Source organism: Octopus sinensis, linkage group LG16, assembly GCF_006345805.1.
Source record: "Octopus sinensis linkage group LG16, ASM634580v1, whole genome shotgun sequence".
NCBI lineage: Eukaryota > Metazoa > Mollusca > Cephalopoda > Octopoda > Octopodidae > Octopus > Octopus sinensis.
The window spans coordinates 32,505,105-32,649,283 of record NC_043012.1 but is presented as its reverse complement, the minus strand read 5'-3'; the positions used below and the strand labels follow the sequence as shown (position 1 = coordinate 32,649,283).

The following is a 144,179-nucleotide window of genomic DNA, read 5'->3' as shown; positions in this document are numbered from 1 at the left end:
CCTCTGTTCTTTTCCACAACTATGTCACCTGTTTCTTGCCTGAGGTACTGTCTGACCCACAACTAAGTGGCTTACTGTGAATATGCTCATAAGAACCTCCAGAACACCTGCTTCTCCCCTAACTAATGCTTCTTTATCTCCTCTCTCTCTTCTCACCTTGAGAAATCTTTCAACTTCCAAACTTTCATCTCTTACTTCTCCATTCAAATTTGTCCGATCCTCAATCTAAAGTCATTCACCAATCTCCTATAACAATAGTTACTTGCTTGTTATGGAGGAGGAATTTAGCTTTCAGAGTTACCTACTTGTCTTGTTTTACAGTAACAACAAAATGAACCTAATACCCTCTCAACAGGTAGATCAGCAGTTGGATGGCTGCTAACCTTCCAGTGTTTGTGTTGCAAATGATTATATAACTTCTGTCATAGAACTCTAGCACCCTCTTGTGGTATGGAACTCTAGATCTCTCTCCATTTCTTGTCTGCACCATTCTTACTTCTGTAAATGAATGTGTTTCTTACCTATTTCTTTATTACCCACAAGGGGCTAAATATAGAGGGGACAAACAAGGACAGACATAGGTATTAAGTCGATTACATCGACCCCAGTGTGTAACTGGTACTTAATTTATCGACCCCGAAAGGATGAAAGGCAAAGTCGACCTCAGCGGAATTTGAACTCAGAACGTAACAGCAGACAAAATACCGCTAAGCATTTCACCCAGCGTGCTAGCGTTTCTGCCAGCTCGCCGCCTGTGTTTCTTACCTTTAAAGTATCAGCCTGCATTAAGCACCTTTCTAAAATCTTGACTATCATACCAGACTTATCTTTCATGAGACCAACATTGATACAAGCAGATTTGAAATTAATAACTTGACAATGTCATTACTGCAATTTGGGGTAGGATTACTTGGTAATAGTTAAGTAACAAGTACTTGATATTACACATACAAGGTTTCAGTTCTATTTATACAGTTGGTGTAATAATTTATTGTTTTGTAGCAAATAATTAATTCTGATGAGATGTTACTCCTAACGTTAACAGCTTTGAAATAAAACCTAGAAGAAGTTCCAGACACCCAGCTGAACACTTAACAGACACTGACTTTGCTGATGACATCGCTCTTATCAGTGATTCTCTCTCCAATGCCCAGTCTCTTTTACAATCTCTTGAACACCTTGTATCATCTGTTGTGAAAGGTAGAAGAGTCCAGTTTGCTGGACATTGTTGTGGAGCTGAAAACATGGTAATTTCTACTCTTCTCTGGAAGCCATCTGCTTGCGATACCAGAGGGCACACACTCTCCTATCCTGATGTAATCTCCAGGGATGCAGGTATCCAATGACAGGACCTCCGTAATGCTATGATGGACCGTGAAGTCTGGCGTAACATAGTAAATTCCACTGTCTCGACCAGTCGAACAATGATGATGATGATGACAGCTTTATTTATCAGGTCCCCAGTGTACTTAATAACCTACATGTGGGGACAGGGAAACTGAGGTTAGAGAAACTGATGGAGAATCATTTTCCATGAGTGTCTAAACAATATTATACAATCTTTTTTCCAAGTCTCTGTCCAATCTTCACAATCATTTACTTGTTTCAGTCACTAGATTGTGGCCATACTGGGGCATCACCTTGAAAGATTTAGTTGAAGAAATCGACTCCAATACTTACGTTTAACCCTTTTGTTAACTGTATTTATTTTGAGATGCTCTGTGTTTCTTCAAATTACTTTCAATATAACAAAGAATTTAATAAAATAACATCGTTATAATTAAGCTAGCGTCAGGAACATAAATTGTGACTAAGGTTTGGTGGAAGATTTGAATTCAAAACTTATGGAAACAAGACATTTATACTAAAGAGCCAGAGCTGGTTTCAGCCGGGTTGGTATCAAAAGGGTTAAGCCTGGTACTTATTCTATTGGTCTCTTTTGCCAAACCACTAAGTTAGGATATAAACAAGTCAACACCAGTTGTCAAGTGGCTGTAGGAAACTAACACACACACACAAAGATATCAATACACACACACACACACACAATGGACTTCTTTCAGTTTATGTCTATCAAACCCACTCACATATACATACACATGTTAACATAATGGTATTTTTATCTCCAACATTTACTGAGCTGACTTATAATTAAAGAAAATTGCCCCATAACCATCCCTCTTTTTATATAAACAAATAGAACAAATATGTCCTACTTATCCGGTATAACATCACTTTTTAAAAATGTAATAGGATGTGATTTGAAGGAGATTTAGCTGAAATTATTGACAGCGAAAAATAAATAATAACCTAAGAAAATTGAATCTTAGAAATTAAGGAAATATCAAATGTTTGTGGATTTCAATAATAAAGAAGTGAATTTACAATTTTCACAAAGTAAACAAACAGAAAAGATTAGGGACCTATCTATGTTGACAAATATGCACTTAAGATTAAGGAGCGATGCAGGCTGACAAAAAAGACACATATAAAGGACCAATACATATTGACACACATAAACATACATAAAAGGGAAGAAAAATACTTAAACAATATACAAAGGTGAAGACGTAGCTGTGTGGTGAGAAGCTTGCTTCCCAACCACATGGTTCTGGGTTCAGTCCTACTGTGTGGCACCATGGGCAAGTGTCTTCTACTATAATCTTGGGCCAACCAAAGCCTTGTGAGTGGATTTGGTAGACGGAAACTGAAAGAAGCCTGTCATACATATACATTTATGCTTGGATGTCTTTGTATCGGGGTTCGTCCCCTACCACCGTTTGACAACTAGTACAGGTTTGTTTATGTCCCTATAATTTAGCATTTCTGCAAAAGAGATTGCTGGAAATTCATTCAAGTAAAAATTCTTCAGAGTGGAGCCCCAGCATGGCTGCTGTCTAATGACTGAAACAAGTAAAAGATAAAAGGTAAGTAAAAATACTTAGATTTTTGTAATTATGTCTCTTAGATAAAAGCACAGATTTTGTTGTTCAGCAGTCTTTTTTTTTTATTTTATCCAATAACAATATACATTTATGCAGCAACTAATGTCTGTTGGAAAATGAAGTCAATTTGTAAATAAATGACTGCCATTACTTGTCTGAATAAAATAGGGATGGTCGTGAACTCAGAATCACATGGTTGCAAAGCAAACTTTTTAACCAAACAACTATGCTTGTATCTTGTAAATTTTAAGAATAAACTTGTGTTTTTAATCATCAAAGAAATGGCAATTTTTAGTAATGTTTCATGCCAGTTCGACATTTAATATAGTTAGAAGTAGATCTAATATCTGGATGTTCTCTATAGATCTAACTCAGAATACTTCAGGTAAACATCTTATTCAATCTATTAAAGCTGCAGATTGAATTGCCTGCAGCTATAATAAACACTAAGCAGATAGCTTAAAAAGGAAGGGCAAAGAGATATCCATTAAAGAAAGACAATGGAACTAACTGAAAAGAATACTGCTGTGTCTGTGCACATCTCGTTTTAATATCTGCATGGAATAGTAGTAAAGTTCCCTATTTAATCAGAAAGGACTTCAAAGAAGCTGTATAATTCCACAAAAGATTGTTTGAATTCTACTCCTAAACGTGGAGGATGTATTTACTAGGGGTCACTGACTGCTGGAAACAATTAGTGTCATCTAAAATAATCCAGTCTCAAAGTGTTTATTTGTTGCCTGCTGCTGTTGTTGGTATTGCTGTTGTTGTTGTTGTTGTTGCTGTTGCTGTTGTTGCTGCTGCTGCTGTTGGCGTCATCGTTACTGTTGTTGGTGTTGCTACTGATACTGTTGTGTTTTTAAGCTCCAGATCAATCTCGATCAACCAGATACCCGATCAAAACCAGTCCACCCATAGCTATCTTGCTTTACTCTTTTATCATTTTTTTTTTACTTGTTTCAGTCATTAGAGTACAGCCATGCTGGGACCACAGTTCAATAGAACAAATCAACACCAGTACTTCTTTTAAAGTCCTTAATCTATCAGTATTTTTACCAGACTACTACGTTACAGGGACATAAACAAACACCAGTTGTCAAGTAGTGGTGGGTGACAAACACAAACACAAAGACACACACACACACACACATATATATATATATATATTATATATATATATATATATATATACTCCCCCTCTAACTGTGCCTTGAGGATATGTCTTGACATATATATATTTCATTACTGCCCACAAGGGGCTAAACATAGAGGAGACAAACAAGGACAGACAAACGGATTAAGTCGATTACATCAACCCAAGTGCGAAACTGGTACTTTATTTATCGACCCCGAAAAGATGAAAGGCAAAGTTGACCTCGGCGGAATTTGAACTCAGAACATAATGACAGACGAAATACTGCTAAGCATTTCGCCCGGTGTGCTAACATTTCTGCCAGCTCGCCGCCCATGTCCTGACATATATCCACCACCATTTCTCCCACTCACTCCCTCTCTATCTTTCTCTTTAAGTCTCCTTGTCTCTTTTCTTCTCCAATTGGCGTATCCTTGTATTTCCTCTACAGTAAGACACCTATCTCAAACCCTCTATTATTCCTTTAACCTCTCGTCAACTGACACAAATACTCCCTCAATACTACTCCACATCTGTCGAGGGGACTTTGTCTTGTCTTGTAAGTTACTTGGTGACCCCATCAGTGCTGGTGCCATGAAAAAAGCACACAGCAAACTCTGTAAAGTGTTTGGCATTAGGAAGGGCATCCAGCCATGGCAACCATGTCAAAATAGAAAATAGAGCTTGGTGCAGTGCTCTGGCTTGCCAGCTCTTGTCAAACCATCCAACCCATGCTAGCATGGAGAACAGGTGTTAAATCATGATGATGATGATGATGATGATGATGACAATGATGATATGATAGGCTTCTTTCAGTTTCTGGCTACCAAATCTACTCACAACGCTTTGGTTGTCCTGAAGCTCTAGTTGAAGACATTTGCCCAAGGTTCTGTGCAGTGTGACAGAACCCAGAACCATGTGGTTGAAAAGAAAACTTCTTACCACATAGCCATGCCTGCAAGCTGGCAGAATCATTAGCGCACTGGATGCTTCCAGCTTTACATTGTGAGTTCCAATTCCACTGACTTTGATTTTGCCTCTCATCTTTTGAGGTTGACAAAATAAATACCAGTTGAACATTGGAGTTGGTGCAATTGACTAGCCCCCTCCCCTAAAATTGCTGGCCTTGTGCCAAAATTTGAAACCATTATTGCTGTTGTAGTTCTTGTTGTTGTTGTTCTTCTTTTTCTTCTTCTTGAAAGGCAGATTGTATGATACCTGTATACATACATCTATGCTACATAGTAATGAAACATGGACTTTGACTACAAAAGACTTGCAAAGGCATGAAAGAAATAAAGCTAGCATGCTCTGCTGGATAGAGGTAATATCAGTGTGTGCACACACGACAGAGTGTAAATAATTTAAGAGGAAAATTGGATACAAGAGGCATCATCAGATGTTGTGTGCAAGAGAGAAGACTGCACTGGTTTGGTCAAGTGATGCATTTGGATGAGGACAGCTGCATAAAGAAGTGCCAAGCTGTAATTGTGGAGGGAACCTGTGGAAGGGGTAGGCCCAGGAAGATGTAGGACGAAGTGGTGAGAAAGGATCTTCATCATCATCATCATTATTCCACTGTGGTCGAGACAATGGAATTTACTATGTTAGGCCAGACTTCACGGTCCATCATAGCATTATGGAGGTCCTGTTGCTGGATGCCTGTATCCCTGGAGATTACATCAGGGTAGGAGAGTGTGTGCCCTCTGGTATCACGAGCAGATGGCTTCCAGAGGAGAAGAGTAGACATTACCTCGTTTTCAGCTCTACAACACTGTCCAGCAAACTGGACTCTTCTACCTTTCACAAGAGATGGTACATGTGGTAGTTTCCCATATATTTGTACTTTGGTTGGATGACGCTTCTACAAGAGATTTTGAGCTCTCATAAGGATTAAATGACAGGGGACTGGGAGTTGTGGAAATTTGCTGTACTTGAAATGACATGTCAAGCTATGTAAAATCGCTGTCTTCCATACATACAGGCTTTGTCCATTGCAGGTGCCGGTGCCACATAACATGCACTTGGGGGAGCATAAATGTACCCATGCTGGTGGCATGTAAAAAGCACTCAGCACACTTTGTAAAGTGGCTGATATTTTGGAAGGGCATCCAGCCATAGAAACCATGCCACTACAGACAATTGGAGGCTGTATAGCTCCCCACCTGGTCAGCTCCTGTCAAACTGTCCCATCCATGCCAGAATGGAAAACAGACATTAAACAATGATTATAACAAGCCAAGCTTGATAACAAAATTATTATTATTATTTGTTTTTTCTTTACTACCCACAAGGGGCTAAAAACAGAGTGGACAAACAAGGACAGACAAACGGATTAAGTCGATTACATCGACTCCAGTGTGTAACTGATACTTAATTTATCGACCCTATAAGGATGAAAGGCAAAAAAAAAATTATTATTATTATCATTATCATTATTATTATTATTATTATTATTGACCAGGCTCCCATGGATTTTATGGATTTTTCCACGAGTAACCTTTCGAAGCGCCTCCCCCTATTGGGAGTTTTTACTTGTTATATTTTCGTTGTTATCTTGCATTTTTACATGGACTTTTCAAATGGACAAAACCCTTTTTGTAACTTTCATCCTGTATTTTGTCCTTACATATTTTATTTGATTTTTGTTAGCCCTTGTGGCCAATAAACGAGAATTAATTATTATTATTATCATTATTATTATTATTGTTATTATTACTATTATTATTATCATTATTATTATTAATATTATTATTGTTATTATTATTATATGTTAGGTGTGTTTGATGTGTATTCATTGTTTTTATTACATTACAACATTTAATGAAGTTTGCTTTTAATCACAGGGACAAGAAGTCAAAAATAATTTAGGTTACAAGTTTACAAGTTGTTCTGTTGCAAGGAACTTTTGATAGCAGAATAACTGGAGTGGAAACATTGAGAACCATTTCAAAGTAATTCTTTGAAGTTAAACACAAAGGGTGATTTATATGCTGACCCTAAGTTCATAAAGTTTGAACTCATGAAACTGCGATCTGACAGAAACCCACAAATGTTGCCTTTGAACAAGTAGAGCTAGGAAGCAACCTAATTAGATATCTGTAGTCTTCACCTAATTCTTCATTGACATTTTAGCCGAAAGAATCATTTGAAAATGATGTTTAGTAATTAATAAGAGAGTTAACGGCTGAAACAAAGATTACCAACCTAATAATCAATGGTTCATATTTTGTCACCATTCTACACTGTGCTTGTTGCCAAGACACAGAACTCTCAGCAGCCCTGTCCTCCAAGCTCCAGACACTGAAAGTTGGTGTGCTTTATTGGTTTTGTCTGAAGTAAAGGAGAGTAAACAATGTGGTATTGCTAAGTATAGGCGTAGGAGTGGCTGTGTGGTAAGCAGCTTGCTTACCAACCACATGGTTCCGGGTTCAGTCCTACTGCATGGCACCTTGGGCAAGTGTCTTCTACTATAGCCTCGGGCCGACCAAAGCCTTGTGAGTGGATTTGGTAGACGGAAACTGAAAGAAGCCTGTCGTATATATGTATGTATATATATGTGTGTGTATATGTTTGTGTGTCTGTGTTTGTCCGCCCAACATCGCTTGACAACCGATGCTGGTGTGTTTACGTCCCCGTAATTTAGTGGTTCGGCAAAAGAGACTGATAGAATAAGTACTAGGCTTACAAAGAATAAGTCCTGGGGTTTGGACTAAAGGCGGTGCTCCAGCATGGCCGCAGTCAAATGACTGAAACAATAAAAAAAAAAAGTGTTTCTGTAACTTGCAATTTTGAGTTCGATTCTTCGATGGAAAAAGCCACTTAGCATCTTATAATTCATAAGGTAAATGTTACAGAAATTGGAGTTTAGCTCTGACTCTATGGCTTCTTGGAATTTGGAAAGGATTGTTTTTTGAGGATTGCAGCATATTTCAATGATTGAGTTGATCATCATCATCATCGTTTAACATCCGCTTTCCATGCTAGCATGGGTTGGACAATTTTGACTGAGGGCTGGCGAACCAGATGGCTGCACCAGGCTCCAATTTTGATTTGGCAGAGTTTCTACAGCTGGATGCCCTTCCTAACACCAACCACTCCAAGAGTGTAGTGGGTGCTTTTTACGTGCCACCGGAGGACCATCATGTGGTACTGGCAATGACCTCGCTCAAATCTTTTTACATGTGCCACCATCACAGGTGCCAGTGAAGCGACGTTGGTAATGATCACGCTCGAATGGTGCCCTTGTTAGTCCAAAATTTTATATATAGTAATTATTCAAACTTTCAGATGTATAATTGCTGTATTTTGCATGTAGTAATAAAGTAGAAAATAGTCCCAAATCCATCAGCAAGGGACTGTATAAATTTAATGAGGGAAAGCTATAGAAGTGGGCATAAAATTAACATATTTGATCCCTACTTCTATTAATACACACTTAAAGACTAAACACTGTTGTTAACCCTTTGACATTCAGATTATTCTGTCAAATGTAATACTTTGTTTTGAATTAACTAGGTACTGTCCCCCAAAGCTTTGAGATTTCAATGATGTGATTGTTTGGTTTTAGAATGGCATTATAGGGTATGTGTGAGAAGTCAGATCTGGTCAGTTTGAACATAAAATGGATAGAATATTCGGGCCAGATTAAGTGCTAAATGGTTAAAAGCATAAGTGAACCCCAAAATAGTGGTGAAAAATGAAAAGGATGAAGGTACAGTCCATTTATAAGTATATTAAGCGAGTGCAAAAAATTAGCAGGATGAAAATATACCCCTGTTTTAATTCCTAGTGGTAACGATTTCAGTTCATTTACATAATTAATACCTATTTCTTTACTACCCACAAGGGGCTAAACACAGAGGAAACGAACAAGGATAGACAAACGAACAAGGACAGACAAACAAATACATACATACATACATACATACATACATACATACATACATACATACATACATATATCAACCCCAGTGCGTAACTGGTACTTAATTTATCGACCCCGAAAGGATGAAAGGCAAAGTCGACCTCGGCAGAATTTGAACTCAGAACGTAACGGCAGATGAAATACCGCTAAGCATTTCGCCCGGCATGCTAACGTTTCTGCCAGCTCGCTGCCCTTCAACATAATTAATCGCCTTACTGGCACCTGTGCTGGTGGCATGTGTAAAAGGATTCGAGCGAGGTCATTGCCAGTACCGCCTGACTGGCCCCTGTTCCGGTAGGACGTAAAAAGCACCCACTACACTCTCAGAGTGGTTGGTGTTAGGAAGGGCATCCAGCTGTAGAAACTCTGCCAAATCAAGATTGGAGCCTGGTGCAGCCATCTGGTTCGCCAGCTCTCAGTCAAAATCGTCCAACCCATGCTAGCATGGAAAGCGGAGGTTAAATGATGATGATTAAGAATGGCATGAACATCACCCAATCATGTTTTCTATTTTCATTCTAACTTCAATAGATTATTATTGATTGATTTCTTTCAAATAAACAAACAAAAGATGCATTAGCAAAACAGAACCAACAATTAAAAACATAAGAGAAAGAAAAAAGAAACTGTCTTAAATCAAAAGATGATGATGATGGGGGGGGGGGGTTAGTGGTGGTGGTGGTAGGTCTGGTGATTGTGCTGAGAACAATGTGTACAAAATACATTGTGATTTATGCTATGCATAAATACATATACACACTAACATACACACACACACATACATACATACATATAGACAGACAGACAGACTTACAATCAGACACAAACAGACAGACATACATATATACATGCAGGTAAGCATGCATACATACATGTATGCATACATACATGCATATATGCATGCATGCATACATACATATATGCATACATACATACATTCAAACATACATACATATGTACATACATACATTTGTACAAGCATACATACATACATGTGTATGATCATACATACATACATACATACATACATAAATTACATTATATACACACACACACATCACAGACAATCAGATCTCTGAGTAATTGTGAAAGATAGGTCAATATCCCTTTGAGAAATAGCCATTCTGATAACAGAGCCAGACTGTCAGTCAGTTCTTAGTTTTCAACAGAGACACATGGAAACCTGTCAAAGGAAACCGTCTCAATGAAATATTTTCATTCCCTGGGTGTGATGTCTCTTTATTGTTGATGCTTGAGAGAAAAACTAAAGCAGATATGGTCTGGTTAAGTGAAATTACTAACTTTTGAGAATCAAAGGATTGCTTTCACTAATGTGTTTTTTTGTTTGTTTATTTCAAAAGAGTAATCAATAGGCTTTATTGAACTCAGAATAAAGAAAATGAGATGGTTAATTTTTTTTAATTTTTTTTTTTTAATTTTTATATTGGATTGGTGTGGGGGGGAAGGGGGTTGTACCTGTGGTGTTAGTTGGTCTCCTGAGACAATGAGATTGATGTGGTTAATGCTTCCTGTGAATACTTAGGAGTGAATGGCTGTGAGGAGGAAAATAGAGGACAGCATTCACACAAGCATGCACACACACACATGCACACATGAACACACACAAATACATACATAAATACAAACACATGTATACACAAATGCGCTCGCACAAACTGACAAACACATATTCATACAAATACACACACACTCAGACAAACACACATGAACACACACACATGCACACACACACACACACACACACTCGCATACAGACACATGCACAAACACATACACACAAACAAATACACATATAAACACACACGCACACACACATAAACACACACGCACACACACACTCAGAAACAAACATACATACACAAACAAACAAATACACACACACATACACACACACACAAACAAACACATACACACACAAACACACATAAAAACCCATACAACAGTGAGTGTGCAGAAAAGTTCCTGGCTTTGGGTAAAAGAAAACACAGGAGGATCAGTTAATTATGATTTTATTCAACATATTCCCCTCTCGGATTCACACACTTATTGCCATGGTCCTTCAGTTTTTGTAAACCCTATAAAAGAACTCGGAAGGTTGGGCCTCCAACCAGGCCTTACACGATACCCTTAAAGTCAGGAACTTTTCAGCACCCTCTCATAACAACACATACAAACACCCACAAAAGTACAGATACACATAATGAGCTTCCCTATTTCTTTACTACCCACAAGGGGCTAAACACAGAGGGGACAAACAAGGACAGACAAACGGATTAAGTCAATTATATTGACCCCAGTGCGTAACTGGTACTTAATTTATCGACCCCGAAAAGATGAAAGGCAAAGTCGACCTTAGCGGAATTTGAACTCAGAACGTAGCGGCAGATGAAATACCACAAAGCATTTTGGCCGGCATGCTAACATTTCTGTCAGGTCGCCGCCTGATGAGTTTCCCTATAATTTTCGACAACTACTTTCCATTCAGAAGACATTAATAATTCTTAAAATAAAATTGTGTGTGTCTGTGTACAAGTGATCCTTGAGACCAATGTTTCTTGATGGAGGGGGCCCACATGGCTCTTGGGGTGCAGGGGTCCATATAAGATTTAGTTGTTAAAAATTATTGTAATAAATTAGTTATACTGTGATCCCTCACTACTTTGCGGTTCAACTATCACGGATTCACGACTTCGTGGATTTCTTGAGTCAAGTACGTCAACATAAAAAATCAATGGAAATTGTAGTTGTGATCCCTGTGCCGGTGGCACGTAAAAAGCACCATCCAAACGTGGTCGATGCCAGAGCCGCCTTGATTGGCTTCCATGCCGGTGGCACGTAAAAAGCACCAACCGATCATGGCCGTTGCCAGCCTCACCTGGCACGTAAAAAGCACCCACTACACTCTCAGAGTGGTTGGCGTTAGGAAGGGCATCCAGCTGTAGAAACACTGCCAGATCAGACTGGAGCCTAGTGAAGCCTTCTGGCTTCCCAGACCCCGGTCGAACCGTCCAACCCGTGCTAGCATGGAAAACGGACGTTAAACGATGATGATGATGATGATGGACACCTAAAATTTTTCATTAAATCCAAAGAAGAAGAAGAAACGCAGCAAGAAACAAGAAGTTGTCGACCAAACTGGCTTGACTTTGGAATGGTTGACCAAGCTCTGCAACCGGGCTAAAGAATTGAAAGAAGGGTCACAGCAATGGGACGACGATATGGTTTGTTCTGTGCAATTTTGCAACAAGGTCGACGAAGTCATGAATCCCTACAAGATGCTCTTTGAGCGGAAAAAGAAGCAGCGGCAGCAACTTCCTATCACAATGTTTTTGCAGCCTCGCAAAAAAGAGCCAGTTCCTGCTGCTACTACTACGACTGCACCTTCAGAAGAAGTGGAAAAGGTGTCCCAAGAAAGGGCACTGCCATCAGCTTCACCATCATCATTTCTACTGTGCAGCAAATTCATCACCATCATCATTCAAATTTTACTTCAACTTCTTTCGTGTTGAGTTCAGTAACAATCTTTATTTTTTTTAAATCTAAAGAGTTATTGCTTAACAGTTGTCCTTGTTATTAATAGACTACTGTAATGGGTGGGTTGTTAACAGTACAGGGAGGGTTTTAAAAGTCCAAATACACATTAAATAAATACTGTAAATTTGTTGTCCCTACTTCGCGGAAATTCAGTTATTGCGGCTGGTCTCGGAACCAATCTACCGCGATAAACGAGGGATCACTGTACTTCTAAGGCAGCTAGTTGGCAGAATTGTATTCCAACTGAAATATCTGCATCAATTGTTCAAGCTAAAACTTCTTCCAATAAGCTAAAAGCTTCACCTGACCTAACTCAAACCACTTAATTTCCTTCATTGTGAAGTAGTTATAAACGTGAAGCTAACAATGAAATTTGACCCAGAATGATAAGAAGTACATTTTATATCTCTATATCTGGGCATATAAGGGACTTATTATCAATTATATCATCTGTTTGATTGGCTGCCTGTGAAGCAATTCAATAACAACAACAGCAGGCTTTGAAAATGATTGACTCAGAAAGACAGTGTGTGTATAGATTTTCATTTTTTTTAATTGTACCTTTACTTTTATACAAAAACACTGAAATACTTTATGCTTACAAATTTTGCAATTAGCCAACCATGACTGGTTAAGAAAGATTTGATCACTAAAGCTTAATACAAAATTTCAAAATGATTCTTGTTTAATCAGTTTTAAAATGCACAAGTCTAAGTCGAATTAAGTTTTTGTATTGAAAAAGGGTGACTTTATTTATAGAGCTACTAAAATGTGTTGAATTTGGAAATTATTATAGTGTATAATAGTAACTATTTTTAAATGACACTACGTTATGTTATATAAATGTATAGCGTATGTTATATAACTGTAAGACAGAAATTGTGAAAATTTGGTTGGTATTAATAGGAGTGGTGGTGGTGGTGGTGGTGGTGGTGGTGGTGGTGGTCATCATCGTTATCGTCATCGTTGTTGTGTCGTCATTGTCATGGTGTCATAGTGGTGGTGGTGGTATGGTGGTGGCGGTGGTAATAGTAGTGGTAATAGTGGTGGTGGTTGTTGTCGTCGTCACGGTGGTGGTACTGTTGTCATAGTAGTGGTGGTGGTGGTGGTGATGGTGACAGTAGCAGCGGCAGTGGTGGTGGTAGTAGTAGTAATAGTAGTAGTAGTAGTAGTAGTAGTAGACAACTTTGTAATGTCCACCTAGTGGGAGTGTTATAATCATACACTCAAATAGATTGTGTTGAACATTATTACAGTCAGATCAGCTTGAACTGTTTTTATAAAATAACTTCCAACTGGGGCCAAAATTTTGAGGAGGAGGACCATATTTGATGAAATCTGCCTCAGTATTGATTTTTATCAATCCCTAAAGGATGGAAATTAAGGTTGACTTCGCCAGGATTTGAAACAGAATATAGAGTTATTGCTAAACACTTCACACAGCACAAACAATTCAGCCATCCACCTTTTAAAAAACTTGAATCACAAGAATGTTGTGTTTATGTAAGTAGTGAATCAATTGTGAAACAGGGAAGCTTATTGGTGACATTCACACTCACACAGAATACACAACTAGAATAAAATAAATCTGGGTGTGACATTCTATTGCTTTATTTTTTCCTATGCATGTGGCAATAATTATACAAGTCTGGACACAGAAAAGGATTGGCTTTACAAAAACAGATATTTCTATTAGGTCATTCTCATCATCATCATCATCATCATCATGATGTCAATGTAAACGTTATTGATGTATAGTTTACTTAATACCTGTCAGCTTGTGTTAAATTGTGAGTCAAACATCGATGCTCGTAACTGCCCATCCATAAACAATACAGAACTCTAGAGAATTCCATAATCTACCAGAACATGTTACTTGTTTGTTCCTGGCATTTTCTTATGTAACTGAAGTCTGAGCCTTTAGATTTATCTTCTACCCATTGCTAATTGCCTCTAAGGTCATCCATTAGGAGCAATTAGGCCACAGAACAAAAACATAATAATCTACATATGGATTTCGATCAATATAAGAAAATATTACGAATCAGCAGAGTCAAGCATCTCACATAGACCAGAAGAAATATAAAGTTCCATTCAAACTTGATATAAATTTGACATCCATATATACAAGATTAAACTATCAGACACTCAAAGCTGTGTCCCATACTGTAAAAAAAATTATTAAATTTTTTATATAAATCTCTAACATGGCTGCTCTTTCAAATGGAAAACTTTTTGCATGGTTTAAGGATTCCCAAACACATTCTAGCTGCTTTGGTCCTACATTAGGAATGAGTTCATCAAAATTGTTTTGGATTCCAGCGGTAAGATCTGATACAGAAATAACTATTATTTGTAATATTTGATTCAGTCTTTATTTAAGCTACATTTAGATTTTCTAAACCTGGAATTTGTTTTTATTAGTATTGTTCTTTTTTTTAAATTTTCATTTGTTGTTATTGTTATTGTTGTTATTGTTGATATATTTGTTGTGATTGTTATTGTAGTTGCTACTGATGGTATTTTCATTGTTGATGGTTTTGTTTGCAATAGTTATTTTTATTTGATGTCCTTGTTAAAATTATTTGTTGATATTGTTATTATTATTATTATTATTATGTTATTGTTGTGGTAGTCAAATATAAATATTTCAAAGTTTGCCACAAGGCCAGCAATTTTTTTTTGGGGGGGGGGCAGATAAGTTGATCACATCGATCCCAACGCTCTACTGTTATTTATTTTATTGACCTTGAAAGGATGAAAGATAAAGGTGACCTCAGCAAAATTTGAACTCAGAACATAATGACGGACAAAATAACACTTAAGTATTTTGCCCAGCATGCAAATTATTCTGCCAGCTCACTTACCATACTGTTATGTAATATTGTTGTGGCATAACTTGTTTCTATGATATGTTGTTGTTGTTGTTGTTGTTGTAATGATTTCATTTGCAGCTGTTCAGGTTTGAGTGTATATTCCTTGTTGTTGTTGTTGTTGCTGCTGCTGTTGTTGCTGTTGTTGTTGTTGCTGCTGCTGCTGCTTTGTTTGTTTGTTGAGCGAAGCAGTCTTCGTTCCAGAGTGGGAGAAGTCCGAAACGTGGTCCTTTGCTATTCGTAAGACCTGCAGAAGAGAAAGCAGGTCAAACCCCCTCCCCCCGACACCGAGAGCATCGATGGATGGATGAATGCGCATCCAGGGCTCAGCGGTAGCGTAGGAAGTCGGGGATGCTGCTGCTGCTGTTGCTGCTATTGTTGTTATTATGGTTGTTACCCAATTCCTTGTTCACGCAATTCCTCTTCCTGCTGTTAATATTGTTTGTTGTCTTTTTAAAGAATTATTCAGTAGTTACCTCTGCTTTCATTTAACCCCAGATCAGACTCGAACAAGGCAGGATCTATGATCAAAGGTATTCAAGCTCCGGCCAGAAATAACTTAATTAGTAACAACATCATTCTATATGTGTTCTTTTTTAAGGTAGTTGGGTGTTATTTGGAGATGGCTTTGTTTACTAAGTTTAAAAAGTTAATGGAGCACACAGGAGCTCCCTATATATATATATATATATATATATATATATATATATATATATATATAATATATATATATATATGCATGTATATATGTATGTATATATGTATGTATGTATATATGTATATAATGTATATATATATATATGTATGTATGTATGTATGTTTGTATATATATATATATATATATATATATATATATATATATATATATATATATGGAAGAGGGAGACACAGGAAGACATGAGATGAAGTATTGAAGGCTGATCTCAAGACACTAAGTTTAATGAAGGAGATGACTAAGGACCAAGATATTTGGTGCACTGTTGTACTCAAGAAGACCCACCTGCCACTGCAGAATTGATATCAGTGCTGATGCCACATAAAAAGGTGCCACTCTATAGAGTGGTTGACATTAGAAGGGGCATCCATCTGTAGAAACCAATGCTAGAACAGACAATGCAGCCCCTGGCCTCACCAACTCCAGTCAAACTGTCTAGCCCATGCAAATATGGAAAAGAGAGTTTAAATGATGATGATGATGATGATGATGATATACTATGATTGACTGCTAACTCCACAAGTCTTTTTATTCTCTCTCTGTTTATTTCGTGTTCCTTTCTGCTGAAGAGCATAGGCTCAAAACATAAAAGACTTTCTCACCTTCCTGAGTGTCAAACTAATACACCTGATTGTTGTTTATACACCTGTCTTCTGTAAATTTCATATATATATATATATATATACACACACAATTAGAGGTTGTGTTAACCTCATGAAGGGATGGTTTCATCCAAGGAAATACTGGTTCAATACCTAATATTTTGTGGAATTGATTTCCTTAAAATAATAGGTATATATATATATAAAAACATATAGTTTATATTCATATAAAAGAAGATAGAGAAAATGGAAACCGAGGAGTTAATTGTTTATTATTAACAACAAATCAATCATCCTCCCTTACAGCTGTTTCAATTAATACTTAGTAAATATTAAAAATTAAATTTATATGCCCTGAGCATAATATCTTCAGAGGGAAAGAAATATACTCTTGGATGTTTTATATTTGTTTATGGATTCATTATAGCAGAATGAATCCATAAACACATATAAAACATCCAAGAGTATATTTTTTTCCTTCTGAAGATATTATGCTCAGGGCATATAAATTTTATATTTACTTAATATTTACTAAGTATTAATTGAAACAGCTGTAAGGAATGATGATTAATTTGCTGTTAATAATAAACAATTATTAACTTCCCAATCTCCATTTTCTTTTTCTTCTTATATATATATATATATATATATGATGGGCTTCTTTGAGTTTCCATCCACCAAATCAATTCACAAGACTATGATTAAAGACACTTGCCCACATTGCCACACAGTGGGGCTGAACCTGGAACCATGTGGTATGAAGCATACTTCTTACCACACACCAGTCTACACCTTGTTTTACATATATCAAATTTTGCTCATACTCTCTCTCTCTTTCTCTTTCTCTCTCTCTCTCTCTCTTTCTATCTCTCTCTCATAATCCTACATTTATTAGTTGTCAATAAGTTTCCTCTATTGGGTTCAAGGTATTACACCAGTCCTGACCAGCTCTGCCTGAGTAAACCTATGAACACATGATCAACCAGCTAATTAATAAATTGTCTGACTTATAATCTTATATGAAGTGGAAGTATACAATGTTGTCAGAACAATCAAGACATTCTTAAATATTCATTAATTCCAGCTGTTAAACATTTTAAAATGATTCTATGTTTCCCATGAAATAAAGACCAGATGTTGTTTAGGGGAGAGCTAACATTCCTTAAATTAGACAAGCACTCAATTCAGTGATAGACTTAACACATCAACAACAACAAGCACAAGCCACTGAGAGAGCCTCGAAGTGGTAATTCAACCTGCAATAGATAACAACCAAATTTCCCTCAAATTAATCCCTACCATCTAAACAAATAAACTGGATTTGTAGTTTGGGACATCAGAAAAAATTAATTTAGATTATTGTTGCTGGAATATTTTGGTCATAGGTCATATTCAATGGTAACAAAGCACAAACCGATGTTGGAAGTGCTAATCTGATTGCTTCACCTAATATTAATAGCAACCAAATTTTCCCCAAATCACACCCATCTTAAAGGAGATGTATGTGTTCTGGACAACACATAGCACCCAAGGAAAGCTCCTGACATAACGCCAAGTGTTAAAGAACATTTGGTGTTCTTTAACACTCAGCTTCATGTATGGAGCTTTGGACGCTATCCCACGACAAATTTGGTACATAAACAAAACACATACACTACGTATGTGTGACTGATAATGTTTATCTATCTATCTATATATATATATGTATATATATATATATATATATATATATATATATATATATATATATATATATATTCGTACATATACACACGTATATATATAATATATATATGTATGTATGTCTATATATATATATATATATATATATATATTATATATATATATATATATATATATTCGTACATATACACACATATATATATATATATATGTATGTATGTCTATATATATATATATATATATATCTAGCAAAAATTTAGATTCAGATGAATTAGGTACTTAAGTTGAGGCACCAGAATTTAGTACAGTATTATCCATACAATTTGAAAATATAAATAAAAATAATAATAATGAAATTATTGTATACAGTGCTCAGGTGCACCACAACTTGTCAGAGTATATGCAGTAATGTACAAATGTTTGGAAAGCGAGCAATGCAAGAGTCAGATACATGCTTGTGCGTGTATGGAGGGGAGAAAATCAGGTGTAGTGTTGGTGACTCTCATGTTGGCGAAATAAGGTGATTAAAATCAAATTAAGCAACAAGGATATCCAGATGTAATGCAGTATGATCGTTTCAAGCAACCTTTTCAATAGTTGTTGAGAGTCAACAACTATTGAAAATGTTGCAAGACACAACGAAAATTTTAGAAAAATTAAAAAGGAAATGAGTGGAAATTTTTTCTGGTGAGTGTGTTAAATTATAAGGCACTAAAAGAGAATGATTCTCCTCAGACACAACAGTATATATATATATATATATATATATATATATATAAATTAGAAAAAAAATCATTTTTATCAATTCAAAATGAACAATTAAATTACACCATCTAGAAAATTACATATAATAGAAATATTAAAATTAAAATAACAATAAAATACCAATGATTAAGTAAATTGCAAAAAAAAATAATAAAAACTTATATAATTGGTAGAATAACAACACGTGTTTCGTGGCTATATTTAAGAAATGATTATAGTAAAAAAATTAATAGTAGTAGTAAAATCACTTCGATATAAATATAGCCACTCATCAGGTTAAAAATAAACTAGAATAATAAATAAATAATAAATAATGATTTTTTTTCCCTGTAAGTTTGGATTAATATTCCCTCAAATAATTATTATATATATATATATATATATATATGAATTATTCTTATAATAAATTGTATAACTGATAGTAAGATCAGAGAATGTTATCAATAAAGTTACGTGTGTAATATGTACAGTTACTCTTCCAAACTTGAAAAAATAACTGAAAAAAGTCCATAAGATCAATACATATTTCATTTCTGACTGTTTATCAATATATTTGAAATTCTGATTTATGTGCTAAAGTAGTTATTAATGACTTGTAGATTTGTTAGCAAAGGCAACAAATTTATAAACATGGAGAATTCCAATAAATTTTATAATTAATAACTAAGATCAGTATATATTATTGATAGAATTACATACATAATTAATATGCATAACTTAAGTAGATGAATATTGCAAAAAAAGGTTCATCTCTAGATGCATTCTTTATGACTGCAAGAACCACATGTTGAACTGAGCCAGGAATAATCAATTCAAAGATGGAAACTTGTAGTGAATTAAAATTCATTCTGTTAATGGCTGTGTAGTTAATAGCAGTAAATAAAACATGATGATTAAAGCCACATCTTCATGAAAATATATTGGAATTTCAAAGATTTTTATACTTATTCTAGACTTTTAAAACAACTTTGGTTGAGTAAAAGTTACATAGACATATAATCCCTTTGCTCTATTATTATTATTATTATTATTATTATTATTATTACTATTATTATTATTATTATTATTACTATTATTACTATTATTATTATTATTATTACTATTATTATTATTATTATAAAATTTTTTTCTTCTTTCAAATTTGCTTCCATTTCTTGCCGAGTGTCTTCCCGACTCCTAGGGCAAAGAAACTCATAGTATACATTGGTAGGCCATTAAACCAAACTCAATAGTTCGTTCATTTTTTAAATTTTTTTTAAGTTAAATTAAAATACATGAGCAGCAACAGTTCTCACATCGACAATGCTCTTCTCAATACGTGTGATGTACCAGTTAAGACAATCTTTTGCACTTCTTGCAGGGATGGTAAGCCAGGGATCATTCTCATATAATTTTCGGTTCCCTTCTTGATCATTCCTAGTGCTCCTACGATCACTGGTATTGTAACCGCCTTGAGATGTCACATTTTCTCAATTTCAATGAGTAGGTCTTTATTATTATTATTGTTATTATTATTATTAAAACAATGGATTGATGGAGACATCAAGGCATCGGACAGAATGTCTGGCAGTATTTATTCAAGTGCTTAACATTCTGATTTTAAGTCCCACTGAGGTCAGCTTTGCCTTTCATCCTTCCAGGGTCAATAAAATGATGTACCATTTTGTGTTCAGAAGGAATGATAATCAGCTTACCCACCCCATCTCCCACTTCATACTAAATTTTAGACCTTGTGGCCATTTTAGGAGCAATTATTACTATTATTGTAGTGATCAATAAGCTAAGACATAACAGAGCATTATCACGTAACCATACAGTAAAAATCAATAAGTTAATGGATCTATATTAGTCATTTGAACTTCTTGCTTCATATGAGTGTATCAGTGGTTGTGTATTCCACTGACATGTGTCCCATATTAACCCTTTCGATACCAACCTGCCTGAAACCGCCTCTGACTCTGTAGTAGAAATGTCTTGGTTTCATAAGTTCTGAATTAAAATCTTCCACCAAACCTTAGTCACAATTTATGTTCCTAACACTAGCTTAATGACAACTAAGGTATTTTACTCAATTCTTTGTTATATTTAAAGTAATTGAAAGAACTACAGAGCATCTCAAAATACATAAGGTAACAAAAGGGTTAATGGTTCTTATGTCTATGCAGAATTAGAATGACACATTCTGTGATTAAGTACAATCCCTCTGATAGGTTTCTGCATAGTTTTCTTCAACCTAATTTCAATCACTAAGGTTAGATCAACCTGAAGTTGTGGTAAAAGAAGCTATGCTTGTGGGACTAATCCCAGAACCTTATGATTGCCAGATGAATTTTGTGACCATTCAGACCTACTCTCTTTTACTCTTTTACTTGTTTCAGTCATTTGACTGCGGCCATGCTGGAGCACCGCCTTTAGTCGAGCAAATCGACCCCGGGACTTATTCTTTGTAAGCCCAGTACTTATTCTATCGGTCTCTTTTGCCGAACCGCTAAGTGACGGGGACTGTGTCCATAATGGAAATAATAATCAACAGATACTACTGTGTGGTACAACACACACATGCAAACACACACACTCACACATATGCACATAATATCAAATAATAATACTGATTTATTCATTTTTCTGTAAAGACATTACAAACATGATAAACAAACAAAACACGATAATGCATAGCCAACTGGCTTCCATGCTGGTGGCACATAAAAGGGCACCTTTCGAGTCTGATCATAGCTAACATCGCCTTACTGGCACGTAGAAGCACCCACTACACTTTCGGAGTGGTTGGCATTAGGAAGGGCATCCAGCTGTAGAAACGCTGCCAGATCAGATTGTAGCCTGGTGCAGCCATCTGGTTCGCCAGCCCTCAGTCAAACCGTCCAACCCATGCTAGCATGGAAAGTGGACGTTAAACGATGATGATGAAGATGTATAGCCACACTAATATAATTATATAATCAGAAAAAATATTTCACCATATATTGATTTCAAATTTTGGCACAGTTCAGGGTAAGGAATAAGTTAATTACTTATTTTATTGACCCAAAAAAAGACGAAAGGCAAATTCAACCTTAACAGAGTTTGAACTCAGAATGTAAAGACAAATGATATGCTTCTAAACATTTTGCCTGGCATGCTAATGATTCTGCCAGCTCACCACCTTAATATTTCATCTAATATCAATCAAATTTTTAATAACTGAAAATAGAAAAATTTATTCTCTACATATGAGGTTCACATTTATGCTTATGACAGCATAGTATAGACAACAATAGCTTATGCTATTATAGTTAGCAATAACTTTAAGAGACTCTGTGTGTCTATGTATTTATTCTGTGTGTGAACATTTTATATTTGTTATTTTGCTTTGCTTTTTCTACAACAGATTTCATTTTTCATAAACCAATATCTCAGTCAATATAATAGCATACCAAAGAGAATTTGTACTGTCTACATATTTCAATAACTTGCTGCTAAAATGGAAAAATTTTGAAAAACAAAACTGTTTATTATTGTTTCGTCTAGCAATTATTTATAAAACATTTTAACTTCTCAAAGGATTATAAGAAACTAGAGAAAATAGTAAGCTAACAAAATTGGTGAAGCAAACAAATGGAATAAGAACATTGGTGAACACATCTGTTGGTGATTGGATATGTCAGATGGAAAGAATGATGGTAAAGATGCACAATTATGTAGATGTTTATGGATATATAAGCAATAGGGAAATAACATCACTAGGTGAGACAAGCTGACACTGAATCAGCTTCGCTGACTGACAGGTGACGGTTGGTTAGAGAATGCACGGGCTAAGACTACGCGCCTTCACTAGTCAGTTAAGGTGAGACAGTGTCATGTGACAACTTGCTGGGGCTGCCTGCTGGAGCCTAGTGGCAAGTATTTAAAGGGAAATATTTTACAAGTCAGCCAGTCACCGGCTGACACTCGCCGACGATATATCGAAGAAGCCAGGGAACAGAAGAAAGAAGACATGCACCCAACACCAGAGCTGAAGACATCTCCGAAAGTGGGGGCCCCGCCACGTCAAAACAGTAGAGAAGTAGGGGCCGAAACCGGACGTGGTTCCTCCTGATGATGTCTTGAGCTAACTGGATCCTATAAAGGAGCTGTTGTGGTAGCAGACCACGAAGCACAGTTGTAATTCCTTCTAAGCTTTAATAACTATATAATTACATTTTTACATGGGTGTAGCCAGGATTTGAACCAATGGAGCCTTCAGTTGTTGAAATGGATTCACCATTAGCCATCACTAATTCACTAAAAACACAAAATTAAAATTTGTTAGAGATGATATGTGCTTGGAGATGTAGTGGTGTTCATTCAGACATGTCTACCTCCCTGCTAGCTGCATATATTCATCTGTTTGACATTCATTTAACATATTTTACCATGCTGACATTGGTTGGACCAACATGCATGCATGTATGTATGTATGTATGTATTATGCATGCATGCCTCTGTGTGTGCATATGTATCTATGTGTGTGTATGTATGTATGCCTATGTTTGTGTGTGCATGTGCATATGTATGTGTGTGTATGCATGTATGTGCATGTATATATGTATATGTGTGTATGTATGTTCGTATGTATGTACTAAACATATCAAACTTGTCTGCTAGAGACACGTATGTGGTTACATAGATATTTGTAAACATATACATATGCACACACCTTTATATATTTATATCTGTATTGTATTGGCATTGCAATAACCACACCTGCTCCACATTATCACAGCAATCTTAAAATTTCCTGCCAAAATATTTCTGTATTCTAGACATTTCCACTTCATAATCACATGGAAACAAATGCACATACTTACAGATGATGAATATAATTTTTTGTTTGGGGAGGGAGTCCTATATAAAGATTGAAACATTTTGTAGCTACAAGATTTCTTCTTAAGCATAAGTAATTCAGAGAACACCATTATATTACAAGCTCCTGATTTGCAAATGTTAGCTGAATGCCTTAAATTAATTTTACCCTTTTCTATGATGTAAATTTCCTAGTTTAAAGAGAAATAGGTGCAAGTGTGGTTCTGAGGTAAGAAGTTTGCTGCCCAAAGAAGGCGGCGAGCTGGCAGAAATGTTAGTACGCCGGGCAAAATGCTTACTAGTATTTCGTCTGTACTTACTTGTACTTGTGGCAACATTCACCCTGGGCAGGTTGAGTCAGCTTCTTCTACCACCCTCGAGGCATCTCGAACCATGGCAGCCCACGCATGACAGTCCTGCACCAGTTCACTGGAGATAGCAAGCCAGTCACGGTTCATCTGTCGCTACGTTCTGAGTTCAAATTCCGCCGAGGTCGACTTTACCTTTCATCCTTCCAGGGTCGATAAATTAAGTACCAGTGACACACTGAGGTCGATGTAATTGACTTAATCCGTTTGTCTGTTCTTGTTTGTCCCCTCTATGTTTAGCCCCTTGTGGGCAATAAAGAAATAGGTAAGTGAAATGATCTAGCTTGACTGGGAATCAAACCTACATTGAAATCAACCTCAATTTGCTGAAAACTCGAAAACTTATAACCTCTGTATGTTGTTTATATGAATCTGTAAATAAAATAAAATAATCTGTAAATAAATTAAAGTATCAGTTAAGTACTATTCCCTCTCAACTGGCAATCGAGCCCCATGCTAGTGAGGTATTAAGAGCACCATCCAAGAGTGATCGTTGCCAGAGCGGCTATCTGGCCTCTGTGCCGGTAGCACGTAAAAGACACCATTCGAGCATGATTGTTACCAGCATTGCCTTACTAGGACCTGTGCTGGTGGCATGTGCAAAAGATTCGAGCGAGGTTGTTGCCAGTGCCGCCTGACTGGCCCCGTGCCGGTGGCACGTAAAAGCACTCACTTCACTCTCGGAGTGGTTGGTGTTAGGAAGGGCATCCAGCTGCAGAAATTCTGCCAGATCAAGATTGAAGCCTGGTGCAGCCATCTGGTTCGCCAGCTTTCAATCAAAATCGTCCAACCCATGCTAGCATTAAACGATGACGATGATGATATCTATGTTAGAAATTATAATTTTATCAATCCTAAGAATGCGAAAAACAAAACTGAACTTAGACTGTAGAGGGATAAAATTAAAATATTAAAATTAATTTATTCCTGGACTCTGCTGCTCCTGCCACCCTGCAGTCTTTCTGTCTCTTAATTATAAGGGAAGGATGTGTAATGTATGTCTGAAGTAAATCACAAATTGAGCTGTATAGCAGAAGAATTATTAGAAATATCAGAATCAAAATACAATAATTGAAGATAAGGAAAAAACTAGATATGTTTCCTGCCTGATATCATCCCGAAATTGGCTGACTTGCTGGTTGTTGTTGATGTTGTAACTGCTGTTGGTGTTGAGCGAACGGTCTTCGTCCCAGAGCTCGCAAGATGGGAGAAGTCCGAAACGTGGTCCTTTGCTATTCGTAAGACCCGCAGAAGAGAAAGCAAGTCAACACCGGACGCCGAGAGCATCGATGGATGGATGAATGCACATCCAGGCTCAGCGGCTGCGTAGGAAGTCAGGGACAAGAAACAGGAAGAAAGAGTGAGAGAAAGTTGGAGCGAAAGAGTACAACAGGGGTCGCCACCACCCCCTGCCGGAGACTCGTGGAGCTTTAGGTGTTTTCGCTCAATAAACACACACAACACCTGGTCTGGGAATCGAAACCGCGAGTCCGCTGCCCTAACCACTGGGCCATTGCGTCTCCATGTAGCTGTTGTTTAGCAGCAGATCAGAACTGTGGCCCAAAAGACATCTTAATCTTTTTAATTATCAAATATCATTATGGAAAGTGTTTTCCCTGTTTATGACAGTAAGGTATGATGCGATGGAAATTTAGCTGTTATTTTTAATAGATCGATCGACCACGTAGACGTTTTCTTGTTGGCAACGTCATAAGAACTGGAGCCAATAAATTAGGTTAAAACATATAAAGCGTTTGTTTTAATAAGCATGGTGCAAGGGAAACAACTCGGATACACTTACTACTTAAAATGCTTAATTAATATACGCAATACATGGAAATTAGTGTGAGACAGTGTCAACAAAAAGGGGTACTCTTTGGTTATCTCACCCCCATTAAAAAATTGGATCAACTCCCTCCGTTTTAAGAAAAATATCGGAACTTTTGGTTATCTCCCTCACCTAAAAAAATTGTTTATCCTTCAATAAAACAAAAAAAATGAAAAATCAATAAACATGAAAACTGAAAAAATTAATAAACAAGAAAACTGAAAAAATTAATTATCTTATTGAATATAATTAACATTTTCGAAACAAATCCTACCATGCCTATTGAGGAGGCCAAATGTCAACAATGTGTTTAAGCACTGAATCAAAAGGATCTAACCCTTTTTAATCCAATCTCTTGTCACCACATAAACTCAATTTTTTAGTGGGGAGGTAACCCAATTTTTTTTAATGGGGTGAGATAACCAAAAAGTACCCCCAAAAATTCACATAAAACTACCGAAGGAAAACTTTGCATAATGATAATATGAGGCGGCGAGCTGGCAGACACGTTAGCGCGCCAGGCGAAATGCTTAGCGGTATTTCGTCTGCCGTTACGTTCTGAGTTCACATTCCGCCGAGGTCGACTTTGCCTTTCATCCTTTCGGGGTCGATAAATTAAGTACCAGTTATGCACTGGAGTCGATATAATCGACTTAATCCGTTTGTCTGTCTTTGTTTGTCCTCTCTGTGTTTAGCTCCTTGTGGGTAGTAAAAAAATAGGTATTTCGTCTGCCGCTACGTTCTGAGTTCAAATTCCGCCGAGGTCGACTTTGCCTTTCATCCTTTCGGGGTCGATAAATTAAGTACCAGTTTCGCACTGGGGTCGATGTAATCGACTTAATCCCTTTGTTTGTCCCCTCTATGTTTAGCTCCTTGTGGGCAGTAAAGAAATATATAATTATAATCCTTTTTTAATTTTGGCATAAGGCCAGCCATTTCATGGGAGGAATAAGTCGATTAAATCGACACCAGTATTCAATTGGTATTTATTTTATCGACTCTGAAAGGAGGAAAGGTAAACTCGCCATCGACGAAATTTGAACTCAGAACATAAAGACGGACGAGATGCCTCTAAACATTTCGTCCGGTGTACAACGATTCTGCCGGGTTGCTACCTTCCTCTTAATAACGTAGCATTATTTCTTATCATGTTACGATTTTATAACTTTTTGCTGAAATTCGTTGATGATTTCAAAGAATTTAAGGTTTCATAAAAGTATTTATATTTTCTGAAATTGTTTTAGAATTTAAACAATTATTACAAAATGATATTCACATAAGATTCCCATTTCTTCTGCCTTTTCAGTTGACCGAAATGAAAATATGATGGTGGTGAGTAAGATCTGTAAGTGAATTTTTAATCCTCTATTCAAATCCTCTCACTTAATCTAAGCTACTAATTACTCTTGGTAAATACATTTATATTCTACCAGTATACGAAGTTTAAAAGTGTTTAGTTACAAAGAAATTATTTTTAAAATCTGCCGCTCAAAGCGAAAAGATCCTGTCTTACTACTTACTGATCCAAGATTTATTTACCTTATATAATTACGAATACAGATTAAACATTAAAAGAAATTGCTCAAAAACACATTTGCATATAATCAGCCTATTTATCACTATTTTTTTACGTAACATCGGTTTGGAAGCATTGCTCTAGACACTAAAAGAACTTTTTCTTCATTATACATGGGAGATAACTCGGCAATCACCCTAAATTTCTAGGTTGTTTTAATTAGAATTTCTCTCTAGAACAAATCATTTTCGTTTCTTTCCTGTTTGATGGTATTTTTCGGGTATTCTTTCAAGGAAAGATTTCTACTCATATATTTCTTCTCGTACCATTTGTCTCCAATTTTTGCCTTTTTACAATAAGTATTTGGTGCCCATAGTGGAGGCGCAATGGCCCAGTGGTTAGGGCAGTGGACTCGCGGTCATAGGGTCGCGGTTTCGATTCCCAGACCGGGCGTTGTGAGTGTTTATTGAGCGAAAACACCTAAAGCTTCACGAGGCTCCGGCAGGGGATGGTGGTGATCCCTGCTGTACTCTTTCACCACAACTTTCTCTCACTCTTACTTCCTGTTTCTGTTGTACCTGTATTTCAAGGGGCCGGCCTTGTCACTCTCTGTGTCACGCTGAATATCCCCGAGAACTACGTTAAGGGTGCACGTGTCTGTGGAGTGCTCACCCACTTACACGTTAATTTCACGAGCAGGCTGTTCCGTTGATTCGGATCAACCGGAACCCTCGTCGTCGTAACCGACGGAGTGCTTCCACATTCCACATTTGGTGCCCATGCAGACTGTTGTTCGTCTCATTTAACTGTAGTGATTGTTATTTAGAAATGAGAAATTTATTCATTCCTTTTTATGTCCATTTCTCCATACGAATAGTATGTGTTGGACATTTCTTTTTTTAATTTATTTTTGTAAAATCCACAAAAACAAAACAATTATTGATTCCTTTTAAATTTAACAAACAAATCCAGCATTCCATTTACTTTGATGGTATCACATGTTTATAAATTACAGTGGCTAAATTAATTTTACATATTGGTTCATCAGTTTTATATTTTCTAATACAGATACAGCAATGGGCATCAGTTTTACTTTTCGACTTAACTTCTGATGGCCCTGTGTCCCGTCCAGAAACAGAAGCTACTTGAACTTTGTATGTTGAGTCTCGACAAGTGATCAAGACTGTTGGCGATTTGTTGTGCTTGAGAAGACATGTCAAGCTTGGGGAAATTATAGTTGTGGACAGTACTAGTGACACATAAAAGAATTCAAGCATCATACATTCTGCTCTTCATTCAGAGAGAGGCGTCTATATTGGCAGCCAATGTAATGGCACCCTAAACATTTTCTGCTCTGTTCTGCTACTATGCTTTCAGAATATTGGTGATAAGGTCACCTTGTTAATAGGATCAGTAACCTATTTCTATGGAGCCTTCAAGGCATTTGTAGAAATTCATTTAAAGCTGTTCTTACAGCCATCCAACTCTTGTACATTTGTTACATAGGAAGTTTCTACCAATTCCATTTCTATATAAAAATAATAATAATGAAATGATTGTATACAGTGCTCAGGTGCACCACAACTTGTCAAAAGTGCATAAAAAGTATATGCAGTAATGTACAAATGTCTGGAAAGCGAACAGTGTATGAGTCAGATACATGCTTGCGGGTGTATGGAGGGGAGAAAATCAGGTGTAGTGTTGGCGAATCTCAGGAAGCATGGAAGTTTTGAAGGATGCAGTGCTCCGACAACTACATTCCAAACATAACCACTTCATACATGGCAGAAGAGTTCTGTATTTTCCTTTCTTAGATTTTTGTCTTTGCTTGATTTACTTTTAGACCTCTCAATTCTAGACACTGCTTTCTGCTTTTGAGCTTTCCATTTAATTATTTTACTGATTTGACTATCAGAACAAGTTGATCAGCATACAAGGTCCCATAGACAGCCAGTCTTAAACTTCTCTGTTATGGCTTGGAGGACCATAAATAAACAGTAAAGAATTAAGAACTGAGCTCAGATGAACCTAACCTGTGTATTAAATCTATACATGGATTTTCCTGAAGTAATTTCATTAAAGGATTCCTTTGATTACTGTTGTCTCGTTAAAAGTATTTTTCAGAATTTTTCATTTCAGAAGACCAAGTAAAATGCTTAGGGAAAGTATGACCATTATATTTTGATGAATGCCAAATTAGTGAAGAAGGTACATGTTTTCTTTGCTTAAGACAATCTAACTAACACACCAGAATCCAAAGAAACCATCAATGATCTACATCAACAAACCGTAAGTACAATATCATCATCATCATCGTTTAACGTCCGCTTTCCATGCTAGCATGGGTTAGTGGTTCCAGGGTCTGGAAAGCAGGAGGCTGCACCAGGCTCCAGTCTGATCTGGCAGTATTTCTACAGCTGGATGCCCTTCAATTCCTGGGTGTAGAACACAAATTTGCAAAAATTTTCTGAAAATTCCAAAAAATGAAAAAAGTTATAAGGGGTTATACAGGGTGCTTAAACCAGAATTCCGCCAATTTATCATCTATACATACTATAGAAACAGGAATTAAATACCGACTGCGGGGTTTGTGGATGAAATAAAGATTAAGATGATGATCTTATTGTTTGTATAAAATATAATATATTTTATATATTTTATTATAATATAATAATTGTTGGCATTAGGAAGGGCATCCAGCTGTAGAAACTCTGCCAGATCAAGATTGAAGCCTGGTGCAGCCATCTGGTTTGCCAGCCCTCAGTCATTCGTCCAACCCATACTATCATGGAAAGCAGACGTTAAACGATGGTGATGATGATGAAAGAAAAAAGGATTATCATTACCTTCTTGATTTTGTTTTAATAATTGACAACGAAAAATTACTATTTCTACCTTTGGTCCAAAACAACTTTTGGGAAGATGGGACACTAATTTTACTCCATCCTGTTCAATCAGCATTTAGACTATTCAGTAAATTTTGATGGGTGTACTTATAAAAATTTACTAAAGTGTTTTGTGACATATATTAAGAAACAGCAAAAAAATTGGTTAATGATAACAATATTACCTAGAAGCGAAAACAAAACAAAATGGTGCAATGGGTGTAAAAAAATGTGTACGAAACGAATATGAAAATAAAAATGCGCGCAAAGCAACGGGGTGGGGAGAGGACTTTCGGAAAATTCACAAGATTGGAAAGGATTTCTCCTACAAATTTCATTATAAGTTATGGGCGAAAAAATCGGACCGTCTGAATTTTTCGAAAGTTCTTTCCCAACTCTAGACGAGACGAACTCTATAACTGGTTGAAGTCCTTTATTTTCGGCCAAAAAGAGGTTGTCACAGAACTCTTCACCCTATGAGATGACATCTGGTGTACCACAGGGATCTGTTCTTGGCCCCCTCTTATCTGTTGCATATGTTAATGACATAGATGCCAACTTAAAGAATGCCACAGTGCTGAAATATGCAGATGACATCAAGCTGTACCTCAAAATAAAGAGGTCAGATCCTGTACACTATAGATCTCTATTGCAAGCAGACCTGGACACAATGCAGCAGTGGATCATGGACTGGCAACTCAAGCTGGCTGTGGACAAATGTACCACCATGCATTTTGGGAGGAGAAACCCAGCGTCCACCTACTCCCTCCACAACACTAATCTCAAAAAGTCTTCCATGTGAACGTGACCTGGGTGTTATTGTTGACAGTGATTTGCGTTGGACAAAACACATCGCTAATATTGTCAAGAAGGCTGAGGGTGTCTTGGCATCACTCACCAAATCCTTTGTGAGCCGCTCTCCGACTATCTATCTGTGGCTTTATATAGCTATGGTAAGACCTCACCTGGAATTTGCATCATCGGTCTGGAACCCCTATCTTGCCCAGGATATCAATCGTCTGGAAGCGCTCCAGTGACGTGCAACCAAAAGAATACCCTCCATCAGGCATTTGCCATATTCTGAACGCCTTACTTCCCTGGGCATGGACACATTGAAATTCTGACGTCTGGAAGCTGACTTGGCAGACACACATAAAATTATTAACCATCTTACAAACAATAACTCTGAGCACCTTTTCAAACACCACCCGTCTAACACCCGTGAACATATTTACAAAGTCAGAAAACAGCACAGCTCCCATGACTTTAGGAAACATTTTTTTCACGCTGAGAGTTGCTGAAGCATGGAACAAACTGCCGGCGTCAGTTGTTAGTTGTCGGAGCACTGCATCCTTCAAAACTTCCATGCTTTCTGAGATTCGCCAACACTACACCTGACTTTCTCCCCTCCATACACACACAAGCATGTATCTGACTCATACATTGCTCGCTTTCCAGACATTTGTACATTACTGCATATACTCTATACGCACTTTTGACAAGTTGTGGTGCACCTGAGCACTGTATACAATAATTTCATTATTATTATTAAACTCCCTCGGAAAAGATTTTACCCACAAATTTCTTTATAATCACAATCTATGCCATATGAAAGGTATTTATACAAAATTTCATTTAAAAAAAAAAAAAACCATTTTCCTAAAGGATATGAAGGAAAAACTCGGATCTTGGGAATTTTCCGAAAGTCCTCTCCCCACCCCTACCCCTATTGCTTTGCACGCGCGTTTCTGTTTTCATATTCGTTTCATACACATTTTATTTACAACCGTCGTATTAATTTTTTTTTTTCGTTTCCGAATAATATTGTAAACATTAGCCAAAAAAATTTTACCCATGAAAATGGCGGGGAGGGGGGGCGATAGTTCCACCCCACCCTACCCCTTTTCCGAACAAAAAATGTGTTTTAATAATAATAATAATAATAATAATAATTGTGTACAGTGCTCAGGTGCACTACAACTCATCTAAAGTGTATATATAATCAGGTGTAGTTTCGGCGGATTTCGGAAAGCATGAGGGCCTTAAAGGATGCAGTGCCATGGCAGTCAACAACTGACGCAGGCAGTTTATTCCATGCTTCAGCAACTCTGAGCGTGAAAAAATGTTTCCGAAAGTCATGGGAGCTGTGTTGTTTTCTGACTTTGTAGGCATGTCCACGTGTGTTAGACACATGGAGATCAAAAAGGTGTTCAGTGTTGTTGTTGGTGAGGTGGTTGATAACCTTGTGGGTGTTTACCAAGTCCGTCGCCAGACGCCGGAGCTTCAGTGAATCCATGCCCAGGGAAACAAGGCGCTCAGAATATGGTAGGTGTCTGATGGAGGGTATGCGTTTGGTTGCACGTCTCTGGACAGATTCCAGGAGGTCAATGTTCTGAGCAAGATAGGGATGCCAAACTGATGATGCGAATTCCAAGTGTGGTCGTACCATAGCTGTATACAGTTTTAAATAGATGGCTGGAGAGCGGCTAACAAAAGTCTTGCTGAGTGATGCCAAGACACCCTCGGCCTTCTTGACAATTTTAGAGATATGCTTTGTCCAACGCAAATCACTGCTGACAGTGATGCCTAGGTCACGCTCGCAAGAGGATTTCTTGATATCAGTGTTGTGGAGGGAGTATGTGGACGCAGGGTTTTTTCTCCCAAAATGCATGGTGGTACACTTGTCCACAGCCAGTTTCAGTTGCCAGTCTGTGATCCATTGCTGCATTGTGTCTAGGTCTGATTGCAGGAAAGAGTTGTAGACATCAGGATCAGTCCTCTTGATTTTAAGGTACAGCTTGATGTCGTCTGCATATTTCAATACTGTGGCATTCTTTAAATTGGCATCTATGTCATTAATGTATGCCACAAACAGGAGGGGACCAAGGACAGATCCCTGTGGTACACCCGATGACATCTCATATGGTGTAGAGTGCTGTCCTAGAACTGTGACTACCTCCTTTTGGCTGAGGATGAAGGATTTCAACCAGTTAAAAAGGTCATCCCCCACACCCATTGCAGAGAGTTTCACCATAACCCTTTTGTGTGGCACAGAGTTGAAAGCCTTAGCAAAGTCAAGGTAGACAACATCCACCCATGAGCCACTGTCAGTGATCTGAGTAATGTCCTCAAGGAACTCGACAAGCTGGTCACTGCAGCTGGATTAGGGACAAATCCATATTGTGAGGGTCGGATGAGACTGTGAGAGCTCCAGAAGTTCCAGAGTGTTTCTCTGACACACGATTCCATCAGTTTTGCAATACAGCTAGTGAGACTGACTGGGCGATAGTTGACAGGTGATGTGCGGTCACCCTTTTTGAACAGAGGAATGACACTGGCAGTTTTCCACTGCTCCGGAGTAGCACCATTGTTGAGACAGTACTGGAAGAAAATAGAAAGCTGGTGTAAAAGGAAGTGCCTGCCACGTTTGAGAAGCATGTATGTAACTCCATCGAGACCAGGGGAGGCATAGTTGCGCTTATTTTGAAGGTGACGTCGCAGCATTGCAGGTGTAAATTCCATAGTTGTTATGGAGTTTGCTGTTAGTGATGGTGAAGATGGTACATTTTGACTTTCAACAGTGAATATGTTTGCATAGCACTCGGCAATGAGTTCTGCGCATTCCTTGGGGTCGTCAGTGATCTGGTTTGTGTGAGGGTTGCGAAGAGGGCCCACTGGAGAGTGAGGTCTCTGCTTTGAATGCACATATTTCCAGAAAACCCTGCTGTCAGGATTGGCTGCTATGCACTGTTCAAATTCAAGCACTGCATTTTTTGTCACTTATTCCGCTTCTTCCTGTTGGTGTCTGATTTATGCAACTTGTATTCCTGTTCAGCAGTTCGACGTTCCTTCCTGGCAAGTCGGACCGCTGAAGTTTCCCAAATTGCCCTTTTGGGGCGGTTCTTCTTTTTTTGTTTACGTGGCACTGATGCTGCACATGCTGCCCATATTGAGTCCAGGATACTCTGGAGTATAGTATTTTGTGGTACATTAGGAGATCACCGTGGCGTAACTTCGGTATAGGTACCGGAAGTACCGGATACATTTCAAGAAAGTGTTTTTTTTTCTATATATGGGGGGGGGGTTAGGGTTAGGGTTAAGGTTAGGGGTGGGAGAAAAGGGTTTCTGTTATCTTCAGAAATGTAAACAAAGCCACTTCCGGTATTCACGATACCTATACCGAAGGATCGCCCAAGTACCCTGACCTCAACAATCGTTATTACAGATACTTGAACATGAAAAATTCCTAAAATTTAGGTAATAGTAATAAAACTGATATTTAACAGATAATTAACGGCAATATTTTGGAATCGTCGTTGCGTAAATAAATAAAAGCATAAACACGTGTTTACGTGTATTAAAGTACAGTAAATACAGATAAATAAATAAATAAGTAAATAAATAAATAAATAAATAAATAAGTAAGTAAGTAAATAAGTAAATAAATAAATAAATAAATAAATAAATAATAAATAAATAAATAAATAAATAATAAATAAATAAAAAATAAATAAATAAATAAATAAATAAATAAATAAATAAATAAATAAAAAATAGGGGTGGAGGATTATTTCTGAGAGAGTCTCCGAACCTCCTTCACCGGATGTGGGTAGGTCACGTGACCAAACAGCATGAACCTGAGGAAAATGTCTGCTCGACAGAATTTTCATCGCAATTGCGAGGAGACTTTGAACGAATGCATCAACGTGTTACTCAAGTCAGCCTACGTGAACCAGTGCCAGGCTGCACATTACGACAGGAGTGATGTTGCTCTGAAGGGATTCCATCTCTTCTTCGAGCAGCTAAACCGTCAGCATCTCCATCAAGCGGACAAACTGATGGAGTACCAAAACAAACGTGGTGGTCGCGTTGTCTTGCAGAATATCGACGAACCGGAGACTTCGTTTTGGGATTCTGGTGCTTCGGCCATGGAATATTCGCTCGTCGTTGAGAAAAATATCAACCAGCAATTTCTGAAGCTGGTTTTGTGCGCTAAAAAGAACGGCGATCCTCAGCTGATTGGGTTCCTGAAGAAGATCGCCCTTGGAAAACAAGTTGAAAACATCAAGAAAATCTCTGATTACATTTCGAGATTGAAGCAGTTGGGCGAAGGCCTCGGTGAATATATGTTTGATAAAGAAACACTTCAGCATTGAATTTATTGCATTGTGTTGTTGTTATGTTGGAATAGTTCAAATATGTAATCTCAACAGAGAAATTATTATTTTTTTTTATAAGAATCTCAGCTAAATGTATCTTCTAAAGACATGATTATAATTAACGTGATTCCAGTATTGTTAGCTTGAAGGAAGAGGAACTCAAAAGTTTTCAAAAATTACAATAATTTAAATGGATTAGAAAGATTTTTTCAAGGGTCAAAATTTGTATTTCTTCCACGATTAAACGTTTTGTAATTTATATTTGTTATCTTAACTATTTTTGTCTTAAACTATTTGCTGTATTCAATTCGTGGATCCATGTTTTTTAAGAGCCATACACCTATATTCATGCCACAATCTATACGTGATTATCTCTTATCTCGTCTCTTCTTTTTAAACCAAAATCTTCTTCATTTCCCATCTTACCATATTTTTTCTTTATTGAAAAGAACACATTGTATAGTATAATGCAGAGTACAACATGAAAAATAAAAGAAGGAATGGTTATGGGTAGAATGCCAGGGGGTCATAAGTCAACTGCATTGGAGCCAACCTGGTGCTAAACAATGACGTTGTGACAGACTGACCCATTTTTTAATATTCTTCAGATATAACGCACTTCAGACTACATTATGTAATGTGTCCGCTAAAATAAGTAATAATAAAAGATAGTTGGGTTGGATCTTTTCGGTTTGAACGGCAGTTTTTTAAAATAATTTCCACGTAACTAAACACTTTTAAACTTCGTATACTGGTAGAATGTGTTTATAAAACATCTTTTTCTCTTGGCTTTCTTGAGAAAATTCTGTAGTTTGTAAGATATTTGTTGGGGTTTTTTTCTTCAATTTCTGCAATTTCAACCAATCAATGACGTCTATTGAGGTAAAAAAAAAACATTCTGTGCTGTATGAATATGCCCCTCGTTTAAGAAATAGATTGGGTTTATTTACATTTCTAAAGAAAAAAAGATACCCTTCCCCCCACCCCTAACTCTAAAACAGATTGAAACGCAATAGATCGATACTAGAGTCATGATTATGGGTGACAATTTCATATGACACTGCTAGAAAAAACTGCCGTTCAAACCAAAAAGATCCATTGGGTTCTGCTATCTAATAGCTTAATAAGCTAATTGTTATTACTTAACGATATTGAAGATAGTAAGGTGCATGCAGAAGAAATTGGTTTTTAAAAGAGATGGGTGGTCACATCGGGAATGCAGAACGATCACAGAAGACTCTTTAAAAAAAACCAAGCAGTCTTGGTTGAAATGCTTTTAGCAGGATGGTCACATATGGAATGCCTTCATAGAAAGATGAGCATTTAGAGTGAACTGCACATGCACATCAATGCATGTGCAAATGAATTAGATGTGCTACTTTCCATTTTGAAAATGTTTTTGTTTCAGGTGTACAACTACAGGATAAGCTTTGGGTGGTAGGATATGATATATATAATGTGTGTGTGAAGGCAGATGGCTCAGTGGTTAGTATCAGGTTTACAATTGTGAGGTTGTGAGTTTGATTCCCAGACTGGACTGTGTATTGTGTTCTTGAGCAAGACACTTTACTTCACATTGCTCCAGTTCACTCAACAGTAGAAATACGTTACGACCTCGCTGGAGCCAAGTTGTATCGGCCTTGGTCTTTCCCTTGGGCAACATCAGTGGCATGGAGTGGGGAGACTGGTATGTGTGGACAACTGCTGTTCTTCCTCAAACAACCATGCTCGAGGGGACTTTCTAGGTGCAATACCATAGTCTTTACATATATATATATCATCATAATCTGTTTCTTTATTGCCCACAAGGGGCTAAACATAGAGGGGACAAACAAGGACAGACAAATGGATTAAGTCGATTACATCGACCCCAGTGCGTAACTGGTACTTAATTTATCGACCCCGAAAGGATGAAAGGCAAAGTCGACCTCGGCAGAATTTGAACTCAGAACGCAACGACAGACGCAATACCGCTAAGCATTTCACCCGGCATGTTAACGTTTCTGCCAGCTTGCCGCCTTTTATATATCATCATAATCGTTTAACGTCCGTTTTCCATGCTAGCATGGGTTGGACAGTTCGACCAGGGCCTGGGAAGCCAGGAGGCTGCACCAGGCTCCAGTCTGATCTGGCAGTGTTTCTACAGCTGGATATCCTTCCTAACGCCAACCACTCCTTGAAATTAAGGTGGTGAGCTGGTAGAATCATTACTGCACCTGATAAAGTGTTCAGTGGCATTTATTCTGACTTCATATATATATGCCACATAAAAGCACCCAGCACACTCTGTAGACTGGTTGGCATTAGGAAGGGCATCTAGCCATAGAAATCATGCTGAATCAGACTGGAGTTTGGTGCAGCTTGCCAGCTCTGGTCAAATCATCCAACCCATACCAGCATGGCCTACAGACGTTAAATGCATCTTCGCCCTGACTTATGATCTCTTAGACGACTCGCATGTGTGTATATATATATAAATATATATATTTTACGTGCCGGTGGCACGTAAAATACACCAATCCGACCCTGGCCGTTGCCAGCCTTGCCTGGCACCTGTGCAGGTGGCACGTAAAAAGCACCCACTACACTCTCGGAGTGGTTGGCGTTAGGAAGGGCATCCAGCTGTAGAAACATTGCCAGATAAGACTGGAGCCTGGTGCAGCCTTCTGGCTTCCCAGATCCCTGGTCGAACCGTCCAACCCATGCTAGCATGGAGAACGGACGTTAAACGATGATGATGATGATGATGATGATATATATATATATATAGGGAGAATTCATGAAAAAAACAAAAGACGGAGACAGGTGGTGTAGAAAATAAACTGATGTATTAGTATAACGCTCGGGAATTGAAAACGTCTTTAATGTTTTGAGCCTACGCTCTTCCACAGAAAAAACACGGAGAGAAACATTATATATAATGTTACTTGGCTTTATGTTACATGTATTAAATTTAGCTGAATCAAATATTGATAGATTGTTATTCTTCACCTCATTCAGAAAATCTAAATGACTTTGTTGTTGTTGTTTTTTTATTTATATATGTTTTTTTATTTTAAAAAAAAAGTTGTTTTTTTTTTAACACTTAAATTGGCTTTTATCAGAGATCTTTTTGTTGGAATGATCGTCATGTGAAATTAAATGAAAGAGAAAGCTGTTGTTCTCAAAAGAAAAACTGAACCTCATCCTCCATTGATTCTAACCAGAAATAAGGAAGGAAAGCATCAAATTGTGCTGATATCATTGCTATAACCGTTTCTCAAGAAATTTGCCTTGTTTGGCAAGCTGTCACAGTTTGGCAAGCTGTCACTAGAATTAGTGTGAACACTTTAGGAATGAGAACCCAGGTTCGAAATTTCCCCAAGACACCTGAAGGAGGCTGGAGGGTATATCAGCTGAAACGTTGTGTTAACAACAAACAAGATAAGGACAAATATCCGTTGAATGTAAATAATGTACATAATTCCTCATCTCTTAAATATAGAACTGTATTGGCTGATCTGATATCACGTAAAGTTTTCAAACACTTTGACTATCATTGCTATCAGTGAGGAAGGATTGTAGCATTGACAAGAACATGATTGAAATTTGTCTCTTGACTGGTTTAGAAATTAAAATTTGACTAAGTAAAAAAGATAAGTAAAATATAATCTAACTAGCACTATGACCCGGTGTTGCCAGGTCATAGTGCTAGTGCATGCATATACAGCTGCGTGTGTGCGCACATACACACGAGTACTGTCCAAATCTCCGACCAATCACATACAGCTAGCTGGCATTCAATTGGCGTATCAAGTTTCAGGCATTTTGATTGGGTTTCAGATAGAAAATTCACAAAAAAGTCACTTCTATTGATTTTTTAATGGCTTTGCGGGGTGACTGGGGAAATGTAAAGATGTGCACGACCACCCTTGGACGGTTTTGAATGACCATAGAAAGTGCAAGCCCTCTAACTAAAAAATTGTAGATTTGTATAAAGGACACGCACACACAGACAGATATTTTGCTGTTTATATATATCTAGAGATAAAAGTATTTATTGGATTGGTCAACATTCTGAGATCTTGAAGGAGGGTATTCATTTCTGCACACTTCATCACTATGTTACACAGACTTAGAACCAGAATTATATACCTCAACATTGGACAATAATAGAAGTACAGTACTACTGCTGCCCCTTGGTGGGAAATCTTTTATCAAACCAACACCAGCATGATTGACTCCACACCCCATTGCTTATTGTTTTAAGTAATTACACCCATCTAGGCCACTTAGCAAAAGCATAGTACAGGTTACCAGGCTATACTTGCTCACAAGTGACAGCTGGCTGTACTCTGCTCATTATGTATGCATGCACACACACACGCTATACGTGCGTGAGTGTGAATATATATTGAGAGGCAAACAGAAAGTTGAAATGCACTGGTAACATCCCCCATCTCTCTCTCTTTCTCTCTCTCTCTCAAATAGAGGGAAATAGGAGAATGATAGCGACAATTTGATAAATTGCATCAAAACAGATAGTCCTAAGTAATTGCAGAGTTTTTCCCCTTTGATTTACGAGTATTTCACAAATATCTCGTGTTAAAAAAATTATTTTAATCAAACAAGAGTTTATTCGGATCTTTTCGGTTTGAACGGCAGTTTTTTTTCTAGCGGTGTCATATGAAATTGTCACCCATAATTATGACCCTAGTATCGATCTATTGCATTTCAATCTATTTTAGGGTTAGGGATCTTTTCGGTTTGAACGGCAGCTTTTTAAAATAATTTCCACATAACTAAACACTTTTAAACTTCGTATACTGGTAGAATGTGTTTATAAAACATCTTTTTCTCTTGGCTTTATTGAGAAAATTCTATAGTTTGTAAGATATTTGTTGTTGTTTTTCTGCAATTTCAACCAATCAATGACGTCTATTGAAGTGAAAACATTCTGTGCCGTATGAATATGTCCCTCGCTTAAGAAACAGATTGGGTTTATTTACATTTCTGAAGAAAAAAGATTCCATTCCCCCCACCCCTAAACCTAACTAACCCTAACCCTAAAAGAGATTGAAATGCAATAGGTCGATACTAGGATAATGATTACGGGTGACAATTTCATATGACACCGCTAGAAAAAACTGCCGTTCAAACCAAAAAGATCCTATATTTCTAATCTCTAATAAGGTATCGAGCGCTCTATTCTCCAACAGTTGGTAGTTGTCCAATAAGTTTTCAAAAGTTGAGGGTAAAAAACAGGCATTTATATATTAGATATATCTATACAACGTTTTAAATTTAGTCTCACACTTTCCAAGTGTGAAAATGTAAATTAACTATCATTATACATGGCTGATTGGAGGAGTATAGGTTGGGATCTTTGTTGAAGGAGGCCTGAAATCTCCATCTGATTTATGAGTTGCCAGAGATGGAAAAAAAAAGTGGAATGAATCATAAGGATGAAAAAGACAGTTAAAACGCAGTAATAAAAAAGTTTTTAATCAAGGCTAGTTCTTAAGCCTACCAGAGTTACATCCCTTAGATTATCTATCTATCTATCCGCTCAGTCGAAGTCGACTCTCGGTTATTCGATGGATCAGTGTCCTCCAGTCAGTTCTATCCTGGGCCGCTTCTTTCAAATTGGCTATGTCCATTCCGAATTCGCTCTTGATGGTGTCAAGCCAGCGGGTTCTTGGTCGGCCTCTTCCTCTGTTGCCACTGACCATTCCGAGCATGATGTCCTTCTCCAGGGATTTTCTCCGCATAATATGACCAAAATATGTCAATCTATGCTTGGTGATCCTAGCTTCTAGCGAAATTTTCGGCCTGATCTGCTTAAGAACTTCTCCATTGGTGAGCCTCGCTGTCCATAGAATCTGTAAAAGTCTTCTCCAACACCAAAGCTCGAATGCATTAATTCTCTTCTGGTCAGCTTTCTTTAGTGTCCAGGTGTCGCATCCATATGTTGCTATTGGGAAGACAATTACATTCACCAATCTGCATTTGGTAGCAAGTCTGATGTCTCTACTCTTCCAGACCCTGCTCATGCTGACCATTGCCTCACTGCCTAGTACTAGTCTTCGATATTGTCCTGCAAATCGGCATTCGAGTGGCAATTAGACACCCCAATAAGGTGGCGAGCTGGCAGAAACGTTAGCACGCCGGGCGAAATGTGTAGCCATATTTCGCCTGCCGTTACGTTCTGGGTTCAAATTTCGCTGAGGTGGACTTTGCCTTTCATACTTTCGGGGTCGATAAATTAAGTACCAGTTACCCACTGGGGTCAATGTAATCGACTTAATCCGTTTGTCTGTCCTTGTTTAGCCCCTTGTGGGTAGTAAAGAAATAGGTATTTCGTCTGTCTTTACGTTCTGAGTTCAAATTCCGCCAAGATCAACTTTGCCTTTCATCCTTTCGGGGTTGATAACTTAAGTACCAGTTGCGAACTAGGGTCGATCTAATCGACTAGCCTCCTCCCCCAAAATTTCAGGCCTTGTGCCTAGTGTAGAAAAGAATTAGACTCCAGTTTTTGTACATGTGATTGTGGTATGAAGAAGGGGAAGGATGAGGTGGAGAGGGTGGGGAAAGACAGAGATGGAATAGAGAAGTGGGGATGAGCTTTTGAAGGATAAATTTGGTTATATACATGTTTGTATGGGCATTGAATGTAGGGGATTTGCAAGGACTAGGAACGAATGAAGTGAGCATGCTTCACTGAATTCGTTTTTTTCGTCGCCCTTTTCAAGCCTAGCCAGTCTCATGGGGCCAGTTTCTGTGGCGTATGTGTTCCCTGCCATGCTTCACTGAATGTGTAATGTTAATGTGCAGAAATGATAGAGTACAAACGAACTGAGAGAAAAGCTGGGTATTAGATGACTCAGATGTAGTAAGCAAGAGAGAAGACTACATTAGCATGAACATGTGATGCCTATAGATGATGCTAGTGCATAAATATGCAAGCACATTTTATGCACCTATCATCATCTATATGCGCTGACAAGAGAAAGACTCAAGATGTTGTGGAACAAAGTAATGACAACTAACCTCAATATGCCGAACCTCACAAAAGAAATGACATTGCAATGATTGGTGACATGCAATACTAGAGGTGACCCCAACTCCTGTGCAAGCTTGGCAAGAGAACACTTAATCATTGGTGATGGTGGATGGGATGCTCTCACTGTACTCACCCTCTGTTCCCATTCCCAAACTCTATGGCACCCTCCCTTCAACCTTTCTTTCACTGAAACCTTTACTTCACAGCTTCTTTGTTAATTCACTCTCTGTCCCCTTGCTGTGTCTCTTTTGCAGACGTCTCCTCGTGGCTCACCAACTTCTCTACATTCCCTGTCTCCACCACCACTTATCCCCTACTGACCCAAATATCTGGGAGACAATCGCCAAAGACTGCCCAAAGTGGTGGTATGTCATCAACAAGGGAACAGACCAGATGGAAAATAACAGATGTCAAGAGGTTGAGATCAGTCATCAATGACATAGAGTAACTTCGTTCCCAGCCAAACCCCATCTCCTGCAATAAATGCCCACAGCTCTTCTATACCACCCTTGGCTTGAACAGCTACCTCAGTGGAGGTGCAATGGCCCAATGGTTAGGGCAGCAGACTCACGGTCGGAGGATCGCGGTTTCAATTCCCAGACCAGGCATTGTGTGTGTTTATTGAGCGAAAACACCTCAGCTCCACGAGGCTCCGGCAAGGGGTGGTGGCGACCCCTGTTGTACTCTTTCACTCCAACTTTCTCTCACTCTTTCTTCCTGTTTCTTGTCCCCGACTTCCTACGCAACCGCTGAGCCTGGATGCGCATTCATCCATCCGTCGATACTCTCGGTGTTGGGGGTTGACCTGCTTTCTCATCTGCGGGTCTTACGAATAGCAAAGGACCCCGTTTCGGACTTCTCCCACTACAGACATGGGACGAAGACCGCTTCACTCAACAAACAAACAGCTACCCCAGGCACAATTTATATCACAATGAGGAGACAGATCCCCATCACTGAGGCCACCAGATCATGTGATTTCAACATTCCTTGGTCTCATCAATGCACTCTCGTCAGGAGCACAATTTGCACCAAAAACCAATATGAGAGTTTCTCTCATGGTAACTACCGCAGTATAGTTTGCATTAACAGAACATCCATATTTAAGTATTATACCTCTCGGTATTAATATTACATCTGTCGCTAATATATATTTTTTTATCAAGTATTTCTATTGGGTTGTCTGGAAATTTCATGCCGATTCATAGTAGCTTACCTTTCGACTTATTTAAAACATGGTTGAATCTATAAAATAGGATTTGACTACACCTCCATTTAGAGCACAGTTTAAGCTATCTTTTCGTGGAAGAAGATTTATGCTCCTATAACCTGTGTTAATTCTGTAACCCTTTAAAATGGAAGATAAGAAAGTTCATCTTCGGCACTTGATGCTTTGGGAACCAGACAAAAATTGCTGCAGCTCGGCTGGGATGTGTTACCCCACCCTCCATATCCACCAGATATTGCTCCTTCAGATTTCCACTTATTTAAGTCTCTGCAGAATAGTCTTAATGGTAAAAATTTCAATTCCTTGGATGACGTAAAAAGATATGTTGATGAAATCTTCTTTGCCATGAAACCACCTCAATTCTGGGAAGAGGGTATTTTCAAGTTGAAGGAAAGACGGAGACGCATTGTGCAATAAAATGGTTCATATTTGGTTGATTAAAAATGTAATGGCAAGTATTTATTGACCTTTTTCTTTCCTTTAAAAATCGGCACGAACCTTTCGGACAACCCAATATGTTCAAAAGATGAAAGCTAGAGATGTTGCATATTTAAGGTTGTCATGAAGCCTAGCATGTTTTGACATTATCAAAATCTTTGGCTGTGCCTTGTATTGCGGCCATTCTTTACTTGAGAGTGCATGCATGATTTTTCATAATGCTGTCGGTATTAATATTAGTAGTATCAATACCTAGTAACTTTTCTGATAAACTTGAATAAAAATCATGACAAATTAAATTTTTCCAGATTTCTGAATAACCAGGAAACAATTTCAAACTAACCAGGATGCTGGCACTCTGTGACAGTGTCGAATAAGACAGGGACGAGTGGCAACCCTGTTAATATGTGGCACTTTTCTATATCCGCTGTGTTGTCTCCCTGAGCAAGAGCAACCCCTAAACAACAACAAAAGCATCAATAATAATAAAATTAGAGACGTTCCTAAGAAATTATGAAAATAAATTTGAAACGATTTAATGATTTAACCGAATATTAAATTAGGCAATGATTCGGTGACGTCAATCACCCATACAACCTTCTTTCATAACGTAAAGAGGTGAGGCTGAAACAGAAGGTGAATGACATCGTTTCTTTATACTAACACTCTGGAGGCCAATACCGAAGGATCGCTTTACATTAATGTATTTCCATTTAACATTTAATAAGTGGCTTAAACAGTTACATCTTCATCCCGCTTACTCTGAACACCCAAGCCTATCTTTGTATTTTCCCCAGAGTGCTTAGTTTAAATTTTTTTAGTCCTGCAGATATATGTTCCTAAAAACCAAGGTTCACTCATTTTATTAATGCCAAAATACGTTTGTTTTACTCGAGCAAATTGCTGCGGGATAGGGTGTCATCAAATGACAAAAAGAATATCACTTTTCGCGTAAACTTGAACAGGACAGATTCAGCTTCGTTAAAACTGTACACGGACGAAACGAGTCTAGTCCAGTAGTTCCCAACCTTTTCACTACCTAGGACCCCTTTTATTTAAATGAATTTTCCCACGGACCCCAGGATTATTGAAAGATCTGTCAGCTTAACATGTTCACAGACCAAAGTTTGGGAACCACTGGTCTTGTCCAACGCGGATCCTATTGATTTATTCATGTTCTTTAAATATATGAAGACACACGCTTTTTAAATCGTTGCGCCTTTTGATCCTAGGTCTGTGAATAAGGACTAACTTGGTGCTACGCAACGAAATTCGACATTGGGTTGAACTTTTTTCAGATCACATGAAAGCTATTTTGCACATCTTCCAGGAAAATTTTATAGGCATTCATAAATGGCTACCACTTTACTGAGTATCTGTTTCTTTATTACCCACAAGGAGCTAAACATAGAGGGGACAAACAAAGGGATTAAGTCGATTACATCGACCCCAATGCGTAACTGGTACTTATTTAATCGACCCCGAAAGGATGAAAGGCAAAGTCGACCTCGGCGGAATTTGAACTCAGAACGTAACGGCAGACGAAATACCTATTTCTTTACTACCCACAAGGGGCTAAACATAGAGAGGACAAACGGATTAAGTCGATTACATCGACCCCAGTGCGTAACTGGTACTTAATTTATCGACCCCGAAAGGATGAAAGGCAAAGTCAACCTCGGCGGAATGTGAACTCCGAACGTAACGGCAGACGAAATACCGCTAAGCATTTCGCCCGGCGTGCTAACGTTTCTGCCAGCTCGCCGCCTTCACTTTATCACTGAGTATCATTAATCAATCGCGACCGCATAACGATTCTCTTGTTGGCTCATACTTTCGACCTTTTTGATCGTTTGTTAAAATAGAAAACGTATCTTCAATTGAGAGATATATGATCAACAAGAGAGTGTCTTCATAACATAGTATTTAACTTTGTACTTTTAGTGCCAAAGTTACAACTAATTGTGCAATATTAAGAAAAGTAGGGCAAAATGTATTAACATTTAGTTTTGTTTTGTTTTTTTTATATGCAGAATTCAAATCCCGCTGAGGTTGACTTTTCCTTTACATCCTTTACGATTAACCAGCGAAGGACTGAAGTCGATTTAGTTGGCCATCCCTCCCGAATGGAAATTTAAGTCCTTGAGCCCAATTCCGAAATTGCTGAAGTTCAACCATAAATTCTCATAATTCTTCCTCTGCGCAAGGAAGAGCGCGTCGTCAAGGGCAGATAACGTCTGTTAAACATGGCTGCTCCTGTGGTCGATTGGCTTTGTGGAGAATTGTCCAGATTAGGGATCGAAATTACCGAAGAAAATGCCAGGTGAATAATTCTCATCCTTATTTAACGGAGCTATCATTGTCTTCTTATTTCAAAAAAGCAAAATTCTTTGTAGTCCACATTATACAATATCCGGCAACTCGTTTTATGTAACACACATGTGACAGTTTCAGCATTTCTATATTCCGACTCCTTTTTTCCTCTTCTTTGACACCTGTACTTACCTGCTTTTATTTTATTGTTGACGAAATAAGGTTCATACTTTCCTGATTGCTTATTCTCTAAAAAAAAAAAAAAATCCTTAGTTTTCGTTAAATTAGTTCCATACATCTCCTGGTCTTTTTATTCATAAGTCTACGAAAATTGTTGTTTACATTTTAAGGTTATGATAATCACCAATATATTTCTTTATTTCCGAAAGTCTACTTTATTTTCTTCCAAATTGTGGTTTTTTTAACATTTCCTCAGCTCCAACTTAGTTTCGGATTCCGAAACAGACACGTATACAACAACCAAGCTTTCTGTTTCTCTCGGAGATAATACATACGTCATACTTTCACGAATTACTTTCCAAATGTATTTCGTGTGAAGAAAACTTTGAACTCTGATTTGAAACTATGTTTTATGCTCTCTTACTTATACTTATAATCTCAAGTATTTAAAACAACCTTCGTCGTTTCAAACTCGTATGTCAAACATCTTTACTTAGTCATCAAATTTTACCATTACTGGTGAAACTCTATGTTTTATATCTTTGAGATTATATAATTTGGCTTTCCTTTCGTTTTAACCGAATGGAAATACGGATTTGAGTTGGAATATTTGTGTACAGTAGTGTATGTTGTCAGCAGCTGTTGACTGCAACGTTCAGGCCGTTATGAGCATGTTCAAAAGAGTGTTTCGGCAACTTTTCATCGGCAAAAACACTCAACCACAGTAGAAAAATCAAAAGTATGGAATGTTATCAATTAACAAATTGACTGATCGATACTTTACCAATAAGACTTCACTTTGTTATACCTTGATGTATAGTTATTTATTGACATTGCTTCGTCGGTGCTAAACTCTTCATAGTATCATTCACGACTCTTCATCCCTGTCACTTGATGGTCAAAATGCCAAAGTTAAAATGAGTGCAGGAAAATGGATCTTTTCGGTTTGAACGGCAGTTTTTTCTAGCGGTGTCATATGAAATTGTCACCCATAATTATGACCCTAGTATCGATCTATTGCATTTCAATCTGTTTTAGGGTTAGGGGTGGGGGGAAGGGTATCTTTTTTTCTTCAGAAATGTAAATAAACCCAATCTGTTTCTTAAACGAGGGACATATGTCGATGTCTTGCAAACAACTTGCACATGCAAGTGCTACCAGTTAAAAGCTCCGTATATCGGAAGCTAGCAAGTGTATGGGGTCATCAGGAGAGAATGCGCGCCGTTTCGGGGCCTACCTCTCGACGGCATCAATGCGCACCCCCCCCCCCCCTCACTGATATGAGATCAGCTGGTTATGAAGAGCCATCGCTCATCGTCTCTTTTTAACCAAATCCAGTGGCTAGCCTTCTCCACTGTAGATTGTATATCAGTCATGGTGGTATTGACTTCACGATGTTTTTTTTTACCTCAATAGACGTCAGTGATTGGTTGAAATTGCTGAAATTGAAGAAAAAAACTACAAATATCTTACAAACTATAGAATTTTCTCAAAGCCAAGAGAAAAGGAAGTTTTATAAACACATTCTACCAGTATACGAAGTTTAAAATTTTTTAGTTACGTGGAAATTATTTTTAAAAGACTGCCGTTCAAACCGAAAAGATCCGGTCCTTGGTAGTGAAAAGGTTGAGAACAACTGTTTTATAGGAAAGGAGTATTGACATTTCAAATTGACTTGACGGCTTAATGATAGATTATCTTCTCCTAATAACATTTATTTTACGTTTTGAACTGTTAATCACAAAGATTACAATATTTTACAATGCTATGTATTTAGTTGTTCGGCATCGGTATTCTTTAGAACAGAACATTGTATTAAACTAAATTTGTTTCTTGTGAACTGTATTGTTGTCCAAATTTTAATAAAACGATTCTTTGTAGTAAAAATGTTTCTGAAAATATATTAAAATTTTACAATCGCTTAATACATCTGTTGCTCATTTTATCTCTATTGAATGGCTGGATTTGTGTCTCTAGGGATAAAATCAACTCTGCCTCTTTTCCCCAGTGAGTTTGGAATTTTAAGGCCAACAGAATCACCAGCATCGCTATAAACTGGAGTGTCTTCGAAAATGCAACCTCCTTTTTGTGAACATGCTACCATTGAAATATACTTCCTCTGTGTTCTAATTAATTTTTTGTAAATAATCAAGAATTTGGGTGGATTTACTTTTTCATTGTTAAGTTGATGTTTGTGATGTAACTTAACATACAATTATAATATCATCATCATCATCATCATCGTTTAACGTCCGTTTTCCATGCTAGCACGAGTTGGACGGTTCAACTGGGGTCTGGGAAGCCAGGAGGCTGCACCAGGCTCCAGTCTGATCTGGCAGTGTTTCTACAGCTGGATGCCCTTCCTAACGCCAACCACTCCGTGAGTGTAGTGGGTGCTTTTTATGTGCCAGGGGAGGCTGGCAGCGTCCACGATCGGTTGGTGCTTTTTACGTGCCACCAGAACAGAAGCCAGTCAAGGCGGCGCTGGCATCGGCCACGTTCGGATGGTGCTTTTTACGTGCCACCGGCACAGGTATAGGCTTTAATTAAAGATAAGCACTTTAAAATGGAAAGTTTTATATTATTTTGTAATATAAGCATAATATAACATTAAGGACAGTCTCAGGTAGGTTGGTATCAAAAGGGTGCAATTGCTCAAAAAGATGCAATATTTGCTTCATTGAGAAATCTAACATTTTAACTCAACATTTCAATATATTAAATGGTAAATCAGAAATGTTTTTGCATAAAAATATCTGAACAAATTCCTCCTGAAAAATTACCTTTCCTGTCTGGGTAACAATTCCTTCATCACCCACACAGTTCATTGGTTAAAGTCAAGAATGCAAAGTAATATTTACCGTCTACAAAACACTACATTACTCACTTGACTTATTACTAGCTCTTTTTTTAACAGTCTCTCATTCTTGAATATGTGAGAGGCTGACTATTTCTACAGAAATCCTTTTAGCTTCACCCATCAGCAGCCTGCTGGCGCTATACTGTGTCTATGCCTAATTACTTGATGATAACCAGCCAATAAAAATTGAACAGTTTGACAACCCATGCTTTTATTTTGTGAACCTCTCCAACTAAAGTCCTCGAATCATCTTTTTGTCATCTGAATAGTGAGAAAATGAACCATCAGTCTTGTGCATGCACGCTCATGTCTGATAAGTCCGATACGGGAAAGGTAGGTCCGTAAGCAGTGTCCACAGACAAAGATAACATCCAGTGTGGTGTCAGAGGTAGCTCACGCCTTCCTTGTGTGTCTCTTGTCTTTAAGCGCATGTCTTCTTTGTTCCTCAAACTCGCTGACTGCGTTGAAGATTGTGTGGCGCCAGACACCACGGTCTGCAGCCAGGTCTGACCAGCATTGGTGGTCAATATGACATGCTGTTAGAGACTTCTTGAGGCAGTCTTTGTAGCGTATAAATATATATATATATAATATATATATATATATATATATATAATATATAAAGTTGCAAGAATGGCGAACTGTACATCTGTTACTCTCATGGTTGTTTCAATTCATCTCCCTCTGAAGCATATTTAGAAACATAATGTCTACTAAAGGTTTTTCTGCAGCTATTGGCTTTTCTATCATGAACATTTGTTAAGTGTGTCATATAGATAACAGATTTTAATCTAGAGCTGCTATATTGCAAAATTTGATAATATATATATATATCATCATCGTTTAACGTCCGCTTTCCATGCTAGCATGGGTTGAACAATTTGACTGAGGTCTGGTGAACCAGTCTCCAATCTGATCTGGCAGAGTTTCTACAGCTGGATGCCCTTCCTAATGCCAACCACTCCGAGAGTGTAGTGGGTGCTTTTACGTGCCTCTCTCTCTCTCTCTCTCTATATATATATATATATATATATATACACACACACACACACACACACACTAATATCCACTCAACATGTTAAATTATTCTTTTAAAAGACCTTACAAAGTTTTTTTTTTATTCACTATTCTTTATGATAAGGCTTTTTCTCATAACATCTCTTGAGCATCTCACTGGTTAGATATGTTTTTTGTTATTAAAGGTCATACAAGCGTTATTTTTAAGTTACACTTTAACATTTATCCAAATCAATTCTTAGAGTAAGTTGATTAAAAAAAAATAAATAGTTGGTTTCAAATATTTATAGTTTAGCTTTTTACTGCAATAAATATCAATGCATTTAAAAAGTCTTCTCTGTTCTGTTTTCATTAGATTGAATCTTCAAGGCAGAGTAAAATGTCAGGGCTATCAGCATGACCTAGTTGATACACATTTGATTCCAGAGAGAACAGATTCAACTTTAGTTTGCCGCTAATCTGGCTGGTGTGAACTTGTAAGGTGGATGTTGGGTGCTGTAGAAACATTGTCCTGAACACCTGACTCAGGTGGTGTTAGATCTGCATTGACAAGCAGACCTCCTAGGAGGTAACATCTTCAATATCTCTCATCTCTAGTTCTTTCCATTTGTTGTTGGATTGTTATAGATTAGTAATATCATTGTTATTTCCATTACTATTATTATTATTAATAAAATTAATTGGTATTTCAACTGGTGAGTTCTCTGTTTGTCCTCGGGTCCCATCAACAGCATCTCATGCATATGTACTGACCGCTTTGCAATGTTGACAGGTGTTTGATAGTTCTGTATAATAGATTTCTTCCCAGTTATTTTCCATCTTTGGTCTTTTCATTTGTTACATTTACTCCTAAGCTACATCATTAATATTATCATTATTTCCTCTCTCTGGGTTGGGGCTGTTGGTATAACCAAAACTGAATTTTAGGAACTCCTATATGGTGTCTGGTCTCTTTGTTTATAAACACTTCTAAGTTCCTGTCAACAGCTTCTACACATGTAATTCACAATTATTAATGGTTTTAACTTTATTCAGCTTCGATGATCTCCTTTTTCTCCAGGTTCCTTCTTTCCGATTTCAAATTTATGCAGTTCTTTGATAGGGTTATAACTATTTATGTAAAGAGATTCTAATGATATTGAGTTCTGATAGCAATTTTAAGATTAAAGAACTAAAATTAGTTCTGACACTAACCAACAAATGTCATACTTGAAATGTATTGTTGTTTGTAGTTTCTTTTAATATCTACTAATTCTATAACAATTCTATACTCTTTATTGTTAATAGGTGTCAGCATTCTCTTGTTTCTTTTCAATGATTTTTTTTTTTTGTTATCCTAAACTTTTTTGGGCCATTTCAACAATTGACATTTCTCCTCCAATATATTTTATACAAGGCATGTATTAAAGCACTGCTGTGTGATGGGGCTTTTTTTTTTTTGTAAAGACATGAAATAAACATTTATTTGAAATCTTACAAATTAAAATATTATAAATTTAAACTAATCTGAAAACCTGAAGACAACTAGAATTCTTACTGGTTGAACCATGACAGGAAATACCCCAAGACTTTCCTACCTAAATGAAAATTCAACTCTGTAGTCATTGAATTGATATTTGTTCTCAATCTAAAGTATTTTACTTTGTAAGTATAATAATTAAAACCAAATTAGCAGTTTAACTTAGAGCCATATCAACAGAATAATTTTTTATGTAATTTATTAATGATTTGTGCTTTTTATAATTTTCTTTTCCAGGAAATTGATATAAAATGTATTTTCTCTCCATTAAGGTATATTCTTACTATTGACAATGTCCAAGACGTTGAAGACTATATGAGTGAACTACTTGACACTTCTGATTCCCGTGTACAGTTATTTCTTAGTCATTTTCTTAAACAATGGAAGCAACCTGTGATAAAACCACTTGCCAACTCAAAACAATCTATCAAAGAACCCAGTAGTTCTAATAATCGAGAAAAAACTCAGACACTGCCACCTAAGCTTTCCAACAACACAGCATCTCCCAAAAATCTTCCGAGTAAGGTAATATTTACTTATTGGATATTCATTGACAAAATTATCGTTTTCAAATATTATAGCACATGAATGAATGTTACTAAATTTTTAACCGAACCCCATGACAATGGTTTTTATCCTGCAGCTAAGTTGCACAGACAGTAATCATCTTGGCCAAGATCAGCAATTAGCACATGACAGCAGTTCAGCAAATATTTATTTCAACTGCTTTAATTGCTAACATGCTGAGCAAAATGCTTAGCGACTTTTTCATCCGTCTTCACATTCTGAGTTCAAATTCTACTGAGGTTGACATTGCCTTTCATCCTTTCAGGATTGATAAAATAAGTACCAGTTGATTTGTACCCCAACCCCAAAATTGCTGGCCTTGTGCCAAAATTTGGAAACAATATTCTCTGTAAGTATTTACTGTACACAAAGGTTTATTATTTATCACCAAGGTCCTTTGCTATCAGTTTCTATGTAGATATTCCAATAGATTTCAATATTTTGTTTCCAATGGCGCTCTGTCTATATTACTCCAGCAATTCACTGGTTTCTTCTTCCTCCCTCTATTAACATTACATGTTAATGTCAGAATTTATTTAGCTCTTCAGCACTTGAATTACTTTGTCAAATGTAATGCTTTTTTTATTCACAATGTTTTAGATTTATTATTCACTATCTTGTAGCTTTAAGGATTGTGTATTTTTAGAACAACATTGTAGGGTAGGTGTGAGAGGCTAGATCTCTTTGGTCTGAACACAAAACAGGTACAACATTCGGGTTGGATATGGCTGGTTTAAATGCTAGAGGGTTAAATGTTGAAACCCGACAATATATTTCTTGTGTCAGCTCAACTATCTTAATAAGATAACCCGTAACTCCATAACATCGGTTGACATAAATTTATGTGCGCTGTGTACTTACTTTGAATCAGAGGACAAATATTGTCATGTAAATAGTCTCTATTTGTATTTGTTACATCATCCTTAGTGTAGCAAAGCAGATTGGAGTTTCAATAAATTAAATGTAATTTTGTATTGCATGTTGCTATTTACTTTGCTCACCAATAAATGAAAATGCATTTGATCTTCATAAAATTGAGGATCAAATTTATTTTCATTTATAATTCAATATCATTATTATTGTTTAACATCATCATCAGTTTAGTGTCATCCTTATATTACTTATGACTAAGTTATTATATTATGATGATGATGTTTAATTGGTGAATTTCATTAAAGTAGCAAGCTGAGTCAAAAATACTCTGTGTGTGTGTGTGTGTGTGTGCGCGCGCATGCAAAAGAGAGATATTAAAAAGTTCATTCTTTTGAAATTTTGTAATCTTTTAACCATGTGTTCAATTTTCAGTTTTACCAAAAAAACAAAAGTGGAGAAGACTATTTTGGGGGTACAACAAAAAAGACTAAGTCAAAGGGTGCTAAACCCAAAGTTCCTGAGCCAGTTTCGAATAAGGTTCCAACACCCAAAGAAGTGAGTACAACCATGTAAATAACATTAAGTTAATGACTAAACTTCTCATTAAGAGAAGAGATTAATTAAACAGCCTAATGAGAGTGGTTGCTTGAGTCTAATTTTCTTCAGATCATACCATGTCAATGTAAAAAAAGGCTTCATTGAAGAATGTAGTCCTAGATATATTTAAATAAAAGACAGGATTGTTTGCTTGTAACCCCGGGGGTCACAGGTGTGCTCTGTCAGCAATAACTTAGGACCTTAATGTTATATAAAGGGGCCATTTAGAAGTGCATTGCTATATGATTTAGACATGTATTCAGTGGAATATATTTTATGAGTTTTACTTGATGGATGTGCAATGCAATCAGGTATTGAACCATAAAATACAAAGGATTTTATCTAAAATTGTGGTTTTCAACCATTTTTGTTTGTGGATCCCTTTGATTCATATTTTACTCTACTGGACTTCTTTAACCATTTGATGTACAGGGTGGGGAAGCAAAATTTACAATAGTTAGTTTCGATATGATATAAATAGAGAGTGAGGTGGAGGAAAGTAAATAGATGTAAGATATGTATCACATCGAAACTAACTATGACTCAACTTTTCCTCTCACACCGTCTCTGATGAAGGGATATTATTATTAATTAATATCCTAGAAACAGCTGTAAGACCTTCTATCTATAAATGTTCTAATATCTATACAGCCTTGGTTTTTTTTATCTCATTACGCAAAAAATTCATATATACACACGCTGACATAGAACCAACATTGAACCCTTTATTCGCAATATTACCGAATCTGGAACTTAACTATGGTCTGTCTATAGCACTTATTCAGCATTACCTGACACCTTTGGGTCTCAATGACACCATTATCTCTTATATATATATATATATATATATATATATATATATCTTTATATATAAAAGTAAGGTTGTGTGCTGTCTGTCTCCTACGATTTAGATTCCTAACTACTCCCACATTTTGCGGTGCAGTTTAACCAAAACCGGGTATCTTATAGTCGTGATTCATATCGAGCCCTTCTGGGTATTAGCACGCGTCTACGATTTAAAAAAAAATTTACCATCAATTTTTCCCATTTTTAATGCATTTTTGGCATATATAAGGGAAGTAACTCTCTAAAAATTTATTATTAAATCTCAGAACGTAAAAAGCTACAGTAACACCCCCCCCTTTGTGGTTAGCCATATTGAGATGGCTATTATACTTTACATCTCTAAAAATGCTTATATAGTTACTTCCCTTACAAACCCGAGCAACGCCGGGTGATACTGCTAGTATATATATATATATATATAACTTATTTACTTTCCTCTACCAACCGTTTGTCAGCTTCATCCTTCTACTTGAACTGTGGTGGTGTCTGTGTGTGTATGTTGTTGACAGAAGATTATGTGTATGTGAGAGTGTGTATGTGCCTGGCTACTTTTATCTTTAACCATTCCTTTACCACTGATTGTCAATTACAGTGTTCCTATTTTGAGTGTAACATGTTATTTCTCTCCGTCCCTCTTTTACTCTGTATATAATAATGTAAAGAGTGACTGGAGAAATCAACCAATCAACATTTCTATTGGTTGTTATTATTTAGAGATTCTGGAAATGTGTAAAAAATATTCTTTTAACAACTGTTTTATGATTCTAACCTTTTTAAACATGTAACAAACTGATGGAACATCAACTGGCTGTATTGTTTTACTCTTTCGCCTAGATTGTTATCTCTTAATTAATAGTTAGAAAATTTTCAATTTAAAAACCATAGAAAATATTTCATCGCTAAAACTAGATGTAATTAAGCTAATCAAGGTGGGACCTCTGTCATTCTGCATAGTTAAGACTATTTTTATTATTTTAGTCACAATCTAATGGCACACAAGCTAAGACAACCAATGAAAATACCCTCAAAAAGAAGAAAAAGTTTGTATCCCTCTACAGCAATGAAGGGATTGCACGAACTGTCGTCAAAATACCTGGTAAGGTTTCAATTCCCTTTCTTTCATTTGCTAAAATTTCTGTCTGGCCACATTTTCAATAACTGCTTTCTGTCTCATTCTCTCACACACACACATTCATTCATTCATTCAAAGCTGACAATACTCTAATAGGTATACTAAATTTCTTCTATGTATGCATTTATTCAAGCACATAACTGATTTCTTATGCAAATAACTCAAAGCAGCAACAGAAAGTGAAGGCACAATGGCCCAATGGTTAGGTTCATTCTTCATCTTTTTCATTAACAGTGTCTCAGAGCTTTGGGTGGAAATACTGCAATTGTCGCTTTCAATTTGAAGCTTTTGTTAGAGTATTTCAAGTCTTTCCTCATTATCATTGTGACAACCTTCAACTACACATTGACAGAAAATGTTTTCTCTTTGTGGTTATAGCAAAATAATCAAGAACAATAGATTTAACTCTTTATCATTCAGATTATTCTGTCAACTGTAATGTTTTTTTTTATTCACATTGATTTGAATGAATCGTGCATTATCTTGTAGCTTTGAGATATCAGTGATGGGATTGTTTATTTTTAGAATGATATTGTAAGGTCGGTGTGAGATGCTAGATCTAGCTTGTTTGCACATTAAAGGTTAGATGCGATGTTATCTAAGCAGAAGTAACTCACCTTGACATTATGGGGTTGAAGAGATGTAAAAATGCACCTACATCACCCTCAACTCCAACCTGCAACTTCCAAAACTCCACCATGTACCCTCTAGAAGGATCCTGCCTCTCTATGGCTGTAGTATACGGAATCATCCTTATATAACCCAACGGCATTACTAGGCACTATACTGGTATGACAGCTAATGACTTCAAGGGAAGATACTCCCAGCATATGCACTCATTCAGATCCAGGGATAGAGAACTCTACTTCCCTGTCTTGTTTTCTCTGAAGACTCCGTCACCTCTGAGATGAAACAACTGGCACCCACAGTATTTATCAACAAGAAATATGATTTATCTTATTGCTGTCACCAGAGGTATGCCCTTCTGGCAAATTTCCAGGCTCTGACTGCCGACAACCCAGATATACCACCTTAGTACCAGCTGCTATTTTGGCCTAATATGGCTGGTTTAAATGCTAAAGGGTTGACTGAAGTCTTTCTAAATATTTTTATGGGCTTTTGAATATTACAGTTTAGAATTAACTACCTCAGAATGTTTCCAAAAATATATTTCTGAAAAGAAAAACAAGAGTAGTTAGTGATATTATTCATCATCATAAAACAACTTTATGAAATTCAAGATAGAAGCAATAAATTAAGAAAATTACACCATAAAAAAAAACAGGAGTCAAGAGTCAGTCCATTTTTACCAACTTCTACATGTCTAGCAATGAATTTACTTCCAACAAAATTTCCACAGCCATCTCTCCATAAATTTGACTTGAACCTTGATAAGTTTTAAAGAAATGTAGGAGTGGCTGTGTGGTAAGTAGCTTGCTTACCAACCACATGGTTCCGGGTTCAGTCCCACTGCGTGGCACCTTGGGCAAGTGTCTTTTACTATCGCCTTGGGCCGACCAAAGCCTTGTGAGTGGATTTGGTAAATGGAAACTGAAAGAAGCGTGTCGTATATATATATATATATATATATATGTTTGTGTGTCTGTGTTTGTCCCCCCAACATCGCTTGACAACCGATGCTGGTGTGTTTACGTCCCCGTAACTTAGCGGTTCGGCAAAAGAGACCAATAGAATAAGTACTAGGCTTACACAGAATAAGTCCTGGAGTTGATTTGCTCGACTAAAGGCAGTGCTCCAGCATGGCCACAGTCAAATGACTGAAACAAGTAAAATAGTAAAAAAGAGAGTAAAAGAGTTTCTGTATAATTAAGACATTTGTGGTGTGACATAAAGCATCGGTTAACTAATTAATCATTTTCTTTTCCCAGGAAGACATAGTTGTGATTGCCAAGCACTAAAACATGATTTAGTTAATAACTGTATTGAATGTGGTCGGATTGTTTGTGCACAAGAAGGGGCTGGACCTTGTTTATTCTGTGGAAACTTGGTAAATACACTCATTTCCCTACTTTTATTTTTCAATGCAAGTTTTATTAGGGTGGGTGGTGATAAATCATCAAAAATGTCTTTTATTATTTTGTTATAATATTTTCAGAGAAATTAATGAGTGATGCACAAGTTTGAATTGTTATGAAACATATATACAGTAATCTCTGTTGAGATATTTGGGCTTTCCAGTCTGCTAGTGTTGGCTGAAATTGACTGCTGGGGCTGGGTTTTTTTTTTTTTTATAATTTTAAATTTTGTCAGAGAAATTAATGAATGATGAACTGGTTTGAATTGTTATAAAACATATATACAGTAATCTCTTTTGAGATGTTTGGGTTTTCCAGCAGTGGAGGGGTAGCTTCTTAAAAATGCTCATCAGTGGTGGCACCATTAACTCGTATCAAAGTAGATTAATATATAGCGAGTGATTGAGCCTCTTCATCCTGATAGGTGTGAAGGGTGCCAGTGCCTAAGGGGACTGTTCAGTTCAACAATGGTATAGAAGAGCCAGGAGCATTTATCGAGAGGGAAGGTTGGCCAGGAGACAAAGAAGTGCAAGTCACTCTTTGCATCTTTGACATCTGATCTCTACCTCTTGATGTCTGTGATTTTCCATCTGGTTTATTTCTTTGACTGCCAGTTGGCTGAAATTTGAGTATTGAAGCTGTTTTTGTTTAGTTTTTTTTTTTTTTTACTCTACTTCTTAAACTTACTACCAACATAAAATGTTTTCAGTATAATATGCTGAAAGAATAATACATTTAATACCAGTATAATTTTTCTGAATTTTGTGAAAATAGGTGTGCAGTAAGGAGCAAGAAAAGGTATTGGCTGAGGGTACAAAAAAAAGTGAAAAGTTACGGCAGGTCTTAATGAAGGATACAGACAAAGTATTACAACTGATAAATAACCAAATTCTAAGACTTTCCACAGAAAATGGTGCCTGCCCTCAGTCAGCAGAACTGTCAAAAGCAGTAGATTATAAAAATCGTCTTCTTGATTATGATAATACAAGGTACAAATGGAACTTTCTCTTTTTTAAATTGATTTTGTAGTGATGTAGGATGATGAGGTGTTTGATGAATAGAAAAATGTATGTTAAAAAATGTTGAAATAAGGTAAAAAGGATTTATATCTGTTTCGGTCATGCATATGTTTTGAAGCTTTAATTTTTAAGAATTTTCATCTGCAAAGCATTCTATGTCTCAGATGTAAGACCAATCTCACATTAGTGTTTTTGATATCTAGGAAAAGTTTTAAAGATCATTCAAATATCCAAATTATTAAATATTTCATACTAACTTGAAGATGGTTGAGAAAATAAAGGAATGATATGGTGCTTAGGTGGTTCAAGTCTTGGACTAGAAATTGCTCAGTGCCAAGATTGGGATGGACAATTAACTACAAGATCATTATTTAAAACCTGCTTCAGAACCATAAAATGCCAAGTAAAATGCTTAGCACTATTTTGTCCATCTTTATGTTTTGAGTTCAAATTCTTCTGAGGTTGACTTACCCTTTCATTTTGACTTTTTGACTTGAGACAGCATTTACCCGGGGTGGGTTGAGCTGGCTTCATTTATCCTCAATGCTGCATCTCTCACAAACGCCGACTAGGCCTGGCGATTTGAGGCTAACGACCGCGTGATCTCCAACCACTCCTTATTCCGGCGGCGAACGCCGTAGATATGGGGGCCTAGGTTGGGTTCCAGATCAGCCTTGACTGTCATCAGCCAGGTTTTTTGTTGTCCACCACATTTAAGGGGAGGCAAACTGTATGGAAAGCCATCAGATGGATTGACTTTAGAATTTAAAGGTCCAAACTTTGTCTCACTGATTCCACCTGACAGTTTCATTTAGTGTACACATGTCTGTGGAATATTCATCCACTTACATATTAGTTCAATATGCAAGTAGTTTAAATTTATCTAACTACTGAATACTTATCAATGAGATCAATGGAGATCTGCTAAAAGACAATTTTAAGTTCAAATCTCTTTCAGGTTGACTATATTACTGCAGTCAGTAAGAACCAGTTAAACGTAGGGGTAGTCCCAATTTTCTGTATTCTTTCTTTGTTAAAAATAAATTGACCCAGTGCCTAGCAACAAAATATCATCCTTGTTTTTCTCCTTTTATTCCAGTGTGAAACGAACCCAAGTCATTGATGATGATGCTGACTACTTTAGCTCTGATTCTCAGTGGCTCAGCAAGTCTGAGAGGGAAGTTCTAAAGCGACGAGAAGATGAACTACGAAATATTCGTTTTCAGTCAAGACGGGACCGTAAAATAACTTTCGATTTTGCTGGTAGGAGGATAATTGATGAGGAAGAGGAAGCATTTAAAAGTGGAACAAATATGTACGAAGAAGAAAAGATAAGATCACAGACCCAAGCACAAGAGGCGCCATCATCAGTGGTTTCCAGAAACAATGACATTCCTTTAGGTGAACTTGTCAACCCTTCCATCAAAATTGCTGCACCAAAAGTAGGTCACTTTTAAAAAAATTTATATCATTTTAAGAGTGAGCATTTGTGTGCTTGGGGTGCTGCTTAAAATGCTATGAAATATTACTATTCGTTTTACTATTAATGATTGCTAGTCTACAGAAATACAGCAAGTTATACTTCATATCTTGCAGTAATTTTCTCCTTTAATATTCTAACTTCAGAATCTTCCTGGGTTACCCGGAGTTGATAACTATATTTGTACTACATTAAGTTGTATTGTATCATTTGCAGATTTTGATGTCGTGCCCAGTAAAAAATATTATTTTGTTAGTTAATCGGATTTTTATTTTTTATATAATTTTTTATGTAATTTTATTTCTAAATTGGATGATAGAAATATTTTTTTAAAAACACAAAAATTCATTTTCAGTTTGTCCAGCCGAAAGACAAGGTCTTTGAGTGTTCATTTTCTAAAGCTGTTGAACAAGGAAAACGTTCATCTATTCGCTTGCAAGACAAAGAGATTCAGGAAATGAGAGATGAAGGTTACTGTTTAAGTATGCACCAACCATATGCTTCATTACTCATTGCAGGCATCAAGTTGTAAGTTACATTTTATTAGATTTCAATTTTTAAATATTTAAAAGTGATTGTTTTTAGAATTTTAATGGATAAAATATTTAAGATAAAAACTGTAAAATCTTTATTTGAAATTATCAATTCACCTGGTTGTAAACAGTAATAGAAGTCATTGATGAAAATAGTAACATACTAAATAAGTGGATCAGTAGGTAAAAGTGCTAAGGAAAATTCAGACTGTTTTTAATGAGAAAAATGTGTGAACAGATTTATCAGTACGGATAATAATTCTTCTAAAAAAAAAATGTAAATACAGTTTATGAATTGAAGATTTTTAAGTTCAGTCCCTACAACTCATTTGGTTATGAGATCCAGATCCACATCATAACCATATTATAAATAACAATTTGATCCAATTCATCCTTTATTAATTGCTAATGTTTTACTCATGCTCAGATGTTGTATCATTACAAAACTGCTGTAATTTGATAAAATTTTATACATTTTGTATTTAAAATTCTGTATAATAATTAAAATTATCTGAAAGCAAAATTATTTGATTAATTAATGTTACCTTGTGATTAATTTCACATATCAGCATATTAGTTTGACTCATCAATGCAGCTAACAGCTTGTTTAAGGGATCTTTTCGGTTTGAACGACAGTTTTTTCTAGCGGTGTCATATGAAATTGTCACCCATAATTATGACCCTAGAATCAATCTATTGCATTTCAATCTCTTTTAGGGTTAGTTAAGGTTAGGGTTAGGGGAAGGGTATTTTTTTTCTTTACAAATGTAAATAAACCCAATCTGTTTCTTAAACAAGGGGCATATTCATACGACACAGAATGCTTTTTAACTCAATAGACATCACTAATTGGTTGAAGTTTCAGAAATTGAAGGAAAGAAACAACAAATATCTTACAAACTATAGAATTTTCCCAATAAAGCCAAGAGAAAAAGAGGTTTTATAAACACATTCTACCAGTATACGAAAAGATCCTGCTTAAGTCATATATTTTATGTATTAGATTAATGTTTTGACAGTCCTCCTTTTAACGTCTAATTGTAAGGTAATCAGTTAGCAACATGTATATAATGTCAAGAGTGCGTTCATTTGTTTCCCTGGTTCAGTGGTTGTCAAAAACAAAACCTGAAAGATACTACCAAAAACATCGGTGTAAAGAAAATTAATATGCATTTGCCAAATGCTCTGTTCTTCTTATCCATTTGATGTTTTGAATAATATTTTAATAATTATTTATTCACAGACACGAGGGCAGAACATGGTATACTTCTCATCGTGGAAAATTATGGATAGCTTCAACGGCCAAGCCTCCACTCCAAGATGAGATTGAATCATTAGAAAGCAGCTACCATACAATGTATAAAGGTAATCTACAATAAAATTTACTGTAAAGGAAACTAAATGGAGGGTTCAGTTACTCTGCTCAGAAGTTAGTTTAGCATTAAATTTTGCTCCCCAAGCTAATCCATTTGCCTATTTCTAGCTAAATGGGAAATGAAAGCAAATTTTCTGTATAATTTACTGGTTAAGATTATTAGAAAAAATAGCCCCACTCAAATATTTGTGCTTTTATGATAGATTTTTAGAAATTATGCAAGTCAACAAAAATGTGTTTTAAATTTTAACTATTTATGCCAACCTTGCTACTGTTATTGTTTGTCACTGTTTTGACATAGAATATATAGAAATGGACAAAATATCTTGCAGTATTTGGTTGTATTCCTCTGTTACAAATAAGTCTTACCAAGATCAAATATGCTTTCATCTTTCCAGAGTAGATAAAATAAGTGCCTCTTGTATACTGCTTTGAATTAATCAGTTATACCTAACCTTATCATTATTGATTGTACTTATGTAAGAAATCATTATAATTTATCACTTAATTCAAAGAGAAAACTTGTTAGCAACATAATTGATAGCCAGACAACTCTTGCTTCTCTGTTTGATTATATTCCTATAAGTAGGCAGCGAGCTGGCAGACACGTTAGCACGCCAGGCGAAATGCTTAGCGGTATTTCGTCTGTCAAGTACTAGTTTCGCACTGGAGTCGATGTAATCGACTTAATCCCTTTGTCTGTCCTTGTTTGTCCCCTCTATGTTTAACCCCTTGTGGGTAATAAAGAAATATATATTCCTATAATCCAACAGAGCCATGTGTTAATGGCTAATCTCTTCAGTTCCAACTGAGGATGTCAGAACTAAAACTGAGCCATTTAATAATGGATGTATCAACAATGTAGTGATTCATGCATACTCGTGTTTTTTTTTCATTCTTGATTGAGTGAACATTTGGATCATGTTATAAGTCGTTGGGAATATTCTTTTCTACTCTAGGCACAAGGCCCGAAATTTGTGGGAGGGGGACCAGTTGAATAGATCAACCTCAGTACGCAACTGGTACTTAATTTATCGACCCTGAAGTGATGAAAGGCAAAGTCAACTTTGGCGGAATTTGAACTCAGAATGTAAAGACAGACAAAGTACCGTTAAGCATTTCGCCCAGTATGCTAACGTTTTTGCCAGCTCACCACCTTAGTCATTGGAAATATTAAAAATTTGATGCTTTGTTTTTCTTTTAACCAAACACAATATCATATATGTTTTGTCCTCATAAAATAAGGCAGGGTATTTTTTTCCTATTATTACTTTTAATTTGTTAAACTGAATATATTTTTTTTATTAAAAACAAATTCTTGATTTGTTTTAAATAAACTACAGTATTTTAAACTAAATGTAAAAACTTTATCTCTCATTCTTCATTTAATTTCAGATACAGATATAGTGTTTCCTAAGTTTTATCAACCTGGCTGTCTACTCGGTTGTGTAGATCTAGTAGATTGTTTAGAGCAAGGAGATTATCGAACCCAAGTAAGTATGAAACACATCAAATAGCTTAACCCTCTAGCATTCAGATTATTCTATCAAATGTAACATTTATTCATATTGTTTTGAATTTATCCCGCATTATCTTATATCCTTGAGGTTTCGATTATGTGACAATAAAATTTTTAGACTGACATTGTAGGGTAGGTGTGAGAGGCTGGATCTGGCTAGTTTGAACATAAAACAGGAAGAACATTTTGACTTGATGTGGCCGGTTTAAATGCTAAAGGGTTTAACAACAAATAATCTTTTCTTGGAACATTGGATCTTGAAGCAGATAAGCCATAAATAATAGCATGCAAATGTTGGGTTTTAAAAAAACCCTTTGGATCGAGCAACTCAATAGGTTTTTAACCCAGTATTTACACACTATTATTTATAGCTTATTTGCTTCAAGATATAACATTCCAAAAAAGAATTCATCATCATCATCATCATCGTTTAACATCCGCTTTCCATGCTAGCATGGGTTGGACGATTTTGACTGAGGGCTGGCGAACCAGATGGCTGTACCAGGCTCCAATCTTGATCTGGCAGAGTTTCTACAGTTGGATGCCCTTCCTAATGCCAACCACTCCGAGAGTGTAGTGGCTGCTTTTTACGTGCCACTGGCACGGGGGCCAGTCAGGCGGTACTGGCAATGACCTCACTCGAATCTTTTTTGCAAAAAAAAATTGTTTTATTTTATTTTAAAGTTTAAGAATTCTTTAGGTGTGAAATGTAGAATAAATATTATTGTGAGGAAAAAGAGTTTTCTTCCTCATAGCATAAAATTTACTCTTTGAACTTATTTGTATTATTTTATACAGACACAGGATATCACTAATTTTCTTGAATTTTACTTATATTACTACAGAAATAGATCACTGTTGCTCGTTAATAATTTATTAACTAATTGCAGCTTTAGATTGCTTTAATTGATGAAAGTTTTGTCAGCACAATCTTATAAATACGTTCTGTTTATCAAAAATTAATTTTTATAGGTTTATTTCATCATCATCATTATCAACATTTAACATCCATTTTCCATGTTGACATGTGCTGGATTGCTTGACAGGAACTGGCAAGTCTAGGGGCTGCACCAGGTTCCATAGTCTGTTTTGGCTTGGTTTCTACAGCTGGATGCCCTTCCTGATGCCAACCATTCCACAGAGTGTACTGGGTGCTTTTTATCTGGCACCATCACCAGTGCTTTTTTTATGTGAGTCCAGTACCCACACCAGTGTCTTTTATAAAAGGCATTGTTATGACACCTTGGTTTTAGGGTCTCAATTTTTTTGTAGTGGGTGGATCTTCTCAAGTGCAGCAATGCACCACATATCTTGGTGCTCTATCTTCTCTTTTGTACAGTTCAGTGTTTTCAGATCAGCTTTCAATATTTCTTCCCATGTCTCCTGGGTTTCCCTCTTCCACAAATTCCCTCCGCTTTAAGTAATCATCACATCTTTATGCAACTGTTCTCATCGGTCTGTATCACATGACCAAACCAGCACAGTAGTCTTCTCTCTTGCACACTGCATCTAATTCCTCTTATACCCAACCTCTCACTCAATAAAACCAATGCTCTATCACTCATGCAGATTGACATTGCATATCCAGCAGAACATACTTGCTTCATTCTTTTTCAGCCTGTGCATGTCCTTTGCATTCGGGGCCCACGTCTCACTTTGATTTTATTATTTATGTAACTTTTCTGTTGTGTAACCCTTTCAAGTTTCCCGGTGTAAAAATATTTGTTGCAACAATATGCATTTTCAAATCTGGAGGGAAAAAAAATCATTCCACTTTTGCTAGCATGGCAATAAAAAAAAAAGACAGCCGTAAAATAGCAAAACAAAATGTCTTGGAAAAGATGGACAAAACACCAAAACTAATTTATATAGTTTCTGATGTTATTGTCAACTTCTGCATTATATACTTCTAAATTTCCACATAGTTACTCAGCTTACTCAACATTACAGCCAAATATCCATCATAGATTTGATTTTACTCTTTGAGATGGGAATAAATAAGGCAAATCTTAAGAAGTGGGTTCAAATAAAGACAGGAGGGATCATTGAGAATGCCAAGTAGATTACAGTAATTCAACCTCGTTCTGCACATAGGACCTCTTGACCTGCTTTTAAGTGTTCAGTATCATCATCGACATCATCCTTTCACGTTTATTTTCTATGCTGGCATGGGTTGGACGATTTCACCAGAGCTGGTAAGCTAGAGATCTGCACCAGTTTCCAGTTTGATTTGGCTTAGTTTCTATGACAGGATGCCCTTCCTAATGCCAACCACTACAGTTTGTGCTAGGTGCTTTTAATGTGACACTGGCACTTTCTTGTGTAAATCAGAATTTTTGTCTCTCTCTAGCATTGTGTAATGAAGGAAACATCTTCAGCTTTGATATTCTTCCCAGCACCAATTACAGGTGTGAAAAGTTAATATTGTTGTTTTTTTATTTATTTTTAGTTTCCAGATGGAGAGTCTGGCAGTCCATATGTATTTATTTGTCAAAATCCAAAAGAACTTGTTGTGAATTTCCCTATTAAAGGAAAACATAAAATATGTAAGTATTTCAACAATTTCTCTTTTTAAATTAATCAACTAAGACATGTAAATATTTTTAATGAAACCTCTGACTTTTTTTCTTTTTTAAATCCACCATGAGGGCTGAAAAACTATATCAAACATTAGTCAAATCTCAGGCAGATTTGAAGGGTGCTTTTAACAGGCCAGTTGTGTGACACTAGCATCAGCCATGACTGTAATCTCACCTGGCTTGACAGATCTTCTCGAGCACAGCAGATTGCCAAAGGTCCCTGTCACTTCTCATTGCCTCTGTGAGGCCCAACATTCGAAGATCACGCTTCACCATCTCCCACTCCGTGAGTGTAGCGGGTGCTTTTTACATGCCACCAGTACAGATATGTGCCGCAGAATGTAAACACTTTCATTGTCAAATGCCATGTAAAAGCATTTGTGTTGTGTGGTAAATGAAAATTCAGTTGCCAACTGAGATCAAGCCTCTTTCTTATTTAAAAGCAACTTTGCAATTTTGGCCTTTTATACCAAGCTTAATGTTTCCACATTCATAAACTCAACAAACCCAACATTTAACTTTTCTTTCAGTGATATTCAGTACCATATTTATTTGTGTATGTAATGCACACCACTAATTTTGAGCTACAAAATATCTCGTTCAAGGAGGCAATGACCGAGACCCTTGGCATTATGTCGTGCTTGAGAAGACCCATCAAGCCAAGCAAAATCGCAGTCATGGCAGTGTCATGCAAATGGCACGTAAAAGCACTTATTACACTCTCGGAGTGGTTGGGTTAGGAATGGCATCCTGCCAAAGAAACCATGCCAAATCAGACTGGAGTCTGATCAGCCTTCCAGCCTGCCAGCCCTGGTCAGACCAGCCAATCCATGCCAGCATGGACAACAGACGTTAAATGATGATGATGACATAGAGAAAAACCAAGTGTTCCATCATATTTATTCCAATAGTTGTCTCATACCTTCTAAAAGTTCACGTCCTCAAAACATTAAAAAAATTCAGAAGTGATCTTTGGATCACATTGGTCTAAGCTGCAAACTGTCCCTGCTGTAATGTCAGCCGGTGAAAAGTCGGCCAATTTAGAAGAATATCATCATCATCATTATTTAATGCCCGTTTTCCATGCTAGCATGGGTTGGACGGTTTGACCGGGGTCTGGGAAGCCAGGAGGCTGCACCAGGCTCCAGTCTGATCTGGCAGTGTTTCTACAGCTGGATGCCCTTCTTAACGCCAACCACTCCGTGAGTGTAGTGGGTGCTTTTTACGTGCCACCAGCACAGATATGTGCCGCAGAATGTAAACACTTTCATTGTCAAATACTTTCGTTGTTCCAGCAGAAACATAGTGGTGGTTCATTATAATAATTACAGTATTTCTGGGTCAGAAATATTTATTAGTTACAGTTTATAATTACATTTCATTAATAATATCAGTATTATTGATCATTTATTAATTTAATCTTCACATCAACTAATTTAAGCAAAGGATGTATTCCATTCTGGTCTTCCACACTGAACAGTGATGCTAGTAATATCATAAGATGTATATCTGCCAGTTTAGTCAAACATTTAATATGTTATAGAAAATGTCACATTGATTTAAGCTATTTCATAAACGTGAGTTAGCTTCGACAGTAAATACAACTTGCTTCTTAAATATGGTGGCACACTTGACTGGGAAAAATGGGTAACTTTTAGTTCTCATGTATATAATACACACTGGTAATATGTAGGTAAGAAAATTTGGATATTATACACAAATCTCTATAAATATAAACGGCTAAATGTCTGTGTGTGTGTCCTTTATACAAATCCATAATTTTTCAATTAGAGGGCTTGCACTTTCTATGGTCATTCAAAACCATCCAAGGGTGGTCATGCACATCTTTACATTTCCCCAGTCACCCCGCAAAGCCATTAAAAAATCAATAGAAGTTTTTTTTTGTGAATTTTCTATCCAAAACCCAATCAAAATGCTCGAAACTTGATACGCCAATTGAATGCCAGCTAACTGTATGTGATTGGTCAGAGATTTGGACAGTACTCGCGTGTATGTGCGCACGCACGCAGCTGTATATGCATGCACTAGCACTATGACCCAGCAACGCTGGGTCATAGTGCTAGTAAATATGTTAATAGGCTATCATTATACTGCAGACAATATTCTCAGATCTTGTATGTTTTCTTTATTGCTCAATGAGTTGGGGCATATAGAATTAATGAGTTCTCTCAGAAACCTAGTATTTCACCTGCAACAGGTAAGAAAACCTTACACAAAAGCTGATTGTGAAATAGGTTATGCAGTTTGTTTATCAACACTGTGATATACCTGAAACTATTTTCATTCTTAAATTAATATGTACTTTTACAGGTTATTAATTAAATTTCTAACTCAGCATTAATTAAAAAGCTATCTTTTAAGCAGTTGAAATATTTTGATTATTCATAATTTTTGTATCAATCATTGCTTTACTGTTTCTGTTTGTTTTTTACTTTCTTCCTTGTGTTTTGCAGTTAAACTCGATCCACACATCCACCAGGGTGCCAAAAAAGGACTCCGCAAAAATGTTTATGATGAAGGATAAATTGCCAACATCAGTAGTCATTCTATTATGCTTACAATCTCTGCTGACATTGACTGCATAAATGATACACATTGCATTCAGCCTTAAAAATTAAAACAACTGGGGATCTACATAAAAAAAAAAAAACATTTTATTTTTGTATTCTAATTATATTAAATTTATAGATCTCAAGTCTGGTTTCCAATGGTTACACTGTTTACATATTTGTTTGTTTGTTTGTTGTTTTCCTGGCAATCCAAGAGATAAAAATAAATCTCAACTCTATACAGTTCAAACTGCCTGTTACATTAGGTCTTCACCAGTTCCTGTTATTTTAGTTTAGTTTACTCATCTGTTTTATAGATGAGTTTTGTATTGAAGAGGCTTTGCAGGTTTCTCGTTAAACATTATAGTTCATTAAAATATTCACAGTTGTCATTACTCAATATTTAAATGGTTTTGTTTATGGTTTGTTTGCTATAAATGCCAAAGTTTAGATATTAGCCGAAAACATTGCTGTTCTTGAGAATTAATCCCAATACAATTGAACCTATATTGAAATATGTTTCTGTAGATGTTTCTCGGTATTATTTGATTTCTTTACACTTGAACACTGAGAAGGGGTAAGCATGAGTGACAGAAAGTAGGAGGCTGAATTAAATTCTAGAATTGCAGGCCCTGACTCAGCTCCAGCATTCAATCTTCAAATAAGGAGAGGTTGGTAAAAAAGGCAAACTTGCTATCTTCAGTTCAGTTTTTGTTCTTATCCTCACCTGAATATTAGGCACTGACCAAAAGAGTAAAGTCATAAATTCAAGCAGCCAAAATAGGGTTCCTCGAAATAGTCTCTGGACTAATATTACTTGATAAGGTGTGCATAACTCACAGATCGGAGAGTTTCTCTAGGTTGAGCTGCATTGAAAGGTCACAGCTGTAGTGCTATGGACTTGTGATTAGAATGTCACAAGATAGATTCTTCAAGCCCTAGCTAGAGATCTGGAGGCAGACCAAGAATGAGATGGTTGGACAATATCCATAGTCTCAGCTGTTTATGCTTGGGAATCCAGCCAGAAAGTGTAATGACAGTTGCTTACTGATAGGACCCTATGAAGGAGTGTCTGAGGACCCTACCTCTACAGCTCTTCCATGAATAGTGGATGGAGAAGATGGGTAAATGGGCTTTACATTTGTCTAAAAACTTTTTAAATTTTCTTGGTTAAACATACTAAATTTAATGAAATCTAGTCACATTTCCAATAATATTGAAGAAAAGCTGCTACTTAAACACACAGACACGAAATTCTGATATTTGCACAAAATTCATTAAAGTAATTCCAATATATGAAACCTGTGATATTAACTTCTTAAAACTCTAGAATTGATTATTCAGTTCTGTTCTAAAATTAGCCTAATCTAAACTTTGTCAATCTAGTAACTTCATAACCCATATTATTGTATTTGATATTACATTCTATGTAGTCCAGTCTCTAATTACCTTAGGTGTGCTCGCCCCCCCCCCCTCTTTTTTTCTCTGTTTATGTAGTTATTTGCTTTGCAGTCACGTCTAGAATTCAGTCCAGCTTCTTCCCACTAAACATCAAGCTGAGCAATTCCTTGTAAGTGGTTGACAGAAGTTGTATGTGTGTGACTGTTGCCCAGTTTCACTTCTTCACGTAAGACTACCTTAGGCACAGTTACATGGCTTGTAGTAGCTCTGGCCTTTCAGAGTTTAATTTAAGGGGAGAAAACGTTTCTTGAAAAACAGATAAGGGTTGGTGACTGTAAGAGCATCAGGTCATATAGTACTGTCTCCAAATAAGTGTTGATTCAACTAGTCCCATTACGGGAAAATAGATGTAAAGTGAACAAACAAATTCTCATTTCCTTTTAGACTGGATTTGATTATAAAACAAAACATTTCACTCTAATGCTGTCATTCTTTGTCAAAAAAAAAAATTGGAAGATGAGCTTAATAATCAAAAATTAAAATTGTTGAAATAGCTTACCTCAGAAATTTAACTATATAATTATCTAATGAGGTGATATTTTTATTCCAAAGCCACCTTTTTAAGTTATTTGTCAGTATTTCAGTTCCTTAGTAATTGTCCTGGATATTATAAACAAGGCGATGAGCTGGCAGAAACATTTGCGCACCGGGTGAAATGCTTAGCAGTATTTCATCTGTCGTACGTTCTGAGTTCAAATTCCGCCGAGGTCGACGTTGCCTTTTATCCTTTCAGGGTCGATAAATTAAGTACCAGTTACGCACTGGGGTCGATGTAATCGACTTGATCCCTTTGTCTGTCCTTGTTTGTCCCCTCTATGTTTAGCCCCTTGTGGGCAGTAAAGAAATATATAAACAACGAGAACAACTGCCACAGTGAGATCTTTATATATATATACAAGGGAAGTCAAAAATTATCTGCACTATCTTCATAATTGTCACACTACCTTCTGTGCATGCATGCTTATAGTTGGTATTATTGTGGTCATGTGATGGAAATTTGAGCCTGATTGCACCAATTTCCTTTTTGGCTTTACAGTGTAAGCATGGCCCCTTCACTAGCAATGTGTACCAAAGAAGAACAAAGAGCAGTAGTCCGAGAGATGGTAATGGTGAACCGGTTCAGCATTACCATCTCTCAATCTTGCTGAATCTTCTCGTCAATGGTGGAGGTTGACAGGCATACTGCTCCCTCTTCATGCTTGTCCAGCCACTTTTAAACTTCTCTGTCCACTCATACACACTTCTACGTGGTAGGACACTGCCCCTGTATTGTACTAAAAGCCTCTGATGAATTTCAGCACCTGACACACATTCTAACCAGAGAAATCAGATCACTGCTCTTTGTCCTTCTTTGGTGCACATGGCTAATGAAGTGGCCATGCTTACACTGTAAAGCTAGAAAGAAAAATGGCGTCATCATCATCATCATCATTGTTTAACGTCCACTTTCCATGCTAGCATGGGTTGGATGATTTTGACTAAGGGCTGGCGAACGAGATGGCTGCACCAGGCTCCAGTCTTGATTTGGCAGAGTTTCTACAGCTGGATGCCCTTCCTAATGCCAACCACTTTGAGAGGCTCAAATTTCGATCATGTGACCACAATAGCACCAACTATAAGCAGTGTGACATTAATAAAGATATATTATGGCAAAAGTCCCCCCCCCCGCTATATATATATATATATATATATATACACATAATTATTTGAACCATTTTCTATTTCCCTCCTTCATATGGCCCTTTATGTTTAGAGTTCCAATCTCCCTAAAATCATTTTTGCTTTTACTCTTCCATGGCTGATAAAATAAAGTACCAGTCATGTACTGAAGTTGATATAACCAACTGTACCCTCCTCCAAAGTTGAGGACTTGTGCCTATGTTAGGAATTACTGCATACATATAGCAATTAACACTAAAAAAAAGTCTTTTTCTGACTGGTACATCATCATGTTTCTCAGTTTCTTTTTCTTTTCTGTAAAATATAAACTGCTCAGTTTTGTGCCTTTTGAATGAGACTAATGAATTATGATGGCTGAACTTTCTATACAATACTATTATTTCTTACAATAACAAAAATTTTAAACCCATAAAACATAAATCTGTCATAGAATTGGGAGTAGAAAGGAAATGTCAAACATTGTCTTTGGTTTTAAAATTAATATTTTTATCATAGGGTTTAATTTTGAATCTGGTTTATTGTTATCCAGTTCATTATTTAATTTTAAATCCAACTTTCTTAATCATAGTTGGATAATCATAGCTAAAATTAATATTTTAGCACTTTATTTTTATCATCATATTTATTTATTATAATTAAATTACTCTAAAATTTATATTTTTTATAACCAGCTTTTCTCATAAAGGATATATTGAACAGGAGAAAACAACCAATTTTTCTGTAGCCATTTATTCACAAATAAATGTTTTAATGGCCTCCAATCAATAGTGTTTTTAATTGAAGTAACGATGAATCAATGTGCCACATCTATTAATTAATTAACATAACATTAAGATATTCTGTTTATCAAATTTTTCTTTAAGAGTTGAACTTATGGCTTTATCGTGAGCTTTATTCCTCTTTTAATTAGATAAAAAAAATTTTTGGTTTTGTTAGCGTTACACTTAAAACCAGCTTTTGTACTGGAGGAATATAAGATTGAATTTCATCTTCCTACCCACAGTTTCTAAAATACCAAAATTAACAAACAACTGTTTCTGTAGCATCAAAGACAAGAGGTGGAAAAATCTCTCTCTTTTGATGATAAGTCCTCAGTTTATTATATCACATGTGACTTTCCCAAGTATTCTGGTATTTATTTCTTACATATTGGTGAACTGAGGCAAGCATAATAAATTATTGTGCTGAGAGACAAGTTTCCCCCCAGCAGACTACAACTTTCTGACCAAAAGCTAATTGCTGAGCTCAGGTATTGAGCCAAATTGACTGTAAAGTATTCTTTTATATATTTCAGCCTTGAGGCTGGCCATGCAAAAACCGTTTTTTTCCAACCCTTTCCTTAATACATTGATTTCACATTCTTTATTATAAAGAAGTGCTTGAAAAATTCACTCAGCTATTTGTATTTTTATATTTGTGAAAAAGTGGGTAGTCAAGTAGGAGGAATGCTATATTGGTAATCTAAATGCTGTGTTTAGTTACATTCTGAGTTCAAATCTCACCAGCTTAAGTTCTGACTTTCAACTCTCTGAGCTTGATTTAAAAAAAAAAAAAAAGTACCAGTCATAGACAAGACTGCTTTCAATTATATCTCTTTTCTGCAAATTAGTGGATATATAAAAAAAGGGTGCTGAAAAGTTCCTGGCTTTGGATAAAATAAGGGTGGATCAGTTAATTATGATTTTATTCAACATATTCACATACTTATTGGAGTGGTCTTTCAGTTTTTCTAAGCTCTGTAAAAAGAATTCAGGAAGTTCGACCTTCAACCAGGCCTTTCATTATACCCTTAAAGCCAGCAACTTTTCTCCAACCCTTTGTAAAAAAGCATTACAGTAATGTTAATATTATCCAAAAGGAATCTATATTTAAAGCACAAAATTCATTGTATGCATTTGATTCCAGCCCAAATCAGTTACCTGAAACGTTATAAATTGTGGCTACACCAGGCATAAATGTATAATAATGCAAATTTGTTGATCATTCCAAAAGAAATTGTATATCTGTGACTGAATTTTTATCATGACATGTACAGTCCGTATTGTATGTCATTGATTTATGTTCCAACACAGAACTGTATTCCAATAACCTCAATTTTATAAACCAAAAATAGATAGAATTCACACATTACAATACATTTCCTCCAATTCAAAGCTCAAAATTTTAACTTGTATGAACCATTGATCCAGGTTGCTATTAGAAAATGGATGTTTTCTTCTATAGCGAGGTCCATGAAACTAGTCTCTCATGATCTCTGTTAGGTCTCTATGTCAGTGAGTTTGGCATTGTATAGTAGCTTTCCCTAAGACCCACTGCTCCTAAAGATTATCAAATAAAATTGATTTTTTTTTACAGAACAAAAAGTAGGCCAAGTACCTACAACACCTGGAACCTGTCTATGAAATATTACTCACACCTAGAATGGTCTAACAAACTCATTAAATCATTTGCATAAGGAAAAAAATCACTGCTGTCTATTATAATCCTTCTATCAAACTGAGTTGCCACTCTAACTCATCTCCCACATCAAAACAGCATCCATTTTTCTGGAGTTTTCCTATACTACTCCCGTATTCTCTTGCTCCTGTGTCTGTGCTGTTCATATTATAAACCCTATCTTAATGCATGTTAAAAATTTCTTATTTAAATCTACATTTCTCTTAGCCTGTGCAACCTGACTAACCTACAATTTAGACTAGAACTTAATTATTTTGCTAATATATTGGTCAGGTATACTTAACATCCTGTAATCTGTCTTACTTTTTGAAAACAAAAGATTTTACATTCTTTTATATATATATATATATATATATATATATATATATATACTATGTGTGTATGCACATGCACTCATTTATTGTAAAGTTAAGTATACCGTATATGGGACCCTACTTTAAATAAAGGTCAATTGAAGGAGAACACTTTTTTATAAAAATATTTAAGAATTCTAATCATACAAAAGAAAGTGTGATGTTATGTTGTAGAACAATGTTAGTCCTGTAGTCTAGAAAGGAAAGTCACTCTTACAGTTGTAATTTTCAGAATGCTTCTGCTTTTTTTTATCGTAGTGCCAATGTACTTAAGTACCATTAGTTGTCATTGAATTAAAAATGAAAATTCCTCCCAAGTTTACTTGGAGATGAAGTTTACAGAAATATTTTAAAATCCCAACAGAATCTATTAAAAAACCCATTGAATATATAGATATAACTCTAAACCATATCCCACTGCTAGTTGAATCTCAAGACAAGAGAATTCTAGTCCAGTAACATTAATGCTTTATTTTACGTAGCTCAAGGATTGAAACCAAGCTGAGAAACTCACATGTGATATGTTATTGTTTCATCCACTTGCTATTATAGAAATCAAACTAAACCCCCACAGTTTGTGCAGCGTTAACTTAAGTGAAAAGGCTTTATGATTAAATAATAGACTGCACCATGCCAGCTGTTAATCTTTTATGGTATATTTTAAACTGGTAGCTATCTTAATAGAATTTTGCATTCAATGAAATACTAATGCTAGTGTCTTCAATAATAGAGATGCTTGTGGTTGTAGGACACTGTTTTGTAGTATTTAATTACAGCCTCTTCAGTTTTAACTTCATATCTTGTTGAGGCTGACTAGCTGGTATTCCTTGATAAAATAAGTTATATAGTAGAGGGAATTCTATAGCCTAAACTTCTTAATAATTAGAAATATTTTCTTGCTAAGGACATTAGCAGAAGAAAACAATATATCAACTAATAACCTGGATAAAATAACTATACTGCAAATATATAAGGAACAAATGTTAGCAATGTTAGTCTTTTAGTCATTTTTAACCATTTTTATGCAAATATATTTTAACTTCATGCATCTTACACAGCTTATAGGTATTATAAGATGGTTACCCACCGATGAGCTGGCAGAATCGTTAGCACACTGGACGAAATGCTTAGCAGTATTTCGTCTGCCGCTATATTCTGAGTTCAAATTATTAAGGCGGAGAGCTGGCAGAAATGTTAGCACCCTGGACAAAATGTTTAGCAGTATTTCATCTGTTGCTACGTTCTGAGTTCAAATTCCGCCGAGGTCGACTTTGCCTTTCATCCTTTCGGGGTCGATTAAATAAGTACCAGTTACACACTGGGGTCAATGTAATCGACTTAATCCGTTTGTCTGTCCTTGTTTGTCCCCCCCTTGTGGGCAGTAAAGAAATAGGTATTATAAGATGGTTAGAATCTCAAATGGCTACTCAGAAATTCATCAGTTACCTTTAAAATGCTTCACTGTAGTATACACAATACCAATAGCTATATATTAGTTGATGTACTTATATCATAATGCTGAAAGCTTCCTGTTGTTAATGTAACAGTTCATTCTGCAAATTTGTTCCTACAGATTTGGTAAGTTCAAATACTAAGGATTTAATAGAGGAGTTTAGACAGCTGCATTCTTTCCATTACTAAATATTTGGTACTTATTTTATCAAGGGGCAAAGCCAGTCAATGCTAATGATCAATATTTAGTTTTGATTTCTACAATAGGAAATGAATGAGACAAATCTTTCCCTGAAGGGCTTTTTTTTGTTGTTGTTGTTTTTTTGTTGTGAACAACATTGGAAACAGACAAACACGTGGTTCATTTTTTAGTTGAAGATATCTGAAAATATTGTTATATATACATTGGCCAGTATATGTTAGAAGTGAATCAATGTCCAGAGATTGATCATTGATCAAAGTGACCAATTATTGCATTTGACTGTAACAAAGCTGTTCATTGTTTTCTTGTGCTATTATTTAGCATTGATACAGTCCTGTTCCTGAAATATTTATTTTACCTTATTTTTGTTGGAGCAAATAAAACCAATAGTATTTTATTAATTTGTGATATGCTTTTGGTGTTTTATTTTTGTAACTTTGATCACCGAGAAGATGCCATTGTCCATTACAGCAATCCAACCTTTGAAGATGGGGCTGAAGCCAGTTACCTTGAGGACAGCCCCCAGGTACCAATGGTTAACTCTATCAAATGCTTTCAATTGATCAGAGTTCCACCAAAGCCAGGTTTACACCTACTCGTTCTATGATGTATCACATGAGGTGGAGGTTGTTGTGTATGGACCTGATCAAGAATGTGCATGTTGGCACTTCCCCAACCAAATCCTTGATGACAAGTGCCAACCTCTTTGCTAACACCTTGGCCAAAATCTTAAACTCTGTGTTGAGCAGAGTTATGGGCCTGAATTTATCTAATGTGTCCCTCTTATTTTCGTCTTTCCTTATCATCGTCACTACACACCAGCTCACAGAACTGGGAATACTCTCGTTCTGCTGTCAGTTGCAGTAGAGCACTTTGAGAAAATCAGAGAACAAATCTGGCATATTCACATAAAGCTCATAGGGCAGACTATCCAAACCAAGTGACTTGCACCTCAGGCAACCAGCAAGGGTATTCTGAATTTCAGTTGAAGTTATCTGCCTTTTGCAGTGCTCAGTGTTTGCCATTGAGAGGCACGGCAAGCCATTGAGGTAGGGACTAAAGTCTGATACCATCTCTATCCTGCCACTCCTCCTGAACAACTGAGCAAAGTGCAGGTGAAAGGCCTCACACATCTGCCTGGAATTGCTCAGCTTATGTCTGTCTCAGTTCGTCAAAGACCAAACTGTGGTTTTGTTACCATGGTGCACCTCAGCTACATGGGCCCACTGAACAGCTTTGGTGCCCTTTTTTCTCAGAGTACGTGCCTTAGCTCTGACAATGCAACCTTCATGTTTTGCATTGAAGAAATGGTCTAATGCCATTCTCACTGCTAGCATGTTGGCTGCAGTGCCACAACAAATAGCCTCATCTAACTTAGCTACTAACTCCTCTTCCTTTGCTAAACCCTATTGATATTACTCTAATCTCTCTTTGGAGAGCCGCCAACCACCTGTTGTTGATGAGCCTCCAGTCATCTTTTACTTGACTAAATTGTTGATCCGGTGCCTGTAAGCCTTACGTGCTGGAAATGATATGTTCAGCTTCCAGTACCCAGGTCTCATGCATTTTATCTCGGTCGACCATACAGATTACAAACTTGTGATCTGAATAAGCGACCGTTTTGAAAAAGTAGACATCCTACACTATTACTGTCTATTTTCCTAGTTAAAATCCTGTCTATATATGCAGTTGGTCCAGGTCCACACTGATGCATTGAGGAAATCTCATCAGTACCTGTCAGATAGGAACTGGCTGATTAGGTGCTTGAGGCTTTTGCACCCACTGTTTCTACCAGCTACTCCCACACAGTCCCAGCATGCATCTAAGATGTCATTCCAGTCCCCCACTAACAGTAAAGTATGAGACGTACCCAGAAAGGAACAGCAGGCTGCTACAGTTTGGTGCCAATGTGGTCACAGGAGCTGCTAGGATAAAGTTGAAGTCAACATTGAGCTGCCTTAGGGGCTCCAACTCCTGATTTTTCTTCGAGGTTTACTCTCGAAGCCTTCCCTGTGATCAGATATCCCACAAGACAGCAGAGGTTTGAAATCAAGGTTTCCCTTCTCCCAGGTGGGCTGCCCTCCCGGGTTAATGAGCCCCACCTGCACAAAGCAACTGGTTTTGAGGTGCCAGATACCCGCCTTCTCCCGGGCTCGAAGCTAAGCTACCATACAATATATATACAATTTAAGAACACAATATACAATATGTACACGCACATGCTCGGATACAATATATACAATACGCACACACAAACACACGTTGTTGAATGGCTGTCGACTACATTATAGTTCATATATATATATATATATATATATCATCATCATCATCGCTTAATGTCTGTTTTCCATGCTAGCATGGGTTGGACGGTTCGACCGGGGTCTGGGAAGCCAGGAGGCTGCACCAGGCTCCTGTCTGATCTGGCAGTGTTTCTACAGCTGGATGCCCTTCTTAATGCCAACCACTCTGTGAGTGTAGTGGGTGCCTTTTACATGCCACCATCACGGATGCCAGTCAAGGTGACACTGGCATCGGCCATGTTCGGATGGTGCTTTTTACATGCCAATGGCATGGGTATCACAACCACAATTTCCATTTGATTTTTATTTTGATGTTGATGAACTTGACTCAATAGGTCTCCTCAAGCACAGCAGGTCGCCCTACGATCCAAAGTAAGCACAGCAGGCCGTCCTGATATATATATATATATATGTATGTGTGTGTGTCTGTATACATACATATATATGTGTGTGTGTGTGTATATATATATATATATATATACATGTCTACATAACAGCATATTAAAAACTCTACCTGCGTATAAGTAAACTGTGGGTATTGGGGTATGACTACCTTCTACGTACATTTCCTATTTAGTTTTGAGGATGTTTCATTTATGAGGACGTACTCCTGTATTTGTCTGAGTGTTGGGTCCTTCGGATGTTTGGATAAAAATGCAGATGTCAAGTCGACTCAGTGTGCCACCACGTTGGTCTTTGGCATGTTGGTAGAGTATGGAGGACTGTTTTTTTGGTCATCATATTGTCTCAAATGTTCATTTAGTTTCTCTGCAATGCTTCTAGATGTCTCATGACATAGACAGGTGAGACAAGTTCAGAAGTTCCACCCATGAGGGAGTGATATTAGATGTGTTGAAATAATTGTGGTTAATAATAAATTCTCGTATATTTCATCTTCTGCATTTCATTTACCATACACACACACACGACCTAAATATGTATGCATGTGTGTGTGTGGGAGCGCAGTTACTGAAAAATATGTACATTTCGTCATTCTAATTTCGCCTTTTAATTTTACCTCAAAATTTTAACTTTATATAAGATAACGAGAACAAACCAAATTCATACTCAATCAACAACAACAAAAAAGATCATGTCTGTTCTGAAGCAAAATGCCAACAAAAACATAGTGACAAGAAAAGCTTTATTGACTAAATCTAACAACGATTCTAGAGGTAAATTGGCGAGACAAAAGCAAAATCGCGGTGATACAAATTAGTATATAATCATAGAGTTCGTCTATATTTCGTTTCATTTGTGTCGCCAATCTCTGATTTGTAGCAACTAACTGTAGTTTGTATTGGAGATAATGATTGTCTCACATGGATAATGTATGTATGAATATACGAGGGACCATGCTTTAATGTTATTTCTCGTAAAATCCTTTACAGGTCAGTTGCATAGTTTCTATCCTTTGAACATTATATTGTGAACTTTTTCATTGCAACTATATAAGGTTAATTAGTATATCTACATTGGTTTGTTTTGAACTTCGTCGGTTAATGATTTTGTTTACCCAATTATCAACTTTATCTCAAGAACCTTCCATGGGTTTGCCAGCTTAACATTAAATACGTTGATTGTATATTTCTCCAGCTCTTTTACTCTAAATTGATATTTGAGATATTTCAACTTCTGCGTAATTCTTCAAGTCTATTGAACAGAGGAACTAAATACTTATTACTTATTTCTATTACGTTTTGATTGACTTTTCAAAGAGGGGCACCTGTAATGCAGCTGGTGATTAAATAAGAATTTACATGTTAATCCGTTTTCACACCATGTAATCTCACTGATATATTACTGAACATGTCAAGCAACGTACTGAGAAGCATCTTAGATATTTTGGTTATTATCTAGATCTGCAACAGCTGGAAATAATGTACAGAACTATGTCGAAGTTAATGCGAAGATCTTCATCTCAAACGATGCTTCGTACAAAACCATACACTAAAATAATGTTTTTGAACATTAGTTTGGAACCAACAGTTGAAAGCAACCTTTCCCTTCTATTAAGACTCGAAACTATTACGAGCTAGTAAAAGAAGGTATAGTATTAAGATATGGGACTCGGGACATTTTATCATATATTAAAACATATGGAGGAGACAGCTGAAGGTCTTAGCATCGTCTGTGAATTAAAGTCTAAAATTACAAATAAATCTATCGTGGAATTTTCTTCAGTCTCGATTCTATTCAAATATCCTGTATTATCAAAGTAAAAACAGTTTAATACAAAGAGGTATCTTCGGGTGTACTAATCAAAATTTACGAAACAATTTCTCCTCGCAAGATCAAAGAAAGTAACCTTAGTGATAAGTCTGATAAGTCAGCACTTTCTGTTGTCCTTCAAAAGAAAACAAGAAAATGTGATCACTCATATTTTACTTCAAACACTCTCTAAATTTCTAAAAAGCTTCATTAGTCAATAGTCCCGGCTTGGCATCTTATACGACTAATTCGCTTTTTATTTCATATCTAACGTAATTTTGCTTTTTACAATTCTTCTTATTCTTTTTCTCAAAGACCTCCGAGGTCAACTTTACATCCCTTAAGGCTTGACAAAGTAAAGTACCAGTCGATTGATTAATACTATGGATCCCCGTTCTTGACTGGCCTTCTACTGAAACCGGAAACCATTATTAATTTTTTTCTGCTATAGAAGTCACTTTAACCCCACTCTTTCCTTCTCAAACATTTTAGGAAGGAAGATGAAAGCAGATTATTGAAATAACTTCTTAACAATTTATAAGAAAGACTGAAAGTTATAAAACAACGAAATAATTTTTCTACTATTAGACAATTCGAAAATTACACACATAAACCTAGTTGTTGGTTGAGTATTGACAACAATCCATTTCGTGAACATTTTATTTCATTAAACCCATTTCACATAGTTGGTAATCCTATGGAATAGAGTCGGAAATTATCTAACCCCCGCCTCACACCTAAAAAAAAAAAGCTGTAATTTTTGTGTAATGATTAAAGATTTCGATTCTGGAAGAAAGCCCCATCTTCACCTCACTTTTTTGACTTTTCAGATTTTAAACATCTGAAATTGTGATTCTGAAAAATAATCAAATTTTCACTTTTTGCATAATTACCGTTTTGACCCTTTTTTTTTGCGCCCCGAATTTTATTTTCCATACATCAAGATAACAGTTATACAAAAATAAATTTTCCCAAATTCAATGGTAGAGTTTCGTCCCGAAATTGTTTTACAGAGATCTGGTGGGGTGATAAAGAAAATGTCCTACTGCATGGTATCTTGGGCAAAGTGTCTTCTGCTATAAGCCCTGGACCGATAAGTGCCTTGTGTGTAGATTTGGTAAACGGAAACAGTGGAAAGCCATCGTGTTTACATGTTTTTGTTTATCTTTCATCGTTCGATAACGTGTTGATTTGTCCGAATTTGTATCTTAGAGATTCAGAAAAAAAAGTAAAATAAGTTAGTGCCAGACTTAAAATAAATAAGTACTAGGGTTGCTTTGATCGACTTAAATGCTTCAAGGTGGTGTTCAAGTATGGACACATTCCAATGACAGAAAGGAGGAGGAGAGTAATAATAAGCTCTAATGTTTAAAACATACAAATCTAAAGAAATTATTGTTTGGGATTAACTAGATATTTTTCAGTTAGCTGTAGCACACGGGGCTGGAGATAAGGGAGAATTGGCTTATTTTTGTCTATTAGGATTTGCATCTGATGTAGCAACCTTTGCACATCGTGCATTGGTGGGCTGCCAACTCAAAGTTTTGGACTGGTAGCCTTCATCAGACTGTGTTACATTTGGATTCCTTTGGCAAGTTGTTTTTCTGGGGTAGGTGAAGCTATCTGAAATGGTAATTAAGCTGGGAAGGAGATGTATAGGAAAAAAGATAGAAGAGGATAGAAGGAAATTATGTTTGTAGGGTGTGGGTTGGTAAACATTGTTAGAAGATTTTGTTTGGTTTCATATGCAAATGTTCTGAGGATTTTAATGGTGATTATATTAGTTTACAGAGATGTACTTGCATAGCGAGTGACTTGATCTGAGATCGTGTGCTGGAACGAAAACAATTGCAGCGTGGAAGGTGTTTATAAGCCATTTAAGAAACACACAAAAACCGTTAGATTCACTTCAACATTTAAATTTAATTTGTCAAAATATTTTCGTCACTTTGAGACCGCGACCTGTTCACTGACAAAACTTCGTGCAGCACGAAGTTTTGTCAGTTGACAAATTAAATTTAAATGTTGAAGTGAATCTAATGGTTTTTGTGTGTTTCTTAAATGGCTTATAAACACCTTCCATGCAGCAATTATATTAGTTTAAATTTATTCATTTGTCTATTTAGAATACTGTATTTGGTCATTACAAAAAAAAAAGGAAAAATGATAAGAAGGGAAAAGAAAAGAAAAAAGGGTGGGGATAAAACAGCACAAAATGGCGGGGGAAGTACCTATGTAACAGGTGTGTCAGATTCAGGTTACAAGTTGGTTGAATAGTCCTTCACTTAAAAGTTAAATTTTTTATATGTATAACTTGACAAGAGAAAAACAAACAAAGGCATTGATATATATATATATATATATATGTGTGTGTGTGTATATCAATGAGTAACAGTAGAGATACTGGTGGGACACCTGTACTTTTACTGTTATTCATTTATATTTTATTCACCTGTCTTAGAATCTGCCCTTCGTAAATATTATGGACCGTATATTTAATATAATGTACATGTCTGAATAGCTCAAGAGCAGATTTCTTCACTCAGTTGGGTCTAATTGTCTACATACACTGCAAGAATATCATTTGGCCGGTACTTAATGTACCAAGTTTTGATATTTACATAATACTGTTGTGTGTGTATATTATTCTGACCTAATGAGGTGCCTAAATTTAAGTAGCTAATTCATTTGAATCTTACTTGTATTTTATGTATGTATATGTATTGCTGTTTGGTTAAGATGGTTCTTTCTTAACCATGCAGTGTCAGGTTCATTTCCATTGTGTGTTGCCTCGGGCAAGGATCAGCATCATCATCATTGTTTAACGTCTGCTTTCCATGCTAGCATGGGTTGGACGAATAACTGAGGGCTGGCAAACCAGATGTCTGCACCAGGCTTCAATCTTGATCTGGCAGAGTTTCTACAGCTGGATGTCCTTCCTAACACCAACCACTCCGAGAGTGCGCATGCACAGCAGAGTTCAAGGTCAATCTGTGCCAAGCAGCTTTACTCTGCGTACTTTAGCTACATTACTATGGCATCAGTCCGGATACTTATTGATCAGGTGATATATATATGTTTGTGTAATGTTTGAAAATTTTAGTTATTGTCATTGTTATTTAAAAGTTTCTGATAAAAAAAAATCACATTTTTAAAGACAATACCATTTATATACTTTGTTGGTTGATTGCAAGGAAATGTGATTATAATAATAATAACCATTAATTAAGTCAGAATGGATATTACCTACATTAACCGCATACATATTGAACCAATGCCAGATTTATATATGGTCTGATTTGCTAGAAAGAACAGTCAAATCCTTTTCAAATCACATCTAGCTGCAGATAATATCCTATACTGTCCACTATAAAAATGGTATCATCGCAACTTTAATGCTTTTGATGACAGACCTTCTCAACCAGGGCTAACTTGATGCTGACCACAATCTTATATTGAATGACTGAGTATTTTATTTTTTTACTCTTAGTAAAAGAGTTTGTAATATTTTTTACTCTTAGTGTGGAAAGAGTTGTCTGACTATTCTTTTCTTTTGCTTTTATTTCACTAAACACTATTTTATAATATTTTCAGATTAGACAACCTTTAAAATGCGGTTAACAAGATCATTATTGGGTTATTTTAAGAGGTATGTGGATCATGAAATAGCAACGACGAAGGGAAAGACTGTTTACAAGAATGTTTATGGATGGAAGCGTGTTCAATTTGATTATAAGCCATGGGTTTATGGTGAAGACCGACCATGGACAGATGCTGCCAAACATATGAACTTAACAAAAAATGCAAAGGCAACGAAACTTCGAAGTACCTTAGTTGAACCCATTAAAGATTGGTTAATATTTCGCGGAGACAGGGTAAGTTACTCTACGCTTGGATACAATTGTACTCATTCACACTGCCTTGTACCTAAATTATGTTTGATTTTCAGGAAATCACCAAAGTTGTCTTGTTTCTGTGTCAGTGTTAGTATGTATTAGTTTGTAATACCCATGTTCAGTTATATGTAGCAACAACTCTGTAAGAAGGAGATGACAAAGGACTGAGATATTTGATGCCTCACTGTACTCTAGAAGACCCATCCACCACAACAGCAGAATTGATACTGATGCTGGTTCCATGTAAAAAACCCGTGTGCTGGTGCCACATTAAAAGCACTGGTGCTAGTGCCACATCAAAACTACCCAGTACACTGTAAAGTGTTTGGCATTAGGAAAGGTGTCCAGCTGTAGAAACCATGCCGGAACAATGGAGCTAGTACACCCCTTTCCCTCGGCCATACCAGCTCTAGTCAGACCATCCAACCCATGCCAGCATGGAAAAATGAATGTTAAGTGATGATGATGTTAAAACATTATCAATGTGTGTGTGTTGTTTAATTCTTGTAGCTGTGGTAAACTTCAAAGCTGATGTCTTGCAAACAACTTGCACATGCAATTGCTACCAGTTAAAAGCAAACCTGGAAGTGAACAAGAACGACAGCTATCAATCTTTCACAGTTTTTTTGCTTGTCAATTCCATATACTCACCTTGCTTCTGAAATGAAATCTAATAACCAGCTAGAAGTATATACAAATAGTGTAAAATCTATTTGCTGATGTGTGATAGCACCACACAAGATAGAACAAAACTCAAACTTGGTGTTGATAGCAGCTCAGTAATGTAAGCATTATCAATATCAATTACTTAATATGTATGTTGTTAAACACTTGTAGCTTCAGCACTACGTCTGATAGAGATCCATTTAAAAATGTATAGTGTTAAAAAAAATATATTTCAAAGCTGAGCAAAACAATACTGCCCTGGAAGGGAACAAAAATGACACATATATCAGTATTTCAGTTTTTTCTGCTCATCAATGCCATACATATGAATGAATGAAAGATTATTGTAGTCGATACAGTCCAACCTAGTACTTTGTTCATTTGTGTACCCTCATGTAGGATCTGAGGCCAAAGCCAGATGCACAATACTGGACACAATTAAATGCTCTGCTGTGTTAATTCTAGCCTTCACATATTACATTTACAGATAAATTCCTCTATTTACATAATATTGAGATCTCTTTCATTCTTTTGTTGCCTGGTGCAGCAGCTGCACCAGGCTCCAATCTGATCATATATACATATCATCATCATCGTTTAACGTCCGTTTTCCATGATGGCATGGGTTGGACGGTTTGACTAGGGTCTGTGAAGCCAGGAGGCTGCACCAGGCCCCAATCGGGTCTGGCAGTGGATGCCCTTCCTAACGTCAACCACTCCGAGAGTGTAGTGGGTGCTTTTTATGTGCCGCCGGCACAGGGGCTAGGGGAGCTGGCATCAACCATGATCGGATGGTGTTTTTTACGTGGCACTGGCACGGAAGCCAGTCAAAGCAGCACTGGCATCAATATGTATATATTTATATATATATATATATACATACTGTGTTTCCCTGAAAACAAAACCCAGCTTTATTTTAATTTTGCATCCAAAAAATGCACTAGGGCATTTTTGGGAGGGATGTCATATTTTTGCGAAAAAAATCCAAGGAAGACAAAAAGTCTGATGTCCTCGTGTAAATCAAAAAAATTGTCGAAAAGAAACTCCTGTTTTTAGTTATCAAAAGTTTATTTATTTGCTTCTTGTTTTTAGTCAAGTACAGTCATTTCGTCCTATTCTGGAACATCGTTATAAACCATCAAACACCAAACTTCAGACTGAATTTTTTGCAAATCCATTTCCTGTAGAATCATGGACTCCAATCTCTCATGTTTGGCAATATAACTTTCCTTAAATGATCGCTTTTTTGTCCAAGTACCCTGCTCATATTGCGTTGGCAATGCAACTATCAGTAATTCTATTCTATGAAATTTTCATCCAATTCACGATTTCCTGAATCTATTTTCACGTCTATTTTTTACGATTTTTTTACTGCTGTGTCGCCATTTTTCAGTGCATTTCAACCAGAAAAATGTTCACTTAAAGAGAATAACAAGCTACACTATGCAAAATTTTTACTTTTCAAAAATTCCAATTCTAAAGGGTCGAAACAAACCCGAGCAACGCCAGGCTAGTTGATTGATACAAATATATTGGTCGATACAAATCTAATATTGGTCAGTGCAAATCTAAAGTTGGCCGGGAAATTCTCTCTCTCCGGGTGATCCGGTTCTTGACTGAAGATAAAAGGCTTCGAATGACCCGTCCTTGTCTTTTTGTATCGTCTATCTGGATGTTTTGTTGTTCTTTTTTGTATCACTTAGTTGTCCAGATGTTTTGCGTTCTTGTCCCATTTTGTATTTTATTTTATATATATATATATATATATATATATATATATATGTCTGTGTGTGTGTATTATAAATGGAGAGTGTATGTGTTCCTACGTTAATTAATCTAGACAACAACACATTTTAGATTTCTTCTCCCCACCCCTCTTTCATGCTTATCTTGTATATTTTTGTATTTTATTCCATTTGTCACATTTATATTTCCCGGGTTTTCCTATTTTCATTAGCAGATAACATTTTAAAGGGACATAACTTACATTTGTTTTACCTCCCCTGTAACAGTTTGTCTATCCAGCAGTCTTACCGTTTGTGTCCAAATTTTTGCGTTGTGTAAACTTATAAGATGATATACACACACACTCACGCACGTATATACATACACATCTGTCAATCTGTCTACAAGCTTTTATTGATCTTTTACATCATGTACAATAGTTGTGTAACGTCATAAAATTCCGTTTCAAAATTTAGCACAGGCCAACAAGTACAAAAGGCAAAGGCGACCTCGGCGGAGTTTGAACTCAGAACATAAAGACAAACGAAATTCCGTTAAGCATTTTGCCCGGCGTGTTAACGATTTTGCCAGCTCGGGCAAAACGTCATAAAATTTACAAACTCTAACGCATCATCATCTTCATCTCTCTTTGTTGCTTAGCAAACACTTATACATTAATTTACTCTTATTAATTATTCATATTCATTTTATGCCAGAAATTCAATTTGGACTCACACAAACACATGTATGACTGATTAAAACATAATGATAATAATTCTTTCTACTCTAGGCACAAGGCCTGAAATTTTTAGTAGAGGGACTAGTGTTCAGCTAGTACTTATTTTATCAGTCCCAAAAGCATGAAAGGCAAAATCAACCTTGGTGGATTTAAACGCAGAACATAAAGATGGATGAAATGCTGCCAATGATTCTGCCAGCTTGCTGCCCAATAATAATAATAATAATAATAATAATGATAATGATAATAATAATAATTACTAGGTGGACCCGTGAAAAATTCACGAAAAACAAAAAAATGTAAAGAGTGTACTGGTGCCATGAGAAATGTTTGTATATCATAACCATCTGTCTTTATATTCTGAGTTCAAATTCTGCCAAGATCGACTTTGCCTTTCGTCCTTTCGGGGTCGATCTAATCAACTGGCCCCCTCCCCACAAAAAATTCAGACCTAGAAAAGTGTATTGTGACAGTTACAGAATATAGAAAGTAATGTAACACCAATGACTATATAATCCAACCAAAATATCTGTTACACAAACGTAAATGGAATTACTATTTAACCTTAAAATACATCGTACATATTCAAAGAACAAATGTACAAACTGAAATGCAAAAGAACAAAATAATAAATGGATTTACGAATAAAAGATTGGTAATTGCGTTTATTTCCACCATGCGACACTTAATTACAAACATGTTTTAACTAACCTAAACTATACACATATGCAAATACATTTCTTATATGTCTTGAGTTGGAGCTATAATTCAAAGTAGCTAGCCTTGTCATATTCTGTGTGAGGCTAAATCTCCCTGAGAACTACGTTAATGTTATGCATGTCTGTGGAATACTCAGCCATTTGTGAGTTAATTTTATCCTCATGTGGTAATGAAAAGTGAAATTGACATCCAATATTTGCTGTGTGTATGTATCTATTTATGAACTTTTCTTTGGATTTATGTGTCTACTATCCTTTGTCTCCCACTTTCGATTTAACAATGTGTCTATGTATCTACTCTTATGATGTGATAAAACATTTAAAAACACAAAATGAACGCCGTCACCACTCATTGTCTCTTTCACTCTCTCACCTCTCTCCCTCTCACCCTCTTTCTCTCTTACGTCCTCTCTGAAACGTTTAAAAACACAAAACGAACATTGTCACCACTCACTGTTTCTTTCATTCTCTCTCTTTCACTGTCTCTTTTTCTCACTCACTCTCACTTTCTCTCATTCTCTCTCTCTCTTACTTCCTCTCTTTCTCTCTCTCTCTTACTTCCTCTCTGTCCTCCTCTCTCTCGCTTTGTCATTTCTTTGAAGTAAGTGTGACAGGATTTGAACTCAGAATGTAAAGAAAGATGAAATGCTGCTAACAATTCTACCAGCTTACTGCCTTATAATAAATATACCATTCCATGACAGCTTAGATCATTCTGTTCTGGCAGCTGTATAATGACAACCGATCCTGTACTGTTCACCCACAGGAAACATGTTGGGTGGGAGTCCACCACCCAGAGTTCCATCATCATTTATACCATTGTACAGGGTGTGCCAAAAGTCACACATCAAAATATTTAAAATTTTATTTGTATTACATTATTATTATTATTATTATTATTATTATTCATTTTGTTCATCATATACAAGTACGTGTGTATTCATCATTATTTATTTTATTTTATTCAATTTTAGAAAAATTTTAAGCATGTCTTTGGCAATTCCAGAGTGAATTGAACTTATGCATAACTTTTCACCCACCCTGTATTCTTTTAGCCATTACTTTTATACTGAGGAAAGTGATGATAAAGTGTCACAAGCACCAATATTTTTATCAAGACACTGTCTTTTGAGGGGCTTGCCTCAGAAGACTCAAAGGGGCTCCTGTGTCCTTAAAAATTTAAGTGAGCTCTCCTGTGTTGGACACCAACCCAGTACTCTGAGCTGCACAGCTTGCAAAAAGAGAAAAATTAAATGACTTTTTTTTTTTTATAATAAGACTCTTATTGTTATTGTTATCATTAAAATCATTGTTGTCGTACTTATTTGCTAGTATTGTTGCTGTAGTGGTGGTGGTAGTTTTGCTGTTACTTTTGGAGTTAGTGCTGTTGCTGGTTTGAGAAATTTGTTGGAGCAATTGGGATTGGCATGAGGGTAAAACGCTTGGAAAACTTCTTTATTGAGGATAGTGAGGATTTTGAGACTGGTACTTGAATGTTAAGTATTGTGGAAGAAGACCCTGAGAGACCCTTGGCAACAGGTTTGCTGAGAGAATTAGCCAGAGCAAGTGAAATTGAGAGCTCTGAGAATTAAAATATACAATAATAATAAAATCAAATAATACAATAATAAAATCAAATATACAATAATAATGAAATCAAAAATCAAAATCAAATTCGATGACTGGCGTCCATGCTAGCAGGGTGCAAAGAGCACCATACGAGTGTGATCATTGACATAGCAGCTAACCGGCTTCCGTGCCACTGGCACTTCAAAGGCACTATTCGAGCATGATCGTTACCAGCATGCCTTACTGGCACTCGAGCCCCGTGCTAGTAGGGTGCTAAGAGCACCATCCGAGCGTGATCATTGCCAGAGCAGCTATCTGGCATCCGTGCCGGTGGCACGTAAAAGACACCATTCAAGCGTGATCATTACCAGCATCGCCTTACTGGCACCTGTGCCGGTGGCATGTGTAAAAGATTCGAGCGAGGTTGCTGCCAATAGCGCCTGACTGGCACGTAAAAGCACTCACTACACCCTTGGAGTGGTTGGCGTTAGGAAGGGCATCCAGCTGTAGAAACTCTGCCAGATCAAGATTGAAGCCTGGTGCAGCCATCTGGTTTGCCAGCCCTCAGTCATTCGTCCAACCCATGCTAGCATGGAAAGCGGATGTTAAACGATGATGATGAAAAGGAACCAATAACACAAACTTGTTCTGGTTAGTTCAAATTTATGAAACATTGTTTTGTGCCTTGTTAAAAAGATATATTTTTATATAGTGCTATTTTAAACAAATCTATTGTATTACTGTGAAAACAGGCTGTCTTTGTGAAAGTAGAAATACAATAAGCATTGATATTACTATCCTCTTAGTATTTTACACTGTTGCTGTGTATTTCTTATTGTTTAGTGGCAGCAAAAACTCAGCATTACCAGAGTTCAGTAAGAAATTACGCCAGTAATTATAAAATTTGTTAGTCTTCCTCTATTTATATAGAATTCTAATCATTTCTAAAATTCTGCATGTCTATGAAATAATCTGATAAAACAAAATACCTAATCATTTGTTATAAGGTTTCTGTATTAACAATACTTTCAGTTGACTGTTTGGGTTATAGATAATACACATGCACACACACACACACAGATTGTGTGTGTAAGCATAGCCATCTGGTTAAGAAGTTCACTTTGAATCTATGATTCCAAGGTTCACTCTAATTCTATAGCCCTTGGACAAATGTTTTCCATTGAAGCCTCAAGACTGAATCTGTTGCCTCGTAAAATTTGGTATATATAATGTGCCGGCATCATTATGTGTACATGTATGAGTTATGCACAGACATGACAGAAGTGAATAGATGCCCTTATAATCGTTAAAATTTATGTATATTTGAAATTATATGTTCAAATTATTTAGTAATTGTTATAATGTGAATATCTAATATTTAGTAGACACACCCTTTGCATTTTTCAGTGCAAGGGCATGCTACTGATCTATTTTCTACGTGTGTGTACATCTATATACATACATATATGTGTGTGTATATATATATATATATATATATACATACATATCTTTCAATCTTTTACTTGTTTCAGTCATTAGACTGTGGCCATGCTGGGGCACTGCCTTGAAGAAGTTTAGTTAAACTGACTCCAGGATGTTTTTCATTTTTTTTTTTTTTTAAACCTGGTACTTATTCAATCAATCTGTCTTGTGAACAGCTAAGTTACAGAAACATAAACAAACCAACACTGGCTGTCAAGCACTGGTAGAGGACAAACAGGACACAAACACACACGCATATAGTTTCGGCTTCTTTTGAGTTTCTGTCAGCCAAATTTACTCACATGGTTTTGGTCGGCTTGAGGCTATAGTAGCAGACACTTACCAAAGGTGTCATGCAATACATACAGGTATACACACACATACACACACATTATTGTATTCTTTTGCTTGTTTCAGTCATTTGTCTGTGGCCATGCTGGAGCATTGTTTTAAAGGGTTTTAGTCAAAGAAATTGACCCCAGCCTAGTAGTTATACTCTTGGTCTCTTTTGCCAAACTGCTAAGTTACAGGGATGTAAATGCAGCAATACTGGTTGGTGAGGGGGAGAGTAGGTGGCACACAGACACAAAAATACACACACACACACACATATGATGGGCTTTCACTTTCTGTCTATCAAATCCACTCATAAGGCTTTGGTTAGCCTTTGGCTATTGTAGAACACATTTGCCAAGGTGCTATGCAGGAGGACTGAACCCTGAACTATGTGGTTGGGAAGCAAGCTTCCTACCACACAGCCAATATACATGTATACATATATACATTATTTCTACACACATGTCAGCACTATCTCGACTGGCTTCCGTGCCGGTGGCACGTAAAAAGCACCAACCAATTGTGGCCGTTGCCAGCCTCCCCTGGCACGTAAAAAGCACCCACTACACTCATGGAGTGGTTGGCGTTAGGAAGGGCACCCAGCTGTAGAAACACTGCCAGATCAGACTGGAGCCTGGTGCAGCCTCCTGGTTCCCAGACCCCGGTCGAGTCGTCCAACCCATGCTAGCATGGAAAACGGACGTTAAACGATGATGATGATGATGATGATGCACATACAAGAAAAAATCCTTCGACAGTTTCACATGCTTTCTATATAAGTTTTTTCAAGGAATCTGTAATTAATCTTTGTGTTGTATTTTGATTCTGTACTTGAATATGTTAGCCATAATGTGGCAATCATTGTGTGCCCTTCTAATGATATGTGAATATATTTGCTCAGTTCTATTTATAACTTAAGCTAACGTTTCAAGGAGAATCTACTGGTAGTGGAAAGAAGTTTTATGAAGGAATGATATAAAAAGAAAGTGTGGTGGTGTTGTATATATAACTAGCATTCATGCTTGATTGCACACATTCTTTCTCGTTGCATATCTGACTGTTTTACCTTCTCATTCCTTACTGAAAATAATCTCTCTTAACACATTTATTACTGCATAAGTCACCTTTAAGTGGAATCAAAATCCTTATTTGTATTCTATTTGTATATCCATAATAATGAATGAGTGTGTGTGTGTATATATATATATATATAGAGAGAGAGAGAGAGAGAGAGAGAGAGAGAGAGAGAAAGAAAGATGGAGATAAACACAAACTTGACACATGCACACACACACACGTATATATACATAGATAGATAGATATAGCTACATGTATTCACAAAGATAAACACACATATATATATATGTGTATATATATATATATATATATATATATATATATATATATATATATATATTGGCCTGCTCGCTTAGCCAGCGAGGTGGCGTCATTTGAAGGCTAAAATAATGTGAAGCGCATTGTGACCAGCGATGTGTAGCAACATCTGATAGCTTGTGATATATATATTGATATACAAATATATTTATTTAGAACATAAAAAATAAAGAATATTAAGGAGAGACTACATAGTTTCCTAACTCGACAGCTGTTTCAGGAAGCTTATAGTAATATCTCTGTGTGACCATTTACTGGTTGCATACTCAACGACTTTTTGTGCATTCCATCCTCAAATTATGAACAATCTATGTGTGTGTGTGAAGCTTAATTGTCTTTATCTCCATATCAGCTTGCCTGGATTTCTCTTAAAGCCACTCTGCACACCATGGACCTAGTCTTTGATGAAGATTCGAGTGTTTAAGTTCAATTCATTTGAACACTACTACGTGTTTTCTATACTGAGTGTATCTAGCTCTCACCTATTCTCTGTGAGCGCGTGTTTGTGCGTGCCAGCATGCATGCATGGTACTCCACATAGTATTTAACTACTTCGAATTTTTCAAAATTCTGTAAAATTTCGCGAGTGCGTGTGTGTAGTTGTATGCACACATATAAACATACGATTTATATACGCGCGTATTTTCTGTTCAGTCGGTTTTTTATTTCGCACTTTTCGGGTGAGATATCTTTATTTTTGTCGGAGAGAAACTGGTAGGGATGGGAAAGTATAGTGAACACCCTTATAACTGGGATTGGGATTGAAAACTGATGCGGTGTTGGTGTTTCTGATATCATCATATGCTGCATCACAACTTTATTTAACCTCGAGCAGTTCTCCGTCAATGACATGCCACAAATATTTCTCTCGCGTTTTCTCTGGCATTACACTATTCCCGTCTACTGGTATTTCAATATCTCTTGGCTCCAAGTTTTTCAGCAAGCCTTTCATTTCAGTATCTGGTCATTCTCTTCTCTCCTAAACCCAACATGAGCCCCTTAATTCATATCTATTCATTTATTAAAAGAATATTTCTTTGCATGCAGGCACAATAGCTTTTCGGGAAACATAATTACTCATTCCTTCTATTTTAATGTTATATTATCAGCTTTTGAATTTATCAAGAACAGGAGTATGATAAATAATTGGCGTTGGTTTATAGTGCTTACTGCCACACGCATACTCGTGCGTACGCATAATCGCATTTTCTTTTTAAACTGCATTGTTTACAGTTGTTTATTACATGCATACTTTTCATATAATATTTAAGGTGCGCGCACTTCAGCATTGATAGCAGAGCAATGCGCGCGTGCGTAAACATATATACACACACACACATATGTGTGTGTGAGAGAGAGAGAGAGAGAGAAATTCTGTGTATGTTTATATGTGTAATGTATGTATCTCTCTCTCTACATACACACTATAAACACATATAATATATATATACACGCACTTCAACATTGATAGCGCAGCAATGCGCGCGTGCGTAGACATATACACACACACACACACACACATATGTGAGAGAGAGAGAGAGAGAAGTTATGTGTATGTTTATATGTGTAATGTATGTATCTCTTTCTCTCTCTACATACATACATACACACTATAAACATATAATATATATATACACGCACTTCAACATTGATAGCACAGCAATGCGCGCGTGCGTAAACACACACACATGTGAGAGAGAGAGAGAGAGAGAGAGAGAGAGAGAGAGATTATGTGTATGTTTATATGTGTAATGTATCTATCTCTCTCTCTCCACATACATACACACTATATACACATAATATATATATATATATTACAAAACACGCGCGCACACACTCGAGAGTTATTTATAAAAGCAAAAATAGATTAGAGGAAAAGCTACTTAAAAATAAGAGCCTTCGTTCTTTTGGAAGCGCGACTTTTATCTTTGAATTGTGTGAGCGGTCGCTTAATGAGTAAATATTTGAGCGCTAAAATATGCTTGAAGAATTTCGAGTTCGTCTCCGAAACAATTTTGCGGTTGCGTAATTCAATAGGAATTTGATATCTTCACAAACTACCTGTTTGTTTGCCTTTCTTATGATTTAATGTGTATTTTAATAAAATCCAACCATGTGCATATATAATCATTTATTCCTGGTATTGTTCTTTAAATAACTGAAATTTTAATGTACCAAATGACCTTGCCGTGTGGATTACACAATTTTTATTTAAACTCAACTATCTTCCTGACCTCATGCTAGCTTTCTATTGATGTTAGTTGTAATATTTTTATGTTGTCAAATTATTTGTAATATGCTTTCATTATGGATTTCTTCAGATATTTTTTCCTCAACGTCACATAAAATTGTAGTTACCTTTGTATATTTGTCTGTACTTGTTAATATTAATCTATTCTTTTCTATTGGGCATATATATATAATTTTATTGTATGTGATTTTACTCTGACTGGCATGTTATGTCGAAGATGAGGAAATACAAATACAGTGGGGGAAAAAAATAAACTTCCTGCCTTGCTTATAATATTCATTGCATTGTGAGAACTCGCACAGAAGCGAAAGTCGGTCAACGCAATCTGATTGGTTGTCACTAGTCTTCTTCCAATGACAATATGCTAATAAATCGGTCAATGCTTATTGATTGGATAATCAGATTCTCTGTTCCACTGATGTCATACGGTTCGATGCCTTCGATTGGTTAATCGAAGGTCCCTGCCAATAAGCTTATGTTAATGAACCTTCCATAATTATAATGAGACAGAGGAAAGCAGAAAACTTGACCTGGTTGGCTTTCGGCCAACTGCAGCAGCAAGAAGCCCTCTTCAGTACAGCGACGTGTGTAAATGCACAAATGTACAGCCACAGAATGGAAATGTGCAGATGATGAAGCTTAAAAAACATAAAACCACTGCTATTACAGCAGTGGTCAACTCAAAGGACGCGGTCCTGTCCTTTTCGGATGGTGCTAACTGGTCCCACGTACTTTGACTAAAGTCCCTTTCTTTTCCCGAATTGTACCCGTTCTTCGCGCGCGTGTATATATATATATATATATATATATATATATATAATATATATATATATATATATATATATAATATGTATATGTATATATATAATTGTTTCTCGCTACCATGGTGGACCAAACCGACAGATACATGTGCCAAACGCGTCTGCAACTTTTTCTCACCAAATTCCTCGGGTACTAACATTTCGCCTGAGGCCATCCCTTTCATGTTGTCAGCGGAACGAGTTTCTTTGGTCCCCTGTGCGTGAACCACAGCTGTAGAAATGAAGCGTGTTTCTGATATGATATCTGCGTTAAACCGCGGAGTGACCACCATGTCTCAGTGCCAACATTCATACCCTAACTTCGAGAAAGGAAAAATGTTTTCAAAAAGGTAAGTGTTCTTGTTGCTCTTATTGTTGAATTTTTATTTTTGTTCGTTCGTTTGTTTTCTTAATAACAATACTAATCATCCTACAATGGGCACAAGGTCTGAAATTTTGTGGGAAGTGGGGCTAGGCGATGCCATCGATCCCAGGTGCTCAACTGGTACTGTCGACTTCGGCGGAATTTGGAGTCAGAACATAAAAGACAGACGGTAATGCTGCTAAGTATTTCGTTCAACGCGCCAAATAATCTGCCTGGTCGCCGCCTTAACAACACAAACAATAATTCTAATTTTGGCACAAGGCCAACAATTTTTAGGGCATGGAGCAAGCTCGTTTGCATCGATACAGATTTTATCGATGCCGAAAGATCGAACGACGAAGCTGACTCCGACGGAGTAGTTTACTGGAATTGTTTACTCTGGTTCCCTTGTTTATTCCCCTTAACTGTTGTCTCCCTAATTTTACCTTTTTATACCCCTAACCTGTCTTACGTAGCGAGCATATGTAGTATATAATGTGTATGGATTGACAAAAAGAAAACTTTTTAAAAAATCATCTCTTAGAAAAAATACTCGGAAAGTATTTATCAGAATAGCGCGAAATTATCTGGTTTCACTTTCTAATAGAATTTGCTGCTATTTCAGGCAGCGCTTAATGTCGTTTACTCATGTTTTATGTTTGGTTCAAAGCAGTAATTTCACGGCGAATCGCCTTCGTCACGCAGTTCTGATTTCACCCTTGTTAGTACACTTCAAAGAGGTGTGTTGTTGCACTAACAACACCTCAGCTTCCCTTTCTCTGATATTGGAAATTTCACGGAAGCCGTGGTAGGTTTTAAGTGAAGTGCATCGTCGATCCGATTCCGATTTCGATTTGCCAATGGAACCGTTTGATTCGCGCTAAAAACACTTAATTAACAGAGATATGACTGATACATTTGCCATTCCGTCTCTGCATGCATCTGAAGGTTCCTGTTCACGTAAAATGATTATCGCGAGTGTAGAGTATAGAGGTTAGTGGCTTTAGATAGTTTACAGTACCTATTGTGATATGTTGTGAGTTTAATTTTAACGAGATGAGGTCGATAGCGTAAGGTTTCGTTATAATTACGCAGTCATTGTTATGCAATTGCAATTATAGATTAACTGAGATTCTAATTAGGAGCTCCATACTTTATAGGAAAGGAAAAAAAAATACGGGAAGGGGGTTATAAATGTAAAAAAAAAAATTTGAAATAAAAAATAATTATAATTTAGGATTGAAATTGGAATACTGAAAATACCGAAGAAATTAAGAAATATACTATTTTCCTTTCCTGTGAGGTATGGCGCTCCTAATCGGAAACTGTTAATAAATTGTCGATTTAAATTTAGAGAATCGATTTCTTTTCTCAAAAATTATGAACAGTTCTACATTTACTTTCCCTATAATTCTAAGGACTTTCTTTTAAGAAGTTATTTGATTGACTTCGAGAAATTCACGATCGCAGTAGCGGCTCCTCTTCATTAATATGAAATCATCTTCACTGATGTAATTGTTTGTTTTATGATTTCTGTTGTGGTGGCCAGTGGGGGAGTGTATTATAAGAGAGCGTCGACCCAGATGCTTTACTGAATCTAATTCCAAGTTTAAACTGAGTAACATTTTAGAATTGATAAAACAAGCGCCAGTAATATACCGAAGTATTTATTTATTCAACTAAGCCAAAAGTTAATGGTTTATATTTAATCAAGCAGAATCATGTTTCGTTCAAGTAAATTTTCTGTCTTCTGCTAATTACCAACTTCATTCCCTTGGTAACATTTTAACCTTCTTTAAATGTGTTCATTCCATTACTTCAGTTTTATTAGTATTGGTATTATGTTGTTAGAAATTATATCTTAGGTCGCTAATTCCCCTGAGATACACGATCATCGAAACTACATTTTTTACGTAAAAAAAAATCATTCTATTATTTACTTTCTACTGAAATTTGCTTTTGTCTGAAAACTACAAACAATTCTGCCTTTAATTTTTTATTATTAGTAAGCTCACTTCCCCAAGACTACAATATGGCTACTGTTTATAAGAATCTGTGGAAATATATATTTACTGATGTTTTAATAAAGCATAAAAAAACACGTCTTGTTGCGAGCTCTTAACGCTTTTTTTTTTACCTCGCACCTTGTCATGATCGTCTATATAAAGCGACATTGCACGTTTGCACGTCCACATGCTCACCAACACATCGAGACATACATGCATACACTATAAATACATGTATACACGCACACGTTTATAAAGATGGATACAAAGTTATAAATATATCTATAGCGATAGCTATGGGTCACTATTGTTTCTTCATAATTACTTAGCTTGGTACTACTACTATTGCCGCCATCAACATCACAACTATCATCATCATCATCTCTATCTCCACCACTTTTTTCTCTCCTCTTATACTTCATTCACTCCTCTCACTTTTTAATTTATCTCCGTTCGTCTCTCCTCCCTTCTCTATCACACATACACAACACACTCTCCCCACCGGCGCCCATGATATACTTTATCGATCTATCAAAACTGGGTTGATTTATGCTGCACCGCCCACATTGCTATCGATGCAGTGACTGGATAAGAGTTCGGTTAATTATTCAGAGCCGTTCAGATCGAAACCAGCATCGAAGCCAATTAACGGTGACGTGAAAAGTTGTTGGGGTTAGCAGAGACGATTATTATATTGCTTGGAACATTCAAGCTACAGTTTCTAAGTCTTTTTCAATCCCATCGATTCGGAATCCTGGCTCTTTTTTCCTTTCTTTCTCCTTTACTCCATCTTTAATTGGTGCTATTGTATAGCAACAATACTTTCATTCGAGGTGAATTTGCCTTTCATTTATTGATGCTAATGTTCGCCTTTCATGCACGATCAAAACAAATGTCAGTTATATACTGGATCGACCCAATTGACTAATCCCTGCTCTATAAATTGTGTGAATATGTACCAACGTTAGAAACTATTATCACTATGACTAGTACTGTTGTAACGGTAATAGTGATGATACAAGTGGAAGGGGCAAGCTACTTGCTTTAGGTTTCAATGTTCTAAGTTATACCACTCAGAGTTGTCTTTGCCTTTCATTATAATACTTGAGTAAAATGAAAGTATCATTTAATTAAGACAGTGAAAAATTATGAATAAAGACAAGCCGTATATATATTTTATTTTTGTTAATTTCAAACCTCCAATTAACGTGCAAAATAGAAATAACTTCCCCCCCCCCCGAATGAGTCAAAACAATTTCTGTTACTCTTAATTACTGAGCATGCCCATGTGTTTGTTCACATACACATATTTCTCAATGTGTGTAACACCCATTTTATACATGGTTGTCTGGGTTAGACGCTATTCATTATAGATTTTTCCGGATACCATTTCTGTTGCTAACGTTCGCTTATTTCCCAGCAGGGTTTCTCTATAGTCGGGCGTGTTTTCATGGTGATTGGAAACGAATAACACTTGTATGACGTTGAAACACAAGTGTCAAACGATTCCAAGACAAGCGAATACACACTCACACACACATGACGAACTTTTTCCAGATAGAAACTACTACCTCCAGAGAGTTTCCAGGGCATTCAAGGGAATCTATCTTCTCTTTGTGTCCTTAGAGTTCGTTGCCCTGTACATCTTCCACATGCAAACACTATCCATTAACCCTCATGTGATTCTACATCTTTTGTGTGTTCATAGCTTGCACTGGGTACATCTATGGAATTTCTGTCTCCACCTTTTCTACATATTGACCAGGGCCATTGACCTGAAGGGAGTAGAATCTTGTCTATTTTCCTACTTACTGGAGCTTTGGTCTTTCTTAAGCTAACTTTTACTTCAACACCTGGAATTTCTTTTCTAATTTTTATTATAGAATTTGCTATGAGAATGAGGTCATCAGCGTATATTGTAGTTCCTAAGGGCAGCCAGTCTTAAATTCCTCCATTATGGTCTGGAGGACAATGATTAATAAGAATAGGTTGAGAACCAAGCCCTAATAAAGAGAAAAGGAGTAGGTATAATTTCCATATGCCATGTCCAGTATAAGCAATGGACACACGAGATGTAGGGGAATCACTGGCAGACTATCAGAGAATGTAAGCTGCATATGTGATAACTGCACTGGAGTAGTTCCTACTATGAACACACCAGAAACAGACTCCCCTGAATCCCTGGTGGGTTCACTAGTAGTAGTTGATAGCTTTTGTTGCCGCAGAAGTGGTTGCTTCAAAAGTATTTTAGCCAGGGTAAGAACAGGTTAGAAAAAGTTTCGGTAACTTCTACTGGTGCTGGCAACAAAAGATTTTTTTCTCCACAGAGTGTAGGACAGATTGTACGATGCATGTGTTAGTATTGCATCTGGACCAGGGGAGTTTTCCCGTATTGAGTCAAATTATCCATCTTTCATTCTTGATACTGTCCTCTACACTCATATATTACATTGGTCACCATCTTAAGCCTCCAGCAATACTCTCGTGAGTTGTAGAGTATTGCTGTCAGGGAGATATCTTAGGGTAGTAGAATAGTATTTTAACTGCTATTTCTAAATTTCGGTATGTGGTGAAGCAAATTTTGCTGAACCCTAATTATAATTATGCTCATAATTATAAAATTTATATATATATATATATATATTCAAGTAAAGGTTATAAATCTAATTAAGGGATAATAAAATCCAAGGAAAATAGTTACCAATCCATAGAAAGTTCAACTATAAGGTAACCATATAAACCATGGTTCATATATTTATATATTTAAAGAATCAGGAGAAAATGGAGAGGTAATTAATAAAATATTAATTATTAATAAATAATATTTTATTAATTATCTCTCCATTTTCTCCTTATTTTTTAAATATATATATATATGTGTGTGTGTGTGTGTGTGTGTTTGAATGTGTGTATGTCTATATGTACAAAGTGGTATCAAAAAGTTCCAGGATTAATTTTGTTTATTAAAAAAATAACTTATTTACCTAAGTTTTAACATCATCTCCTTTGAAATAGTCACCTTGTGCAACAATACACAGGTCCCAGCATTCCTGCCACTTTTGGAATCTGGCCTGTAAGTCGTTTTCTGTAAGGCATTCAAGGACCTGTGATTCGCTTTGGATCTCGACAGCAATGTTAAAACAAAAACCGTTGTGCTGCAATTTCATGTTGGGGAAGAAATGGAAGTCTGCAGATGCTAAATCTGGTGAATAGGGTGGGTGTGGAGGTGATACCCTGTTGATTTTAGCAAGAAACTTGTGAGGAGAGCTCAGGAAGAATCCAATTCTTCGCACTCCTTAGATCCGGTCACTTTTGTCGAATGTCTTCCACCAAATGCTTCAAAACATTGCAGTAGAACTCTTGATCGACTATCTGACCCTGGGGGACAAATTCTTGATACACAATACCACATTTCCTGGAGTGACGCTTGTGGCAGCTCTTCCGGATCATTCATCGCCTTCCAAGTTGTTCTTCCGCTTTTGAAGTACCAGTACCACGCAAAACATTGTGTACAACCCATTGCCTCGTTGCCATAAACCTGCTGAAACTAGCAGATTTCGCAAGTTTAATGCCAAAATTCACATTGGCTCTTTGTTTCTATCCATGACAAAACTGCACACTACAGCATACACGTGATTGCAAAAACACAAATTTCACAACTTGCAAAGTAAACACAGCGATGTCACTTGGCACACTGTCTCATGAAGGTCACTGCTAGCTCTCACTGTACTCACAACTGTGTGCTGCCATCTGTTGGTGCACTGCAGAAATAGTCTGAGAACTTTTTGATACCACCTTATGTGTTTATATGCAGGTGTCTCTGTGAGTGTAGACACATACACAGCTGGGGTAACCATGTATCTCTCTTGTCCCTCTACCATACTATTATCTCATTGCCTTGCACCATCAGTTACCTGTCTATTGCTTTTTCTCTCTACTCTTCTCACCTGACCATCACTCTATCTTCTTTTTCTTGCATCCTTCCTTTGTTTCCTATCATTCTATCTCTTCCTACATTTCTAACTATCTACCTGCCCTTTGTTTGCTCTTTTTGCCTACCTTTCTATTTCCTCCTCTGTCTATCTTTTCCCCTTTTCATTTCCACACTTTCTCTTCATATATGTTAATCTCTAACTTTCTAGTTACTCTTTTATTCATTTCATCTATTCCCTATGCTTTCTTCTCTTTGTATGGGCCTTCCCTCTCTCACATTCTCTTTCTACCCCCTAATACCTCTTCTTCCTCTCCATTCCCAACTTCATGGCCATCCTGTTTCTAAAACTACCCATCCTTTTTGGCTTGACTGTCCTCTTATTCAGTTGGGTTTTCCATCTCATGTTTTAGATTTTTAATTTGGATCCAAGCCTATGTTTATCCTGTTTTTCTACATATTTCCTGTTCTCCTCATAACTTGTCCTTTTCTCCACATTCTAGAGAAACCATCTTCTTTGTACTTGTCTTATAAATCATTTATACGCTAGTAGCTTTTTGCTGTTGATGTAACCAAATTGAACAATATTATAGATAAGGCATTGAAATTGTGAGGATTTTGGTTGACAGTTGATGAGGGGTGACCCTGTCCACATCCTTTGTGTGTTTTCCCTGTTTTCCTTTGTCATCCTCCTGTGCAACATTTTACTTATGTGTAGGTGTATGTATATATACATATACCGACATATACAGATACATACACAGGATGGTGCGCATAGAAGTAGCCTAGGGTCTATAGCATAGCATTACATTAGTTGATTGTAAGATTGAATTGAGTGAACATCTCTAGCCTTTTCTGCAAGATGACATACTCAGTAGTGGAAAGAATGGAAGTGTGAGAACAGGTTTTGTTAAGGCGGTGAGCTGGCAGAAACATTAGCGTGCTTGGTGAAATACTTAGCAGTATTTCATCTGCCGCTACGTTCTGAGTTCAAATTCCACCGAGGTCGACTTTGCCATTCATCCTTTCGGGGTCGATTAAATAAGTACCAGTTAGGCACTGGGGTCGATATAATCGACTTAATCCGTTTGTCTGTCCTTGTTTGTCCTCTTTGTGTTTAGCCCCTTGTGGATAGTAAAGAAATAGGTTCTGTTAAGCAAGCACATGAAAGCTTCTGGGTAAAGGCTTACCGGCAAAGAGAAATATACAATACCCCCAAAGAGGCTTTACAGTTTGAATGCCAGAAGTTGTTCAGGATTACTTGAAGTCTAAAGAAGTCAACAGAAATTGGCACAGGTCATGCCAGCAGGTGTTGAAAAGTCTTAAGTTGTAGCCATATAATTTCACATATGTGCAACAATTAGAACCCTACTTTTTTTGGTTGAAATAACACCATAACATTTACAAATGAAAGGCTGGGTATTTTTTGTGTGCACACACACATACACGCTCACATGCATTAAAAGAATTAGAAAGAGACAAGATCATTGATTTTTCTTCTTAAAGCTTCATTCAAAACTGCTACAACTATTTTAACTACAACTTCGAATGTATACAATATAATTAAATGATTATTAATAATTAATAGATATTATAATCACATACCATAAAAACCCATATGATTTGTGCACCTGTGTAATTTACGCAGGTGATTTTGGGATAAAATTTGTTAAAAAAAAAGCTTCTAATCATGTAAAATTCGCATCTAAAAGTTTTTAGAATTGCCGATATAGTCAGGGGAAAAGGTTTTCAATTTAGTTGTATTTAACATAATTTCACTTTCTTATTTTTAGATTTTATTAACTTTTCATTAAATAAAAATAATTTCTGCTTAACAGGTATCACATTGAAAGCTACTAAATTACAAAGTGTTTGTGTTGTTTATAATAAACTTTATTTTACATTTCTTGCCCACAAAAGATTATGTCCAATCTTTAGCATACTGCTGTATTTCTTCTCAAATCACAATCACAAGAAAAGTTAAGAATTACCAACAAAAACAAAGCTGATAAATATGCACAGGTATTGCAAATTAAGTTTAGTTACCAATAAACATCAGCTTAGATGACACTTTACTCAACCAATAGAGGCAGATGACCGATCAAACTGATTATGTAAACGGAATTCTTTTCTGCCTATTCTTGTCAGAACGTTTGATACGTAATACTGAAATTTTAATCCCTTTCACACTTATAAAATGTCAAGCAAACTTTAAAATTTGTCTTTACCATTATTGTCAGTATTAGCAGAACTTAGGAATCATTTATTGTGAAGGAGGTGCTCCATTGCAATAGGTAGAAACTCCAAGCAATGTAAAATATGGCCTGGACTTGTGTTTACTAGCATGAACATCAGACTTCAAAAGCTAGTTAACCATTTAATGGTTTTAGTAAATTGATACAGAAAAAGTAAGCTTTATACCATCTAACATAAATAAAAGTTTACTTCATTATACATATTTAAGCCATTATTTTTCTGTAAAAACCTATTCTGATGTTAAATGAGTCAACTTCAAGTACGAATGTTTACGTTTTTTAATTCTGGAAACAATCTACTCATGTAATTTATGCACCCCTAAAGTTTTTTTTTTCCAAAACTAATTGCATAAATTACATGGGTGTTTACAGTAATATGAATAATAATAAACGGTTGCAGTTAATATGAGAGGCATTTTCAGTGGGAAGATTTTAAAATATAAGATCACTATTTTTATTACATATGTGTATGTCTCTGTTACAATAAAGACAATTTCTGTCAAACATTTAGCTAGGAGATACTTTGTCAAATACAACTACATTGAGCTCTTCCTCAAAAATTGCTGGCTTTGTGCCTAAATTAGAAATAATCTTTTAAGATTGTGAATAGATAGAATTGTTTGAGCATTGGAAAAATGTCTTGCTATTTTTTTCCAGTTGTTTACATTCTGAGTTCAAATCTTCCTGAGGTCAACCTTTTCTTGCATCTCTCTGAAGCCAAACAATATACAGTACCAGTTAACTACTAAATCTACCCACTTCTCTCAGAATTGCTGTCCTTGTACCAAAATTTGAAATTATTAAGGTGGTGAGCTGGCAGAAGCGTTAATACATTGGGCAAAATGCTTAACGGCATTTGGTCTGTTTTCGTGTTCTGAGTTCAAATTCTGCTGAGGTCGACTTTGCCTTTCATCCTTTCAGGGTTGATAAAATAAGTACTAGTTGAACACTGGTGTTGATGTAATTGACTTACCCAATCCCCCAAAATTACTGGCCTTGTGCCAAAATTTGAAATTATTATTTACAAGGGTGGTGAGTTGGCAGTATTGTTAGAGCATCAGACAAAATGTCTAGTACTGCTTATGATGACTTTTTATGCTCTGAATGAGTTCAACTTTGCCTTTCGTCCTATCAAACTGGATAAAATAAAGTACCAGATCAGTGGTAGAGTTGATGGCATCAACTTAACCCCTATCCCTAAAATTACTAGCCTTGAGCCTAAATTAGAATCAGTTTTAGTATTATTATGTATTACTATGAATTTTTGAAAATATCTAAATGTAATTTCTTCTGCACTTTTTCTTGGAAAGCATCCAATGAGTAACATTTTGATGCCTCATTTGTGAAATTTGTATGACTATTTGAATGGTCAGCAGATTGGTCAAAATCTCGTTTAATTGGTTCACATGAATAATTAACCAGATATGTGAAGTCATATATTTGAAACTTTGGTGATAATCACCTTCAAATTATACAAATTAATAGTGACCATGGTATAATAGTTGGCAGAATCCTTATTGCATCAGACAAAATGCTTCACAGCATTCTTTTCAGTTCAAATGCTGCTGAGGTTGACTTTGCCTTTTATCCTTTGGAGTTGGTAAAATAAGTACCAGTTTAGCACTCAGATTGATGTGTATAACTATACACCCTCCCCCAAAATTTTAGACCTTGTGCCTATAGTAGAGAGAATTTTTATATTTACTATAATAATTAAAATACTATCTTTATTTCCAACATTCAGATATATACTTTAACGAGCTGGCTAAAGTAGTTTGTTTCATCTTTAATTTTTTTTGCGGCCATGCTGGGGCACTGCCTTGAAGAATTTTAGTTGAATTAGTCAATCCCAGTACCTCCTTTTTTTTTATTCTATTAGTCTCTTTTGCCAAACCCCTAAGTTACAGGGACATAAATACACCAACATTGGTTGTCAAGTAATGATGAAGGACAAATACAAAGACGCACACACACACACACACACACATGCACGATGGGCTTCTTGCAATTTCCATCTATCAAATCCACTCACAAGCCTTTTGTTGACCTGAGGCTATAGTGAAAGATGCTTGCCTAAGGTTCCATGCAGTGGGAACCCAGATCCATGTGGCTGAGAAGCAAGCTTCTTACCAATCTACCTTGCCTGCTACACAATACATTAAGAGTTTAATCTATGACATTGTTTTTGTTAAGTTTTATTTTTCTTTATTGCTGGAGCCTATTTATTTCCTCTCTTAAATACATCTTAGAAGACAGGCATACTTATTATATTCAAATCTTTTATTGGAAAACTTTGGCAATACATACGAACATTATTATTGCTTCTTTTAATGTTTGAAACATGTCTCTGTAAATCTGTTCATATCTTCACAAAATTATGCAATGTTTAGATGGAAATTGGATATATATATATATATATATTCTTTTATTCTTTTACTTGTTTCAGTCATCTGACTGCGGCCATGCTAGAGCACCACCTTGAGGTGTTTTAGTTGAACAAAATGATCCCTGGACTTATGTTTTTAAGTGTAGTACTTATTCTATCAGTCTCTTTTGCTGAACTGCTAACTTACAGACATAAACACATCAACACCATTGTCAAGTGGTGATGGTGGGGAGCAAGCACAGACACAAAGACACACACAGAGATAAATATATATATATACGATGGGCTTCTTTCAATTTATGTCTACCAAATCCACTCATGAGGCTTTGGTTGGCCTGAAGCTATAGTAGAAGACACCTGCCCAAGGTGGGACTGAACCTAGAACCATATATTCTTTTACTTGTTTCAGACTGCAGCCATGCTGGAGCATAAAAATTTGATATAGTCCTAATGCATAGAGCTACGTTACTTTTCTGTTCACTTCTGTAATATTATAATTACTTGTTCAAATTCATTGCTATGCTTCCAGCTAAAAATATTTCTAAATCATGCATGTACCTTCATAAATTGTGCAAATAATGTTTAGATTGACTTTCTTGATGAACATTAATAATAGAAAATAAAATCATATATATATATATATATATATATATATATATATGCCAATGTGGCTGTATGGTAAGAAGCTTGTTTCCCAACCACGTGGTTCTAGGTTCAGTCCCACTGCGTGGAACCTTGGGCAAGTGTCTTTTTACTATAGCGTGAGGCCGACCAAAGCTTTGTGAGTGGATTTGGTTGATGGAAACTGAAAGAAGCCCACTGGTGGCATGTAAAAAGCACCATCTGAACGTGGCCGATGCCTGTTCCGCCTGACTGGCTCCCGTTGGAATGGTTGGCTTTAGGAAGGGCATCCAGCTGTAGAAACATTGCCAGGTCAGACTCTAGCCTGGTGCAGCCTCCTGGCTTGCCAGTCCCTAGTCAAACCGTCCAACCTATGCCAGCATGGAAAAACCGACGTTAAACGATGATGATGATGATTATGTGTGTCTGTGTTTGGCTCCCCACTATTGCTTGACAACCGATGTTGATGTGTTTATGTCCTCATAACTTAGTGGTTCAACAAAAGACACCAATGGAATAAGTACCAAGTTTACAAAGAATAAATCTTGGATTTGATTTGTTTGACTAAAAGGCGGTGCTCCAGCATGGCTGCAGTTAAATGACTGAAACAAATAAAATTATATTTAGATATAAATTAACCCAATAAGGTCTTGTTAGTATGCTGGCCATTGATAAATAATTAAATTATGACTTTATCCTAATTATGTATAAATAAATACACACACACACACACAAATAACCATGTATCATATATATACATATTGTCATTTTTTGAAGTTTGTGTTCCATTGTATTAACTTGCACTTAAAATTCCATTTTTTTAAATCCAAACTTGTTAGTAATTATGGTGACAACAGTACCTACCTACTTAACTTTCTCTCACACACTCATTCTCTCGCCTAATCTTTTCTCCAGCTATGTCCATTTACCATTGTGTTGAAATGCCAGCTGAATCAACCTTGCCTTTTATCCTCCTGTAATCAATAAAATATATATTAGTCTTGTACTACTGTGAATTCTATTGACTGTACCATTTCTATAATGTTAAAATTTTTTGACACTTAAATCATCTCAAACTTTTAAGATTAAGAATTAATTTTCAAATTAACATCTTTAGAGTGGCATAAATTCAGTTATTTTTGGATGAATTTAAACTGGCCATATCTGATCCAAAATATTCTATTTTTACATGCAAAATTACTAGATTCAGCCCCTCATACCTACCCTACAGTGTCATTCTAAAAATAGTTACAGGATATGCATGAGTAATTCAAGGCAATGTGTATAAATATGCATTACATTTGACAAAGTAATTTGAATGCTAAAAGGTTAAATGGGTAGCATCTGGATGTTGCCTGAATCTCGTGTTACATTAGGGATGAAGTCTGTCTTGTATCTGTATAGGAGTATGTATTAGGGGTAGCAGTAAGAAGCTCGTTAATGTAGGACAGTATTAGTGTTGGAGGCACAACCAAACCACATTGCATCACAAAGTTAACAATTTGAAATATAGAGGTCTTTGTAGCACATACAACAGTGAAGTTTAATTGGGCATTTCATCTAAGAAATGGTAAGCTGAACTAGTAGATACTCATGCCAAGATTTGCTGATGTCACAGAGAACAACGCTGTTTCCACTGAAGTCCTCTACAGAACTTGATGGTTACCAAGAAGAGATAGAGGTTTAAAGTAGTGAGACAGTAATTGCTAACCATGCTTGCATCTTTGAGATGTTGGCAGTTAAGAATGATGGATCAATAACGACATGGGAAAATTTCCTTGGGATGCTTTCTGCATGAATAACACAGACATAAGTGGGTAGTTAACATACTTAATGAAGTGAATTAAAAAATATATATATTTAATCAAAATTTTACTCGTAAAGAAAGGAAGAAAAGTATAATGATAATTCTTTTTCCAAAGGTAAGGGAGACAACTTCAAAATTAAAATTTAAAAAAGCTGAAGTACATCCGACCTGCTGTAATTTTATATCTTAATACTGTTGACTAGAAATAGTTTATCTACACTTTTAATTTTTTTATTTAGTCCTCTCAATTCATTAGTTATTCTATATTTAAAGAATTATATTACTTAACTACATGACAACATTATTGGAGTAAGGCTACTGACATTTAAAACTTCTCCAAGCTTAAAATAGATTTTTTTTTTCTCTCCCTGTAATTGACAAAGCAGCTGCTGAACTCTGTAGCATACAACTTATTACTTTATGAAATAAGTGAAAGCTATTTACTTAATAGGTAGTCTTTTATCTCCAACTGCTGTTACTGTGATAGATGTATCCAATAACAGTTCCTTAGATGACGATGATCGTTTTGCAGTCACTGCAAGATTAGTTAGGACGTTTGTCAACTCAAAACAAGTTATCTGTTGAAGTTTGCGGGTAAATGTTTTGCTTTCTTTCTTTTACCATCTAACTTTTTCCTTCATATTCAAAATACATATCCATTTTGCAATCCATCAAATTTGGTTTCTTTAGTTTAGGATAATCTTTAACTTTCCTAGATTCCTAAGTTATTGGAAATGTTGCTTCTGAAAATTTTAGTTTGATTTTTAAGATATATATTCAAGAACAGGCAATATATAAGCAAAAATTTATGTAAAGAACAAAATTCAAAATTTCAGTTGATATTCAAGGATTAATTTCAAAAAGTTAGGTTTAAGATATTTAAAAATAGTTAAATGTTAATAATTTTTTTATAACAGCAATATATTTAAGTTATATGTAGAATAATTCTGACTGTGATTTAAGCCTTTCATCCAAAATTGTTGTTATTCAGTTCATCTATATTTGTTTCTATGCTGATAGGTTTTGGAGAAATATTTATTTAATTCACTGAAAAGGTGAAATAAATCCGAAACCTGTCTGGCTGGGGAAGTGTCTCCTATAATTGTTAGAATAATTAATTAGTCATTGATGAGTATTGTTTTTTTCTTACTGCATAATTTTATTGAAGTAACTTTTTAATGCTTCTCATCCTTTATAACACTCACCGTGAAGCATGTTTAACTAACTTTGCTGTCCATAATCTAATATTGTTACATAATGTTTATTTTTGCATGTAATCTCTTCTATGTAAAATATATATGCAGTATATTGTATACATACAATACATACATCTATTTATGGATGTATATGTATTTACACACAGAAAGTTCACTGTTGATTAAATCCCTTTAGATTCAGTTTATGTTGATTACATAATGTGTATATGTATATACACACATAAATTTCGTTGTAGATTTTTTTTCCCTTTAGATTTATTTTATGCTGATTATATAATGTTTGACATATCAGTTGTAGTAGTAACTATGCTGTATTTGAACACAGGAAATTTGAAACTGTTATACGTAAGGAAGCCAATTTTATGACCTGTTAAATTTCAAAAACATTTCCGTTTGAATTGTCTATTTTTTAGTTTGCATTCAGTTCAGTTTTTAATTTGTTTTCATTACAAATGACAAGAGCTAGGAAATGGGAACAACTGTGTGCATGACAAGACATTTTACCAGCCTTTTATTCTAAATATAATGAACCAGTTTCTTCAACGTTTAGTATAGCTAAAGGAGTATTTCTTACCATGTTACATTATACCAGAATCTGGTTCTCATTATGTAGGTTGTTGTAAGGTAGCTATTTCAGACTGTTTTGTTTTTGTCTTTACTATTTTAGAACCTTGCTATGCATTTCATGCAAATGCATACGGTTTGTGCAATAGATGAGTATCTCTACATATTGGAGGAAGAGTGCATGTGTTTTTTTTTTCTTTTAGTCATTAAAAAGTTGGACAAATGTCTTTCCCATAGCCTCAAGTTAACCCATACCTTGTGGGTGGAAATTATTAGACTGAAATAGTAAAGAAGCTCATAAAATATGTATATGTCTGTATGCCTGTGATTATGTTGTACATCTTTCTATAACTTAGTGGCTCAATAAACGTTGGTAAATTAATGACCAGGGGTTAATACAGTCAATTAAACCTTTAAAGGTGGTGCCCCAGCATGGCCACAGTCATGTGACTGGTAAAAGGATATGTTGGAAGTTTTTGTACTTTTGAATTATATATATACATTGTACAAAGTAGATATAATACTTAATTCTGTTTATCATATAATATTTTTCTCTCTATTTTCAGAAGAATTTCTCCACCAAAATGGCTGACACTGTATCCGAAGGAATTCTCCTTGGGCTTGGAAATCCTCTTCTTGACATTACTGTTGTTTGCCCAGACAACGCATTACTCGATAAATATGGTTTACTAGCTAACAATGCTATCATAGCTGCAGAAGTTCACCATCCTCTCTATGAGGAGATGGTGAAAAATTACAAACCGGAATATTTACCTGGAGGTGCCACCCTTAATAGTGTGCGTGTAGCACAGTGGCTTCTGCAGAAACCAAATGCTACCACATTTTTTGGTGGTGTAGGCCAGGATAAATATGCTGAGATTTTGAAAAAGAAGTCTATTGATGTTGGTGTGAACGTGCGCTATCAAGTCCACAGTGATGTTCAAACTGGTGTTTGTGGGGCAATAATAACTGGAGAAGACCGATCACTCGTGACAGAATTGGGGGCTGCCCAACACTTCTGCGTTGATTTCTTGAAAAAACCTGAGAACTGGAAGTTAGTAGAAGCTGCTCAGTGTTATTATGCTGGCGGGTTTATTCTCCCTGTTAGTAAAGAATCAGTTCTTGCCCTAGCACATCATAGTACTGAGAATAAAAAGACTATGGTTATAAACTTGCATGCGACTTTCCTCTGCGGTATGTTTGCTGACCCCAAAATAAATATCTTACCTTACATAGATATTCTTTTTGGTAACAGTGACGAAGCTGCTGAATTTTGTTCTATAATGGGATTCCCAAATAAGGACTTGAAGCAAATGGCGCTCCAGGTGGCAGCATTGCCAAAAGTTAATTCAGAAAGAGAGCGCATTGTTGTTTTCACCCAGGGCAGGGACCCCACTATAGTAGCACAAGGAGGAAAAGTATCTGAATATCCAGTGGAAACTGTAGACCATGATCTTATTAAAGATACAAATGGTTGTGGGGATTCTTTTGTTGGTGGGTTCTTGTCCCAATGGGTTCTTGGCCGCTCAGTACAGGATTGTGTCAGGTGTGGTTTTTATGCTGCCAAAGTTGTCATTCAGCACTATGGTTGCCAGTATCCAGCTAAACCAAATTTTGTTTAAACATCCTCCTTCTTATGAGATTATTGCTTTTTTGAGATGGTCAGAAGCCCTCAGAGGCTTCTTTTTTAAATTACTTAACAATTAAGGATAAAATTCAAAGAAGTGACTTTTTGTTTGTATTTATGGAACTATAATGGATAACTCGATTTTTCCCTATTTGTCTAATTTTTGAGCAAAGCATTAAAAGTTTCTCATGCTTATTTACTAATTATAATGATATGGCATGTCAAATACCTCACATACATATTGCTTTTGATTTTATATAATTATAAGCATCTTAAATGTTTCTTAAAATTATATGACTCTAAAAGACTTGATATGTGGTTAGCATGAAAGTAATAAAATAGCGTCATTTCTGTTGAAATTTTTTTCTTTTTCTTGGACAGTTGGTTGACAAAAGAGAAAATAGGGATTTAAAAAAATTTCATCTGTGTTCCATACTTTAGATTTTCAAGTGTGTGATTTATCATTTGTAAGAATATACATTTTCAATTTATATATAAATGACTGTTGTTTCATTGAATTTGTGTTTATTGAAATTCCATCACAGCTGTGTAAGTTAGAGATTATGCACATTCTCATGTTCCTGTTCATGTGTTGAAATTTCTTTTTCCTTCCACTTAGAAATTCCATTTTAAATTGATTCTCAATATATATATATATTTTTTTAATTTCTCAATTGTGGTACTTAAATTCTTATGGGTCCTTTAGATGGAGAAATTCTTAAATGTAACTTTAGTAACTATATATATATATAATTAGTAATTTTCTATAAATGACATCTGTTTTCAATTTATTTCTGCCTTGTGCAGTAGTTTATATTTGGTTACAGCATTTGCAGAGATAATTATGAATTATGATAATGAACTGCCCCCGGGTTGTTTATATTTCACTTGTTTGTTAATTTATTTTTTTCATTGCTAGATATGTAAAATTTTAGAAATTCAGATTGCATATAATTTAGGAAGTTAGTTTTACTTCTCATTTTTATTTCTTGAAAGAATTTATAGTATCAATTCCTTAAAAGTTTTCCTATTTGTGATAGATAATAGATATCAGAAGGCCAATGTTTGGCCAGGATGTGGTGTACATAGTCTATTGAATCAATTCCAATAGTGACTCTTATATATTATCAATCTTTCAAAATTTTGGTGGCAATGTTAACCCTGACAGCATTTGAACCTAGAACATTGAAGTACCATAGTGCACACATATATCGACTGTTTCCCATCATTCTTACTTTCATTTGAACCTAGAACATTGCAATGCTCTATATATTGAAGTATATATATATACACATGTATTGGTTGTCTCTCATCGCACTCTTACATTCATTTCATTCATCAAATATAGAAATCCTTTTTTTTCTATAAAATAGTTGTTTACAACTGCTAATTTCCAGTATTATTTGTTATTGATTAGAAATTTTAATTTATTTTGAGCTTTCATTCTTTCATATTGATGTTGTTTGAGATTTTCCTTGGTTGTTTTTCTCTCTCATCGTTCTGGTTGTAATCAGTATAAATGTAATGTATGTGTTATGTATGATAGAACACATTCCGAATTCAGTAGCACTATAAAATTGTGGAATGCAATCAAATAAGATAAATACATCTTGTATTATTAAAAGTTGGATATTCTTCTTGAATGTGAATGGGAGAATAACTTTTTTTTTCCCTCTCTGTAAACTAATCTTGTAGTTTATATACAGCTAGTTTCAATAAAGTTGCTGGTTAGTACCTTTGTGGTTTTGAAATCTATTACAACCTCTTTATGCTGTGCTAAAGATGCAATGGGGTAGTTAATAGAATTTTCTTACTAAGCTGCTAACTTCCTGTAAATGTTGCAACAAAACATAAGAAATATAGAAGAGGAAATCATTTTTCTCAAGTGTCTCCTCCTCTGCTCTCATTTCATGCCTTCATCTCATTAATATTTATGTAATCAACAACTACGATGTTGTCATGGCCATCAAACCAGCTCTCCCTTATTGTAAAATATTAATCTATTTTAAATGGATATGATCTGTTTGTGTGTGAGTGTGTGTGTATAAATATTTTTGTTTCTTTTTATGAAACTTCTTTCTGAATAAATCACGAACTAACTTTGTGTATGTGTGAGATACATCATTTGTGAGCTACACTGCTGCAATGAAATTGGTTAGCTGGAATTTGCTGCATAAAAGCCATTTCCTGATTTTGAGGTTACCTGTATTTTGGATATTGGTGTTGATTCTAAACGTTAAGGTTGATATTAGTATTTGGGTCCTATGATTTTGTAGTAAGCTCATTCACTGCCAGAACAGAGAGCCAGGAGTAATGTGATGTTGCTGATTATTTCTTCTTGGCAAATAAGCCTAGATTGCATAAAATCTTCATCTTGTCTGTATACAGAATACATGCTGTTTCCATTGTCATTTTTGACTTACTGCTAAATGAAGTCTCATCAAGCCATTGCCATATTTTCTTCTTTAGTTGTAGGCCTACTTGTCCATGCTGGCCTATTACAAGGTGGTCAAAGTAGTCCAGTGGTCAGATGATTCACCTTCATCATTAGCATTTTGGAAAAATTTGTACTCTGAGTACAGAGATCCAGACCAAATACCTCACCATATTCTATGTGATTTTCTGCTAATTCACCTCTTGCTGCAGCAAGTAATTGTAATGGAGCCACTTTTTATATGAAATTCACCCATGAAAGTTGTATTAGAAAATCCTATGTTAATACAGTTACATCTTAGTGAAGTTAAAGATGTTTTTTTGCAAAAATCAAGCAGTCTTAGACTCAATTTTTGTATGATATATTAAATAACACACACACTAAAATTTAGTATATATTCTTTGTACATTTTTCCTGATATTATTGTCTTTTGTTTATCATATGCTTCAATTGATTGTATATATATGATGGATTTACTGATAGGTTACACTAGGGGCAAGTTGTTCTAAAAAACACTTGCAGCAAATTTAGTTATGAGATAAAATTTAGAAGACAGAGCAACAAGAACAAGATGTAAAGTTTGAAAATCATATTTCTGAAGCTGCATTCCACTGTAAGACTTTAAAGTATTCTAATGATCCATGCACACAAAAGATGAGAAGAATGGGCAATTTACAAGGTTTTATCTTTATCCTTGTACATAATTAAATAAAAAATTTCACACACACACACACACAAAACCCTATGGAATGTCCAGAATCCAAGCTCAATATCAACATGCACTGTTTAGAAAAGCATTTTTAGCTTTTTATTTAATTTTTTTTTTTTTTGTGCATACTTAAAAAAATAACATGATAAAAACTAAATGATGGTACATCCCGGTGATTACAGTTGTACATTTTTATATTTAGTTTTATTATCAATTATTCATATAATGGTATTTTTATGAACCAACTCGTAAACTTTGATATAGCATATGTATCTTTCATGTCTGTTAGTAAATTCTAATCTAATTCATTGATATTTATACTATTTCATCCTTCTTCCAGCTTTATGTGTATGATATGGCTCTTGTAACTTCCTGTTTGGAATATTAACATAGGGAAAATATCTTTCACTCCTTTTGTCAACATTTTCTAAACTGAGTATGCTATTTGTGTGATTTTTCATGTGTTAGTCATCAACTGATTGATGTTGTATAGGGTTTGAAGTAACACTCCAGTCCAACACAGATCGAGGTTATCATTTTCTTCAATTTGTCTTCTACAGTTGTATAACCTTATTACACTCTTCCCACTACGATATACCTTCATGCTTTTGTAAAAGCTTTTCTTTCAATTTGGAGAATGCTGTTATTCTTAGAGAAAAATAATGTATTTTCAATTCAGTGATGATAATACCCTGCGAAAAGGTTTGACTGTTGTGAATATAATAAGATCTGGGCTTGACTGTCAATTTGGTTAATGTGGTAAAGTTATTTATACAGCCTTCAACAGATATTTGAAATATCTTTCAATTACTTAAACCTTTTACTGTTGTTGAATTTAAGTGAAAAAGAAAATAGCTAACTAAATATCTTTGTTATTCAATATCACAAGTATTTTTTATATAGATCTATTATAGTGGTATTAACCTGAAATTATTTTGTTTTAAAGTTAAACCTGTCAAGTTCTTTTCCATATATCTTTCTGAAGTTTTCTTTTCAACTAGTTTCATTTTGTTGATTTTTTTTTTTTTTTTAATTTTTTTTTTTACAAATTTTTTGGGAGTAAGTGACTTAGGCTGATTCCTCTTCTGAGTGGATTAAAATGGTATCAATAGAATTATTCCTTTCCTGCATTTTAGAAGGGTTTTTATTCACTTCTTTTGTTTAGTTATCTTGCATTCAAATGGATCTAATATTGTGCCTCAAGTTTTCACAGTTTCTCTTTCATCTGAAGCAACCTATTAAGGTGCTAGTTCAATAATTATTGACTTAGATTTGTTGACTGTTTCAAATGTTATTGGTGATAGGGCTTTGTTTCAACCATTCAATACCTCAGTAAGACACTTCGAACTTTGCTGAAAATACTTACAAGGTCTATTTTTTAAATTTATTCCATGGCAACAAATCTAGTCATGATTGATACTTCAATTACATCTTTGTTTTTCCCCGTTTTATAATTGTATATTATTATTATTATTATTATTATTATTATTATTATTGATCTCTTTAGCATTAAGAAATTGCCTGAAATTTTCTTTGATTACAAGTTGCTTGTAATATGCAGTTATGAAAATGTAGGATTCTTTTTACCACATTTTAATCACTTCAATTACACAACTTTATATCTATTATAATTTTATTTCATGTGTGTCTCTTTTGAATAATAACTGAGATGTAATAATATTTACCAACTCTTCAATAACTTAAAAATTTGTTTTTCAAGGGAAATTTGTTTTACAATTTTTTAAACAAATTATTATGACTCTAAAGCATATTCAGCAAAAAGTCTCTTTGTTATGATTCTTTTTATAAGCTGTTAAATTGATTTATTGGTGCAGTTTTTAACCTAAATGACTGAACGTGTCAGAACTATCCTAAGTAGATTATCGTTTAACTTATAAAGTATTATTTCTAATTTAACAAAGTAATCTGTTTTTACTTTGCAAAAAGCCCTAAAGACACAACTTTGAACCTTGATAAATATTAGTTCAATAAATTTCATCTGTTGGAAATGTCCATTTATAAATTAGATATTTTCTCTGATGATTTGAAAAACTTACTATTAAAACAGCATTAGAGAATACTAATTATTTGAAAAAAATTAAGTCTTTTTTCTTTCCAAAGAAGGAAGCAAAAAAACAAAGCAAAAACAAAACCTGAAATGAATAGATGTCTTAAAAACACAAATTTCAATTGTTTGTGGAACCCTAAACTGTCCAGTCAGCATTCACAGGGCGCCTTTACCAGAGAAAGATTTCCTCCTCTTCCCCTATTTAAATCTGCTAACATTGTAGTAGGGAAATTCATGTTTGAGTCTGAAGTGGTGAATCTAACAATTTCATGTAAGATTTTCGAGTATCTGGAAATGTATAAGATATATTAATTCTTATATTACAAGATGGGGTGGTATAATTTTGACATTAAGTTCATATTTTTAGCATTTTGGAAAGGGGCTGGAAAATATTTGAATTGTGTTGTCATATTAAGTTAATTTCCTTAATAATTAAATATATGTAGACATTAAAATATATATTTGAGTTCTTCAGTAAAACTTGTAGTGTAGTGTTTATAACTTAACATAATTATTCTGTAATTGGTGAGGGGTATATTTGGTATATACAGCAAGATTATATGAATTACATTTTGTAAAGAATTTCTCTTTGAAATCTTTGAATCTGTGTAAATATAAAGAAACAAGGCTTGGTTTCTGTATTAAACCCATTAGAAATTCTAATGTATTAAAACTGAAGTTGCACTAAGATCTGAGTTATGGTAAAAAGGAAGGTCTCAAATTGTATGTGCTTGAAATGTTTCACTTGAATTTGCTGCAGATAATAATATATATCTGACAGCTCTGTATATAGCACAATGCTTTCAGATTTTCTTGTCTGAGATTTCAAGAAAGCTATCCATTGTACACCTGTCAACTTCCTCCTGTTTCTGTGTCTTTATTGTTTATTTCAATTCCATTTTTAGGTTTTGTTTCACAACCATTTTCATTGTTTATTGTATAACATTTTGATCATCCACCCAACAAACAAAGCAGATAAAACTTCTTCATACACTTTCCTTTTTGGCTTTAGACATTAGACCGCAGTTAGTTATGAACTTGTAGTGCAGTAATTAAGGATGTTATGTTGTAATATTGGTTTTCCTATCATGTGATGATTCTGATATTAATTACTATTTTACTAATGAACTGATCACTATAAATAAATTTTAGCAGTTTATTCAATCAAAGAAAAAATTTTCTTTTCTACATTCCAGTAATCCTCTTTAATAAAAAAAGATATGTACAAACTATTCAACAAGAGATCTTTCTCTTCGTTTTCATAATGTATGTATATATGCATGTTATATATGTACACACATGTATGTATGTATATATATATATATATATATATATATATAATGCATATGCATGTATGTATATTTATGTGTATATATATAATGCATATGCATGTATATTTATGTGTGTGTATATATGTGTATATATATATATATATATATATATATAATAATGCATATGCATGTATGTATATTTATGTGTATATATATAATGCATATGCATGTATATTTATGTGTGTGTATATATGTGTATATATATATATATATATATATATATATATATATAATGCATATGCATGTGTGTATTATGTGTATGTGTGTGTATATATTTATGAGAAAGAGAGGGTAGTTATTGGACAATGCTAAAGCAAGTACGGTATAAATATTCACTAACTAGTGCTCAGATAAATAAGAACTCAAATTCCGACTCTTTTATCCCAGACAGGTATTTCCAGTGTAAAAAGTCGGTTATAAGAACAATCCCTGTTGAGTATGTATGGAAGTAAAAAGGCAGATAAACACAAGTAAGCTTGATAAGTATATTTACATAGAATACAAAACAAACAACAAGAGTTATGTAATCTTGACAGCTGTTTCAGGTGAACCATGTCTTATGCTATAATCACAGCATAAAAGACCAATAGTATTGTAGGTGTATAGAATAACACAAGTTCTTATAGATCCATAAGGTTGTCATGTCACCTTCATCAGAAGAATGTGACTTAAAGCATATTTCACAGCAGTGTTTACAAATATACAAGCTTTAAAAGGGTGCACATTGATGAGGGTAGAGTGGGAATGAGTGGGGAGGGGTTAAAAGGAAAATGAGAGAAGGGAGAGGTAACTAAAGTACTAGGAAACATCAGCTGATGATAACCAGAGAAAAGAATAGTAAAGTACATTTATAAGGGCAAGAATGTGACTAGCACCAGGCTGGTTGGAGATCATATTCTTTATTTCTTTTATTTGTGTATAACTACCTTTTTACTTCTGTGTGTGCATATTTAGATGTATGGTTCACATGTGTGTGTGTGTGTGTAGCATAAATATACAGTATATATATATATATAATTTTTCAGCATTTTAGGGGTTTGTATTTTTTTTTTTTTTTAGTTTTAAAATACAAATACATCACAAATTTCTTCTCAGTAAGGTGTTACTGATATATTTTTATGTAAACTGTTTCAAATTTATGTATTTATCAATTGGTTTTTGTCTATTTAATGTAATGTTTGCTAATGCATTCAAGGTTTCCTTTTAGCCAAAAAGGGATAGTTTTCATATGTAGTATCACTGCCACTTTATAAATGTATTCAATATGTTGTCACATTTATTCGTGTAATTTCCAATTGGTAAAGGGGTCCTAGTCTTCCATAACTTTCTCCTCCCTTTGTACAAATCATTTATCTTTTTTTCTATTTTATTTAATATTTTTTTTAAAACATGCACACAAAATATGCCCCAAAAGTAACAAGCTTCTCCATTTAAAATAACTCAATCAGTTTACCTTGGTTACCTCAACCATTTCACCGTGTTTTTTTCTTCTTTTTTTTTATATAACTTGTCTGAAGGATCACAGTTGGTAAAACACTAATCACATCAGAGACTGATATTGAAAATAGTGTAGGGATTCTTAGTTTTATTCTCAGTAAGCTGATACTTAATAATTCTACATGTAATAACAGTGTAAGGATTCTATTTAATTAAATTCTAATCAAAATTTAATCAATGATATTTCAAATGGAATAATACTATGAAAACAGTAACAGCATTATAATATAAACAAAACATGCTTTTTATTACCCTTTGAAATCTCATGCTACTTCACAATTTTATTTTAATTTTTGGGCCTTATCTGTGCATGTATGTTAGTATATATGTGTGTTAATGTGTATGATTTGTGAGGGGCTACCTGTTCGGTTCCTCTCATCTTTCATGATTCTGGGCTTGGTTAATCAAGTTGACTTTGTTGTCTATTCAGGTTGTTGTTTACTTCTTTCTCTGTATTGTTATTTTTGTTATTCATAACACCATAAAGTACCTTGTTAATCTGAATTGTGTTACCACGAAAGGTACACTTTGTTTGTCATGACCCTCTCCTACCATAAGGTGTACAGGGTGGGGGGCTCTCTTGATGTTGATCAGCTCGCAAGGCAGCATATTGTATAGCACTGACTGAAAAGGTTGTGTGTGTTCTCCCTCCCCCCCGCGCCCCTGCCAACCCCCCTCCCCCTCGCTTCACTATGTTCTACACTTAAGTGAAGCAACCCACTCATTACACAATTGAGTGTTTCTTACTGTCTAATTTTTACCCAACCGACCCCTCTCTGTTCTTTCCAAGTTGAACTACATTCACACACAGTGGATACCAATGACTGTAAATATATATTGAAATATCCATTACTTGGATCATTTGAACTGTCTTTTGATACATTATTCATGGAATTTTTTAATTCAACCATTATAGTTGATAAAACGTGTTTGTCTTTACTGCTGGCATCTTATATTCAATATCTGATTGTCTTTATCTTTGAGCTGCTATGATATATTTATAACTTTGACTTAACTATATTGTACTAAAATTGTGTGTGATTTATGATTGAAGTATCTGCTTAATATTTGAGCTTGTGTGTGCGCGTGTGCATGTGTGTGTGCTTGTACGTGTCAGCATATGTAATTTAAATTCTTCTATAATGGTTTTCTCATGAATATCCTCAATAGTAATTATTATGATTATTGTGATTTAATTTCTTCGACTATGTGTAGGCAGTTCACCTGAGAACGTTCGAGTCTGATCTTTTGGTTGTATACAGTGATGTTATCTTGAATACTTCTTACAACCATTAGAAAGTAGTTGACATCTGTTATATTTTGAAAGATCATTACACAAAGTAGAATGGTTAAGCTGATAATCTGAGATAGTGAATGTTTGAAATATGCTGATGTTTCTCTTAAGTGGAAGTGAAAGCATTGTTTTAGTTATGTAGTTCCAACTTCAAAACATTTTTTTTTTCCATCAGCTCAACAAATTTTTGTATTTAATGTTGTATTTTGGTTGTTTCATCACATTTCCTTATAAATTAATATTTGTATTTGAAACAAATTTTTTATCTGTATACTGTTGTTATTCATGTTGTTGCTGTTTTGTTTAATTAACAAAGCTGACTTTGTGATTTTGTCTTCATAAAAGCATTTTGATTGCTGAAACTAAAATTAAATGTAATTCTTGATAGTTGTCTTCAAATAAAAGAGGTGGGTGACTGTGCTCTGGCTGGTAAACATTTTTAGTCATTTTCATTTGACAACTTTCTTACTATTAACTGAGAAAATACATTTCATTATGCATTTTTAATTTGGAGTTAATTGATAAAGTAAATGTTAAGACAAGCTTCAATTTGAGGTGATAATTTTGTTACATCTACTGACAGATGGAGGTATCATTTATGGTTGCCACTTAACTGACTTTATGATGGATAATGTGGGAAGCAAAATTACACTCCTACCCACAATGTAACATTTAAGCCATGCTAGCATGGAAAACCAAATTATTCATGTTTTTCCAGCTTTAATTCATAGTTATATATCTTTTTTTTTTTTTTTTTTGGTTTTGAAACTTCAATATAAACATGATGTAATTATTTTCTGAGAACTTGGAACTTTTAAAAGATATATATACCATTTTTTTAAATGTAAAATACATGAATATATTTATGTAACTATTAACTTTCAGTCTCTTACTGAATAAGTATTAGTAATATTAAAAAGCCTTTCTTTTGTTTTTTTTTTCAAAGTATATATGATTATTTGTGTTTATATTGAATCTTTTAATGTTTATAAATGAATAAAATAAGAGAAACCTTAAAAATTTGACCCCACTTTTCTATTTGGTGCTTTGTGTGGTATTTTAAGATGTTTAAAGGCAAATTTGAAAATAAATCTCTATTGTATTAATGGATCTACCTCAGATTAATTCATGGAATAGTCACTCATCTGGTTCTATTCACATGTGATGCATCGCATGTCAGCTTATATTATTTTGCTTAGTAATTTCATATCAAGTCAAAGAAAACTTGCTAAAATTTGGTACGTTTAATTCTAGTTCTGTATTTAACACATAACCTTCAACACGACAGCTTTGATTAATTGACGCGCTGTAATATTTTTAGTTTGCTCACAAAAGTTTGTGAAAATGGAAAGTCATTTTTTTTTTTTACCAATAATTAAAATGTTTTATTATTTTCCATTCCTATTATACTTGCTGCTGATTAAGTTTAAAAAGAAAAATGAAAACTAAGAACAAAGATTGAATTGTTCAAGTCAGTCAGGACCCTACTTCTTATTTCCACCATTTTAACAGCCATAACAGCTACTGACATGAAACCTACAATAGAAATCAAAATCCATCCTTGATTTTTTGTCAGGATGAGGTCCAAGTATAGTCTTCAGATTCATTTTTCTCTTTGAAGTTAGGATTAATAATGTTGTACTGTAATAATAGTTGCAGTTGCTGGCACTAGTCATAAGCTTGTAAAACTTTTAGTATCACTTTTAAAGTTGACACTAGTCATTGACCCTTTACCATTTAAAGTGGCCTTGTCTGGCCCAAATTATTCCACCAGTTTTATATTTAAACTGACCAGATCTGGCCTCTACTTTTTATAATATCATTCTAAAAATGAATAATCATGTCAGTGAAATTTCATGTTGGTTCAAAACAATGTTCTGGATCCTAAAGGGTTAAAGTATTTTGCAAATAAATGATGTGTGTCTTAGCTAGAGAGAAAAAAATCTATTAGAATTTAGTCCCAATCATCATCATTCATCATCATCGTTTAACGTCCGCTTTCCATGCTAGCATGGGTTGGAGATTTTGACTGAGGGCTGGCGAGCCAGATGACTGCACCAGGCTCCAATCTTGATCTGGCAGAGTTTCTACAGCCGGATGCCCTTCCTAATGCCAACCACTCCGAGAGTGTAGTGGGTGCTTTTTACGTGCCACCAGCACGGGGGCCAGTCAGGCGGCACTGGCAATGACTTTGCTCGAATCTTTTTACAAGTGCCAGTGAAGTGACATTGGTAACGATCACGCTCGAATGGTGCCCTTTTACGTGTCACGGGTATGGAAGCCAGTTGGCTGCTCTGGCAATGATCACACTTGGATGGTGCTCTTGGCACTCTACTAGCACAGGCATAAGTGCCAGTAAGGCGACACTGGTAATGATCATACTCAAATAGCTGCTCTGTCAACGATCACACTCGTATGGTGCTCTTTGCACCCCGCTAGCACGAATGCCAGTCATCGAATTGATTTTGATTTTGGTTTTGATTTCACTTGCCTCAACAGGTCTTCGCAAGCAGAGTTTAGTGTCCAAAGAAGGAAAGGTACACATAAGCGGGCTGGTTACGCTCCTGGCATAGGCCACAGGTTATGGTCTCATTTGGCTTGCCGGGTCTTCTCGAGCACAGCATATTTCCAAAAGTCTCGGTCACTAGTCATTTCCTTGGTGAGGCTTAATGTTTGAAGGTCGTGCTTCACCACTTCATCCCAGGTCTTCCTGGGTCTACCTCTTCCCAATAAATCATTAAAATTGTTCTAACTCTGTACAGATATTGAATTTTAAACTAAATTAAGAATTACTACAAATAAATGTTTTAATTTTATTTGTTAGTTTCAACAAATCATAATCTGTGATATTGTCATTTCCGAAAACATTTTATCAGATGGTATTTTCCATTCAGTACTTTCCATTCTTTTTCTTTCTTAAACATAAAGGGAAAATATTTTAATTAATACTATGACTATGGCTGTTTAGATTTGTAGCAGGTATTGGATTCTATGTCTCATAAATTTTAAGAAATCAAAAGAGGCTGTCTTTTTGTAGAGATTCTATAATGTAGAGGCCATACCTCATTAAGGAAACAAATAGGGAAATTTGAACTCAGAAACAAAACCTAGTAAAATACATAAAATATATTGCTGACAATGAGTCTAACAAGTACATGTGTGTGTGTGTGTGTGTGTAATATAATATAAAATGATAGATTCTCCTGTCAGTCAAACAAATTGAACCCAGGACTTATTCTTTGTAAGTCTCTTTTGCTGAACTGCAATGGTGGAGGGACAAACACAGGTACATACGTGGTAGATAGAAACTGAAAGAAGCCCATCATAATATATTTGTGTGTGTCTGTCACTATATATATATATATATATATTTGTGTGTGTCTGTCACTATCTCCTTGTCTTGACACCACCATCATCATCATTTTTGTTTCCTATCTTTTGTGAAAATGTTTGGTGATGGGGAAATATTGCCTTGCTTGGAAACAAGTAAAAATTGGTAACGGGAAGATTATTTGGTTTCAGAAAATCTGTCTCACCAAATTCTATATGTATATATGTATGCATATTTTATACATATATATTTAAACTGGCCATATCCATCCCACATATTCAATCTGTTTTATGTTTGAACAGGCCAGATCTGGCCTCCCACATTTATTCTACAACATCATTCAAAAAATAATCACATCTTTGAATTCATAGAGCTTTGAGATAATGCATGATTAATTCAAGATGGTGTGAATAAATAAGCATTACATTTGACAGAGTAATCTGAAATCTAAAGGGTTATGGAGTTCACTTGCCACTTATATATGTGTGTGTGTGTGTATAGTGAGAATTAACAAAAGACGAAGACGGGTGTGTAAACAACAAACAGATGTATTAGTTTAACGCTCAGGAAGTGAGAAAGTCTTATACGTTTCAAGCCTATGCTCTTCGACATATATATGTATATATACATATGTATATGTATACATATATATGTATATGTATATGTATACATGCATATATATATGTATATATACATACATATATAAGTATATATTTATATATCATAAAATAAGAGCAGGAGAATTGCAAAATAATCATCACAGAAGATATATAGGGGTTGGACAAAATAATGGAAACACCTAGCATCATAGCATCATAATTTTGAAATATCTATAAAACTGTCAAAAGCTTGTTTATTTTATGTTTTTTGATTTATTATTAGTGTTGCTTAATATGTTTTGCTAAAATTGCTGTTTCTTTTCAGATATCAGAAAAAGGTAATTAAAATTCATTAAAATGACAGATCCATCGAACTTTCAAAGAGATCAAATTGTTCGTGCTCATAAGGCAGGCACTAGCGTAACAAAAACAGCCGAAATGTTTGGTGTATCAAGAAGTACTGTCTTGAAAGTAATAACAGCCTTTGAGAAAGAGGGGAAAACCTCCTTGTCGAAATAAGACACTGGAAGAAAACCAAAACTTTCAGTTGGACTCTTACGCGAATTGTTAGAAAGGATCACAAAAGTGCAGCTCCCAAAATTACTGCAGAGCTTAATGACCACTTTGAGAACCCAGTTTCCATGAAAACTGTTCACTGGGAGCTGGATTTCAGGGGAGGGCTGCAATCAGAAAACTACTGTTTTCCAAACAAACATTGCAAAGCGTTTAGAGTGGAGTAAAAACCTACAGAATTGGTCCCTAAAGCAGTGGAAGAATGTTATTTTCTCGGGCAAATCATCCTTTACCTTATTTCCGACCACCAACCGAGTATACATGTGGAGACAGCCAAAAGAAACATTTGACCCAGACTGCCTTCTTCCAACTGTTAAACATGGAGGAGGACCTGTGTTGATGGGGGGGGGGGGGGCTATATCTTGGAAATCCGCCAACCCAATGGTTTCCCTTCATGGCAGAATTAACAGTCAAAACTAAGCATTTTATCTGATCAAATTCATCGTATGGTTGCGGAACTGTTTCCGGAGGGAATCAAAATCTTTCAGGATGATAATGCACCAATTCACACAGCTAAAGTTGTTACTGAATGGCACAAGGAACATTCTAGTGAAGTTGAACATCTTATCTGGCCACCACAGTCCGCAGATCTTAATATTATTGAACATTTATGGTGCATTTTGGAAACTGAAGACTGTTTTAGCTGAAGAATGGACAAAAATCCCTTTGGAAACAATTCAAACTTTGTACAAGTACGTACCTTGTAGAATTCAAGCTGTAATTACTGCCAAAAGTAGTCCAACCCCATATTAAAATAAATTTGTGTGAAATTTTAAGGTGTTTCCATTATTTTGTCCGACCCCTGTACGTCAAAAATAATATTGTATTAATAAATCATCATCATCATCGTTTAATGTCCATTTTCTATGCTAACATGGGTTGGACAGTTTGACCGGGAAGCCAGACTGGCTGCACCAGGCTCCAGTCTGATTTTGGCAGTGTTTCTACAGCTTGATGCCCTTCCTAAAGCCAACCACTCCATGAGTGTAGTGGGTGCTTTTTACGTGCCACTGGCACAGGGGCCAGAGGAGGCTGTATAAATATATAAAGTATGATTATTTAAAAAGTTTAATGTATCTTACGATCATTTCATGAATGCGTTACCCTTTGAAATGGAATCTAAAATTGATAATCATTATTAGGTAATACATCCACTTATCAGAGAGAAAAGAGTGAATTTCTATGTAGTCAATTAAATGCTATTTAAAAATATACGAAAAAGATGTTTAAAAAGTTTCTGGCATAGGTATGCTTTGGTACAATCTCGTGCTAAAAATTTTTTTTAAATAATATACATCCATAAATACCTATGTATGCACACACACACACACACGTGATTCTTATGTACATTCCTGTTCATACAACTACATAAACTTAAACCTAAAAGACAGGCTCACATGAAGGTGAAACGGAGTGAAGAGAACATGGTATCAAAGAGATAACATCATCATCATCGTTTAACGTCCGTTTTCCATGCTAGCATGGGTTGGATGGTTTGACCAGGGTCTGGGAAGCCAGGAGGCTGCACCAGGCTCCAGTCTGATCTGGCAGTGTTTCTACAGCTGGATGCCCTTCCTAACGCCAACCACACCGTGAATGTAGTGGGTGCTTTTTACGTGCCGCCGGCACAGGTGCCAGGGTAGGCTGGCAACGGTCATGATTGGTTGGTGCTTTTTACATGCCACCTGCATGGAAGCCGGTGGAAACAAAAGGACTTTGGCAAACAGGATTGATTAAGTGAATGATTAATCAAATAATCAATTGGCTAAATAGCTAACCAATTGACAAATGATAATAATAATAAAGTGAAATTGAATCTGTGTATGTTTATTTTTGGTATAATGACCCTCCCATGGTACAACAAAATCTGTTTCAAAACACCTGTTCACATCTTGCAAACCACATATAAAAATGGAATGTGTGTGTGTCTGTGAGTACATATTTTCACTCTCGTTATGTGTGCAGTGACTGTAGACAAAACCTCACCATTCATACGAAAATGTATCATTTGTTTCAAGTTGTCCACTATATCTCGTTTGAGCTATTCACTGTTCAGTAGACTGGGTGATTATTATCTTACTTGGAAACAGGTTAGGGATGGTGTCAGGAAGGGCATCTGGAATTGAAAATTCTGCCTCAATGATCTCTCATCTGAGCTATGCAAATCCCAAAAAGTAAATGTTAACACAATGGGGATGATGACAATTTACTTACATATAAGAATATAGGTATGTTTATTCATGGACATTTGTATGTCTATGTATATATTTATACATATATGAATAAATTATCGCTATGCGCTCCGTGAGAACAGTCATCTAAAAGTTTTTGTGAATCTTGATGTTGACATAAATTCCTTGTTTTTCCTGATGAAAAAGTGGCATAATATACTCCTTATTCCTTCACAATTAGGAATATGCAGCCTTCAAAACATGTCGAAAATAAAGGAAATTTGTTAATTTGTCGTTCAACTCCATTCTTTCATTTATTCATAAATTTTATAAAAATACACACAAATTTCCACACGAAAACACGTAGTCTCTGCCCTAGGCACGTAACTTCAACCGCGTTATTTCTGATGTGAATTTGCTACCCAGGTATCGGTTAAACGAATTATCCATAAAAAGATATTTCATTTTTCTACTCAAATATTTATACATATATGTATATATATATTTCTTTACTACCCACAAGGGGCTAAACACAGAGGGGACAAACAAGGACAGACATAGGTATTAAGTCGATTACATCGACCCCAGTGCGTAACTGGTACTTAATTTATCGACCCCGAAAGGATGAAAGGCAAAGTCGACCTCGGCGGAATTTGAACTCGGAATGTAGCGACAGACGAAATACGGCTACGCATTTTGCCCGCCGTGCTAACGTGTCTGCCAGCTCGCTACTATTTATACATATAAGTATATATAGATGTGTCATTATTGTCATCATCATCATTTAAAGTCTGTGGCATGAGGTGGATAGTTCAACAGGAACTGGCCAACCAGAGGATTGCAGAGTTTCCTGGTATTGCATGGGTTAAAAATTTGACCAGCCAATTGAAATGGGAAAATATTTTCAGCAAATTATTCTGTGAGGAGACCAAATGTGGAGCAAGAGAAATTAACACATATAATAAAAAAAACAACATTTATTTGAAATTAGTAATTACCATACTTCTTTATAAACATTGTGTTCCTTCTCTCGAGCATCCGACATATGGTCAGTTGATCATGAGAGAAGCACTTGTAACTGCTGGCCAATAACTTTTCCTACCTTTTATCTGTTATTTGTTTCTGTCATTTGACTGTTGCCATGCTGGGGCACTGCCTTGAAGGGTCTTAGTTGAACAGATAAAGCCCAGTACTTATATCAATCTCTTTTGCCAAACTGCTATGTTACAGGAATGCAAACACACCAATACCAATTATCAAGCAGTGGTGGTGGGGAGGGGGGGGGGGCAAACACACACACACACACACGGCTTCTTTTAGTTTCTACCTACCAAATCCATTCACAAAGCTTTGGTCAGGCTGTGACTCTAATAGAAGACACTTGCCCAAGGTGCCATGCTGTGGGACTGAACCCAGAACCATGCGGTTAGGAAACAAGTTTCTTACCACACAGGCCACCTTGTGCCTATGATACACTCACAAGGCTTTAATTAGCCTAGGCACCAACCATGCAATAGAACTGAGCCTAAAATGATGTGGTTTTGAAGTGAATTCCATTAACCACAGAGCCATACCTGCACCTATACACATAATTATACTTTGGTGGATTACCTGTTGGAGCACTCAGAAAGCATACCTTTTAGTTTGGGTTACCTTGACCTAAACTCTTCATATCTTCCATAATAATTATATATATAACTAGCACTATGACCCGGCAACGCATGGTCATAGTGCTAGTGCATGCATATACAGCTGTGTGCGTGCACACATACATGCGAGTACTGTCCAAATCTCCGAGCAGTCACATACAGCATTCAATTGGCATATCAAGTTTTGGGCATTTTGATTGGGTTTTGGATAGAAAATTCACAAAAAAGTCACTTCTATTGATTTCTTAATGGCTTTGTGGGGTGACTGGGGAAATGTAAAGATGTGCACGACCACCCTTGGACAGTTTTGAATGACCATAGAAAGTGCGAGCCCTCTAACTGAAAAATTGTGGATTTGTATAAAGGACACAGACAGACACAGCCGTTTATATATATAGAGATTACATATTTGTGTGAGAGAATGAGAAGTAAAGTAGTTAAAGTATTGGGCCATCAATACAGTTTCAGTTTGTCCCGCTTAGATGATTTCATTCTACGTATCCCCATAACCCCAGTTCATGATGCTAGGAAGAAATTTGGGAAATACTGTGATTCACGATGTCTTATGCTGGAAAAAGTTTGGTCTTCATAAAGTCTTATGCTGGAAAAAATGTGGTCTTCATATGTTCAGTGACTTAATTTGCAACTTTTCATTTTGCAAAATTTTCGTTTGATAAGAATAAAACTGTGAACTTGTGTGTCGGGTGGATGATTCCATTCATTCTATAGTCAAGGCTTTTCTGAAGATATCATCATCATCATCATTTAACGTCCGCTTTCTATGCTAGCATGGGTTGGACGATTTTGACTGAGCGCTGGCGAACCAGATGGCTGCACCAGGCCCCAATCTTGATCTGGCAGAGTTTCTACAGCTGGATGCCCTTCCTAACGCCAACCACTCCTAGAGTGTAGTGGGTGCTTTTTACGTGCCACCGGCACGGGGCCCAGTCAGGTGGTACTGGCAACGACCTCGCTCAAATCTTTTTACACATGCCACCAGCACAGGTGCCAGTAAGGCGACGTTGGTAACATCTAATGTAAAACAAACTGAGCCTAAGTTATCCATCACAGAATTAAAATTTAACCCTGAAAAACTAATAAAAACACAATAATTACGCAGTACTCTCTCACTGTGGTTCTGTGAGATATGTTCACCTCAGATGCAATATTTTCATCAGCAACACAATCAATTTGGCCAATTGCGACTGTCTTTTTTGTGGGATTATAAGACAAGGGAGACAACCTTTCGTGATTGTCTTCATATTGACTGTTTCCAAAATTCTTGCTTCTATATAAAAACCATCTTAATTGCAAATCTTTTTATTAAAACGAACTTTTAAATAATTATTAGCTGCATAGGTCACACGTCAAACAGACCTCTGATCAGTTTTCAATCATAAATAACCATCTTTTTTATTCTTCCTGAGAGTGTATCTACACCTTTTCACTCTCAAATTAAAACAAATGAATCTTGAATTTAAACAACCGAACTGCATTTTAAACTATATGAATTTTAATTTGAATCATATGAACTTTTATTTAAAACAAACGAATATCAATTTAAAGTACATGAAAGTCACTTTAAAACTGATCAACTTTTATTTAAAAGAAGCAAAAGCTAATATAAAACAGGAGATAATCTTGCGAATGAAATTTATTTATAACCGAAAAGTCTAATTCTTCAATTGCATGTAACACGGCAATGCCGGGTATCTCTGCTAGTATATAATATTTTCATGCTACATGTGACAACGTTTTCATTATGAAGTCGTAGGGGCAGTGGGGGTGGGGTTATATATTCAAATTTTGAAATTGTTTGTTCAGTTAAAAATATTTGAGCCAGGAGCAGCAGTGAATAGTCTGCCTGCTGATGTGGAATATCTTGTAATTGGAAGATAATAGCTTGTACACAGGAAGGGTGTAAACTATTCATTCATTGTTTGACCGTGGTCGAGACAATGGAATTTACTTTGTTACGCCAGACTTCACGGTCCATCATAGCATTATGGTGGTCCTGTTGCTGGATGCCTGTATCCCCGGAGATTACATCAGGGTAGGAGCGTGTGCATCCGCTGGTATCACGAGCAGATGGCTTCCAGAGGAGAAGAGTAGAAATTGCCTCGTTTTCAGCTCTACAACAATGTCCAGCAAACTGGACTCTTCTACCTTTCACAAGAGATGATACAGGTGGTAATTTCCCATATATTTGTACTTTGGTTGGATGACGCTTCCACAAGAGATTTTGAGCTCTTATAAGGAGACGAGTGTAAGTTCCATCTAACCGCCTCTCAAGCTTCTTTGATAACGTCCAGGTTTCTGAGCCATATTGTAGAATTGGCTTGACTGTGGCTTTGAAGATTTTAAGTTTGAAATCTCTACTTAGATTTGATGACCAGATCTTATGCATATCATAATGTAGTGTTTGATGGAATAGGACACTTTAACCAGGTCTTTAAAAAAAGTATGTTTACTGAGATGAAAAGCAACAGAGTGACATCTGTTCAGTTGTATATAGCTAATGCTGATATATTTGTCTTACATTGATAATCATGATAATCACATATCTGTTAACATTGCTTAACTAATTTCTGGGTAGCTAGAAATTTTTATTGTTTACTTCAAACTAAAATATTCTTTATTTGAAATATTTTCTTAATAAAGAAAAATACTCTCTCAAATTTTAATCATCTTGTGATTTTTTTGATTAAAAAACTAATATTAGGATTTTAGTTGGCTGAAATAATTTTTGTTCAATTGAAAATTTACATTTTAAAAGATACTTTGCTCAATTTTTTTTTTTATGTAAGTTATTTTTGTTATTTAACTTTGTCTCTTTTTTCTATCCATTTTAGGTGGAGATTTTAACTGGGAAGGATAAAGGGAAGCAAGGCATTGTGACTCAGATTATAAAGGAACGTAATTGGTGCTATGTAGAAGGCCTTAACTATGTAAGTATTCTCTTAATATAATTATAAAATTATAATAATCTTCATAAAATGAAGAATTCTTCAATTTTCTCACAACTTGATTGAATTCATTTAAATTCAATCGCTTTATATTAAACGTCATTTTGTTGTTACACCTTTCATATGTCTTTTCTTGTCCAAGAAAGAATTCATTATTCAATTTTATATGAAACAGGAAGCTAGGAATTCAGCATTTGACATGGAACATAGCAAATTATTACCAACTTCTGTTGCTGGATATGTTAGAGAGGTTTCTTACTGCATTATATATATTATACTTACATTATAATATATATTAGCACTATGACCCGATGTTGCCAGGTCATAGTGCTAGTGCATGCATATACAGCTGCGTGTGTGCGCACATGCATGCGAGTACTGTCCAAATCTCCGACCAATCACATACAGCTAGCTGGCATTCAATTGGCGTATCAAGTTTTGGGCATTTTGATTGGGTTTTGGATGGAAAATTCACAAAAAAGTAACTTCTATTGATTTTTTTTAATGGCTTTACAGGGTGACTGGGGAAATGTAAAGATGTGCATGACCACCCTTGGACGGTTTTGAATGACCATAGAAAGTGTGAGCCCTCTAACTGAAAAATTGTGGATTTGTATAAAGGACACACACACAGACAGACATTTTGCCATTTATATATATATATAGATCTCTTATTATAAAAGGCAGATTTTATCTGCCTCCCTTTGTATCTTATAGAAATCTACAACATAGGATTTCTTCATTTTTAAGAGTAGAATGCATCGGGTCGTGCCAGGTCCAGTTTTTAAAATTTCAACCCCAATTAAGCAAAATTTAGAGAAAACTCGCATTGTGGTGTATAAGTCAAATGCTTTTCTTAGTGTGGCCTACACCACATGCACACACAGTGTGCAACGAATAAAGTGAAAGTAATTCACTTTTTGTAGTGAGTGACTCTTTCACTCTGCCACTTCCTCTTTACACACATAGACACGCAAATATATAAATAAAATTGTAAGCTAACGTGTGTGTGCGCGTGTGTGTGTGTGTGCGCGCGCGTGAGTGTGTGACAGGAAAGTTTTTTAGGACGAATATAAGACCTATATCCAAGTAGCAGAAAGATTGCCCAAAAGTGTATATAGATATTTAAATGTATTTATATATTCATCTATACACAGATGTATGTATAATGTGTGTGTATATATTTCCATAGAGGTAACCTTTCACTCCATACAAAGTTTTTTAGGACGAATATAAGATCTAAAGTATATACAAATAGCAGAAAGATCGCCCAAAAGTGTATATAGATATTTAAATGTATTTATATATTCATCTATACACAGATGTATGTATAATGTGTGTGTATATATTTCCATACACGTAACCATTCACTCCGCACAAAGTTTTTTAGGACGAAAATAAGATCTAAAGTTATCTCTAAGTAGCACAAAGATCGCCCAAAAGTGTATATAGATATATAAATGTATTTATATATTCATCTATGCACACATGTATGTATAACATGTGTGTATATATTTCCATAGAGGTAACCATTCACTCCATACAAAGTTTTTTAGGACGAAAATAAGATCTAAAGTTATCTCTAAGAAACAGAAAGATCGCCCAAAAGTGTATATAGATATTTAAATGTATTTATATATTCATCTATACACACATGTATGTATAATGTACGTGTATATATTTCCATAGAGGTAACCATTCAATCCATACAAAGTTTTTTAGGACGAAAATATTTATATATAAAAGAAAGGTTGTGTGTCTGTCTACTCCGATTTAGATTCCTAACTACTCCCACATTTTGCGATGCAGTTTAACCAAAACCGGGTATCTTATAGTCGTGATTCATATCGAGCCCTTCTGGGTATTAGCGCGTGTCTACGATGAGTCTATGATTTTACAAATAATTTACCATCATTTTTTTCCATTTTAATGCATATTTTTTTTAATAAAGGGAAGTAACTCTCAAACTTCACACCAATATGCATGCTCATATGCGACGTAATATCACATCAGCAGCATTTCCTCACACCCTCCTTGCACTTGGCGAAGGCAAAATACCAGGGGATGAAAATGGTAATATTGCCATCGATTCCATTTGTACCATTGTTAAGACGCCTTCTGATCTCAGAGATGCAGTGTTCCCAGATCTACAAGCTAATTATCAGAATATGGATTGGATTGGCAAAAAGGCTATACTGGCCCCGACGAATAAAACTGTTCACCATATTAATGATGAAATGCTAAAACTCATTCCTGGGGAAGTCTATGTATATCAGTCTATCGATACAACTCCTGACCCAGAGGACGTCATCAACTATCCAATAGAGGTACTCAATTCCTTTGAGCACCCCGGACTACCACCACACTTTCTCAAACTTAAAGTTGGTGCCCTATAATGCTCATCAGAAATTTGGTTCCCCCAAAACAATGCAATGGCACACGTTTGATCGTTAAGTCCTTATCTCCCACCGTAAGCTTATATCAATATTTGCCTGAATAATCATCATAATTCAGTGCAATCATTAACATTACTTTCAAGCAATTCAGCCCCGAGCAACGCCGGGCAATTCTGCTAGTACATTATAATATATATTTCCAAGCTCAGTCCCAAGGGCTATGAAAATAGTGTCAATTATACAGTAATTGGCTGTGCTTTTATAAACAAAATATTATTTATTGTGAAGTTAAATAACCTGTTAGGAAGATAGTATTGCACCAGTGAATGAACCGACACTTAATTAGTTAACATGAACTTAGCCAGCACTTATTCAATCCCATATATACATTAATAAATTAAAATGTTAATACCAATTACCTTGTGCATATTTCTCCTGCCCTCCCCCCACACTTTTTATTGGGTTTTTTTTTTCAATATATAGTAGGTGCTGGTGTAGTAGAGCACAGGTATGGTTGTGTGATTTCATGTTCAACCCACTGCATGGGACCTTGGGCAAGTGTCTTCTGTAGCTTTCAACTAACCAAAGCTTTTGTGAGGGGATTTGGTTAATGGAAACTGAAAGAAGCCCATCCTGTGTATATATGTGTCTGTGTATATGCGATCATGTGTGTCTGTGTCTATATAATCATCTCTTTTATATTTGTCCTCTTTTTTATAGAAATACGAAGAACTGTATAAAACTGCAAAAAACCCAGGAAGTATAATCCGCAGAGAACAGCCCCTTTTAGTAACGACTGAAGTATCCCTGGTGGATCCCTCTGACCAGTATGTAATCTTCTGCTGCTACTGCTCGTATTTTCTGTTGGATTTGTGTTTGAATTTATTAAATAAGCAAAGTCAACATGATAAATTCTGTTTATTTTCAGCTTAGTGAAAACTTAGGGGATACATTGGTTTTACTTTCTTGACAAAACTCCTCTCTCATCTGATTGGGTCTGTAAAAGTAAATACTTGGTATGAATTATTATAGTGTTTTAATGCCAGCTACTGAATCATGAAGTGAGTGTAGCACTAAAAGACTAAGTATACAACATATTCATCTCTTTATTCATTGAATACCATATTATCTCAAAAGGTATATAATCTAGTTTGAAGTTAGTTACTGCTTTAGGATAAACCAAATGACCAATCACTTCTGTGAATCATTGGATTGAAAGAATGAATAATAGATAGCCTAAAAATTAAAAAGAAAAGCAATTTATGTAATGGAAGCTAATTCTGTTACATGTCTTTTGTTCTAGTGAATTTTTTGAGAAACGAAGTTGTTTCCCCTAGCACCAGTTTCCAATGGTGTCTGAGAATCTTCAAGCCATTTGGCAGCAGCAGACTGTATTTAAATCTTGAGTAGAAGTTTTCTTTCGTGTCACTCCATTTCAGTTTGTGTTGATGGTAAACCATAGAACTTAGTGACCTTTTCTCACTCCTTCAGGTTTATGCCTGTATCTACTTACTGATGACATCACTTCAAGATTATTTTCTTACTTTTCACATACAGATACTATTTCTTGCTTAGTTTTTTTTTTTTAGAAAATCTTGCAACTACAACTGTACTAAAGCTAAACATTTCTAGAAAATAAAATTTTCTGGCATCCGTGCTAGTGAGGTGCAAAGAGCACCATACGAGTGTGATTGTTGACAGAGCGGCTAACCGGCTTCCATGCCAGTGGCACATAAAAGGGTACCATTCGAGTATGATAGTTACTAGCGTCGCCTTACTGGCACTTGTGCCTGTGCTAGTAGGGTGCCAAGAACACCATCCGAGCGTGATCGTTGCCAGAGCAGCCAACTGGCTTCCGTACCCGTGGCACGGGCACCTGTGCTGGTGGCATGTGTAAAAAGATTCGAGCAAGGTCATTGCTAGTACCGCCTGACTGGCCCCCGTGCCGGTGGCACGTAAAAAGCACCCACTACACTCTCAGAGTGGTTGGCGTTAGGAAGGGCATCCAGCTGTAGAAACTATACCAGATCAAGATTGGAGCCTGGTGCAGCCATCTGGTTCGCCATCCCTCAGTCAAAATTGTCCAACCCATGCTAGCATGGAAAGCAGACGTTAAACGATGATGGTGATGAAAATTTTACCACTTCATCTAAACTTCTAAATAGTGCAGTTTAGAAATGTTGCCCTCTTCATAAATGCTACAACATACAATCTTTGGAAAAGGCATAAGAAAACCTTCCAAATTCAAGATCAAATGTTTAGATTTCTGCATCAAAACTAGAATATATTTCAACACTAAATACTTTGGCATTTAATATTCTACAAAGCAAAACTGTTTGCATTTCTGATATATTACACTTAGCACTTGTATCTTTGACTACCTATTTCTTTATTACCCACAAGGGGCTAAACATAGAGGGGACAAACAAGGACAGACATAGGTATTAAGTCGATTACATCGACCCCAGTGCGTAACTGGTACTTAATTTATCGACCCCAAAAGGATGAAAGGTAAAGTCGACCTTGGTAGAATTTGAACTCACAACGTAATGGCAGACCCAATACCGCTAAGCATTTCGCCTGGTGTGCATCGTTTCTGCCAGCTCGCAAGGTTGGCAAGCACAGATTCAAAATATGTTCCATTCTAACCACCAATCTTGGAAACTAAAATGATGTGATAATAATGTTGAGGAATTCCTCTTCATTAAATATTTTTGTGTGAAATACTTATTGTGTTACATTGGGGATCATTATTATTGTCCTGTATAGACATTTTTTTTTTTAGTGTTTCTTCAGTTTAAGTTCTCATTTGGTTCATCCTGTAGTCTTACATTTGAAATATGTGAACAGGAGTGGTGCAGGATAGGCTGTGTGGTAAGTAGCTTGCTTACAAACCACATGGTTCCGGATTCAGTCCCACTGTGTGGCACCTTGGGCAAGTGTCTTCTACTATAGCCTCAGGTCAACCAATGCCTTATGAGTGGATTTGGTAGACTGAAACTGAAAGAAGCCCGTCGTATATATGTATATATATATATATATATATGTATATATATGCTGGTGTGTTTACATGCTCGTAACTCAATGGTTCAGCAAAAGAGACTGATAGAATAAGTACTAGGCTTACAAAGGATAAGTCCTGGGGTCAATTTGCTCAACTAAAGGCAGTGCTCCAGCATGGCCACAGTCACATGACTGAAACAAGTAAAAGAGTAAAAAAAGAGTTGTAAGAATGATTTTATTTATTTATGTTGTCCAGTTGTTTAAAAGTTCTCTGAATTTGCAGGAAACCTACCAAAGTGCTGTGGCGGTATACTGAAGAAGGAGACCAAGTTCGAGTGTCTGAAAGGACTGGTCGGATAATTCCATTGTCTCGTATAGCACGGAATGAAGATCCTGAGGATGGTGTTGTCAAAGTTGATTATAAAGGTATGTATCTTATTTAACAAGCGTTCCCTGATTATCATTCAAGAGAACGAAAAAAAAAAGAAGAAAAATGGACCAATGGAAAAATAATTCCTCTGAAACTCTTGGCCCTTTAGCATTGAGATTACTCTCTCAAATGCAATGCCTATTTATTCACATTACTTTGAATTAATCATGCTAAAAGGAAATCTCTTGTGGCTAAGAGACTTTCATGATGTGATTGCTCACATTCAGAATGACATTGTAGGATAGGTGTGAAAGACCAGATCTGGCCAGTTTTAGCATAAAACTATTAGAATATTTAGGCAGGATATAGCCAGTTTGAATGCTAAAGGGTTAAACCAAAGACCTATAAATATTAATATTCAGGCTTCTTAATATTCTCTTGTGTGAATCTTAATGTTGTTTAGCCTCTGCTCAGCCATAGTTTAACTGAATCAGGATTATAGACATTCCATCCGTCACTATCTTACGTTTTTTCCAATGTGTCCTAATCACAGATATTTAGCTGGTGTCTCTAGCAGGTCAAGAGAATCTAGCACCCCCACTCAGCTCATAACAATATCTGTGTATACAACACAATCTGTGTCCTTATATTTTCGAACAAGGGAATCTAGCACCCCTGCTCAGCTCAAAACAAAATCTGTATATCACAATTTCCAGGTTATTTCCCTTAATCAGCACAGAATAATTGTTCGGCTAGAGGTTGTGCTGCCAAATTCCAGTTTGAAATATATAGTTTTCAAAATGACAGCTAGTCACTGATCTATAAATTAGAAAATTACTATTTTTAAATCTCATGAGAAATATTCAGCAACAGTACTTTTCTAATTTATAGATCAGTGACTAGTTGTCACTTTGAAAACTATATATTTTGAACTGGAATTTGGCAGCGTCACCTCTAGCCAAACAATTATTCTGTGCTGATGAATTGAAATAACCCAGAAATAACCCAGATATTGTTTTGAGCTGAGTGGGAGTGCTAGATTCCCTTGTTTGAAAATAGGACACAGATCATGTCGTATAGCCAGCTGGAGACGATGTTTCCTGGGGCTAAATTACATCCTAAACTAGGACTGCCATGTTATGTTGGCAAACAATCTTTACTCCAAAGTACTGTTGCTGAATGTCTCTCATTGTGAGATTTACAAATAGTAATGTTTATTTTTTCTTTTACAGAAACTGCAAAGGACTGTACCAAAGACGTTGTAACCAAAATTACATTTCAACCTAAATTGATGACCTTTGAAGAAGATTTGATGCAACAATATGGTATTAAAGACGATAGAAAGCGAGCTCCCACTTATAGATATTGAAGAGTAATTGATTTTGTTGATGGAAACTTATATTTGATCTTCTTAAAATAAATATGAAAATGTTATACTTTTGCTTTAATTTTACAAATTACTTTGTGTTGAATCACTGGTTATTATATATATTTTTATGTAGCTGCAGTTTTATAAAGCTGAAAATGTAGCTTCTGATTGACATACTGTACACTGACTGACTAATAGTTGGTCTGTGGGTGTTCACTTGTGATTCATAGCTGTTCTGTGAGTACTAATTCATGACCGTGCCAGTCGCACGTAAAAAGCACCATCCGAACATGGCCGATGCCAGCGCCACCTTGACTGGCTTCTGTGCCGGTGGCATGTAAAAAGCACCAACCGATCATGGCTGTTGCCAGCCTCCCCTGACACCTGTGCCAGTGGCACGTAAAAAGCACCCACTCCACTCTCGGAGTGGTTGGCGTTAGGAAGGGCATCCAGCTGTAGAAACACTGCCAGATCAGACTGGAGCCTGGTGCAGGCTCCTGGCTTCCCAGACCCCGGTTGAACCGTCCAACCTGTGCTAGCATGGAAAACGGATGTTAAACGATGATGATGATGATGATGTTGTGAGTGTTGACTCATGATTGAAAGCTGTGCTGTGAGTTGAAGCTTTGTTGGTAAACCTGACATCAACTTAATTCCTAAGTTTCTATTTTAGATAGAAATCAAATGAATTATTGACTTGACATCAAACATTGATATTTTTAGTGAAACCTCTGTAGCAGTGTCTTTTAAAATCTTGGTATACAATCAATTAAATAGTTTTTGAAATTGTGATGTTCAATTAATATTGGATTCAAATTTAGGCATAAGGCCAGCTAGTTTTGGGGAGGGAGGGGCTAAGTCAATTAAATAGACCTCAGTGTTCAACTAGCATTTATTTTATCATCAAAAAGATGAAAGGTAAAGTTGACCTTGGTGGAATTTGAACTCAGAATGTGAAAACAGATGAAATACCACTAAGCAGTTTACCTGGTGTGCTAACAATTCCGCCAGTTCACCACCTTATATTCAATTAATATTGTTATGGAATTTGTTATACTGAATTTTTATAATAATAATAATGAAATTATTGTATACAGTGCTCAGGTGCACCACAACTTGTCAAAAGTGCGTATAAAGTATATGCAGTAATGTACAAATGTCTGGAAAGCGAACAGTGTATGAGTCAGATACATGCTTGCGTGTGTATGGAGGCGAGAAAATCAGGTGTAGTGTTGGCAAATCTCAGGAAGCATGGAAGTTTTGAAGGATGCAGTGCTCCGACAACTAACAACTGATGCTGGCAGTTTGTTCCATGCTTCAGCAACTCTTAGTGTGAAAAAATGTTTCCTAAAGTCGTGGGAGCTGTGCTGTTTTCTGACTTTGTAAACATGTCCATGGGTGTTAGATGGGTGGAATTTGAAAAGGTGCTCAGTTACTGTTTGTAAAATGGTTAATAATTTTATAGGTGTCTGCCAAGTCAGCTGCCAGACGTTGGAGTTTCAATGTATCCATACTCAGGGAAGTAAGGCGTTCAGAATATGGCAAATACCTGATGGAGGGTATTCTTTTGGTTGCACGCCGCTAAACGGCTTCCAGGCGATTAATATCCTGGGCAAGATAGGGGTTCCAGACCGCTGATGCAAATTCCAGGTGAGGTCGTACCATAGCTGTATAAAGCCACAGATAGATAGCCAGAGAGCGGCTCACAAAGGACTTGGTGAGTGATGCCAAGACACCCTCAGCCTTCTTGGCAATTTTAGAGATGTGTTTTGTCCAACGCAAATCGCTGTCAACAATAACACCTAGGTCACGTTCACAAGAAGACTTTTTGAGATTAGTGTTGTGGAGGGAGTAAAAATGCATGGTGGTACATTTGTCCACAGCCAGCTTGAGTTGCCAGTCCATGATCCATTGCTGCATTGTGTCCAGGTTTGATTGCAATAGAGATCTATAGTGTACAGGATCTGTCCTCTTTATTTTGAGGTACAGCTTGATGTCATCTGCATATTTCAGCACTGTGGCATTCTTTAAGTTGGCATCTATGTCATTAACATATGCAACAAATAAAAGGGGGCCAAGAATAGATCCCTGTGGTACACCAGATGTCATCTCATAGGGTGAAGAGTTCTGTCCTAGAACTGTGACAACCTCTTTTTGGCTGATAATAAAGGACTTCAACCAGTTATAGAGATCATCTCTTATGCCCATTGCAGAGAGTTTCACCATAAGTCTTTTGTGTGGCACAGAATTAAAAGCCTTAGCAAAGTCCAGGTAAACAACATCCACCCAGGATCCGCGATCAGTGATTCAGGTAATGTCCTCAAGAAACTCAATGAGTTAGGGATAAAACCAAATTGTGACGGCTGGATGAGGCTGTGAGACTTCCAGAGAGTTTCTCTGACACAGGATTCCATCAGTTTGGCGATGCAGCT

The 144,179-nt window shown here is 35.9% G+C and overlaps 3 protein-coding genes and 2 long non-coding RNA genes across 15 annotated transcripts; all 5 read left to right on the top strand.

The window, feature by feature from the left end:
* The first annotated feature begins 35,279 nt into the window (after nt 1-35,279).
* On the top strand, nt 35,280-35,789 carry LOC115220295 (soma ferritin). Its single transcript, XM_029790402.1, has one exon. It carries the CDS (start codon nt 35,280-35,282, stop codon nt 35,787-35,789), a length of 510 nt encoding a protein of 169 aa, XP_029646262.1.
* A 10,787-nt stretch (nt 35,790-46,576) lies between these two features.
* On the top strand, nt 46,577-71,593 carry LOC115220366 (activating signal cointegrator 1). Of its 2 annotated transcripts, XM_029790480.2 has the most exons (13): nt 46,719-46,823; nt 51,226-51,438; nt 52,662-52,914; nt 54,262-54,384; nt 56,251-56,368; nt 58,294-58,412; nt 59,215-59,429; nt 60,559-60,901; nt 61,295-61,467; nt 62,716-62,837; nt 64,243-64,340; nt 66,816-66,912; nt 69,420-71,593. In XM_029790480.2, the coding sequence occupies exons 3-13, from the start codon at nt 52,705-52,707 to the stop codon at nt 69,488-69,490; spliced, it is 1,689 nt and encodes a 562-aa protein (XP_029646340.1). In that variant the 5' UTR covers nt 46,719-46,823; nt 51,226-51,438; nt 52,662-52,704; the 3' UTR covers nt 69,491-71,593. The 2 variants fall into 2 exon arrangements, with proteins under 2 accessions (XP_029646339.1, XP_029646340.1); XM_029790479.2 differs by lacking the exon at nt 51,226-51,438 and having other exon boundaries at nt 46,577-46,823.
* Nucleotides 71,594-72,409: 816 nt separating this feature from the next.
* On the top strand, nt 72,410-75,111 carry LOC118766554. The gene is made up of 2 exons (XR_005002489.1): nt 72,410-72,856; nt 73,087-75,111. It is a non-coding gene; the product is annotated as an uncharacterized LOC118766554 (long non-coding RNA).
* Nucleotides 75,112-75,523: 412 nt separating this feature from the next.
* Nucleotides 75,524-77,528, top strand: LOC118766553. Its single transcript, XR_005002488.1, has 2 exons — nt 75,524-76,531; nt 76,860-77,528. It is a non-coding gene; the product is annotated as an uncharacterized LOC118766553 (long non-coding RNA).
* Nucleotides 77,529-80,476: 2,948 nt separating this feature from the next.
* LOC115220501 (adenosine kinase) lies at nt 80,477-141,814 on the top strand. Of its 10 annotated transcripts, XM_029790637.2 has the most exons (6): nt 80,654-80,811; nt 85,226-85,506; nt 134,496-134,591; nt 137,726-137,832; nt 140,292-140,434; nt 141,611-141,814. In XM_029790637.2, exons 2-6 carry the CDS (start codon nt 85,243-85,245, stop codon nt 141,745-141,747), a joined length of 747 nt encoding a protein of 248 aa, XP_029646497.1. In that variant the 5' UTR covers nt 80,654-80,811; nt 85,226-85,242; the 3' UTR covers nt 141,748-141,814. The 10 variants fall into 10 exon arrangements, 9 of the variants coding, with proteins under 9 accessions (XP_036365861.1, XP_036365859.1, XP_029646497.1 ...); XR_005002487.1 differs by lacking the exons at nt 140,292-140,434; nt 141,611-141,814 and adding an exon at nt 112,927-113,414 and having other exon boundaries at nt 80,480-80,811; nt 137,726-137,751; XM_036509968.1 differs by lacking the exons at nt 134,496-134,591; nt 137,726-137,832; nt 140,292-140,434; nt 141,611-141,814 and adding an exon at nt 112,930-119,301 and having other exon boundaries at nt 80,477-80,811.
* The last annotated feature ends 2,365 nt before the right edge of the window (nt 141,815-144,179 follow it).

Bases quoted from the DNA above. Each gene is read 5' to 3' on its own strand.
- LOC115220295 (XM_029790402.1), top strand. From the start codon at position 35,280: ATGTCTGCTCGACAGAATTTTCATCGCAATTGCGAGGAGACTTTGAAC.
- LOC115220366 (XM_029790479.2), top strand. From the start codon at position 46,747: ATGGCTGCTCCTGTGGTCGATTGGCTTTGTGGAGAATTGTCCAGATTA. The intron at 52,915-54,261 runs GTAATATTTACT...TTCAATTTTCAG, and splicing joins CCAAAAATCTTCCGAGTAAG to TTTTACCAAAAAAACAAAAG. The intron at 64,341-66,815 runs GTAAGTATGAAA...ATTTATTTTTAG, and splicing joins AAGGAGATTATCGAACCCAA to TTTCCAGATGGAGAGTCTGG.
- LOC115220501 (XM_036509966.1), top strand. From the start codon at position 85,243: ATGCGGTTAACAAGATCATTATTGGGTTATTTTAAGAGGTATGTGGAT. The intron at 85,507-112,926 runs GTAAGTTACTCT...CTCTATTTTCAG, and splicing joins TAATATTTCGCGGAGACAGG to AAGAATTTCTCCACCAAAAT.